General features: G+C 33.3%; 6 protein-coding genes, 2 long non-coding RNA genes and 2 pseudogenes across 25 annotated transcripts; 6 read left to right on the top strand and 4 right to left on the bottom strand.

The window, feature by feature from the left end:
* Positions 1-11,231: 11,231 nt before the first annotated feature.
* On the bottom strand, positions 11,232-12,936 carry LOC148762108 (uncharacterized; annotated as a pseudogene).
* Positions 12,937-13,197: 261 nt separating this feature from the next.
* LOC148762107 (uncharacterized) lies at positions 13,198-14,289 on the bottom strand. The gene is made up of 2 exons (XM_088807641.1): positions 13,888-14,289; positions 13,198-13,818 (listed from the first exon to the last, which is right to left on the bottom strand). The coding sequence occupies exons 1-2, from the start codon at positions 14,287-14,289 to the stop codon at positions 13,198-13,200; spliced, it is 1,023 nt and encodes a 340-aa protein (XP_088663767.1).
* Positions 14,290-23,794: 9,505 nt separating this feature from the next.
* Positions 23,795-24,682, top strand: LOC18595749 (NAC domain-containing protein 82 pseudogene; annotated as a pseudogene).
* A 20,297-nt stretch (positions 24,683-44,979) lies between these two features.
* On the top strand, positions 44,980-48,093 carry LOC18595747 (disease resistance protein RPS5-like). Its single transcript, XM_007023831.3, has one exon. It carries the CDS (start codon positions 45,185-45,187, stop codon positions 47,900-47,902), a length of 2,718 nt encoding a protein of 905 aa, XP_007023893.3. The 5' UTR covers positions 44,980-45,184; the 3' UTR covers positions 47,903-48,093.
* Positions 48,094-50,135: 2,042 nt separating this feature from the next.
* On the top strand, positions 50,136-53,213 carry LOC18595746 (putative disease resistance protein At5g63020). Its single transcript, XM_018122795.2, has one exon. It carries the CDS (start codon positions 50,136-50,138, stop codon positions 52,866-52,868), a length of 2,733 nt encoding a protein of 910 aa, XP_017978284.2. The 3' UTR covers positions 52,869-53,213.
* On the bottom strand, positions 50,646-57,562 carry LOC18595745 (uncharacterized). Of its 6 annotated transcripts, none has more exons than XM_088807765.1 (3): positions 56,076-57,562; positions 54,684-54,960; positions 50,646-50,777 (listed from the first exon to the last, which is right to left on the bottom strand). In XM_088807765.1, the coding sequence occupies exons 1-3, from the start codon at positions 56,784-56,786 to the stop codon at positions 50,770-50,772; spliced, it is 996 nt and encodes a 331-aa protein (XP_088663891.1). In that variant the 5' UTR covers positions 56,787-57,562; the 3' UTR covers positions 50,646-50,769. The 6 variants fall into 6 exon arrangements, with proteins under 6 accessions (XP_088663891.1, XP_088663892.1, XP_088663888.1 ...); XM_088807766.1 differs by having other exon boundaries at positions 50,652-50,783; positions 56,076-57,561; XM_088807762.1 differs by lacking the exon at positions 50,646-50,777 and adding an exon at positions 50,905-51,211.
* Positions 57,563-60,671: 3,109 nt separating this feature from the next.
* Positions 60,672-62,567, bottom strand: LOC18595744 (uncharacterized). The gene is made up of 3 exons (XM_007023828.3): positions 62,336-62,567; positions 61,385-61,616; positions 60,672-61,236 (listed from the first exon to the last, which is right to left on the bottom strand). The coding sequence occupies exons 1-3, from the start codon at positions 62,425-62,427 to the stop codon at positions 60,988-60,990; spliced, it is 573 nt and encodes a 190-aa protein (XP_007023890.1). The 5' UTR covers positions 62,428-62,567; the 3' UTR covers positions 60,672-60,987.
* A 6,291-nt stretch (positions 62,568-68,858) lies between these two features.
* Positions 68,859-115,981, top strand: LOC18595741 (protein UNUSUAL FLORAL ORGANS-like). 13 transcript variants are annotated; one of them, XM_088807377.1, is made up of 4 exons: positions 68,861-69,987; positions 74,101-74,180; positions 87,148-87,231; positions 88,068-88,317. In XM_088807377.1, exons 1-4 carry the CDS (start codon positions 68,931-68,933, stop codon positions 88,083-88,085), a joined length of 1,239 nt encoding a protein of 412 aa, XP_088663503.1. In that variant the 5' UTR covers positions 68,861-68,930; the 3' UTR covers positions 88,086-88,317. The 13 variants fall into 13 exon arrangements, 12 of the variants coding, with proteins under 12 accessions (XP_088663503.1, XP_088663506.1, XP_088663507.1 ...); XR_016027059.1 differs by lacking the exons at positions 74,101-74,180; positions 87,148-87,231; positions 88,068-88,317 and adding exons at positions 74,563-74,920; positions 75,049-75,209 and having other exon boundaries at positions 68,859-69,987; XM_088807380.1 differs by lacking the exon at positions 87,148-87,231 and having other exon boundaries at positions 68,864-69,987.
* Positions 115,982-121,251: 5,270 nt separating this feature from the next.
* Positions 121,252-123,161, top strand: LOC148762106 (uncharacterized). Its single transcript, XR_016027158.1, has 3 exons — positions 121,252-121,382; positions 122,038-122,111; positions 122,982-123,161. It is a non-coding gene; the product is annotated as an uncharacterized LOC148762106 (long non-coding RNA).
* Positions 123,162-128,381: 5,220 nt separating this feature from the next.
* LOC148762105 (uncharacterized) lies at positions 128,382-130,176 on the top strand. The gene is made up of 3 exons (XR_016027188.1): positions 128,382-128,512; positions 129,168-129,241; positions 130,112-130,176. It is a non-coding gene; the product is annotated as an uncharacterized LOC148762105 (long non-coding RNA).
* The last annotated feature ends 14,003 nt before the right edge of the window (positions 130,177-144,179 follow it).

Raw genomic sequence — 144,179 nt, 5'->3', positions numbered from 1 at the left:
GAGTTTTAGGGTTCTTATAGAACCCAATTGTCCAAGCAATCATGCTTTTCTCAACATGATTTCAAGATGGGTGGCCTTCAAGTCAAAGAAAATCATTGGGAGGTGACCCCCAGATCAGTTGCCTCAGAGAGCATTAAATGCTCTGAAGGCAGTTTGACAATGGAGGCCTCTTTGTTTTTTTCTTCATTTTTAAATTTTTTTTCATTATTTATTAATATTTTTATATTATTATAATATTTATATTGTTCAATAAACAAATCCATTACTTATTGGGTTGAAATTAACCCATTGCTCCAAATGGGTTCAAGCTCCACTAGGCTTCAAAAGCTACCTCCAGTCCAGTTTGGTTCCAAAGGGTCCACTGTTGCTGCACCGTGGGAAGCCCAAAAGGAAAAGCCTCTCGTTCCCCAGATGGTGCAGTGCCGTTTAGAGGCTCTCCCCAACTGACCCCCCATTTTTTTTTAGCTCTTTTCTTTACTTTTCTTCTTCCTCTTTCTCTTCCAATCACTTTCTCCCACTAAATGTCATTCCTCCCACACTCAATTCTCCCTCTCTCTGTGTCAGCTACTTGAAAACCCAGTTCTCTTTCTCTTCGCCCTTGCTCTGACGTCGCTCACTCTCTCTTTCTCTACGCCGCTCACTCTCCCCTTTTCTGCGCCACTCAAATCTCTTCTCTCTTAAGCCGACCTTCCAAGATTCCACCTCCCAAAACCTTCAATTTCTCCCTCACAGAAAACCAGACTACCAATCCTCAACCACCCACTACCTCTCTTATTTCATTTTTTTATTTGTTTTTCTAATCTATTTTTTTATTTTTTTGATTATGGATTGTGGTTCTTGGCTACTAGAAAACTTAGGTTTTTTTTTATTTGCTTTGGGTTTGATTTTGTGGTTTTTTTGGTTTAGAGAATGGGATTTTTGTTGTTTTTGGATCTGGTTTTCAAAATCTCCCAAAAAGTTTTTTTTGTTCTTCTCCCTTTTGTACCAGAGTTTTAGGGTTCTTATAGAATCTAATTGTCCAAGCAATCATGCTCTTCTCAGCATGATTTCAAGATGGGTGGCCTTCAAGTCAAAGAAAATCGCTGGGAGGTGACCCCAAATCAGCTGCCTCAGAGAGCATTGAATGCTCTAAAGGCAGTTTGACATTTTTCTTCATTTTTTTAAAATTTTTTTATTATTTATTAATATTTTTATATTATTATAAAAAAAGGTGTCAACAGACTAAAACAAAATTTGTCCCAAAAAAAATCCCGTACATAATCAGGCATAAAACTAGGGAGATCTAAGATCGGAAATGTGGTCTTTTAATGAACTCAATGTCATTAAAATCCCATAGCTAGTGTCCAAATAATTATTGAATAATCCACAGCATCGTAGGACAAAAATAACAGCGCATCTACAGTGTCTGAAGGAAAAGGCTATCCAAAAATCATCATGATAAAACTTCTAACCAAATTAATAATTGCTGAACAATCCTCAAGCATTGAGATACGCATGTCCGAATCGTGCCCCCTGCCTAAATATAATGCTGTCTAGAGATGACGAATGTAACAACCTTGATCATACATTATCAATGCAGCTGCAACGTGTCCAAGCAACCATCAAATTCCAACAAGGCTTCAAACCCCATCAAGATTTAAATTCCAATCCTCAACCAAGTAAAAGACTAAGGCAGAATAAAATACTTATCCTACCTGAACTCCTTTTAACTCCACTTTCTAGGCGGCTGTAGCTAATAAATAATAATTAGATAAAATCTAACCTCCAATTATTATTTTTGCTTAGCTAGGACTCTTATTAGGATGAGAATTTCACTTATCCACAATCTCAGAGGCCATTTTAAATTGCGAAGTTTGAAATTAAAATAAGACTCTATCACGGTAACTAGTTTCAACTCAATTCCACTTCTATTTTGTGAAATGTAAATTCATCTGAATCCATCAAATTTCGCCTAATCAAAACAGTTAGGATTCAAGTAAATCCGAACCTCTCAAAATTCCCTCCTTTGCAAGCTTATCAACCACACAATTAGCTTCCCTCAGAACATGTAGTATTTTCCAACATTTAATTTTTCTTTGTAAGCCTTCCATGTTAATAATTAGCCACCTATCTCGCCAAGTGCATGCTCATGATTATTGCATCATAAGACCGCATTGACCGAATAACTTCTAATTCATAGCTTGCAATGAGTATTTTGCATGTTATTAGGAACAATATAGAAAGCTTCATGAATAGCTAATTAGAAAATCTGGCTTTTATATTACCAAAATTATCACAAAGCACACCTCCAATTTCAGCTTGTCTTCAGCTACCAGCATGAGCTTCGTCCACATTAAATTTTCACCAACCTATTAGAGGAGCACGTCAAACAATTTTCAACCACTACACTATTCTTTTCTAAATATTAGAAATATTTTCCGGACAACAAATTAAATACTCTGCAGAGTTCATTACGTGTGGCCATTTAGATTTTGCCCATACAGCTACCCTTAGCTTAATAAGATCAAACAATTGATTAGCATCCCAAATTTTTTCATTAAAAATCATATCATTCCGAAACTTCCAGATTGACCAATAAATGGCATAAAAAGCAAGAACCCATACATTACCTCTATCACCTCCATTTATGAAGGTTCTCCACTCTAAGAACAAATTTTGAGAATTCTTAAATGGTACCCATTGTAGCCCCCTAATTGTTGACCTAAACACCAAAATTTCCAAATTTCATTGCATGAGAAGAACAAATGACAAACTGATTCTCGGCCATTATTACATATCACACATAGGGTCTAAGCCTCCTTAAAAAGGCCTTTTCTCGCTAATTCATCCTTCACAGCAACTCTGTAAGGAGTATAACCCAACCAAACCTTCTTCCATATTATACATTGATCCCCTTGTGTAAATCGAGCCACTTGACAGAAGGATTTCAATGAGTACAATCCACTGGAAGTTGGTTTCCACACAATCTTATCACTTAATTTCTTACTCAACAAATGCTACTTTAAAAGAGACCACAAAACCGTCCATTGATGCATTTCCCACCCAAATAAATTACGGCATAATTCAACCCTCCAATGCCTTTCAAAATTTCTTCATTCACCAAACTCACATAGCACGCCAGATTAATTAACTATCAACGCATAAATTGTAGGAAATTCATTCTTGAGCAAAACATGATAGCTTTCCCATCACCTACATTAAATCCCATGTTAGAAGAAACCTACAAAAAGGATTTGTTAGTAGGCATTAAAGGGTAAATTATATTTTTTCAAAGGTTAGAGCAGTTACGAGACACATTAGAATTGGGTTGGAGAGCACACGGATAGTAGCTGTTTTTGGCTATCACGATTTCTCTCCACAAACAATATTTTTCAGTACCAAACCTCCATAACCATCTAGATAGCAGAGCACTATTCCAGACCTCCAAATTAACCAAACCAAGTCCACCTTTCTCCTTCAAATCACATACATTATAGAGTATATCTATAATATAATGCCATGTAGTCGTAGAAAATGTGAGTTGCTCTTGCTCACACATATGACGTGCTCTCAAAATTCTAATATTTACAAATCCACATACGCAATCAGCTCGGCCCATCATTTGAGATAAGGTAGATGACAAGACCAAAATTCAATAAGACAAGAATAGAAATAGTTGCAGTAAATTTGTCTTAGTAGGCCCCATTGAAGGATATCTACAAAGCAAGAGTTTAGGCTAGCTTTAGCAACAAGACTTTCTTTTAAATATATTTTTGCATGTTTCACTTTATCAATAATCCACACATCGGATAAGAAGATTAAAACAAATGGAAAGATATGCATGCCGTAAAAACCCGGTTTTTCCTCAAGGAGACAAAGATTGCTGACTACTTTAACTCCACTTGCCAACTCATAGACATTATTGTTTTGTAAGAACAATGAATCAAGAAGTGATTTAAGCATAACAATCATATATTGCTCTTAATTATTAGTTCAATTATGATTTGTCTTCATAAAAGATAATTGTCATAGTTATTGGTATATTGTTACAAATCATTGAAAATTTGAAACTCATATTAAAAGAAAACTATAATATGCTAATATAAACTGTTGATAATAATATAATTTTTAAAATTATTGTAAATGATCCTCTTGCTAAAACATAAAACCATCTAAGTAAACGTGAGTTTAAAAGAATATTATCAAAATTAAAGAAACTAAATTTAATTTAATTATTTCATATACCAATTATCTACACAATATTTATGTTATTCATTATAAATGACTATTTATCTATAATTTTCATTATTGAAAAAAATTAAAATTTTTACATAAACAAAAATGATAGTACATGTTAAATCATTCAGGTGCAACACATGAAGTAAAGTTTTTAAAAAATAAAAACTTATTCCAGAGAGATTTCCTTACAGTAAGGCATTTAATAAATTTTTTTCATAACTTTTTGGCAAGCATAAACCTATTAAAACTATGTTCATCAATTCCTTTTTGTTTTTTTGAATGTGCAATTATTGTCATGTTGAAAGAGAACTGGATATGAATTTGTTCAATTTGATATGAATTTGTTCAATTAATATATGGAATAATAATGATTATTCGATTCTATTTTCATAAATTCTGGAAAAATAACAAGTCAAGTTACCATTAAAGGAAAAAAGGGTAAAATCCTTTTTTTTAAAGGGAGAATAAAAAAGCCTTGAAGGCCTAAGTGTCATTTTCCATGATTCTCCAAATCATCATTTCATGCTCAAAGTCTCAAAATGCTACTTCTTGCAAGGGTCAGGTTTTGGTGTGGTTTTAGGCTTTTTAATTCTTTCGGTGGTTCAGAACTCAAATATCAACGTCATGGGTTGATTTTTGTTTGTTGTCTTCGAATTTGGGATTTTAATATCTTTTACTACTTAAAACAAAAGTTGTACAAATCGGACATTGAAATAGGGAGCATTTTTAAAAGTAACCCTTAAAGATAAGATACTTTTAAAAATAGTCCTATTTATAATTTTAACTTTTTTTAATTAAGTTGGACAAAATTACCCTTAATGAAATTACACGTTATGATATTACACGTCATGTACAAAACCATGTGACACGCCATGATTAAGTTGTTATACACTATATACAAAAACATGTGACACGTCATGGTTAAGTTGTTACATGCCATGTACAAAAATATGTTACACCTCATGGTTAGGTTGTTACATGCTATATACAAAAACATGTGACACGCCATGGTTAGGTTATTACACGTCATGTTGAAAAAAAAATATTATTGTTACACGTCATGTACAAAAACATGTTTAATGTCATGGTTAGGTTGTTACACGCTATATTAAAAAAAATACTGTTATTACATGCCATGTACAAAAATATGTTACATACCATGGTTAAAAAATGTTGTTACACACCATGTTGAAAAAAAAATATTGTTGTTACACGCCATGTTGAAAAAATATTGTTGTTACACACTATATTCAAAAATAATTTGTTACACTTTAATGCCTAAAATGTTGTTGTTACTTACGAATCAAAACTTCAAATCTTCTCAACTTTCTTTATTTCTTTTTGTTTTTTTGACAATTTGACACCGATTAAAGTGTTTCTAACATGTTTTCATAAATCAAAACACAAATTTTCTTATCTAAAACACCTATTTCAACTAAAAATAAAAAAAATTTTCTTTGAAAACCTAGGTTTATAAATTTCAAAATTTTCAATTTATTAGTGTCTAGGTCCTGAATTGATTCAATTAAGAGCTATTTCAAACATCTAATATCATTTATGCCGTTTTAGTTTTATCCAAAATACCTAAAAATCAAATTCTCCAAATAGCCACTCACCTAAGCATATCAAAACCATTGCTTGGTGTCTTAAAAGCACAAGAAAGAAAAATCTAAAAATGCGATAGAGAAATCAGAAACATAACAGACGAACGTCGTAGAGAGAAATTGATAAACTTTGAAAAAGTGGTATAGTGAGAGAGAAGTTAGAAGCACAAATGGAGAGAAATTGTGATGAATGATTTAATTTATTTGAAATAATTTCAAGGTTATTTTTGTCAAATCATGATTAAATATGGCTAAAAACAGTTAAATTTATTTTGATAGTTATTTTTAAAATATTCTTATCAAGAAAGGTTATTCTTCACAATTTTCTCTTGAAAACAGAGTTGGTTCGTTTCATGTTATCAAATTACGTCATGAACATTTCCAGAGATGCCAACAAACCCATGCTTCAATGGTAGCCTCAACAACCACTTCAGGGTAAAGACCTCGAAACCTCCTCTCTCATTGAATACCCTTCATTCAAGAAACGTAGAATTTGTGAAAATTTTGCCCCAAATCCAGGCATTCCTGTTGCATTGAAAGAAGTAGCTAGTGGTGGTTTTAAGGCCAGGCAATGTGTGCGCAAGTGGAAAGAGTTTGCTGATAACTCAAAAAAACGTTGTAAGATGTTCTCTAATGGTAGAAATTGTAGTTATGGGGATAGTTGTCGATTTCTTCATGTGATTCCTATCATGAACTCAGTTTCAAGAAGTAATCTAAAAACAAAGTACTCTGGAAAAAGAGTTACAAAGAACAGAGCATTGAAGAAGCAAATTGATATGTCCATAAGTTCTCTTTCATTACTTCATAAGTTCTCTGAGTGAGATTATCTTAGAGTTATCGTAGTAATTCATCTGGGTTTTCAAAGTAAGGAAATCTGTAACCAAGTTTTGAGATTCTGAGATAATTCATACTAGCACAATCAGTGTCCCCCACAGTTATACAAGGTTCCATCACCAACATATTATAATTAGCAACAACAATTGTCTCAAAGGTATGTTTGGGACAATTTCTTTCAGTCATTCGGTTTACTGCAATGAATCTGTCTGAATCCTAATCATGTACAAAGAGATAAAAAATCTGATGCAGAGCCTTGGACAAACTAGTGTGTGCTAAAGATGAGTTTGCTGTGAATGAAAGAACAACTTAAAGCAATGACATTCAATGTGCAAAACTGGTTTGCAAACAGTAAATGAAGGGTAATAATCTTAACTCAGGAACAATTAAGACAAGGGAACGGAGAAAGCTTGAAATTCAGTGACTTGAAAATGTATTACATAAACTGCATTAAGAACTAACAAATACAAAGTAAAATTAATCCTTTTGCAACACACAATGCAAGCACAAAAGGTTTACATCAAATTTGTTCATGCATAGGCTTCAAAACCCTGTAGGGGTTCTGTAAGGGTCTATCATACAAGTCTCAAGCGATGAACCAACCGATATTAATGTGGTGAATTTCAACCTTTAAGTTCATGACAGTGCGGTGGTTGGATGTTAACTTATGACTTCAGTGTTTGTGTGTATAGGTAATATGAAATTGCTTGCTTTTCAGTGAATACCGTTGCTGGGAAATAAAAATGTGTTATGTGCTTAAATTAATATGTTGTCTGCTTTTGGCCCGATATTTGTGTTAAAAGATCCATATTTTACTTTATACTTGAATGTTTTGTTTTTTATTTATTTTTGAATAGTAATTATATATAATATAAATAATTTGAAAAATATAAAGACCCATATTTTACATTATACGGGGTTTTGCACACAAAAAGTTGCCAATAATCTATTTGAGAGCATCGTTATACAAAGGATAGGAAAAATCAATTTTATTTGACCCCCATCATTACTAAAATTAGAGCGCACATTTTTTAGTGGGAGAACAAAATCTTGTCAATAGGAGGATGGATTACATTAATTAGGAGCGTGTTCTCCTCTATGCCGTTGTATTTGCTTCATGTACTCCAACCTTCGCTTTGTGCTGTTGAAAAAATTGAGAGGATTTTTAATAGTTATTTTTTTTTGGGGATTTTAATTCTACTATACATATCCACTGGACTACTTGGAAGAAAGTTTACTGTCCTAGTAGTGAAGGGGGTTTGGATATTCTTAATGGACATTTTTAATGCTTTCACTTTGAAACTTTGGTGGCGGTTTCGCACTGTTAATAGTTTATGGGTTAGATTTTTGAAAAATAAATATTCTTGTGGTAAAGTTCCAATGAGAATTCAAGCCAGACTCCATGATTCTCCCATTTGGAAGAGATTATTGAGTGGTTGCAGAATGGCAGAGGAGGATATTTGTTGGAAAGTGAGAAAGGCTGATTTATTTTTGTGGCATGACTACTGGACGGGTGTACAACACTTGGACTTCTTTTCCTTCCTCTGCCGATTCTATTGTTAAAATGAATTATTTTTATGTGGATGAGGTATGGGATGTAGACAAACTTAAAAGTAGTGCTTCCAGAATTTATAGTTAAAGATATAGTGGATATTTCAATTAAAACATCCAACGATGACACTACATTTTTCGTCCTCAGTTCTAATGATGAGTTTAACACTAAAAATGCTGAGAGTATCCACCAAAAGCAAACTGTAAGCCTCGCTTTCGCATTAATCTGGCGTCGAAGCATACTGTTTATAGTGTCCAACGGAATATTCCGTTGGTAATATTTTGACCTATTATTTTTATAATAAATTTTCAGAAAAGATTACCATTTTTGTTTCCGATACTAAATTTAATTCCGCATTCAACTGTAAAATATATAAAAGAAAAACACATTACAAAATTGAGATTCAAGTCCTAACATCTAATTAGAAATTATCCTTAACACACAATATATAAGATAGTTTGATACATATGAATATTAAACATAACATCCTTAAAAAATATCCAAGTGTTTGCTCTGAAAATTATACATCATGTGAGGGAATTTTTTTTCTTGTCAAGTCTTGAAGGTCCCGCATCGCCAAGGGTTGAACGCGCATTGCTCATGAACATGGTTTCCATACGTGCCATAAATTCACTCATGCCTTCCGCCATCACATTTCTCATTTCTTCATGTATTTTCTCAAGTATTTCCTCACGTATCTTATTCAAGTTTTGTGCAAGATTTTTCACTTTTTCTTCCAATGCATTTGCGGGACTGTTAAAGTTTGAGTTGATAGGGCCACACGCAGATTCAGATGTTGGTACATTGGATTGTGTTCCAGTTAGTAAAGCTGTCGTAGGGACACAAGTGCCAAACCCATACACGTGAGTGCGTTTAGTTTCCTTCCCTCAAATTGCTTTAGTCCAAGCATGTGGATCGAATTTCGACTGAGAAGATGACTCATCACCATACTTCTGCGATAGTACAGAATTATACATTTCCTACATAAAAACCATCATTAATGATTAATATTGAAGTAGAACATCAACTTAGAAGAAATAGTCAAAATTAATGAATTTTTACTTACACTCGTAGACTTGGACTTGTTATCAATAAAATCACCATGACCCCTAAAGTGCTTATGAGTACGGTTGAAAACTTCCAAGAAGGTAACATCTCGTTTCAGCTCAATTGCCTGAATTTATTAACAATTATATTTAGTCAATCATAATCAAAAAATATATATATATATATATCCTGATATATATAACATGTATAGCAAAACCGAAATCCAACTTTGGGTGAACAATTTAAATGAAATTCATGGGAGAACATACATATTAATTATGAGTAACATTAATTCATACCATCCTTTTTGCATGAACCACAAATGGAATTGAACCGCTAGTGTGCTTTGGAATGCTTCCTTCTTTTGGCGTTAAACGATTTTTCCTTGCTTTTCGCGATTTGTTTTGCCACTCTTCTGTACCCCATACTATATCGATCAGGGTGTCCCATATTTCATTTGTGATCCATTCCCTCGACATACCTCTGCATTCTGTAATGTTGTTAGTTTTGGCTTCAGTCATTGCTTTATGCCTTTCTTCTGAAAGCATGTCTCTTAATCGATCGGAACAAATTTTTTTCCATATGTGTCAAACTAAAACATCTTTATTTGCAGACCAAAAACACGTTTCCTACAACATAATGTAATACAATAATTTAACAAAGTTATACAAATTAATGGAAAAATGTACGCTTAATAAATATATAACAAACATAATACCTGAAATTTTCTAAACATTAACTCTTTGATATCATTAGGGACTTTCCTTCATGTCGACCATGGACCATGAAAGTGATTTTTGATGATCCTTGTTATTGTAGATGTGACCCCTCTCTCGAAAAAAGTGCTTGTAAAATATTTCAAATAATTGTATATATTAAAATTTAAAAAATTATAAATTGAGTTGAAAAATATAATAAGTTTAACAAGATAACATGCCTATCCCCAATAGGAGTTATACACAGTCTATCCGATGGATCTACAGGAGTCTGTAGTCCTACACTAGGTCCCCTACCTCTTTATCTTGACGATTCCTCATTTGCATTTCCACCTAAATCCATAGATGGGGATCTTGTAATATCATGTGTAGATGTCTCATTTTCTACTTGCTCTGTAAATGCATCGTACAAAAACTGTGTCTCAAATGGCGCATCAATATTCTCCTGCTGCACTTGTTGTGGAATGGATATATCATCACACGCTTGGGAACTTGTAAGCACAGCCATACTCCCCGTTGCATATGAAGACCTAGGTCTCGGTTTTGATTACTTCCCTTTAACCATCGTTCCTGCAATATTGTATTGTTAAAATCCCATTAGCAATTATTATTAATATGATTATTATTATAACAGAATAAAAAACATCAATTCATAGCCATGACACATATAATTCTTAATTATTAGAAGCAAAGCAGCAATTATATATTAACTAATTTCAACATTTAAATCTTTATTTTAACTCAAACGTTCTAATTTTACATCATGTCAAAATACTTCAATATTATAAAATTTAAGTTCAACAATACCGTAAAAAGAAAATATTAAACCTATATCGTACATGCCTACAGTCATCATTCACTTCCTTAATAATCAAACTCATGTTTTGCATTATTATCACTATCATCATTATAAGTTTCACAATCGTCGTGCTCCACATGATCTTCATCTTCATCTTCATATTCATCTTCATCTTCATCTTCATCATCATCTTCATTATCTTCTCCTTCCATGTCGTCTTTTTCATCTTCATCTTTATCGATATCATCTTCTTCATCCTCAATCGATAGATTAACCTCTTCATAATCAGCACTCGCTAACTCTATTAAATCAACTTCCTCTGATTGAGTACTAGTAATTGAATTAGACACATCTTCTTGTTATACTCCTTCATTCAAATCACTTTCATTTTCTCTATCACCATTAATAGGAATTTGAAATCTACTCCTAGCTTTTATTTTAAATACTGCCCACCAATCACGTCAATCTCTTCTTCTTGATGGATAACTACTATAATAAACTTGGTGAGCTTGGGCATCTAAAACAAATGGTTCAATACTGGCCAGTATTGAGTTGTAATTGACATCAACAAGACCATGCAATCGATCTACCTTTATTCCTTTTTCAGTATCAAACCAATGACACTTGAATAGAACAACTCTATTCCCTATACCAAAATACTCCAACTCGATTATATCCACTAAGATGCCATAAAAGTCACGCTCATGATCATTGTAAAAACTCCCTTTTATACAAACCCCACTATTCATTGTCTTACGATTTTGGCCGTAATCTAAGGTGTGAAACTTGAAACCATTTACAAAATATCCACTGTAACACCTTATCATACATCCGGGACCATAAGAGATTTCAATTATACGTTGGTCTATTTCCTCATTATGCTTTGCAACCTACAAACATGAGATACAAGAGAATAAAATAATAAATTACATAATAAAAAAGAAAATGATTAATTAAAAGTTCACTTTTATGTTAAGGAAAGTTACATAATTTTTAGACCGTTTAACGAATCTCGCATCACGTACTTTCTCCAATTCCTCTTCCAAAATTTTCACAACATCTCCCTTCACAATTTCATCAAATATCCTATCATAATATCCATGACTACGTGATTAACTTCAATCTTATTATAGGGTATTAACAAGTTAAAAAAGTAATGGTACTTACTTTATATATGGCAGCATCTCTTCACAATTCATTAAAACATATAACTCAGCATATAAAACTCATTCTCATCTAAAAATCGAGATTTACCACATGAACCAAAAGCTCGCTCCGGGTGAGTGAAAATTGAAAGACGACCCATAGAGTCCACCTCTCCCCCATCATCATTACGTGGCACTCGATTTACTCTTGTTCACACAACAGGTTCAAAATACCATGAGCAGAATGAGGAAACTTTCTCAATAACATAAGCCTCACATATAGATCCTTCAACAGAGGCACGATTTTTTACTTTCTTCTTCAACTGTTGCAAAAACCTAACAACCACAATATTCATCAATCTTATGATGTACTTTCAACTCTTCAAAATAAAGATATGAAAACAAATAACAATTATTTTACCTCTCAAATGGATACATCCATCGATACTGGATGGGTCCACCAACCTTGGCCTCGTAAGGTAAATGAATCGGCAAATGCTCCATTGAGTCAAAGAAACCTGGAGGAAATATCTTCTCTAGTTTGCATATAGTTTCACATATTTTTCCTTGCAATGTTTCCATATGATCAATAGGTATTTCAGTTGTGCACAAATCCCTAAAAAATTGAGATATCTTAGTAATTGCATCCCAAATTGTTTGAGGCAGCATATCACGGAATACAATTGAAAGCAATCGTTGCATAAAAAACATGACAATCATGACTTTTCAACCCATAAAATTTTTCATCAATCTCATTAACACATCGAGAAATGTTCGACGCAAAACCATTTGGTAATCTCAATTGTTTAACCCAAGCACATACATTTCTTATTTCCTCCTTATTTAATGTGTACGTAGCGTTGGGCTTGTACAATTTTCCATTATTTTCCACCAATTCCAATTCTGGCCGCTTGTAATACACCTTCAAATTTTGTTGTGCCTTTATGTTGTCCTTTGTCCTTCCTTTAACATCCATCACTGTGTTGAGTATATTCTCAAAAAAATTACGTTCAATATGCATAACATCTAAATTGTGACAAATAAGAAGCGTATGCCAATAAGGTAGAGACCAAAATATACTATTCTTCACCCAATTATGACAAACACCATATCCTGAACTTTTTTGCTCACCACATTTTGTTCTAAATGGGAGATGATGAAGCGAATTCAAACGTGTCAATATTTCTTCACCTGATAATCAAGGAAATGGTAAGTCATGTTCAACTCTTTTTTTAATAAATTTGTCTCTCTGCCTCCTAAAAGGATGATTAGCTGGCAAAAATTACCGATGGCAATCAAAGAAACAAGGTTTCCTACCATGTTCCAATATGAAAGATTTAGAATGTTTCATGCAATATGGACATGATAATTGTCCATGTGTACTCCACCCTGACAACATACCATAAGTAGGAAAATCATTAATTGTCCACAATAATGTTGTCTTCATATGAAAATTTTGTTTCCTATATGCATCATAGGTCATAACACCTTCTCTCCACAATAGAGTCAACTCATCAATCAAAGGCCTCAAGAAAACATCTATATTTTGACTTGAACTTTTTTTACCCGGAATAACCATGTTAAGAAATATATATTGTTGTTTCATACACATCCATGAGGGTAAATTATACACACAAAGCATTACTGGCCAAACAGAATAAGGCTTGGCAGTCAATCCAAAAGGGTTGAAACCGTCAGCACATAACCCGAGTCTTACATTGCGAGGTTCCATTGCAAAGAATTCATGTGTGCGGTTGAAGTGTTGCCAAGCCTCACCATCAACAGAGTGTCTAAGGAGTCCATCATCATTGTGGTGTTGCGCATGCCATGTCATATGTTCAGCAATTTTACATGACATATAAAGCCTTTGAAGCCTCGGTATAAGTGGCAAGTAACGCAAAATCTAGTAAGGAATTTTCTTCTACCTTCTCACACTTGAATTCCTCTGTTTATACTGAGAATGTCCACATACCTGACAATGCTCAAATGTAGCAAATCGCTCATAAAATAACATGCAATTGTTCTTGTAAGCATCAATTTTGGTATATCCCAAACCAAGCTTTGCTACCTTCTTCTTCATCCTATAAAAGTTGATAGGTAAATTCTCATCAAATGAGAACATATTCTTTATTATCTCCAACAGTCGATCAAAACATGATTCAGTCAAATTGTACTCCGCCTTAACATTTAAAAGTTGCGACACAACTGGAAGCGTTGTGTGCTTAGTGCAACCTACCCACAAAGGTTCCTCTACATTGCTTAACAAAGAGTAAAAGAAAGACGCATTTGGATTGGGATCTTCTTCCGTAAAGCTAGACTCATTTTCAAAACCATGGTTGAAAGCAACTTCAGGACGCATAGCATCCCTAACCATTCTAGTATATGGATTTTCTATTTCATCTTCATATGTAGGTTGTCACGCCCCGAAACTCCCATCGGGCCCATGACAACCGCCGTGACGTCTCGATAGGCACTTATTACACAGAATGTCGATCGGAACCCCGCAAGACTTAGCATCAGCTTTCGTATCTTCCCGGTGAGCGACAATTATTAAATCTCACGTTTCAAGAAATCATAAATCGTTTCCAAATCAAAATAATATAATATTATTTTCTGGCTCACAGGGGCATTTTCGTCAGTTTTTTTTTCGAAAATATCGAAACCCGCCAAAAACATGATGTGTGGGCGAAAAACACATGTTTCATAATTAAAGTAAATTTAGATGTCTAAAATAATTATTTGAAATGAAATTATAATTGTTTGAATAAAATAATAATATTCAATAAAATATTTTATTTTAAAAAAACAATATTTATAGAGAAATTCGTAATTAATTTCTGTAGTGTAAAAGCTAAATATATTCATGTGTACTTTAAAGCAGATAACTGAAGTATAAAATTTCTTTTACAGTGACACGTGGGCCCTCAACTAACCAATAAGGTGCGAGTCTGTGAACCTACAATTTTGTTGATGCAAGGCTAACTGAAGTCCTTGATGCAATCGGCTATCTACCGGCTATCTCAAGCCTGAAATGTGGGGAATTGAGGGTGGTGAGATTGTAAAATCCCAGTGAGTAAACAGACACCATCTAAACTATCTAAAGGCGAGTAAATTGAGACGAATTAAAATATTCTTTTCCAATATATGTTTCATAACATGAATATTCAGTTTATTCAATTAATCAACATGGCTTATATATCTCACAAAACTTGGCTCCTACCAAAATCATTCCCGGAGATGCCTCGGCCTAGGCATCTGACTGAGACCACCAAGGCGGTTAAATGTCTTTACATCCGAAATTCTAGCCATGCCTTGGCGTTAGCTGAGTCTCACTCTCACACGGTGGTCCACATGAAGTGCACTCAAATCTTTACCTCAGGAGATACTTCATCCAACATCTCCCCCCGGAGGTAAATATATAACTAGGTTACCATGCCCCTCTCATAAGCAGTCCACGGAAATCTCCACCACTGCAGTGACTATGGATTATTTTATCTACCACCTTATTTATAAAATCTTTTTCTGCACGACATGACAATTTATCGTAACCTAGCCTCTCAAGGCTGAATACATAGTATATATATAATTTTGATACAAATACCAACTTTGCCATTCATGCTCACATATTGCTATAAGCCATATAATTTAAAACACAATTTATAACACAAGCAAACAGTCTCCAATTACTCTAATTTCAAAACCAGTATTCAATTTTCCAGAAAATTTATAAAATCATTTTATAAAATCACAATTTCTCCTAAAACATAGCAATTTACCATTTAAACCCATTTTTCATAAAATCACACAATTGTATAAAACTACTCCAGATAATTAAGACAATAATAAGTTTACTCACAGTTCTAGGAGTCGATGTACTCCTAATCCCAATCTTCAAGCACAATCTCTGTACGTTTACCAGTGTAATTTGCTCACCACCTATCCACAATGTACAATATATAATTCACCACATTAATGGTTGACCATTATAAATCAATTCAGGCTCGGTGTATATGCATAATATGACATGCAACTTATCCGACTACCGCTTAAATGCGGTGCTAACCTAATTCGGCCTATTATCCGATTAAATGACAATTGTGTCCGATTTGGTTCCAAATTACTCCAAATTGTTCCAATTCTTTTCCAATATCTTAATTCACCAAACTCAAATCAAATAACCTAAAATTTGGCAAAACTATCTTCACTTTTCTTCTTAAAATTTTCAGCCAATAATGGTGCATTAACACTGTGATTTTTTCTACTACTTTTCCACACCATAATTCATCATTTTCTAACCAATTCTCCTAGAATAAAAATCAAATTCATCCTCACTTAATACATGGTAAATTCGGCCATTGATGGTTGTTGGAGAAAATAAATTCTTTTCTTATTGTCTTGTTTCTAAATATGCTAAACTAATTAAAAACACTAACATATCTTAAAATCACATCAATCCAACAATTTTCTCTCTCCATACCCATTTTGATTAGCCATCAATTCATCATGAAAACATGTAATTTAAGCATGGAAAATAAGGAGAAATGCTTAAGGAAAATAGATTTCAAGCTTAAGTTGAAAAATCCTACCTTTTTCACTTGTTTTCCTTGATTTTCCACACTTTTTCTCTTGAAATTCCTCACCTAGGGTTTGTTCTTCTTTTCTTTCCCTCTCTTCCTTGCTTGGCCGAATATTTGGAGAGTAATGGGCTGATTTATGCTGATTTTTAAGTTAAATAATAAAATATCCTAAGCTTGACACATGGCATTTTTTCATTGGTCCATTTTTAAAACTTTAAAAATTTTAAACCTTTTATCTCCACCACATGATTAGTCAAAAGTCAAAAATGAGGATAAAGGAAGACCATGTGCTGGACAAATGTCCTGGTGGTTGAAAATTACAATTTTGCCCTTGGGGTGGCAAAATTACCATTTTACCTCTTTACTCCAAATTATACCAAAATTAAAATTTTTCACTTCTAAACCTCAAATCATACTCCAATACTCAAATCATATTCCAATAAGTCAAATGGGGCTAAAAAATCTTTTTCTAAAAATTTCCATTTTGTCTCCAAGTGACAAATGACCATTTTGCCCCTAGATAGTGAAAATTTCGGTTTGACTCCAAATTGATCCCTGAATTCCAAATTGCCATTTTGAGTCATCCCTGGGTCGTGAAACTCTCAATTTCACATTAAAATTCCTATTTGAACTAGTTCGAGGCTTAATCGACTTAATAATACCATTAGGGGCAATATCATCTTTTAGTGATTTCTCAAACTTCCTAAATATGCAACCATTTTATTGAGCATGTAAATGATGTCGTAATTATTTTATAGAATAGGGTTTGACATAGGTTCTCGAAAAGCAGCATCTCCCTCAAATCTAAGGGATGGTTTAACTCTAGATCTACTTTTTGATGATTGTCCAACATGATCTTCCCCATGTAAACTCCAAATTGTGTAAGCCCCAATAAAACCACGGTTTAAGATGTGTTCCGTGACTCTATCTTTATCTAAGAACTTGTTGTTACTACATCATGTGCAAGGGCATCTAATTTTATTCTTCCACATAAATGTAGTCTTCGAACATGCAAAATTAATATATTCAATAACTCCATTTACAAATTCAGCTGTAATGAATCCATTCTGTAATCGATGGTACATCCAAGAGCGATCTCCCGACATTTTATAATCCTAAGTATCATAGCATATCATTATCAAGACTAATTTGTATTGATGGAAGCAAAACAATTTGTTAAACCCTACATTCCAATATGTATTATATTTATGAATATATGTATATATTCAAAATTACATTGTAAGATGCAAAGTGGCCCTTATAGTATAAATTATTGCATACATGAATTATCCGTTAAACCTAGGAAAATGGTTTATATTTATTAAGATAGCATCAAATTGAACAACATGAGTATTGTGGACGGGTCAAAATATATGTACTATTATCCGTTGGACAGGCTAGTATCATTATTTATAAAATTGAAGTTTAACAGGGGTGGTCAGTTCTCAAATACCAACATTTAATTGCTTGTGTGTTTAGCTTACTCACCTCGAAAATTAGACCAAAACCCAATCTCATTTTGAAGCAGACCGAACACAGGTTTGATGCTTTCAGAGCTTACCTTAGCCTTTGATTGAAGTTAAAGCAATGAAACGTTTAGGCTTGTAAACGTAAATCAAATAATTAAAACACAATAACATCATTAAAAATACCTAGGGTGCATCAATTGATAAACAAATCTTGATAAACATCAAATAAACAAGATATACAAAATTAACCCATAGGGCTAGGAATGTCAACGGCTCATGTACCCTATTAACTACTCGAATAATTTTAAAATTAATACCCTAACCCTAACCCTATTACATTTTTACTACCTTATAATTACCTTAACCCGTTTAAAAATCTGATTATATTAAAAAATTATTAAAATCTTCTTCATACAATTTCTTAGTGTATACCCAAATTCGTATACATATACAATAATATTTCTCTACGTATTTCATAAAATTAACTACGCATTAAATTTTCTTTCACAAAAAAATTAAAATTTAAGTTTAAATAATAAAAAACAAATATCTTAAACTTAAAATTAAATAACTAAAAACAAATATATGGGGAATCAGACAACAGCATTATCACCAAATGCACAAGTCTGAAAGTACTAATTGCAATATGGGGTAATGAAAAACTCTCTCGTAAACTAATGACAACATCGACATTGGCATGTTCCATTAATTCTTAAGGTATCATTTTTCAGAAACATACAATACAGTAACATTTAAATGATATTGTAAATGTAGAACAATAGCAACACATCAACTCCAAAAAATTGTCTGAAGCAGTCAATAAACTAGTATCATTTTGCAGTAACAGATAGCCCTAATTGAAGCATCAAATCTTGTTTGCATAACAATTATTAAGAATGAACCTAGTTTAACAAAATCCTATACCAAAATCTCAGCTGGGGAATAATAATGGCATGGGGCTTGGGGCGACACAGAGGCAGCCAGCAGGGAGTGGCTGTGGCTGGGCAACTAGGGAGAAAATTTAGATGAACCGATGAAGGAGCCGAGCGTGGTGTGGTAGGTCGGCAACTAGGGAAGAACAAGGGCGTGGAGCTTGGGGAGACACCCACACAGTCGGCAGACCCTGGCTGTGGTTGGGCTGTTAAAGAGAAAAGACAGATCAACCGATGAAAGACCCGAGCTTGGCGTGGTAGGCCGGCAGCTAGCTGTAAACACCATATTTTTTATGTTAAAAAAATTAATAATAATAATAATACTTAACTAATAAAAAAATCAATAAAAAAAATACTGGCAAGACGTGGATGCCCTACCAGTACCAGTATCACCACTACAATGCCAAACGCGAAAAATTCGCGTCTGGCAGAGTAGTGGCACTAAGCCTCGTAGAGACCACAACCAAAAATATTGTACAAGTGTAGCACAAGGGATTCGGGGGCCAAAAACTCAATCAAAAATATTCCTAAGAATCCCTAGCAACCCAAAAACACAAAAAGCCAAAATTAATTCCCTAGTCTAGTAGCCAGAAACCTCAATCCACAAACCAAAAAATACCAAAAAAAGAATAAAAAAAATATATACATAGAGAAAGAGAGCTTTGGGTGAAAGGTTGCCAACTGTCGATAGGAGTTTAGGGAGTTTGGGGTTTGTGCCGTCGATTTTAGAGAGAGTGTTGGGGCTTCGGGCTTGCCGCTGACGAAAGGAAGAAGCGAGAGAGAGAAGATCCGGGTTGCTGTACCGTCGATTCTAGAGAGAGCTAGGGCTTTGGGCTTCTGTCGTTTGCTGGAAAAGGAAGAAGCGAGAGCTGACCAGATCTGGGTTCCTGTGCCGTCGGTTCTAGAGAGAGTTGAGGCTTCGGCCTTGTGTCGCCTGTTGAAAAAGGAAGGAGTTGAGAGAGAGAGTTGCGGGTCGGGGAAGAACAACAGATGAAGGAGTCGGTTAAAGGAAGGAAGGAGTGGCACCCGATTAGAAGAGAAGAAAAAAAAGGATAAAGAGGGGTCGGGGGCTAGGATGCGTTTTTATTTTTTATTCCTTTTTTAATTTTTTTAACATCAATTACTATTACACAATTATTTAACATTTGGATTAATGTACTAAAAACACATTTTGCTATATAAATTTTATAAGTATTAAAATTATCATTTTTCATAATATTAATATAAAATAAAAAATAAATATATATACAAAATAGTAATTATGTTTTTTTAAATAAATCGAATTTATATTAAACATAGTTATCAAAAGACCTTATAATTTAATTAGTAATCATAAATTTTTGATTATATGAATTAATTTGTCCTTATTTACATGAAATTTAAAAAATTGCTAAGTAAAAAAACTATTCTAATCTCACAACTTCTTTTTAAATTATTAAGTTTATATATTATAAATTTATATAAACAAAAGCATGTATATTATTTAGTAATTACTTTATAATACAATAGTAATTATATTTTTTTATAAATAAACATAATATATAATATAAAATGTATGTGTTAAAAGACATTACAAGTTTTATATTATAAAGTATATGTATTATAAGTATTATAGTGTATATACGAAAACGGTAATTATATTCTTTTTAAATTAACCCAATGTATATAAAGTATAGATATTAAAAGATATTACAATTTAATTAATAATTATAATTTTATTAATTATATGAATTTGCTCTTAGTTATATGAAATTTAAAAAAAATAGTTTCGTTTCAAAACTATTCTAATCTCACAACTTTTTTTTAGATAATTACCTTCATATATTGTAAATTTATATAAACAGAGGTATATATATTATTTAGTAACTCATTTATATAATAGTAATTACAAGTTATAGTAACATAATATATAATAGAAAGTGTGTGTGTTAAAAGACTTTACAAGTTATAGTAACTATAAAGTGTGTGTATATATATATATATATATATGTATGATTTGAATCCTATGACATTAATAATTATAATCATCTAAATGAAATTTACTATAATCTTACATAAATTATATATTAATATATATATGTAGACCCTTATTTAATATATCTCATATATATATATATATTCAGTTATAAAGATATTTCAATTAAAAAATATAACTTGTACTTTAATTTTAATACAATTATTAATTGATTTTTTTCTTAAATCATACTTGTTTATCTATATATATATATATATATATATATATATATATATATATATTTATATATATTTTCTATAGCTCTCTGTCAGAATTGCATGAATACATAGATATAATAAAATGATATTTTTTAAGCACAAATATTAATAAGTTTATTATAAAACTACTCCTCTTAATTTACATATATTAGCTAATTACAATTAAAACGTAAATAAAGTAATATATACTTTTTAATATGATTTTTATATCTTATCATGGTTTTTTATAAAATATAAAATTTTACATAATAATTTTTTTCAATTTTGGAATAAAGTCACATTACCCTAATTTGGTAGTATTAATCAATATTGTATGATTCATTAAAGTTAAAAAAATTATACAAAATTACTCAAAGGAAAACATATTTAAACAGAGCCCAAAATTTTACTTCAATAACTATGTATTTGCTTAAAGAGATATCTAATTCTTTTAAAAATAATTAATAAAATTTTTAAAAAATTTAAATTTTATATTTTTTAACATTATTATTATTTCCAATGGAATTTTTCAACGAAATATTCTGTTGAAAAGTTACAAATATGATTAAAACTTTTATGCACTAAACAGTTACTTTTCAACGAAAAATTCCATTGGAAAGTTACATTTTTCAATATATCATTGACTCTTTATATGTTCCAACGGATTTTCAATAGAATTTTTCGTTGGAATTTTCCAACGGAAAATTTCATTGGAAATTGTTAAAAGATTGAACAATTTTTTTTAAAGTTTAATGTTCCAACGGATTTCCAACGGAAAATTTCGTTGGAAATCCGTTGAAAAGGATAAAGATAACATAGGAAAAGTTTAGGGTTCCAACGAAAATTTTCGTTGAAAATCCGTTGGAAATAATACACAGTAACAAGTGTGTCCTGAAGATGAAATTTCTAACAGATTTCTAACGAAAATTTTCATTGAAAATTTCGTTGCAAACTGTAAAGTTTACACACTTTTTTTTTTGTTTACAGTTCCAACTAATTTTCAACGGAATTTTTCATTGGAAATCCATTGGAAATATTGTACAAGTCAAATTTTAAACGGAAAATTCTGTTGGAAATTCGTTGAAAATTTAATTTTTCAACGGATTTCCAACGGAAAATTTCCAATATAAGTCTATTAGAAATCCGTTGGAAATCCGTCGGAAGAAGCAATTAAAAATTTTAATTATACTCCGTTGGAAATCCGTTGCAAATCCGTTGGGAATACAAAGATTTTTTGTAGTGTACGATACGAAAAAGCAACTTAGGCTCCTAGGACAGTAGATATGTATTAACTTCTATACGGAATCTCTTAAATCATTGGTTGTTTAGAATTACTCACATCCATTGTGAATGGAACCAAGTTGCAGACTTTCTTTCCAATCAAAGGTATTTGCATGATGGACTGAGGGTGTTCCAAGTTGAAGCTGGCGAATTAAGAGGTATCTCTAGGCTTGATAAATTAAACTTACCTTATGTTAGAATTAAATAATTGTAAGGGAGTAGTAAACTTTATTTTTCTTTTCCTATTAGTTCTTTGTAAAAGAGTAATGTTACTTGTCCCATGCATGATTATAATAAATGCCAGGGAAGTAATATCTCAATTAGGACTTCTTATTTATAATATGATTTTAACATTAGTTTCATGTAAAAAAGGAATATTGCAATTCCTTTCCATTCATAAAACAAATGCAAGGAAAGTAACTCCTTTAGGAATTTATGCTTCTATTGCACATGTAATTTTGGAGGTCAGGTTTATGTCTCCTCCTTTATGTATTTTATTTTTCATTTTTAATAAAATTTAAAACAAGGAGCTGGCCCTGAGAGACTTATTCTAGCATTAAAAAAAAAGTTCATTTCATAGATAAAAGACAATATTTTATAATATTAATATTAATTATTCAATACTATTAGATTTAAGGAATAGTTTTTTATGATTGAGCAAAAAAAGTTTTTTATGAAATTCATTCAATTTACAAATTAGATAATTATTATTCATATTTATAATAAAAATATTTTTAATGAGAGTCATTTGATTTAATTAAAATTTTTATACATTTATAAATTAGATAAATTTTAATAACATTGATGATAAAAATATTTATAATAAAAAGTTTAAAAAATAATGAATAAATATGACTATTTTAACAGAAAATGACAAGTATCTTATCACTTGGGTAAGAAATTTTAATCCTTTCATATATGTCAAGAATTGAATAATTAAATTTCTTAAGGCTTAAAAGTTAAAATTAAAAAAAAAGAAAAGAAAAAGGAAAATTATGGGGCAACGGCTAGTTCCATAAGGCGATTAGTAGTTGGCGCGTTTATAAACGAGAGGAGTCTTCTTCCTTTCTTCTAACTCTAATTTTCAGCTGACTTTCTCAATTTCTATTCCTCAGTGTCACTCCTCGATTGCCTTCGTCTCTTTCGGTAAGTTGTCTTCTTCACTTGCTGTTTCTACTTTGCAATTTCTTCGTTACTGGTCTGATTCTTGGGGTTTCTTGATTTTGAATTTAGGGATTTATTTGTTTTTATTGTTGGTTTCTTGGTCTGTTTCAGCTCTCATTTTCTTTCCTTTCTTGTTTGATACTGAGTTATTCTGATACGTTCCAAACAGGGTTTATATCGCACGCCAATTGGCTTGAGTACATATCATCGTCATTAGTTACTGTGGGACATATATCTTTTGTTCAATGGAGAGAAATTCACTGGCTCCCGGATTTCGATTTCATCCTACCGATGTTGAGCTTTGTCAATACTATCTGAGGAGGAAGGTTTTGGGGAAGAAGTTTTCTTTTGAAGCTATTGCTGAGGTTGACATATATAAGTATGCTCCTTGGGATCTGCGAGACGAGTCTCTTCTAAGGATTGGGGATCTCAAGTGGTACTTTTTCTGTCCAATGGAGAAGAAATATGGAAAATGGAGTAGGTTCAATCGTGCCACTGCCTATGGGTATTGGAAGATCACTAGGAAAGACAGACCTTTTCGTTACAATGACAAACTTGTGGGGAGTATTAGAACTTTGGTCTTCCACAGAGGGAAAGCCCCACGAGGAGAGTGAACAGCTTGGGTTCTGCACGAATACAGACTGGAAGATGAACCTCTACTTGACAAGGGAGTTGTACAGGATGCTTACATCCTTTGTGTTATCTTCTGTAAGGATGGTCCAGGCCATAGAAACGGTGCCCAATATGGAGCACCATTTAGAGAGGAGGACTTGACTGATGATGAGGAAGTTATTAAGGAGGTCTCTAATTCCACGGACTTGCCTACACCAACCTTCACTGGTGCTGCTCGCCCCTGCTTTCCTCAGAGCCAATGCCTTGGATCACCAGCTGAATCAAGTCATTTTGCAGCTTCTCCTTCAGTGGTTCTTGATGCAAACAAGTCTCTCACACCCATGGAGGCTTCTCAAGTTTTAGTTGATGATAGTATTTCAGCAATGCTGTCTTCTGGCCAAAGTGAAGATTATTCTCCAGTGGCTATTGCCAATGACGATCTCGAGTTCTTGGAGTCTCCTGAGATTGCTGTTGATGATGAAATTATGTCATTGTTGGCCACATTGAATGTTATTACTTAGGAAATTTTGTAAGTAGATAGGAGTTAGGAGAATAGGAGATATATTGATGCATTTTTTATTGATATGTAAAGCAAACAGTAGCTGTCGTATAATTCTTCCTAATAAAAACTTTTCCATTCAACATGTTTTTTTTTACTCTCTGTGGCATGCTAATTGTCTTAGCTGATACATGGATGCTTTTGTAAACTTGTGGAACAGATTGTTTGCGTTTGCTGCATTAAATAGGAAATCCATTGGTAACTTGCAGCTGCCAAAGATTACTTAATAGCTGATATATAAGTATGCTTTTGTACATGGATGCTAATTGTGGATTTTTGAGGCAAATTAAGTTATTTCTTAGGATTCACTGATGTGAATCTCCATAATTGCGTTTACTTAGAGTTTATTTAGGACTACATCTTCATAATTGCTCAAGTCTAGCTCGCTGATGTGAGAAAGTTAAGAGTTTTGTTGTTTCAGATATTTGTTTAAGGCAGAAGAAAAGTACAAATGACAGTTGCCTAACTTAATTACAATATTGAACTTGTGGATAATTGATTATGAGGTATGGTATCTGAAGGTATGCATTACCTTTTTCATAAAATAATTTCTCTTTTGAGATGTCTAAAAAATTGTTCAGAATGAAAAGAAAAAGACCAACCATTAGCTTCCAACCAAACCTTGCATTGTAACCAAAAAAAAATCAAATAATTTACGAAAGGATTGAAGTGGAATATCATGTACACAGCAGTTAGTATATTGAAAGAGGAAAAGTGTCATAGGGCATACAGAGTAGGAAGTACTTAACATGAGATCTTGGATTTTTTTTTTTTCTGGCCAACAACATTCAGCAAATGATTAATTCCATAATGTAGCACATCCAAGTGGTAAACTCTTTTTATATGCTTCCACATTGAATAGATTGTCTTGGAATTGTTACTGGTTAATTACAACCATGCAATTAGCTTTATTGTGCGCCTTCCTTTCCTTCCTGACTGCTTTGAGGCAACATAAAATGCCAAAGGCCCAATGGATCTTTGGGTGAGAAAATTGTCAATATATATCTTAAGACCTGTGAGTTACTATCGCAGATCAGACCAAGGAACATTCCTTGCAGGATTGTGACAAAGAAAGAGGCTTTAATATAGTTAATGATTTGAATTTGAGATGTTTTTTGAAATCTAAAATTTTAATCATTTAAACCTTCATGGAGATCTTATTATGGGAAATGAAAACTAATCATAATGCATAATGAGTAGCTAGGATATGATTTTTCCATGCAAATGAAACGAGTAAAATATGAGAAAATGAGAGAAATATTACTTTTCATTATCTAAAGTAACCAATCACTTATTCCATTTTTCAATCTATATAAAATTAACTGTTTGATTTGAGATAAGGTATACAACCTTCTCCTACCAAAGATTTCTCTCCCTGGTTACACAACCTGATATGTAAGATGGGCAATTCAGTGACATTTGCAAGCTTCCACCCAACATCTTTACATAAAAGGTATCACATGAAACCCAACATACATGTATAAAATTCTAAATTCCACAGGGAAAATATATATGAGCGTTTAGCAACTGAAACCCACCTCTGGAACTAATAAATTTTAGCAAAAAATTTCATAGTTCATACATAGAAACCATCTCAACATTCTGATTTCCAACAACAAAAATTCCAACCTTCAAAAACCACTAATTAAAAAACGTACTCAAAAGATGACTCATAGTAACTTCATCAGTGTTCACTTATGTACAAAACTCTATAATATTAAAATTTCTTTGATTTTCATTCTTAATTGTTATGGGAGAGGACTAAATGTTCTCTCAAGTTTTTCTCAAATTGATTTTCCTCATATTTTCATGTCAACCAAACAAAGAAAAATTAAAATTCTTAATTTTGTTTTCCTTTTCCTTCAAATTTTTCTTGAATCAAATAGGACCTAATAGTTTAAATAATAATACAAAAAGAAAAATATATATTTTAATAATTTTATTAAAAGTAATTCGCAGGATAGTTCTCTTTGAAAAAGAAAAATTGTAGTTTAGTGATCATATAATTTTAGTCAGAGCCCAACAAGCGCCATCCTTTTTTTAACTTGACAACTACCAAGTTGAGCTATACTTATATAAAGACTTCATCCATGCTAACGACAACTGGTTCCACTCCTTTATTTATGTTTTCAATTTAAGGGAGAAAATATTATTTAAATTAATACATCTATCCTAATATTATTTAGAAACTTCAACTCTAATATCTTCAAATATATATATACAACATTACATGCAGCATTGTGACAAAGAAATAGACTTTAATATAGGTAATGATTAAATAAATAATAGAATGTTATAGTAATGTGTTTTCCGGATGGTTGCAGGGATGATTATCTTTTAAACAATATTGAGAGAACATGTAGAATATTGCAAATAATATTCACATTGCAACTACTCCCAGACCCTCGATCAAGTTAGAATTAGCAAACATAAGAACAAGTGTAAAAAACAAGTGTTCAGTTAATGGAACAACTAGAAAGTGAAAAGTGAGAAAAAGGTAATAAGAGTATCATTGATGGAAAATCAAATTGAAAATTTAACTGAGATATTAACTTGGCCTAATCTCCAAACATTGTTTCGTGGGGGAATAAGTTGAAAGTTATCATCAATGATTTCTTCAAGTTTATGCCTGTGTGCTAAGGGTTTTGGACTTGTCTAAAGACCACAATTTGGAAGAATTGCCAGTTGGTATGGCAAATTTGGTTTCACTAGAACATCTAAGTCTGTCATACACAAATATAAAAAAATTGCTGGTTAAGTTAAAGGCCCTACAAAAGCTAAAATATTTGAATTTGGGGTTTACATGGAAATTGAAAATGATCCCAGGACAACCAATTGAGGGATGTGACATGGCTTTTTGTTGCACCAGATTTGGAATATCTAGTTATATCTATATCCCGAGATTCTGAGCAAATTATCAGTCAGGAAGAACTTAGTGAAGTTGCTAAGATGGAAGGAAACTCAAACTTGTTTCGCAAGCTCGAGTTTCTCCGACTAGCAAATCTACCCGAAATGAAGACAATATATTGTGATGCCCTGTCTTTCCCACAATTGAAGAGAATTATTATAATAAAATGCCCAAAGATGAGGAACCTTCTGCTAAACTCCGATAGTGCAAAGGGGCAAAAGATTGTCATTCAAAAAGAGGAAGAGAGGTGGAAAGATCTAGAATGTGAGGATGAATCTACTCAGAATGCTTTTCTTCCTTCTTTCAAACCTTTGTCCCACTGAAATGCAAGAAATTTAAAGGAAGACCGCCAAAACTTGAGCTCCCTGTAAGTCTTTCAAACCTCATCCATACTGTTTATTAATATGCTAAAGAGTTGAGCTGGTTCTAAATTGTAGAGTTGTACATTGAAATTTCTTGCCCTTTTTATGTGCTCGCCAAATATTTGCCACCATGTCTAGTGTTATGTTACGGTAATATGTTGTCTTATATTTGGTTTAATTTGTGGGTTCATTGTCTCAATAGTAGTTCAAAATGGGATCGGGTTGATGATTTTGTCTACCATGTTGGTTTCTCGAATGTTTTTACTGCTGGGATTTGGGTTATCTATCATGGTTTGTGTTAGATTCATTAATACTTTGATTGTTGTCAAGAAAGTTCCATAATCTTCCCTCGACTTTTGATCCTCATAGCCGCGATTTTCTATGCAGAGAGCTAGGAGTGCAGAATTAAACATGTTCATCTTGAAGCAATTTTTTTTATGATTTGGATGGCTACTAAATATGATCACCTTTCGTTGGGATTGCATATGTTTTCAAATCCTCCAATGAGCTTGGGAAAATTTCTTAAAAGATAGTTTTGGCAGTTGTATGCCACGGTTGATTAGTTAGTAGGTTTCCTTTTCTTGTATGTGACTAAATACGTATCTTGGAGTAGCTTAGAACCAGTAATTTACTTTAATTCTGTTTAAAGAAAATTCCAGTTTTGGTTCCTACCCGAACACCTCAAAGTCAAAAGTTATACTTGGCTAGTTAAGTCCTCTAAACTTTAGGTGTCTTTCCTTTTTAGTCTCAATTTGAGATTTTGTTCTGTTTTCTCATCTTTTTTTAAAAGCAGTAATGACAGTGTTTTGTGAGGATCTTATTCATGAATGCTACCGATACAAAATAGTCAGTGAATGACAAACATTAGCAAGTGAGAGAGCTTGACGTTCTCTACAAAAATTAACAAATGCAGCAATAACATTATGGATAGAAGGGCAACCAGATGTCTCCTGAAGTTTCATTACCAAGGGACGTCTGCACTGGATAATGCTTCAAATAATTCTTCCCATAACACCAGTTTGTCACAATCGTCACTGGCCGGGGCGTAAATGTTCCTAATACCGCATTTGAAGTCGGCACCTTTTACTTTCCCAATGATTCCAAGTCAAAAAAGTTATCACTCTAGATGGATAGGAGTCCCCCAAAGGCATCCACAACAGTTATATACTGAAAATTAAGACTGACAAGTAAATAAATTGAGTTTAATCAAACAAGTACTCAAATGATCAAGGGAAAAATAAGCAAACACATGGTGAGCATGAAACAAGCCTACCCTGTGGCTGTATCCACACCATTTTATTGCAAGCTTAATATGCATGTTACAAATCCTACAATTCGCAGCCAAGTACAAACATGCCTCGGCTTCAGCTGAAAGAAACAGCTTCTAAGACTCACGCCTAATCGAGACACCTTTCATTTTACAAGGAATTATTATTATCATTATCATTTTTATCACATAAAGTATGAATTTCCAAAGTGGTAATAGTGAACAATATGTATTCCTTTGACAATTTATTAAATTAATTATTTTTTATCTAATTAAAATATCGAATAATTTTTATTTATTTCCATATTAATATTAAATTCTTTATTAATTAGACTAAACTTTCTTTAATTGATAATTTGTTATTAAATTAAATATTAACTAATTTTTATACACTTATTTCCCTATTCATCTTAAATTATTCATTAAAGTAAGCAGTTCTTAATTAAACTTACGTCTAGCTATATCAAAACTAGACTTAGAAATTTTGTTATTAAAAGATATATATAGTAAAACTTATATAAATTAATACTCGATAAATTAATAATTTTAATTAAATAATATTTTTGATCGGTTCAGACTTGAGATCAACATGGTAAATTAATAATTCGCTAAATTTATAAGATAATACATTTAAAAAAAACATATAAGACCCATAAAAAAAAACATATAAGACCCACTTAATATATAAATTAATAATCTCTTCATACATCAAAATTATATATATATATATATATATTACTCAATTAAAAGGTCTTTGTAAAATATGGTTCCAATGTTACTTGTTTTTTCTTGAAATTGATGTCGTATTGGACCACATCTTTAAGTTTTCTTAGCCATTAAGAAGCTATGGTGTAAGGTTCTCGTATTGTAAGAGAAAGTTATATAATGTGATTGTTGCTTTCAGTATATCTTTGCACGAGATAGATTCCAGAACAAAACTATCGCCTTCAACTTTATTTTTTGTTTTTTCATTTCCCATTACGTTCTCAATAATTTTCTTATCACTCAACAACTTTAAAGGTGCCTTGTTTTCTCCTAGGTAATTGAAAAGGTACTCAACATCCATTATATCATGATACGTAAACTCCATGATTATGACATATAATTGTTAAATGGCTCTATCATCTGACTGTTGATTTAAATTCTTTGGAGCCACGTTCTTTATAGACCTAATTTTACATTGTTAGAAACAATTCGCAATTGTAATTACTTGCACATCTGTTGTCCAAGTCGAGATTGCAAAATTCATTGCCTCTAAAACATTTATTTTCAATGCATTTAGAATCTCAATTTTAACCCTTCAAAAGATTTCGATAAAATCGACGATGATAATGCATCTTCAAAAAAATGGATAGATTCATAACTTCTATTTAATAAAACCAATTACATTCATGAATTTGTTTTAGTTAAACAAATACATAGAATAATGACAATTCATAATTCGATAATTAGGTAATATTCATATAATCACAATACACAATACATGTATTAAGTTCAATATTTTGAAAAAAATAAAAAACACCTTGATAAATTAATTTATCATTAATTAATGTATAAATTAATAAATTATTAATTTATCAATTAAATAATACCTTGAGTAATTAATAAATTTTCATGATTTCAAGGATATTAATTTATAGAGATTTTACTCTATGTGTATGTGTCAAACCCTGCTTTGTAAAATAATTATAATGTCATTCACATGCTCGATAGAATGTTTATATATTTAAGAAGTTCGAAAAATCGTTAAAAGACGATATTGCCCTTAATGGTATCATTAAGTCGACTAAGCCTCGAACTAGTTCAAATAGGAATTTTAAGGTGAAATTAAGAGTTTCACCGTTCAGGGATGACTCAAAACGGTAATTAGGAGTTCAAGGATCAATTCGGAGTCATACCGAAATTTTCACTATCTAGGGGCAAAATTGTAATTTTTCCATTCGCGGACAAAATTTGAGATTTTGAGAGAATTTAGATCACATTTGACAAATTGGAGAATGGTATGAGTATAAGGGATGAAAAATATGTCTATGGGCAATTTTTCAGTTTTTGGGGTAAAAATGTAATTTTTCACTTTACGGGGGTAAAAGTGTAATTTTTAAAAATTTGCTCCACCAAAACTTTGGAAAAGTCTAGAAATTTCATGGAAGACATGGATAAGTGAAGAGGATTGAGTGGTAGAAAAATAAAGTCAAAAAGATGGCTAGAAAAAAATAAAATAATAAAATATTCAAAAGGTAAATAAAATAATAATATTTTATTAAGCCTATTAAAAGGCTTGAAAATTCCAGAATTCTTCATTGGGATGGTCAGCCAAAACCAGCAGGAGAGAGAGAGAAATAAGAACAAACCCTAGAGTGAGAAAATTCAAAGCAAAAGTGTGATTTTTCAAGGAATCAAGTGTTTAAAAGTATGATTTTTCAAGCTTAGCTTAAGATTTATCATTTCCATGCATTTCCCATCATTTTTCATGGTTGAATCATGTGATTTGAGGATGAATTCAATTCTGAAAAAATGGGTTAGGAGAGAGAAACTTGTTAGATTAATTTGATTCTAAGTTATGTTAGTGTTTTAAGTTAGTTTAGCATATTTAGAAACAAAACAACATGAAAAGAATTCATTTTCCTCCATTACCATTATTGGCTGAATTTTCTAGGGGAATATTAGCTGATGATCTTGATGTTTATTTGAGGAATTATGATGAATAATGATGAATTATGAGTTTAGAAAAATAATGAAAATTTTCGGAGCAAAAATATGAATTTTTACCCATTAGGGGTATTTTCGTAATTTGCTATCAAGACTGATAATTTGCACCACACTGAGGGACATTAAGTCAATTTGGGTGCAATTGAGGTATAGAAACTGAAAAAAATTAATTTGGAGTTTAAACGGACGCGTATATCGATTTAATCGGGTAATAGGCCGAATTAGGTCAGCACTGCATTTAAGCGGTAGTCGGATAAGTTGTATATCATATCATGCATATATACCGAGCCTGAATTGATTTTATAATGGTCAAGCATTGATGTGGTGAATTATGTATTGTACATTGTGGATAGGTGGTGAGCAAATTACACTGGTAAAAGTACAGAAATTGTGCTTGAAGACTGAGATTAGGAGTACATCGACTCCTAGAACTGTGAGTGGACAACTTATCGTCTTAAATATCTAGAGTTATTATACTTGTTTGATGCTTTTATTGAATGGTGAGCTTAAATTATAAAATATTATGTTTTCTAATTAAAATGTTTTTTTCATAAAATGAGATTTATATTGGTTTTGAAATCAAATATTGTTTTGGGAAAATTGAGTATATGGAGACTGTGTTGAAATTTATGATTTTATATGTTATTGAAATTGGGGCTTATGACACTATGGTAGCATGATGGCTAAATTTTTGGGGTTGGCATGAAATATATGAACAGTTTTGGATTGGTCTCGGTAGACTGAATTACATTTTATTCACCATATTATGCTACTGAAATTTTTATGAGTTTGGTGGTATATTAAACGGTCACTGCAGTGGTGGGGGTTTCCGTGGACTGCCTATGAGAGGGGCACGGTAACCCAATTATATATTTACCTCCGGGGGGAGATGTTGGATGAAGTATCTCCTGAGGTAAGATTTGAATGCACCTCACGGTCACTGTAGTGGTGGGAGTTTCCGTGGACTGCCTATGAGAGGGGCACGGTAACTCAATTATATACTTACCTCCAGGGGGAGATGTTGGGTGAAGTATCTCCTGAGGTATGATTTGAGTGCACCTCACGTTCGGGCCACCACGTGAGAGTGAGACTCAGCCAACGCCAAGGAACGGCTGTGTGTCAAATGTGAAAACATGTTTATGGGTATGGGTCATTGAACAGCCTTGGCGGTCTCAGTGGGATACCTTGACGAAGGTACCCGCGAGAATGATTATGGCAGGGGCCAAGTTTAAGAAATTCATAAGCTGAGAAATTTTGATGAAAATAAATTGTTTGGTATAGATTGAAACGAGCTTTGTGTTATGAACATTATTGAGATATAACGTTTTTATATTGTCTCCATCTACTCGGTTTTAAATGCTTTTGATGGTAATTGTTTACTCACTAGGATTATGTAATCATAATCTCACCCCTCTTCCTATCCACTTTTCAGGCTCAGGACAATTTGTTGATAGTTGATTAAGACGAGAATTAATCTTGGAGTTGCATCTTAGAAAGTAAGGGTTCGTAACCTTACATCTTCTTAGTCAGTTGAGAGCCCACGTGTCACTGTAAAAGTAATTTTATTCTTCAGTTATTTGATTTAAAGTATGTATGAACATATTTAGCTTTTACACCATGTTTTTGGCGGGTTTTGGTGTTTTCGAAGAAAAATGATGAAAATGCCCCTCTGAGCCATAAAGTAATATTTTATTATTTTGATTTGGAAATGACTTATGATTTTTTTTAAATGTGAGATTTAATAACTGTCGCTCACTAGGGAGATGCGAAAGCTGATGCTAAGCCTTGCAGGGTTTCGATCGGCATTCGGGGTAATGAGTGCCTATCGGGACATCGCGACGGTTGTCACGGGCTCGATGGGAGTTCTGGGTCGTGACAGTATGTGTGTGTTTGGAAGTAAGAAATAGATGATAGTGACAAAAAAATTAAAAAGAACAGGGCTTTATGGCATAGAGACCCATTGATAAGTTTTTATGGTAATTGTTTGCACTTTTAGTCTCAGAGACTTGGATCCAAATAAAAATATAAAAATTGAGAGCCTTTTTGGCTCGGTTGGTGTTTCTGTAAGAAGTGTAGTTTGAATAGAGCTATTTTAAAGGTGTTGTGATGATAATTCAAATAGCGTTTGATAAAATTAACGTAGAAGTGTCTTAGGATGTAAAAACCTATTTGATAATATTTCAATTTATTTTTAATAAATGAAAAACAAAATATGCAACTTTACTAAAGAAACCATAAGTTTTAGGATAAAAGATAAATAGAATAAAATAATTTTATGTTAGCTAAAAAAATCAAATAAATTAAATCATGAAAAAAATTAAACCAAATAAAAAGGATGAAAGTTATAAAATACAAATCTCGCTTTAATATCTTGAATTATAAAATAGTAAAGTGAGAATATAAAGAAAGTATAATAAAAATAATACTGTCGACTTTATATTATTTTAGTTAAAACTTGATGGTCATATTTAGCTATATTATCATAAAAATTAATTATCTACTATTTGGTGGTAATAATTTAATTTTAATATATCCATAAAAAAAATCTAAAATAAAAATATCTAAATAGCTCAATGATATTTTAAGTCCATTACAAAATTCAATGTATGTGTATTCTAATAGTGTTCCATTTTTTTATGTAAAATACTCTTAATAGTATTCAATATTCAGATGTTGATTTTTTTTAAAGTAAGTTTTTCTTAATCTCATAACCGTTATGCCATTTGAAGTCTTTAACCTTGAGTAGCTGAAGATTCCCTATGGCATTACAATGTCGTTTCGAACAGAAATGAACTGTACATTTACAAAAGAAGTATCCACACAAAGAACCTTTGGTGGTACTGTTGATCATTCTAACATCGACCTCAAGACTAAACCTATTCCCGCACCTCTAAACAAAAATTAGGTGTATATCTACTTAAACCCGTGTCGTGTTGTCGGTCGTACACAAAATTGATAGGTCTAGTAAGTGTATATTTACTTGGGTGGTTGTTGTGATGACAACACGAATATATTGTCTTAATTGTGACAAGCCCACTTAACTCATCTAAGACAAATTCGAGACATAATTAGTTAATTGTGTTATCATGTACTTGTATAACTTATGATTCGTTTATTTCTCATTTATTTAATCATGTTCATGTGTTATGTAGACACGTTTAGTACACGGTTAAGACCCATTAATTGATCCATAAAAATATTAATATTTTTATAATGATTAAGATTTATTGATATTGAATTTTATTATATTTGATAAATATTGTAGTAAATTTGAATAATATAATCATATTTTACTTGTACATATTTTAATTTAATCATATCAATCGTAGATGAATCGTATCAATGATGTAAATAGATCATAAATTGTATAAATTTTAATCGTGTTAATGTATCATATTGTATAAAATTTAACTCAATGCATTTAATAAATATATTTTTTAAGGTATTTAATAATAAGCGTGTTAGTTGTATCATGTCGTGTTACGTTTATTAAATGTATCTATATACGTGTTTAAAATTTAACACAATTAATTAATCATGTCGTGTTTGTATTTACCCATATAATTATTAATGCCCTATGTTTATATGATACGAATATACGAATTGTCAAATCTAACAATTAGCCATCGCTATCACAAAAGCCATCCAACTAGACCATAACAGATCCAAATTGACCCGATATAACAGTCACATTTCCAAAAACCAAGCCAACACAAGCCAAAGTATTACCTTCCCGTAGTGTGTACAAGTTCAAATTGTCCCACCTCTTTGAGCAAGCAGTCCATTAAAAGTCTGCCACCATTTCCACGGGCGCTGCTCCATTTTGGTTAGCCTTGTAATCACAAAGCTGAGTTTAGAACACCAGAATGATTCTTTGTTGTATATAAAGAAAGAATATCTTATTATATGGCATATGAAAACTAATCATAATGCATAATGAGTAGCCAGAACAATTTACAATTTAATGTTATATAAAACCAATTCTTTCTTTATTTTTAAATTAACTTCAAAGAAGTCATGGATATGATTTTTCCGTGCACATGAAATTAATAAAACATGAGAAAATGAGAGAAACATTAATTTTCATTATTTAAAGTAGCCAATCACATATTAAAGACAAGCGTCATATTGCACTTGTAGAAAATGTATGTGTATGTAAATTGGTAGGACTGTAAGCGTCATATTTTCATTAATTTAATGTTTCGTGTGCGTGTTATTGGAGTGAGATTATTAAAGAGATGTGTTGCTGATAAATTATAAAGTTTGGATTGAGTAATATTTTTTTTTTTGAAAAATAAGAAATTCATTTCATAATGAAAAATAATAATAGTTATAACATGAGACATAAAAAATAAATACAACCATAGTCCCTAACATTATAACATTATAACATTATAACATAGCATTATAACATCATAAAAAATAATAGCTCTTTTATTGTTTTCGCAATTTCATGAATTACGGAATTAGCTTCCCTCCAACAGCATAATATTGCCATTCATCCTACCTCCTCCAAAACCGAATAACAGTCTTCAATTAAATACCCCATATCCCTATTGAAATGTTTACCTTTAATCCAATTGACCACCCAATTGACCACTTGCAAACAATCAATTTCAGCTTCAGACACCTGCACCCTTTCACTACAGCACGTCAAAAGGGACAGATGTAAACAGCTTAATTCTGACACCGAAGCATGTGAATGATAGGCAATCCTCGCTCCTCCAGCTAATCAAAATCTCCATTAGAGTTTCGTACTATAAAGCCTGCCCCAACCATTTTCTCACCATTTACATTAAATACCAATGCATCACAATTTAGCTTAAAACCAGCTGGCCTCCTCCATTTTCTTCAACTGAAAAAGACATCAGGTTCGGACTTAGCACCATTACAGCATTACGGAGTTGCAAACTCATTTCACTGCCCAATTTCGCTAACTCATTCGGCAAGCTCCTCTGCCAAGTTTCGGCTTTATCCATTTGCTGCAACAAACAACCTTATCCAGTCTCCGACCGAGGCAAATCGATTGGATATGTCTTTAAAACCCCATTTAGTACAAAACCAAACTGCTCTGGCAAATGTACATTTATTTTGTTCATTAATAATCATATTATTGACTAAATACAAATAGTATGGAAATATAATAATTAATTAAATTATGATAATTTATTTTTTTAAATAGTCAAATATGGTCGGACATTTTAGTATTACACACACACTTCAACACTAACACTTCATTGGACTTTCCAGTATCACAACTTAAGATTAGGCATTTTGACCAAAAAACTCTTTCAAGAATGGGGTATGTTGAAGACACTACTACTGGTACTTTAGTTCACAAAAGGGGACGTCAAGATGATAACGATGAGGATGATCCTGCACATGCTCCATCTCCACCTCCACTAGTTGGGAGTGCCATGCCATCTTCTGCTTCCACCCATCCTAGCAACATTTTCTCCACTAAGGATGCTTACAATGCTTTACTTGCTAAACTTGATTCGATGGAGACCAAAATCATGGATACTTATGCTACTATGAGGTTTGAAATTGATAACAATACTCGCCGCTTAGGTCTCCTTCAAGACACTATTGAGGAGAAATTTGATGCTGCAAATGATGCCATGACCTCTCATTTTAATGATGTCAACCAACACATTCAACTGATGCTACAACATCAAGAATCCATGGAAGCTCATATTGTACAATTCCTCCCTAAAGAAGGATCTTAGTCCATTGTATGGCTTTCACACCACTGTCATGCGTGCATCTCATGTTTATTTTTATATGAATATATGGTTGCTTATTTCCCCCCTTGGGTGTTTGTTGCTTAAATGGTCCTTGTTTATTATCACTTAACTGACATAGTGCTACTACTGCTTATTACACTGCTCTTAATGCTTATATCATTGATGATTTTCGCTAATCCTCATCATTTAAGCTTGAAAATTGTTAACGCTCACACATTGATACCTTTTTACTATAACAAAAAAAGGGAGGAGATTTATGAGCACATTTAAAATACTCTAGTATTCAAGTTGCTGCTGAATTTTTTTTTTTTTTGGAAACTCTTTGGAAGTTAATGCATAAGTTGAGTGGGAGAAATTCCATTTTAAAATCATTTTAAAACCCTTCTCATTTGAGCTTAAATGATTTCAAACAAAGGCTGGTAGATAGAATTAGGGGGAGTTTTTAAATGCAAATTATGCTCAGGATTTTGCCATATAAAAAAAGACGAGATTGTGTGCCTTGAAAATGACTTATGCTTTGATTTGACAAAATTACATTGATTGAAGTTTGATCACAAGCATTTGAGTAATTTAAGTGATCGTTTTAATCCCCTAAGGTTTTAGAAAATGTTTGATAAGTCTTTTACATTAAGAAGAAACCAAAAAGCTTTCAAACATTGAGTTTTCAACTAAAGGAAACAAAGAGCAAACATGTCACTAGTCTAGTATCGACTACAACTCTTTCATACTTGATCCTACATGCACAAATAAAGAGAGAATGAGGAGAAGCCTTGAGTTTGGGATCAACTTTAGACCTTGAAACTTGATCCTAAGACAGAAATCTAAGAAAAACTAAAGAAAGCTTAGAGGATCGACTCTGAACAAGTCATACTTGATCCTAGAAAGAAGAAAATAAGCAAAAAGTCTCTGAAAGCTTAGAGGATCGACCTTCACATCATCATACTCAGTCCTAAAGCAAGAAAAGAAGAAATGATGCAAGCCTTGGGTTGAGAATCGAGTATCAATTTAAAAACTCAATCCTCAAAGCACAATTTTGAAAAAAATTCAAAATCAAGACCGACTTCCCTTCTCTATACTTGATCCTAGAGACATGGTACGCTTGCAATTAATGCTCCCAACGGCTATTTTCTGCTCCAACTTGTCTCTAACGGCTCTAATTCCTTAAGAGGATGTAAAAGATGGCTTCCCACTCATTTTGAAGTAAGGGAAGATTTTGAAACTAATTCCAACTCTTGAGAAAAGCTTCAATTTCGTTTATTTCTCTCTTGCACCTTATTTAAGTCTCCCATCAAAGCATTCAAAGCTATTCGTTGATTATCGTAAGCTGATACTGTGTAATTTATTACAAACATTCTCTTTTCAAGCTTAAACATTTAGCTTATCAGCCTTTGAAAGGCATTTATTGCTTCTCTCTCATTGTAAACACTTTTGCAAAAGTTCAAACTTAGCTTTGAAAAGTTAGTGTGGGTTGTGCTTGATCCCGTAAAAGACATTGTGAGGGTTGTGCTTGAACTCATAGCAAGGCATTGTAAAGGCATTGTAAAGGTTCTGCTTGAGTCTTAGAAAGTATTTGTAGTGGATTTAAAATTTCTCAGTTAGGTAAGGGAAAGGACATAGGCAAGGATGCCAAATCTTTATAAAAATGCTTGTGCCTTTGTTCTTCTTTTGCTTTGGATTTCATTGCTAAATTTTAGTTCAAGAAAATCAATTTCATTATGGCAAAATCATTTCAAGAAAACCAACTCCTTTGTTTTCAACTCAACTGGTAAAACTTGTTTAAAAGGAATTTAAGTTTTACTAAGTTTACAAAGATTTATTTCAAAACACCCAACTCACCACCTTCTTGGTCTTATTCATATTGAGCTTACTACACTAACAACACACTTATTCTTCAAGAGGGATTTATGAGCTTGCCAACTTGGACAATGAAGGATGGGATCACTTACCACCATTGTGTGAAATTAAAAAGAAGTAAAGTTTTCTTTTGTCTCTTTCTTTCAATTTATATTGTTATTGTTATTATTTGTTTATTTTTTTCATTTCTATTCTATTGGCTCATATGTTTGAAGTTTTTATACATTTTCTTCTCCAAATTTTTATGAACCATGAACCATGTTCTTCTTCTTTCTTTTTTATTATGTCATATGTGAGAATATTTTCTACTTGTTATGTTCTTCTTTTTTCTATTATGTGGATTTTATTTTCTATGATTTTAGTCTTTAAAAATTAAAAAATATTATGTAATTCTCAAATATAAGTTGTAGTGTTGCATTGTTGCTTAAAATCTCATTAATATATCATTTTTTTATTAATCCTGATTATATAAGAGAAAATTATCTTGAGTATATCTTTTTTATCTACTTTACATTTTAAATTTGGTTAAAAGAAAATCATCTTGAGTATATAAGAGGAAATTATCATGAGTATTTAGTTTTAAACAATCTTAATTATATAAGAGAAAATTGTTAATCTTGTACATCGTATTTAACTATTTATATTTTATGCATTATAGTTTTACATTTAGTATTATAAGTTTAACGAGAAATAAAATAAGAATATTGGATGTTGACTGCATTAACTTTTTTTCAAGTTGGATTAAAGTAAGAGCAAATTAAAAAAAATTGACAAATTCTTTAAAAGAAAAGATAAAATCTTCCAAATGATTTTCTTACGCTTAAGCCACCAAGCCTCAATGCTTCAGCTCATGAATAACAGTAATGTAAATTAAAACATCCAAGACTTAATCTTGAAGAAATAGATACTTTTTAGAATAGAGTTAATAATTGATAAATTTAAATTTAGGAAACATCTTCGAATATAGCATTCTTAAAAGACTATTGTAAGTCTTTCTTTTCTTGATTTATAAGTTATATAAAATTATTATCTATTATAAATCTTTTTATTATTAATTAAGTTCAACATATTAGTTTTAAAATTTTTAACCTTTCTTTCTTTATCTTTAGTCTCCAACAAAAGTTGGTTAACTTCACCCTTGAATGTTGCCTACATATAATTCCAAGTCATGAACTTGAAAAATGTCATGTCCAGCTAAAAGTAGGGAAATAGAGAAATTAAATATTAAAAAAGAAAAAAGATAAGCATCCATTTGGCTAACATGGTACCACAACTTCAGTTTGGTTGGTTGTTGGTTCTTAATTATAACATTAAAGTTTGGTTGGTTGTACTATTCTTTCATGGGATGGAAATTTCTAACTATTGGGCCAAATGCTAATGACTTCTGCGAAGATGTGGACCAAATTCTTTGCATCTAAGCCTTCTACATCAGGAGCGGGTCCTACGCAATTGTGCATTCTACAGCCCTAATGCAACCGTCAAAAGCATCCACCTTCTTCTTCCATGACTTGTTTGAAGCTTCCGAGCAAATTCTTAGCTAGCGCTTGTCATTGCTGGAATTATATAAGAATATAAATATTATATTTTTGTACAATACTATTTGTTGAAAATGGAAATATAAAGTATTTTTTGTTATGAATATTTTTGTGAATATTCATTTATATTATCTATATCTAGATTTGATGTAGATTAGATTGGATTAAGATTTAATCCATCTGATCCTAAGTGCTATCTTCATCTTGTAAATTCAATCTAGATAAGAGGTTATTAGTCTATAAATAGGCCCCTTCACTTCATTTGTAAATATACACTTTAATAAGATCTCTTTTCCCCTCCTAAATACTTTCTTTATTCTCTTTAATTGTTCTTTCAGTTATCTTTATTTGTTCTTTTAAGTTATTTTTCATAACACATTATCAACACGATCCTCTCTGCTCTCTCAAGTTTTGGAATTATTTTGTTTTATCATCTTCAAGCTTCAAAAGGATTTCAATGATTCAGTTTTGATTTATAGTTTTAGCAAATCAGGTAAGTGTTGCTATTACTTTGTTTTCATCATCTCAAAGCTTTAAAAATATTTCAATGGTTGGTTGTAATAAAATCAAGTAAGTAACTGATATCTCTTTAGTATTTCTATTCTCTTAAATCAACCTGAATATGAATTTTATTATCATATAGCATATATTATATTCTATCTCTTAATTGGACAGTGAATTTGCTATTATATAGTTATTAATGAAAAACCATGAATGTCCATTCCTTGAAATGAATGTGACAAACGAGCTACTAATAAAAATTATAAATGTTCATTCCCTGAAGTAAATGCAACAAATGAACTATTAATGAAAAATTATAAATCCGTCCATTCCTTGAAGTGAATGTGACATTATTTAATAATTATGGTCATAATCATGAATCCATTCATTCATTGAAGTGAATGCAACATCATTTAATTACGATGGTCATAATAATTTACACTATCACTATTTTAATTATAATTTTACCACCAGAAGTGGATTAATAATTTTATCATCTGAATTCAAGAATAATTTTACCACTACAAGTGGATAGATAATATTACCATCAAAAGTGGATGGATGCATTAACTCACTAAAAAAAAAATGGATAACCCATCATATGGGGATCACCCACCAAAAGTGGATGTGTACTTGTAACCTACCACAAATAGATGAATACTTTCAATGCACCAAAAGTAGATGGATACCTTAAACCACTAACCCACTAGAAGTGGATAACCCATTAAAAAGTGGATGAATACTTGTAATCCACCAGAAGTGGATAAATAATGAAAAGAATAAAATGAATATAGAAAACGTATTGTTATTGATGTGGCATGAAAGATCATTGATCACGTACTTGTTATACGTCTTAAATCTTATCAAGTATCACTGAAAATTAAAACATCTTGTGATAATTTTAATCATGGCCAAGTTGATATAGCACATCAAGACATTTGTCCATCTTGAAAGACGAATTGATTACATGATTGGTAATAGAAATATCTATTATTGATTTTATTGTCCTGAAAAAGAATTGATCATTCGATTGGTGATAGAAATATCTAAGAATGAACTTAATAATAATTGGTATATTTAGTATAACTAGATTATGAAGATGCTTTAATATGTTTAAATGATATATTCTTATTATGTGTTTTAATTTTATATTTAATATTCTTTTATGTTAACTTGCAAATTTCTTATTGTATATATCTTATTTTATTGAAGGAAATATAAATATTCATCTTGTTGGATCTAAAATCAATAATGTAAATATATGTTTAGCAGACATTACTGCAACACACATCATATTTAAAGACAATAAATATTTTTCCTACTTGACAAGAAAAAAAAATCAATGTCAATTCAATATCTAGTATTATAAGATTAATTGAAGGCTCCAGAAGAGCTAATATTTTACTACCTTGAGGATGTATTATTTTTTATTAAGTCTCAAAGACATTTATTAAGTTTTAAAGATATTCGTCTGAATAGATATTTTATTGAGACAACAAATAAAAGAGATACTTAATACCTCTATATTACATCTATTATCTCAAGTAGAAAATGTGTATTGAAAGAAAAAAATTACTCGCTTTGTTATCAGAATCAAACTATACAAATATTAGAATAATTGAAACTCATAGTAAACCAAAAGTTTACTAATGATTTTAATATTTGACATGATCGGTTGGACCATCATGAATCAATAATGATGCAAAAAAAATTTATTGAAAATTTATCATTAATTGAAAAACCAGAAGATTTTTAAACGTGTACGTGTATTTAATCTTAACATGTATGTATTAACATGTATGTATTAAACGCATATCGTGTCGTGTTACACGTGTATTAAACGTGTACGTGTATATATTTTAAATTTGAAATACGAATATTAAATGTTTCATGTTCATATTTAATCTTAATATATTTTATATTTAATCGTATCTGATATATTTACTATACGTTAACACGAATTATTAAGTCTACTTTCATGAAATTGGAAAATGTCATTTCCAAGTATTGGGCAAAGTGCTAATGACTTCTGTGATGCTTCGGACCAAATTCTTTGCGAGCGCCTATCATAAAAAGATTCCACCCCTGCCTCTTGTTCAATTCCAAGTTAAAAAAGTCCAATTGCGTCTAAGCCTTCCACGTCAGAGGCGGGGCCTACGCCATTGTGCATTTCTACAACCCTCATGCAACCGTCAAAACCATCCACCTTCTGCTTTCGTGATTGGTTTGAAGCTTCCGAGCAAATTCATTGCGAGCGCCTATCATTGCTGGAATTATATAAAAATAAAAATATTTTATTTTCGTACAATACTATTTGTTGAAAATGAAAATACAAAGCGGTTTTAATTTTTTTACTGATTAAAAAGGAAATTTTAATATTATATTCATTAATTATAACTCAAATTTCAATTATTATCACAATTTAAAGTTTCTGCTGTTACATGTTATAATTAAAGTTTAAAAATTTTAATATTATTTTTTAAAGTATTTTTATTTTTTTTGGACAATCGATTTTTTCTTACGTATAGATTTTTATATTAAAATTACTAACAATTTTATAGCTTATTTTTTTCTCAATATTCTAAAAGTACAAAAAACAGAGATTAAAACTAATAGAAATAAAAAATTTTGAAATTTTATTATTTCTAATATTTATTTCTAAAACAATATTAATCTCCTTTGTGAAATTTTTGCAACTCAAGTTTCCATTATTACAACCCAGGTTTGCATATTTGCAACCAATTTTTCGTTTGTTGAAAACCCAAAATCTTCTATTTCTCCCATTTTCAATTTATTATTATTATTACTATTGTAATTTCATTTTCTTATTCTTTTTCTCTCTTTCTAATTATCTTCTCAGTCAATCTAGTATTAGTTGATTAAAATTTATAAATTGAATTTTTTTAAATTAACAAATTAAGTTTATTGCTATTAAAAATTTGTAAAAATATAATGATCTTTAAAAATTAATTGAGGTCAATGAACATATATAATTATTAAAAATTTCAGGTTAATAAATGTATTAACTAACATTGTTTAACTATAACAAAAGGATATTAATAACATTTTTTAAACTCTACACCGATTGTCAATTATCAACTTATTTATTGTAAACACTAAAATTATTGATGCAATAAATAAAGAAAATGGTAAGAGAAAATTTAAATAAAAATCCAAAACTTGCAACTGTAACAATTGAAAACTTTGGGTTGTAGCAATCGGAACCTCGAGTTACAGGGGAATCAGGAATCAATTACTAAGGTGAAAAAATAAAACCCTTATAAATTTATTTAATATTTTAAATTCATTGTTCCCAACAATAAAAATAATAAAATATTTTAAATTTTAAATTAATTGATAAATTAGTATTTACATCAGGAAAAAGCAAAGTCTCCTCCCTTGAGGACCAACCCATCCTGTTCTAGATCTATCTCACCAGACGCCAGCTATGGTGATCTTTACTCTTGTTGTCTAGACAAGTAAGAATAAAACCGCTGTTTCTCATATTGTTCTTTCTCCCTCTCTTTGAACACTCAGTCTTCTTCTCTACTGATAACTACATTTGTTCTTGTTTTTCCTTTATGGGTAACATATTCTCAATTCAATTGTCCTGTGATACCATATTTTCCCGCTGCTGGGATTGTTCTGCTGGACAAGCTATCTACACATGCAGGCTTGAAGAAAACCTTGCTGACTTGAAGACAGCACTGAACAAATTAATGGAGCTAAGGAATGATGTGATGAGAAAGGTCAACATCGCTGAACAAGGAAATATGAAGCGGCTAGACCAAGTTGAAGGATGGCTTTCAAGGACAGAGGCTATGATAAATGAAGTTGATCAACTGATTACAGATAGCCCTCAAGAAATCAAGAAATTATGTATGGGAGGCTGTTTTTCCAAGAATTACATGTCCAGCCTAAGATTTAGCAAAAGAGTAGCCAAAAAACTCAATGATGTTAAGGATCTAAACCTGGATGGAGCTTTTAAAGAGGTAGCTACGACGGTACCAGCAGCTTTGGTGGTTGAAAGACCGAGTGACTCTGCCATAGGCTTGGAATCCATCTTCAATACGCTGTGGAGTAGCTTTGAAGAAAAACATGTGGGAATTATTGGCATATATGGCATTGGGGGAGTTGGCAAGACCAGGCTTTTGACTCAAATCAACAACAAGATTGGTGTTTCGTCCGGTGGATTTGAAGTGGTTATTTGGGTTGTGGTGTCTAAAGGATTTTATGTTGACAAGGTCCAAGATGACATTGCAGATAGGATAGGCCTTTCTAGTGGAACGTGGAATGATAAAACTCCTGAACAGAAAGCTACAGAGATGTTCGGGGTTTTAAAAAAAAAGAAATTTGTATTGCTGTTAGATGATATATGGGAGCGAGTGAATCTATCTAAGGTAGGGATACCTTACCCGACTCAAGAAAATGGTTCCAAACTAATTTTTACAACTCGTTCTATCGAGGTGTGTGGCCAAATGAGAGCTGATAAAAAGATTGAAGTGACATGTTTGCCAGAAGAAAAGGCTTGGCAATTGTTTGAAGAACATGTTGGTAAAGATCTCTTCGATAGTCATCCAAATATTCGTGATTTAGCTCAAGAAGTGGCCAAAGAATGTGGAGGACTACCTCTTGCGCTCATCACAATTGGTCGTTCCATGGCTTGCAAGACTACATCTGAAGAATGGAAATATGCAATCGATGTCTTGAGGAGATCATCAGCTACTTCGATTTCCCCAGACATGGGTAAAGAGGTATATCCACATCTAAAATTTAGTTATGATAGTTTGCCAAATGATATGGTTCGATCCTGCCTTTTATATTGTAGTTTGTTCTCAGAAGATTTTAGGATTGAAAAAGAAAGGCTTATAGATTGCTGGATAGGAGAAGGATTTTTGGATGAACATGACAACATTAGTCAAGCACGAAATCAAGGCCACCATATCATTGGTTCTCTCATTCATGCATGTTTGTTGGAAGAAGCAAGTGATTGGTTTGTTAAAATGCATGATGTGATTCGTGACATGTGTTTGTGGATAGCATGTACATGTGAAGCAGAGAAGTGGAAGTTTTTTGTGCAAGCAGGTTATCAATTGACTAAAGTGCCAAATGTTGGAAAATGGAGAGGAATTAAAAGAATGTCACTGATGGACAACAAGATTGAAAATCTAAGGGAAGCACCTAACTGTCCTGATCTCCAAACTTTGTTTCTAAGTGGTAATAAACCTTTAGAGGTGATCGACAATGACTTCTTCCAATTTATGTGTGTCCTTAAAGTTTTGGACTTGTCTTTTAATCGAGGTATTACAGAATTTCCCAAGGGAATTTCAAAATTGGTATCTCTAGAATATCTCGACCTATCAGGGACAACAATAAGAGAGCTACCAACTGAATTGAGAGCTTTAAAAAAACTGAAATGTTTGGGATTGCAGCACATAGACAATCGCATCAAAATCCCAAGAGGGTTGATGGCTGGTTTCTCAAAGCTGGAAATATTGAGAATGTTTAGTTATTATCCTTTCGATGAGGCAGTGGAAGATGATAATGAATGCTTGGTAGAGGAATTGCAGTGCTTGAACCACTTGAATGTGTTGACCTTATCCGTAACAAGTGCTTTTGCTCTTGATAGATTTTTGAGTGCTGAAAAGTTACACAACTTCATTGAAACGATTGGCCTTCAATATTTCAAGGACTCAAAGCAATTGAACATTTTATCTTTAGCGAATTTCAAGAGCTTAAATACTCTTTTCCTTGAGGAATGTGAAAGTTTGGAAGAAGTGAAGACAGTGTGGGAAGGGGAAGGCAGAATAATAAAAGCAGCTATCGAAATTCAAACCTCTGTGATTGCAAGTGTACCGTGCTTTCAAAACCTTCTCCATGTTTACATAGTAAGATGTTCAAAGTTGAGAGACATAACATGGCTGATTTTGGCTCCAAATCTGAAGGATTTAATTGTAATAGATTGCGATAAAATGGAAGAAATAATCAATGAGACAAAACTGAGTCAGGTTGCAGAGCTCGTGAGAACTTTAAGCCCATTTTCAAAACTTGAAGGTCTTCATTTAATTCGTCTACCAGAATTGAAGAGCATTTGCTTGGATGCATTACCCTTCTCGTGTATGAAGTCAATTCGTGTTAGAGAATGCCCAAAGCTGAGGAGCCTTCCACTCAACTCCAACAGTGCAAAAGGAAACAAAATCAGCATTTACGGTGAAGAAAAGTGGTGGAAAGAGCTCCAATGGGAGGATGAATCTACTCAAAATGCTTTTCTTCGCAGTTTCATTCCACGGCGAAATTGAAAAGTAATGAAATGTGGTGAATCTTTGTCTTTTGGTAAGTAGTTGGAGCTCTCATGGTTTCTGGTGTAGTGTGATTGCTTGCTGCTTTTTCAATGTTGACTAAGTGTTTGTTATACTGTCTATGTAGAAGTTCAAGCCAAATTTCTGACTTTGTTTTATTTTTCCTATGTTTATCGAACATGCCTTACCAATTTTATCTGAGTAAACCTTGTCACAGTTAATGTGATAATATTTCCAAAAAAAAGTCTACGTTTTTCTGCAGTTATTCTTGATTATTGACTGAGCCATTTCTAATTTTTATTATAATAAAAGTGATACAAATTGTTTTCATTGGGAATATTCTGTGGAACTGTTTTGGGGAATGTTGATGTCCAACGCTCCATTGTTTCTGTGGAGATTTGGTTCCAATCTCTTATGCTGTGCTTCAGAATTCTAACCTATCCATCTTCCTGGTTCAAGTGTCTTCTCCATCACCAAGATTAACTTTCTTGGACCGATATCTATCTATGTTGACGAAGGCATACATACAAAATATTTAACACTGAATCAGAGCAAAGACCAAAAGGCATGCAATTCTCTTCATTCTCTTTGCTCCAATGCACCGATCAAGGGCAAAATGAAAGCCTTCTTTTATTTTCCCTTTTCCTTCAAATTTTTCTTGAATCAAGTAGGACCTAATTGTTTAAAAAATAATAACAAAAAATTTATATGAATCTATTTTTTCTTTCAAAAATTAAAAATTATATATAATTTAAATAAATTATAAAATGATTGAATGAAAATGATTTACTCACAATAATAAAACTTTACTTGAATTTGAAAAAGTAATAGAACTCTTTGGTAATGCAACACTTGCTCGGGCACTTCTTCATGCAGCTTCCCCTTCTATAATTTCTATTGTGGTATATATTTAAAGTAGTTGTGCTTTATTTTGTTTGTTCCTAAAATTGTTGTTACTTTACTGTACTCCTTGGGATGTTTGTCTATTGTAAATCATATTTCATTTTGGATGGTGGCATGTTTTTCCTATTTTTTTTTTTGGATAAATGAAATTTCAATTATGTAAAAATAATATAGACATTTCAATTTGTCGAAAAATAAGATTTTTTAAAAAGATTTATATTTGATGTATTTATCGTAATTATACACTATCAGTCAAGACACAACAACAATAAAAAAATTAAAATTTTTTAAGTTTTAAATATAAATATCAATAATTTATAATATTTAATTATATTAAATATTTATTATTTTTCAATTTAAGGAGGAAAATACTACTTAGAATAATAACATTTCTTATCCCATAAAGAGAATCCTCTACTTCAATATCTTCAAACTTTAAGTTTAAGTCTCATCATATGTTTGGGTTTAATTCAATATAAAATTAATTTTTTTAATTTATTTGTTTCATTAGGTTGTTTCTTCTATGAATATATTGTTCGATATATAAAATTATTTAATGATAATTGAAATTTTACTTGTAAAATAAAAATCACTTTTAAAAAATAATTATTGAAGTGACAGCATATTATATTAGAATGTGTTCTAATTTTCCTATATCAGATTATGAAATGGTAACCATTCTTTTTATGTTCAATTATGTGCCAAAGTAATTGAACTTATCGAACCTTTAAACCAAATTCTTTGCTAGTCATTAGCATTTTCTCAGTTGTCAAGTTTCTTTTGACAAAATCATTTGTGGAATTAGTTAAAACACTATTGAAATTAAAAATATTTTTACATTGAGACAAAAATCATGTTCTTACTAAGCACTTTGAATGGTCAAAAAAGGATAACTTGAAGGGAAAACAACTGAAACTGCTTGTTTGGCTATGACCCAACTACCCTCCAAATTGACAATATAGATAACATAAGATATTTTGCTTAGTCACATTAATCAACTTTATAAAAGATTAATCTGACTCAATTTTATTTTATATGTCTTGTTTTAGTTTTTGTCAATGTGAAATCTGAGAGCCATTTTCCATGTTTTGGTTCTGTTTTCCAATGGAAAAGTGGCTGGAAGCAGTGACCACATCAATACTTTATTCAGAAAATATTAAATAATAGTTCCCCTCTTGATGCTATGCCAAATTAAAGTCAAACATTCTAGATTGCTGATTAGCATTTTCAACTTCAAACCTTTCAGTTTGCAACCTTGCTCATCTTCTTTCCAACAGAAGCTGATTTGATAACTCTGTTTCTTCCAGCCCTTGACCATATCTTGTATACTATGGGAGGCTTGTGCTCTGTCTCGATTTCGATTGAGAATACCATCTCCTTTTGTTGCAATCACGCAGCAAAGCATGCGAGTTATGCTTGCAGACTAGGGAAACATTTAGATGTTCTCGAAACCAAAATGGAAGAATTAAAAGCATTAAGAAATGATGTGAAGAGGAGAGTTGAGAATGCTGAAAGGCAACATATGAAGCGTCTTGACCAAGTTGAATGGTGGCTTTCAAGGGTTGAAGCATTGGAAGGAGAAGTTGAAGATTTGATGAAGGAAAGTGTTAATGAAAAGAAATGTCCTGGATGTTGCTACCCCAAAAATTGCCGGGCCAGTTACAAGCTAGGAAAAAAGGCTGCTGAGATGTTAAAAAAGGTGAGAAGACACAGGAAGAAAGGACAATTTGAAAGGGTGGCTGAAACACTACCTCCAGCACCAGGGGATTTAAAGCCTTGCGAACATACAGTGGGTATGGAGTCCATGATTGCAACTGTCTGGAATTGCCTCAGTGAAGAGCAAGCAGTAATCATTGGCTTATATGGAATGGGAGGCATTGGCAAGACTACTCTGTTGACTCAAATCAACAACATGCTCCTCAGCCTTCCCAGCAATGTTGATTTTGTGATCTGGGCAGTAGCTTCTAAAGACCTTAAACTTGAAAAGATTCAAGATGAGATTGGAGAAAAGTTAGGGTATTCTGACAATAGGTGGAGAAATAAACGTATTGAGCAAAAAGCTATAGACATATACAGAGTCTTGAGTAACAGGAAATTTGTTTTGCTATTGGATGATTTATGGGACCGGGTTGATCTAACTAAGATTGGAGTTCCTATACCAGACCAACAAAATAACTCCAAGGTAGTCTTCACTACACGTTCCAAAGAGGTGTGTGGTCTGATGGAAGCCCATAAAAGGTTCAGAGTAGAATGCTTGCCACCACCTTTTGCTTGGCATCTGTTTCAAAGGAAAGTTGGAAATGACACTCTCAACCTGCATCCAGATATTCCTAAGCTCGCAGAAACTGTGGCCAAAGAGTGTGCTGGTTTGCCATTAGCACTTATTACTGTTGGTCGAGCCATGGCCTGCAAAAAGACACCAAAAGAATGGATTCGTGCAATTGAGGTTTTAAGAAAATGTGCCTCCGAATTTTCAGGTATGGGGGATAAGGTCTTTCCTCTTTTGAAGTTTAGTTTTGATCATTTGCCTAATGAGAAAGTAAGATGTTGCTTCTTATATTGTACCTTATTTCCAGAAGACTTTGTCATTCACAAAACTGATTTGATAGATTATTGGATTTGTGAGGAACTTTTGGATGAAGGTAATGACAGAAATGGAGCTCAAAACCAAGGGTATGACATTATTGGGACTCTTGTATATGCATGTTTATTGGAAGAAGAAGGTGATTATGTGAAAATGCACGATGTGATTCGTGATATGTCTCTGTGGATAGCCAATGAGTGTAAATATTTTGAGGAACGATTTTTGGTGCAAGCAGGTGTTCGATTAGTTGAAGCCCCGGGGATCAAAAAATGGGAAACAGTAAGAAGGATATCACTGATGGCAAATTGTGTTCAAAGTCTAATGGAAACACCTTCATGTCCCAACCTGCTAACTTTGTTTCTCAATGAAAACACATTAAATACTATAACTAATGACTTCTTCCAATCTATGCCTAATCTAAGAGTGTTAGACTTGTCCAGTAACAGTGGGATATCCGAACTCCCCCAAGGGATTTCAAAACTTGTTTCCCTAAAATATCTCAATCTATCCAAGACAAGTATACGACAGCTGCCAAATGAGCTCAAGTCCCTGGAAAAGCTGGAATATTTGAACTTGGAGCATACATTTGCACTAAATACAATTCCATGCCAACTGATATCTAGCTTTCCATTCTTACAAGTGCTGAGAATGTTTGGTTGCGGTTCTTCTGATCTAGTTGTGCACGGTAATCTACTGTCTGGGGGAAATGAGTGCTTGGTACAGGAATTGCAGTGTCTGAAAAAATTGAGCATGTTGAGTCTCACGGTGAAGAGCGCTTCTGCACTTGAAGGATTTTTAAGTTCCCACAAGTTCAAGAGCTGTGCTCGAGACCTATGCCTTGAGTTTTTAAGTGGTTCAAATGTTCTAAATATTTCATGTTTAGCAGATATGAAGCAACTCAATATGCTAGAAATCTCTGATTGTAACAGTTTAGAAGAGCTGAAGCATGATTGGTTGCAGGAACCAAGAAAGATACTCACATCTATTGATTTCCACAGCTCAATGATCCTCAAGGACAGATGCTTCAACAACCTTCAAAGAGTAAGTGTAGATAACTGTATACGATTGGGGGATTTGACATGGCTCATGCTTGCTCCAAACCTTGCTAGTCTTTGCGTATCAAGATGCTCCCAAATCAAAGAAATAATCAGCACAGCAAAATGCGGCAGACTTGCAGAGGTACTACTAGGAAGTATTAAGCCATTTGAAAAACTTGAAGTTCTCCACTTGTCCTACCTACCAGAACTAAAATGCATCTACCAGGATCCCCTTCCATTTCTAAGTCTCAAGAAAATCTCCATATTTGGGTGTCCAAAGCTTAAGAAGCTTCCGGTCAATGTACAGAACGCTGAAGGACATGGCATTGCCATTTATGGATGGGAATTCTGGTGGAAAGAATTAGAATGGGACGATGAGACAACTAAAAATGCTTTTGTTCCCTGTTTCAAATCTATGCCCCTCAATATCTCACTACAGTGACTTACAATGAAGCAAAGAAATGCAGTATCAGAACATCATCAAATTGCAGATGATTGATTCTCTTTGTCATAGTTCACTTTTTCTTCATACTGAAAACTCTGTTTGTCTTTGTTGCATCATTCTCCTTTTCCTTCTATTTGGTGAGAGAATCATACATTTTGATGAACTCAGAAAATTTCAATTTGAGCTGTCATACAACATAAACTTGGGGACATCTCTGCTTTGTAACTTTCTTTAGCATCAGGTCACACAGGGCTTGGAACTAGAATTTTAATCTTTCCAAATCCGATAGTTTACAGTGAGCATTAATCCAAGAAATTAAGCAAGAAATTTTCAAGTTTACAATGAGAATTCGCCATCTACCTGTGAATTTCCCATATGCTTAGTGAAGGAATGAATTTCATTTTCCTATATGCATTATTTCTGCTACTGAACTTGAAAATGTCAACATAAGAATTTTACCGTGATTGTAAGAGGTAGATCAGGTCAGATTTATAATTCAACCTCATTAATACTTTAAATTTATAATGATTGTTCCAATCTCTTATGGTGTGCTTCAGAATTCTGACCTACACATCCTCCTTGTTCAAGTTACTAATTGAGATTCCAAGTGCACATTGTTCCTTCATCTTTCCTCTACATATCAGAAAAAATGAATATATAGATAACTTACAGTCTCTTTTCCTATCAGTAGACAAAGGAGTTAAAATATGCTTTTTATCAAAGTCTAATCCAATCTTTAACTTTCTTGAACCAATACCTATCCATGTTGTGCTAGGCATACAAAGGATTAAAGTGAAACACACACACACCTTACAATAACATAAAACCGAAATGTGACATGTTAAAACATGCTTACAGTCTCAAATACATAATAAAATCTGCATTCCACGTTAGGAAAAACAACAAATTATTGTCTACATGCTCGTTTCAAAGTGAAATAACCAAAACATATAGTCAATGTGTTCTTATCCACCCAACATTTTCTATCTGTGATGTTGCACAATCTCCATTAATTTCATTCAACAAATTATAAACTAATACCATCACATTCTCATCCAAGTTCAATTCATTTATCAATTAAAGGGAAATCACCAATTCCCATGCTCAAGTCAAGATGCCTCTTCCAGCTTATGCATAGGCTCTGTCTAACAGAGTTAACCAACCAGCCCAGATACTGAAATTCAAATACATTAGTTGGTTTACTTAATTGTCAAGCTCGATAGGTATTTATTATCATGTTTCAAAACCTACTTGCCAATTCTTTAGCTAACTTTCAGGTCTGGGTTTGATACCGTTAGTACATATCTTAAGTGATTGGTAAAACGTATAAGCATTTCCTATGGGCAGTTATTCACTCCTAACTCATTTTTGTGATTAATGTAAGCTCAGAACTTGCTGATATGCTTGCTGCTATAAACTAGAAGATTTTAGATAAATGAGAGTTGAACTCACGAGGTGCTTTGAAGACAAATTTTGGGTGGCATGTTGTATAATGAACTGATCATATCCAACTAATATACCACATAAAAATTTTAGAACAATTGGCTAAGCAGTCTGATTTATACAACAAGCTAAATGACCCAAGGCTTCTCCTCATATTTTACTACACCAAAGAGGTACTTCTTCTCATTAATAAATTTCTTTGTAGTTTCTGTTCTTATATCCCTTCTTAATAGACACAAATAATACAGAACAATAAGGGGATCATTTTCAGTACTTATTCCCCAAGAATGATAAGAAAGCCAGCAATCAAAAAGAAAAAAAATCACAATAAGAATGCATAAAACTACTTATTTAGCACCCTTTACGTACCTTCCTCCACAGCTTGCTGTGCCCACTTGATAGTTGACCTGGCCAATGCATCCATTGGGTCAATACATTTCTTAACAAGAGGATCATCCCGAGGCAAAAGATCACGCATATCATCAGACGCAAGGATAACAGTGTTAACCGCCCTCACCAGGAGAACCTGGAGTGCAATTCTCAGCAGATTCCGTGCCCCTTCCATGTCTTTTCTATTTAAGGCATCAATTGCAGGGATTACAGTGTGTTCCATGGTTGCTTTATCTGGCAGCACAACCTCAAAACCCTACATGAATATATTGAAGTAATAAATAAGTGCTCAAATTTGCAAATAACTAGCATGATTGTGCTGAAACTAGTATCATATAAGTTTAATATTTTTCAGTTACAAAAATCATATGGAATTTAAAAGTTCAAAACAAGTAATTCCGAATTTAAGACAGAAAAAAAATATCAAAGAAAAAAAGCAGAAAAAGAGACATTTCAACAAGGTCATAACCTTAAGGTCAATAACATCGGTGCCATCAAATTTGGGGAACTTTATCCACATATCTTCCAACATATGTACAGCAACATTGCCAAGTGAAATGAGGCTATAAAGATAAATTGCATTTCAGTCATAACAATGAAATTTTAATTTATCATCTCAATCCCTTTTTCATTTTTGAATTTTCACACCAAAATAATGAACTTCTAAGTAAGAACTTAAACTTATGACCAAATTATCAATATTGAAGATCTCGATGGCAATTGAGAGAACAAGTGTCAGAGGTGAAAAACAGAGACATTGGACCTTTTTGCAATATGATTTATAATCAGATAGAATTAGCTCATATCATGCCAAAGATATATTCCAAACAAGCTAAGAGGTAAACCCCATCAGTCAAAGACAGCCCATGAACGTCAACAAAAGACAAAGCTAGTGTTGTTCTACTGTATCTGCCTTTCTTCAAAATTCGAAACTTTTAGTTAGTACATGTATTACCTAAATATTTACGCTTCGTTTGGTTGATAAATTTTACTTTCTGTGTTTTGTTATTTGTCTGTGTTGTCTATTTATTTTTTATTACTTTTTCCTCTTGCAACACACACACACACACACACAAAAAGGCAAAGGGAACCTTAGTTAGTGCCTTCAAAAGCATTCGCAGCACATGAAGGTCGACCATGAAGGCTACTGTTGCCTGACTAAAATACCTTCTTTTGCTTGTAAATGGCCATGATCAATCTAATAGTTTATTACTTAGAACACAAACTCTCTTTGTATACAATCATTTTTCCCAAAAAGGACAAGAACATAAATTGAAACAACATATTTTTCCTAAATGTCTACACTAAGATTATTTCTCAGGGCATAACAATTCAGAATAGCGATAGACAAAATTTAAAGAATAAGATTACCTCATTCTGCAGTTTCTCTTGGTAAAACCCTTCTTTTAAAGTCGCATCTGTGGCAAGTACCCCAATTCGCAAAGGGCTCCCAGTTTCCAGTGGCTTCAACTTGGCTTCTTTAAGCTCCCTGGCAACACACTCACCCATATGAAGGGAAGGAACAGAACATCCCTTAAACACTTCATCATGCCATGAGTGTGAAATATGACAAGGCACCACAATGCAGTGAGCTCCTGACTTCTCAAGGAAGACCCTTTTACTCCATAGATTTTCAACAATCCGGGTATGATCGAATTGTGAATGTTCATTTCTATGGCAGAGAGAAGCAGAATTCCTCTCCAGCGATAAAAGCTCCCTATTCAACACTGGATCAGAGCAAAGAACAAAAGGCATGCAATTCTTTTCATTCTCTTTACTCCAATGCACTAGTTTTCTCACGAAATTGAGAGTGGAATCAACAGATACCCCTCCAATTATTCCCACGGTATTTGGATGACTAAGCAAGGTCCCAGCAGAGCCAATTAAAGAAGCTGTACCTGAACTAGAACTCTTCTTAGATTCAGGAAATTTCCCACTTTCATCAGTGTGTAAGATCACTGAGGATGGGGACATAGCTAGAACCGGATCCAACCTTCTCTTACAAAAATTTCTCTGCGTAGTTACACAACCCCATATGTAAGATGGGGAATTCAGTGACATTTGCAAGCTTCCACCCAACATCTCCACATAAAAGGTAACAAATGTAACCCAAAATACAAGTATAAGATTCTAAATTCTACTGGGAAAATATGAGGTTCTCGCAACTGAAATCCACCTCTGGAACTAATGAATTAGCAAAAAATTCATAGTTCACCTGAGAAGCCCAAAAATAGGAACCATCTCAACATTCTGATATCCACCAACAAAATTCCAACTTTCAGAAACTGCTAATTAAATAAGTACTCAAAAGACCACGTATAGTATCTTGTACTCGATTTCTACCTTCTACAACCAAAACCCACTTGCAGAACTAGCCAAAAGTCCAACTTGATCGACCTTCAACCTTCAAAAACCAAAATTTTATCATAAACCCTACAAATAAAAGCCAAGCTTTTCCTAATTTTAGCTCGCAAAAGGTAAAACTGTTCTAACAAAGCAAACCAATTCCAAACGACCAAACCACTCTAACAAACCAATTAGGTTCACCTTAGCAAAACCCAACTTACAAACCCAGGAGGGCTTCCCTCTCTAAGCCTTCGGAGTTCAAAAGAAGAAACCAAACAAAAAGAAGCAAAAATCAACAAAGGCAAAGTGAAAAGCGCAAAAGTTCCAAGCTCCGAGGACTTCCTTGACATGCACCAGTGGTTTAGATATGGACCAGCGGTTACTGCAAGTGGGAATCCTTTTGCTTTGAATAAGCATATGGATCTCTCTATATCATATTTTTCTCACTGTACTGATAACTCTGGTTAAAATTTACGTGGGAAGAAAAAATGAAAAATAAAAATACAACAAAGTGAAACAATTGAACACCAGTAAGTCTCTGTCTGTGTCTGTCACCTTTTGTTTGTAGCATGTGCAACTTGGGGACCCTCATTCTGCTCCGACATGTCCTTCTCAATCTCTGTGCTTTTCAGTTTCCATTTAATTTATGAATACAATTACTGCTTTAATTTTTCCATTTTAAATATCATATAGCATTAGTCATTTGATTAATGTGCTTTCCGTTTTGGATCCAATCTCACCATTGCTTGCTTCTGTTGTCCGCCTTACTTGGTTTTAGGCCTTCACCAACTTTCTCATACTAAGGCTGAGACATTATTTTCCATTCATTAAGCAACTCTTTCATTTTTTTTTCCTGATTTTTAGTCATCAATGAAGCTAGCTCAAGAGGATGCATTTCCATTAAGTAAAACTTCAGAGACTATTTGTTTTTCCTTGGAAGCAATATATTCATTTAATTTTTATTCAAATTTCTCCTTCATTGTCTTTGTCATTGACTTCAACTCAACAACATCAAGATTTAGTTTGGGGGATTTGGTGGATTGGGAAGGTTTTGGTTGGCTAAAGAAATGAATAAGAAGAACTGAGGTCTCAAGAAATGAAGTGTTGTGTGAATTTGCAGCACAACTGAAGAGATGAAGTGAGTTATCGGCGGGTCCAAATTTTGGGACTTTGCTGGCTATCCAAGGAAGAATTGGAGAAAGGAAGGAGGGACTGGACTAGCTGACTATGAAGAATTTGGTTTTAGAAGGGTTAAATAGTTATTATAAAATATAATATAAAAATTTGATTCTTTTACCAATTCGATTAAAAAATTTAGATATCGAGAACCGAACAAACAAATCGCACTAAATAACCTTTAATAAACGAACCGGTTGTTTGCTGGTGCTCCAAGAAATATGTTGGAACTGAGGTTATAGGAAGATATTAATAGAAACTGACTCTTTGTTGGTGTTCCAAAAAATATCAAAAGAAATTTTTAACTTGGACCCTTATACTAATTTACTGCAAAGGATCAAGGATCTGTTACAGAGAAGCTGAGATTGCTGTGTAACTCACGTACATCATGAAGCCAACAGTGTGTAGATTGAATGGCAACACATCATGATAATTTTTCATTAGACTCACATGTTTTTGATAGGCCAACATCTAGTATTTTTACTATTTTATTTGGGGATATGTTTGGTATTATTTAGCCAAGGATGATGTAATTTTGGTTTAAGTTAATATATTTCCTTCATATAAAAAAAATAAACGAATTGGTTGTTTAACAAATTAATTAAACTAACCAAACTAAATTCGATTTGGTTAGTTTGTTTAGATTGATTCCACTTTGCTTAACTCTACATGTAGTTGACAGAAATCGTTTTATAATTAAGTACCACTTTCATAATTAATAAGAAAGGTCCAAACAAAAGTTTAAACTAAGATTTAAATTTGAATTTGATTCTTTTACTTTTTAATTTGGTAGTTTAGTTTCTTTATTCCAATTTTAATAAATTTAGTTCACGCACATTTATTAAAAGTCGGTTTAAGAATAATTACTAGCAGTATTACGATTTTACTCTTAATTTGGATAATATGACATTTAGCTAATGACTTGACATGTTGAGATGAATTAATCATTTAATTATGTGACACATATTGATTTAAAGAATATCATAATTTATTTTAATTAAATAATAATTAATATTTTTAACATTTTAAGGAAAGGGATTTTAATATTTTTTATTAAAAAAATTCAAATTAACATGTTATATTATCAATAAAAATTTATGCAATTAAATTTAACTGCAAAAAAATTTAATTTCATTATCAATTATTCTTGAATTGACTTTTCATAAAAATGTAAGAAGTAAATTCATTCAAATAGAGGTGAAATGACTAAAACCATAATAAAAATAGTAGAAAGACCAAATTCAGATTTCAACTATCTATTTCATGAAGGTGAAGTATATTTATTAATTGGACAGCATACTGTTTGAATCTACTACTTGCATTGAAGGTGAATAAAAGTTCCTTATTATTTTTCTAGGACCATTCAAATGAAGAAATTCATATTATGATTGTCAGCCAATATTTTCTAGTTTCTATTTCATAGAGATAGAATTAAATCTTTAGGCAACTATGCTTGGTCAAATAGGATGATGATTAATATTTTTGTCTACTATTGTAACATATGATTCTAAACCACAAATTCCTTCAGAAATAGCAACTCGACAAGGCTTATTCATTGGTAATCAAAGGCCCCCATTGCCACAGTTTGTGAGTCATGGCTAAGGTCGAAGACTCGGGGAGTGTTAGACATGACAGCGCTGGACAAACTCAAAGTTCCAAGAGGGGACATCTGTTTGCTGAACAACATGGATTGATTACGCAATTAAGAATTTTTCACCCTGGGGTCCCCTTGCGCTTGTTGAGGAAAATGGATCCTGGCTATATGCCACGTAGCAAGAGAAAGTAATTGGTAAGGCTTCAAAGCTCAAGCTAAGGAAACGCTTTCAAGCCCTTCTCATGAAAGAATTGGGTTTAAACTGTAAGACCAATAGCCCATTAACCACATCAGCGAGTGCGAGTGCCAAGTCCCTTTTATCAAATAAATGCATAGGATATATAACCAAGTATGGTCCATTTACAACTTTGTCCACATTACACAACTTGTAAAGTAGTAATAATCACGTGTATATTGAAGTGTAAATTTTATTGTGCAACTTCTATTAAAATAATGATGTGATTGAATAGTATCACAGTTCACATTTACCTGTAAAAGTTATTTGTTTTGATCTATGGAGTCTTATAGTTTTACTCCATAAAAAGCAACTTACATGTTAAAAATTATGCGAACATTTAGATACTCCATTATATTTTAATACACATTTGAAGTGAGATTTAGAATTCTCTTTTAAAACCGTGACACACGGCAGAGACATATATCATAAGTTGGGGTCCAATAATGAGTTAGTGACTTGTAACAAGAAGCCTAGCTGCCCTACTTTGTACAAATCTAATCCAAAATTAGCTATCTGCTGTGGAACTTGCTTATGTAAGGTTTAATTTGTCATTGAAGCAAAATCATAGTAGTGAGACTGCAATACTGTGTAAAATTACAATTGGTGCAATTGGTTTTTAGTAAGACATCGATGACAATATGGCAGAGAGAGAAAACAACCGTACATTTCTATTTAAGTTACAAGCTATTCGAATCTACTCCAGTAAACTTTACAGAGGTAATCCAACTCCCCAGTCCCTATATAATCTCAAAGTTGCTCTAAAATTACATCTCAATAAGTTGAAAATGATTTGTCAATAATCTCTATTCCATAAAAGTTCTGTTGTATCTTTCCTTTCCAAGATTCCAAAGTGGTCCTTTATGTTAGGTACTCAAAAATGTTACCACCAAAATATGCAGCATCAGCTCGTATGCATGCTGGATCTGCCTTTACAGAATTTTGACTCGCCTTGCTTTGCAACTGTGAATTAATTTTCTTACATCCCGTCTAACTGACAAAGAAGCACAAACCATAGCAACAATCATTGTTGGGTACATATGAATAGCTTTTGTGGGAACCATAATGATTTCTCTGAGAAGGCCCCATGTAATAAGCATCGTCCCAAAGAGGCTCATTCTTTCGTGCCTTAAGAGACTTACAAATGCTCCTACAACAGCCAAGTAGCTCCCTGCAAGAATCTGGTGTAATGCAAAATTTGGGATATGAGATCATTGGCTTAAAATTGAAGAACATTGAGTAACCAAAACTTCTACATCTAATTAGACATTGATCAATGATCGAGCAACATATGAGTCCTTTGGCAGTAAAATTTTGAATTAAACCAACCTCTAGGCGCTGAAGATCAGATGCTGCAGGAGGTTTCCTCACATTGGTGAGGTTATATAACTTCAACAATTTGCCATAGCTTGGCAAAGACCTGTTCTTGATGATAGCATTGGCAATAGCCCCTGGATACAGAAGAACCTTAACTACATATGTAGGGAAGAGCTCACTGGCAATCAACTGAGAGGATGTTACCTCAATAGGAGTTTTGCATATTCCAAATCTACATGGTACCCTGTAGAGTTGAGAAAACAATATTTTAAGAAGGTAATTACTAAATGTCTAGATGATATTGACAAATATTTTGGGTTCTTTCTAGGCTTTAGTGGCATTTTGACAAATTTCCAAACACATTTTATCAGCTGCGGAAGAGTTTTGAAAGGATTTCAGATTCTAAATGAGAACCACACCTGCATTAATCCTGGATCCGTATGCAGGCTCCTACGCTATTTACAGAAGAAAAAGATATAGCTTGACTAGAAATCAATTCTATAACATGCCATGGAGTAGATTCCTGGTACATTTCTCTTGTTTGTCAGATGTGGCAATATATTTTTTAAGCACCAAAGAAAAAACAAAAACAAATAGGAGTTCTGTGGCTGGTTGCAATGCAAGAAAAATATCACAAATATGAACAAACAAAAGAAAACCAAAAAGAGAAAAGAAAGTTAAGAAGTCAGAGTTGTAGCATAATGCTATGCAAATTGCACTAGACTTTCCAGATTTTGGCTAAAATAAAAAATGTGGTGGCCAGGAGAAGAGAGAAAAGCAATAGATGGCATGGAATATTCTATTTCTGTGAAATTAAAAGAAAAAAAAGGAATCCCAGTGGCGTGTGATGCTTATACATTTGTTATTTTCGTCTCTTGTTGCTGGGTGTAAACTACCAATCCATCATTATCAATAAAATTAAAAATTTTAAAAAGAAAAGGATGGGAGGAGAAATGGGGTTACCTGAAGAGAGGGATTTGAAAGATGATAAGAAGGAAATACATAAAAGAAGCAATGCAGGATATGAAGCTTGCCCATTTCCTTGAAGAAGCCATTGGAGAAGGAACCCACGATATGGAAGGGAAAAAATGTTGCAGAGAGGAAACAGGAGAGAGAGAAAATAGAAGGAAGTTATTGTGGTAAAACTGGTTAGGAAGGGATGGAAATCACGGGGTCATATTGTTCACACGTTTGCGTTTGAATTTTGTTACCTTATTACATATATTCCCTCTCTCTCTATGAGTTTGAATTCCTACCTTCAAATAAAATAAATGAATCCTCGATTCTCGACACTACCCTAATTAGGTTTCTTAATTGCCCTTTTTTTTGGAATAAAAAGACATGGGGAAACAGACAAACCTTCTTGTGTTTCATGTGAAGCTTGAGTTCCAATACTTTGTAATATCTGTCAATTTGTTGCATGCCATTTTCTTTTTTGAGGAATTATTGTATGCAATATTAGTTTAGAATGGAAAATTGTTTCTTGCTTTATAGTGGTAAATATTGCCCTTACGTTAAAATATGATATAAACAATTGGTGTTATTTCCGAACATATTCAAGCATCAAGCTGATCCATTTATTATGGTGATTGTAGACTCGAGTGCAGTGATGGGGGAGGGTGGCAACCTTGATTGAAAGTAAGCAACATCCATAGAGAAATTTATTGCATATGTTGTTGCATTTGCCCCGTCAATGATATTCTTAAAGTCCGGTTAACTGGTGTCCACGGTGAAAGAGTCTCGGTAACAGTGTATGAGACAAGTTAAATATGTTTAAACCTTGCTTGCCGGGGCTGAGAGTAATATATTTACGAAGGACTGCGTTTCTTTAAAATTTTTAAAATTTTTTATATTTTTGTATTATATGTTTAGAGTCTGTTTGATTTAGTTTTTTTTTTTTAACTTAAAAGCTATTATGAAGTTCTTATAAAAAATAATAGCTTTTAAAATTAAGATAAATATGTTTGGTAAATTTACTTTTATAAGTTCTTTTTTATAAATAAGTTGTTTGACAAAATAATTTATATAAGTTCTAATTTTGATTAAAATTATCATAAAGAGTATTTAATAAATAATTTTCTATTAATCACAAATTCTTTCGTTCATAATGAAAAAAAGTTAATTTTATTTTTTTATTTATAAAAAGTATTTTTATATAACATAAAATTTATAATTAATAATAAATCATATAAAAATGAAAACAAATAATGTTGAAATTATTTTTAATAGATGAGGACATTTTTGAAACAAAAGAAAAATTCTCATAAAAAAAGAGAAGAGAAAGCTCATTTCTGGAGTTTTTTCTAAAGCTCTTTTTTTTCAAAATTTTATTCTTTAAAAAAAATTACTTATTTTTTTAAGAGTTTTTTCAAATTCTTGTTTGGCCTGGCTTTTGCTTTTAAAATATGGATAAGCTAAAAAAAAGCCAAACCAAACAAGTACTTACTACATTATCAAAAGTATCCTCGAACTTTTGATAAATTAATTAGTTAAATGATACTCAAAGTTAGGAACTATCTTCCATCCTTTCAAATTAAGGGGTCTAAGACTTAAAAGCTTATCATATAATTTCTATTGGACTTTAATCATCCTACTTCTTAATTCTTATTTAAAGAATCAAATCGTATATAGTTGACTATATTATCTTTAACTTGATGGATACAACATATAATCTTATCATAAATGGTTTTATGTAATTGTATTTCAATGGTTATTTTACATTATACTTGTCATGTAACAAATTTTAATGTTAGTGAACATGATTTATGATTTGTCAAAAGACAATTGTTTATAATTTTATAGGAGCATCCCTCTCTCAATGTTATATGATATTTGTTTATATAGTCATCTTCGTCTTTTGCTCCTTAATAAAAGTTGGCTAAATCTGCCCATGCTTGCTTAACTTTCATTTCATTGATGAGAAGTGTACATATTTAAGCACATGTTTCGAGATAAAGTTATAGGTATATCTACATTTGAATTTAAGTTTTGTAAGAGAAAATGGTTGGTTTGTGTACATTTGAATTGTGATTTGAATTTGGTGGAGTTGTGACAGTGTAGATAAGGTTAAGTGTCTGAATCCCTCCATTTGACAGGATTTGAATGCTTCTAGTTTGAATTCTCCTTTATGTCCCTGCAAAATGGTGGAACTACACTAATCTTGCATCGTAATAGCTGAAACCTTTGCCTGGGAAGTGGCTTGGTGGTTCCATTTGCTCATTGGTCAAATGTGGGAATGTACGCTTCGTTGAGGTTGCTAAAATTGACATGTTGCCTTCAAAATGGTAGTCAAGTGCATAGTGTTCCATTCAAGAGTGAAATACCAAAAATTCTTAGGTAAAATTCTCCATCATCTCTAATTTTAATTATAATTACATATAAATCTATTAGTTTGTAAGATTAACACTTAACCCCAAACAACTAAACGTTGTTAAAATTTAAATTAAAATATCTAAAATGTTTTTTTTTAACCAGTCGGGGACCAGATCTAACTCAAATTCAATCAAATTTCTCAAGGAGCACCAGATCTAGTGCTCCCAAGATCGATGCTCCCTATAGAGCACTAGATCTGTGCTCTTTGGTAAGCATCACGTTGGGTGCTCCTCACCCAAGGAGCACCACCCAATCGGTGCTCCCAGGGAGCACCCACAATGGGGAGCACCAATTTGGGTGCTCCCTGCCTTGGGTGAGGAGCACCCCATTGAGTGCTCCCTTTGGGGAAGGGAGATTCGGTCATGAGATATAGGGAATTTTTTTTTAAAAGTAAAAAATTAAAAATAAAAAAATATAATTTATATATTATGGTAATTTTTAAAATTGATGAAGGGTAAAATTATCTTTCAATATTACCACATCATCAAACAAATGAAAATATTAACGATGGACTAACGGTTAAATTTATTTGTCCAACGAAAAATATTCTTTTGGAACGAATTATCTATTTTAAAAATTAATAAATATGCATGATATTATAACTAAAAGCTAGAGAGGTGAGAGTATTTTACTTTTTTTTACTTTTTTTTGTAATTAGGATAATTTTTTTGATCTAACACGTCAACACCATGTCAATATCATCTGATATGTCAACATCATGTTGCACCATATCAATAATAGTAATGATAAAATTAAAAGGCATTAGAGAAGGATTAAATTGTATAAATTCTCAAAATCAAAAGATTAAGTTAATTATTAGATAAAAAGATTAAAGTAACGAAAACACTAGGGTATAGAGACCAATTGGATACTTTAATCATTTTCTCTTGATTCTAAAGACTCATTTACAACCTACAATATTTTTATTTGGTGGAAAAAGTACAACTGCAAGAGTCCAAGTGTTGTTCTTGACAAGTCCAATTTTTTTTACCATTCCATTTATGTCTTCACTATTTGGTAGTTTTTTACTAGCAGGCATGCAAATATCCATTCTAACCGAGAGTCAAACATTTAATTCTTTGAATTTTTCTTATCTAATAAAAGTTTCAAGACTACTATCTCAAACTCAATCTGAGAGATTTTATACTAGATATAAGTGCTCTCAATATTATTTATCTTTTAGTAACTCTTGCTTCTATAATTTCTCTTTTGAGACTTGCATGCCAACTCATGTGGTGACTGAGTTATTTGTGAATTTATTTAATCATGAACAATAAAGTCATATTCATCATCATGGTTAAATATAGGGTAAAATATCTCTATAGTCTTAAATTTTAATCAAAATTTTAAACGGGTCTATTAATTTTTGAAATAGACACTCCGTCTCAAAAATTATGAAATAACTAAAATATCTTTTTTTATTAATTTAAAAAATTATCATATTTTTCAAAAAAATAAAAAAAATAAGGAGCATCAAACTGGTGCTCCCTTCCCTTGGGAGCACCAATCAATGCTTTTCTCCCTTGGAGAGCACCAATCAATGCTTTTCTCCCTTGGAGAGCACCAATCTCCCTTGAGGGGCACCGATCGGTGCTCCTTTATTTTTTTTAAATTAATAAAAATTATATAATAATAATTTTTAAAATTAATAAAAAGTAAAATTGTCATTTTAATATTACCATGTAATCAAACTAACAAAAATACTAAGAGTTGACTAACGACTAAATCTATATATCTAGTAGAAGATATTTTTTTAAAACGTAGTGTTTATTTCGAAACCTAATAAATCCGCTTGTAATTTCGACTAAAACTTAAAGTGGGGTATTTTGCCCTTAAATATAACTTTTCTTAATAAACAAACACAAATCTTTACTTGACGGGCGAACATAATTTTTCATACTTAATATTAATTTAATTTATGAAAATTATAATATTTTTCATGAATATTAAGTACTTGGTCCACCAAAATTATTTGGAGGAGCTTTTTTTTTCCAAATGTGGAATAATAAAATCCACCAATATTTCAAACTACCAACGTTTACACTTTTACACCATGCTATCAACTTTAAAAAATTAATGTCTAAAATACTAAAAAAAAACTTAAATTTTCTCAAATTTCATCGTATAAACAAGTATATTCTTATTGCACCCAATTGAACTCTTTAAGTATTACTTTTGTTTAATCGAATCCTTATTTAGATAAAAACCTTTAAAATTCATTATCTTTGTCATACTGTATCTATGTCATGCAGACGTCTACATGGCATGTACATAGCCAATTAGGAGCTCTATAGATGCAAATGTGGAATGCCATGTAAACATCAGTTCAGTATAAATTTTGACATGGACATTGATATGGAAAAGATAATGACCATGTAGATGGCGGCGTGGCCCGGGTAATATATCAAACTTCAACAGGTTTCCTTTCCATTCGAACTAACAGATTAATTAAATAAAAATAATATTTTAAGAGTTCAATTAGATACAAATAAGAAAAATAAAGGCTGACATGGAAATTTTGAGACAGTACACGGACTTATTTTTTTTAATATATTTAACCTTTTTTAATCCTTTTAACAAGGTCGTTGATTGAGCTGATACTCAATTTGATTATTACATTCATGCAGTAATAGCAAAAAGGTACAAATTGATATTCTTCTCTTTTCTATTCTATTGTATACTATTCATGCTTTCAAATATTCTCCTGTTCGAGCACATGCAGGGTACAGCATGGGGGCCTGTAGAGGAATCAATGCTTTCTACACAATAATCAATCCCTTTTTCTTGACAATACCCTTACCCTTACAAGTTGCTGATATGTCTTTCTTCAAGGGAAATTTCCTATTTTCTGTTGCCTTCTCCTTGTTAGGAATTGGTGGGACCACATATCACCTCCCGACGGTGAACAGGACAAATGGTGACATTTTTTTAAAATTTTATTACCTTTGTCACCCCAATCTCTCCGACTTGAAATTAATATCCCAGGCTTAGCATGTGACCAAATTTTGTTTGTTTGTTTACTAATCTTGTAGAGAATTTCACATCTTAAAAAACATCGTAAATAAGGTAGAAACAAAGAATCTTATAAAGTTATATTTAGTCATAATATTTGAAAATATTTTTAAATCATTTAAATAAATTTTTATTCGTTTATTACACTTAATCAAGTTTTTATATTTTTATTTAAGATCACATGTGTCTTTATGATTAATGATTCATTAATTATCAATAATCATAATATCACTTATTATTTTATATTCACATGATGCTAACATAAAAAGTAAAAATGTTAATTTTTTTAATAATTTAAGATTTTTTTTAATATTATACCTTAAATTTTCTACGCGGTAAAAGCTATGAAGTAAAATATTTATATCACAAAATGCTCTAACTATGAGTATGATGCCAATATCCCAAAATTTTCCCATAATTGAAAAATAAGAATACATGTAGTTTTCAGTTAAGTAAGCCACCATTTCATAATGCTTAATTTGTCTAATTGTCTTCATGATTAAAAGCAAAAAAGGAAAAACAGTAATTAATTAGAGAGAGGGCTCCTTCTGATTATGATAACCATGGAATCAACATCATTACTCCTAAGCTGTCGCTGTGGCGTGGTTGTCTCATCTTATCTTCAAAGGAGGAACTTAGAGTTCTCTTTTACTTATACAAAACATATTTTTACCAATTTCTGCTAATAATAATCATGACATATAGTAAACATAGCATCATTACTTTAACGTGGCCGAATTTTAGTATTTATAAACTCTTTAGCATATTATGATGAGCATCTTAAATAAATAAAATGTGTTAGGGACCAACCTAGTACCAAAGTCAAGATTAATGGCTACAAAAGCATAAGTTCAAAGAGATTGGTGCAAATGGGGAGAGAGATTTTGTCCATTTTTATTCTCTTTCTCTTGCCCTTTGGGCTCTTCCGAGGACCATCCACTATGTTTTTATATGAATAAAAGGTACAAGGAAACAAATGAAAGCCAGCAGACTCACATGTGGGTCAGAGAATATAGTCGATGTGGGTCACACATCTCAATACCGTATGGTCCAATAATTCACCCTCCAATAATTGCCTGGTGACTATCCCAACCTACACCAACCGTATATAAACTCCTCTATGCCTTGAACTTGGAAAAAATCTGCCACCATTTTTCTTCTCTTTTCTGCACAAATGTGGAGCACCCTTCCCTTTGATGTTCTAGCTAAAATCTTCTCCTTCCTCTCCCCAGACTCCTTGGCATGTGCCAGGTCGGCTTGCCGGCAATGGCACACGTGTGCCAGGACGTACCCCTCGACGCTGCCTCAACACCACCAAGCTTGGTTCTTGGCTCTGCCAACTCGCAACCGTGGCCAATGCTGCTATGTCCATAATCCGGTGGTCGACAAGTGGCACATGCTCTCACTTGATTTCTTGCCCGACCCGATTCGACCAGTTGCATCTATTGGTACCCTCATCCTTGTAAGGCCAACGAATTGTACAATCCTTCAATTAGCTCTATGTAACCCGTTTACTAGGCAATTTAAGTACCTTCCAATGTTAAACATCACTAGGACCAATCCAGCCGTTGGTGTTGTAATATTAGAGCCAGGCCAACCTGGTCCAAATCCAGATTTTAGAGTTTACGTGGCAGGTGGGATGTCCGAAGCACCGCGTGGCGGTGCCACGTATGAGGCCACGCTGGAAATGTATGACTCAGTGGATGACGCGTGGCATATCATGGGGTTCATGCCTGTGGAATTTGCAGTGAGACTAACGGTTTGGACACCGAATGAGAGTGTATACTCCGACGGAGTATTGTATTGGATGACTTCAGCCAGGGCTTACAGTGTGATGGGGTTCCATCTCGGTTCCCACACATGGCGAGAATTGAGTGTTCCGATGGCAGACAGGCTGGAATTTGCTGCACTGTTGTGGCGCAATGGGAGGTTGACACTTGTCGGCGGCACTTGTGGAGAGGACGCATGTATATGGGAGCTGACGGAGGGAGATGGTTGGGGCTTAATTGAGAAGGTGCCTATTGAATTGGGGATAAAGTTTTTGGGTGGGAAGAGGAGTTGGGGTAGTACTAAATGTGTGGGCAGTGAGGGGGCCATTTGCTTGTACAGGGAATTTGGGTCAGGAATGGTAGTTTGGAGAGAAATTGAGGAAAAGGTTAGATGGGAATGGTTTTGGGTTGAAGGGTGTCATTTCATTAGGGACAAACAAGTGCAAAATTTGCAAATTAAAGGTGTGTTCCTTTACCCAAATCTTGCTCCATCCTGCCTTTTAAGTATATAAATGAGATCAATACTTTTATTAGTTTTGTTTGCTTTTTTATTACTATTATTTTTGGAGCTGCAATTTGCTACTTGCAAGTGATGAGTCATCTATAAGCTGAAATAGAACAATGAAAAGAGAAATGGGAAAAAACAAAAAAAAGTCTTGTATATTTCCATATTACAAGAAATGGGATCAACACTTTTATTAGTTTTGTTTACTTTTTTTTTATTATTTTGAAAGAAAAAACAAAAATGTATACTTTCATGTTACAAGAAAAGGTAACACCCAAACAACATTTTCATATTACAAGAAATTTCTTTTTTATTATTTTTGAAAGAAAAAACAAAAATTTATATTTTCATATTACAAAAAATGGGAAAAAATGAAAAAAAAAACATTTTCATATTACAAGAAATGGGAAAAAACAAAAAGCAATGGTTAATAATGGCATCAATACTTTTATTAGTTTTGAAGCAATCTTATATATTTTCATATTACAAAAAATGGGATCAATACTTTTATTAGTTTTGTTTGCTTTTTTTACTATTTTTGAAAGTTTTGTTTACTTTTTTTTTCATACTACAAGAAATTTAACAATGGGATCAATACTTTTATTAGTTTTGAAGCAATCTTGTATATTTTCATATTACAAGAAATGGGATCAATACTTTTATTAGAACAAGAAATGGGATCAATACTTTTATTAGTTTTGTTTGTTTTTTTTATTATTATTTTTGAAAGTTTATTATTTTTGAAAGTTTTGTTTGCACTTTTTTTTTTTTCATATTACAAGAAATTTAACAATGGCTTCATTACTTTTATTAGTTTTGAAGCAATCTTATATATTTTCATATGACAAGAAATGGGATCAATACTTTTATTAGTTTGTTTGCTTTTATTTTTTCATATAACAAGAAAAGAAATGGGATCAATACTTTTATTAGTTTTGTTTGCTTTTTTTTTTCATATTACAAGAAATCTTATATATTTTCATATTACAAGAAATGGGATGAGTACTTTTATTAGTTTTGTTTGCCTTATTTTATTATTTTTGAAAGTTTTGTTTGCTTTTTTTTTTCATATTACAAGAAATCTTTTATTACTTTTTAATTTTTTTTTCATATTACAAAAAATCTTTGTTAAAATTATTTATATATTTTCATATTGCAAGAAATGTGATGAATATTTTTATTAGTTTTGTTTGCTTTATTTTATTATTTTTGAAAGTTTTGTTTGCTTTATTTTATTATTTTTGAAAGTTTTGTTTGCTTTTTTTTTCATATTACAAGAAATCTTTTATTACTTTTAAATTTATTTTTCATATTACAAATTTTTTTTTAAAAAATTATTTAGATATTTTCATATTACAAGAAATGGGATGAATACTTTTATTAGTTTTGTTTGCTTTATTTTATTATTTTTGAAAGTTTTGTTTGCTTTTTTTTTTCTATATTGTAGACACTGTAATTTTACTTAGATAAATAAAAAAATTAAAAATTAATTAATTAAATAATTAGAAACGAAACAAAAAAAAATTAAAAACGAAAAGAAAAAAAAAAGTACTGGCAGGGCGCGGACGCTATGCTAGTACCAGGCACCACTACAGTGCCAGACGCGAATTTTTCGCATCTGGCAGTGTAGTGGAATGGAGCCTGCAGAATGAAGCACGAAGAATGGGGTATAAAAACCCCATTGTAGCACAACAAAAGGGGGGCATTCGGGAGCAAAAAATCAAAAAACAACAGCAGCAAACGCAAAAAAAAAACTTTAGTTTAGCAGCCGAAATCAACCCCAAAACAAACAAAAAACCCATAAAAAAATAGACAATGATAAAGTATAGAAGCAGAGTAGCTTGGTTGAAGGATCTTTTTTAGTTTGAGTTTTTAGGGATTTTTTTATTTTATTTTATTTTATTTTCGATTTTAGTGAGGGATTTTGATGGTAGAAGGCTGGCAAAGTAATATTGTGGGGGTTTGGTGACTGCACAGCTAGCAAAAGGAGGGAAGATTGGAGTTATTTGGACCGATCTAGACTTTGCCGGCAGTGAAAGGAGGGTGAGGAAGGAAAAGCTTAGAGAAAAGTAGGGGAATCGGTGGTTAGAAAGAGAAACAAAAAGAGAAAGTGAGAAAAAGAAGAGAGAAAGGAAGATGGGAAAATGGGTTTGTTGACTAAGGTTTCTCTATCAAACGGCACCGTTTTGGTTTTAGAAGCAAAAGTGGAGTAAAAGAGTGCTGTTTAGAGAATAGAGGGAGAGCTGGAGGCTTGGGAAGTGTATTAAAGGAAAAAGGCTAGATTCGTGTAGCACGCAGAAGGAGGCCTAAATGAAATACCCCATACTTTGATATGGTGATAAATAAAGTTGATCGAATGTAAATTGAGGTCAATTAAAATGTTTAAAAGTGATAAAAGACGAAAGGAATAGTTTATGATAAAATATTCCGAAAGTGAGAAAATAATAATAATTTTATCGTAGGAGAATTTGTGAGATAAAAGGCGATTCGAAAGTCAAGTGAGGCATAATAAGGTATTTTGGGTACCAAGGAGACAAGATAAAATTTTTAGAATAAAATAATATTTTATTAAAGAAAGAATATTAAAATATTAATATTTAGTTGGATGTCGAAATCAGTCATGAAGAAGGATCATATGGTTGATCCAAGTGGGGGAGAAGATGACAAGCTCGACTCTATAAAAATAATTTTCATGACATACATGTGATGGATAGCATGTTTGCATGCTAAGAGAGTCCCGAAAAATTTACAAAAGTCGGTATTGTACCTAGAGATATAATAAAGTTGATTTAAGTCTCGAACTAGATTAAATAGAGAATTTATGATGAAATTAAGAATTTTAAAGTCTTAGAATGGTTTAATATGGTGATTCGGAGTTCGAGGATCAATTTGGAGTCAAACCAGAATTTTCGCTATCAAGGGGTAAAATGGTCATTTGCCACCTGGGGATAAAATGGGAATTTTAGAAAAGCTTTTTCTGGCCCCATTTGACTTATTGGAGTATAATTTGACTTGTTTGAGTAAGATTTGAGGTTTAGAAGTGAAAAATTTTAATTTTGGTATAATTTGGAGTAAAAGGGTAAATTGGTAATTTTGCCACTCCATGGGCAAAATTGTAATTTTCCACCACCAGAACATTTTTCCAGCACATGGTCTTCCTTTATCCTCATTTTGACCATTGACTAATTGTGTGGTGGAGATAAAAAGGATTAAAACTTTAAAATTTTAAAAATGGACCAATAAGAAAATGCCATGTGTCATACCTTTATTATTTTATTGTTTCTTTATAAAAAGGCATAAAATCAGTTCATTTTCTTCATATGGCCGGCCAAGCAAGGAAGAGAGAGAAAGAGAGGAAGAACAAAGGGAAAAACAAGAAAACCTAGGTGGAAAATTCAAAGAAAAAGTGAAGAAATCAAGGAAACAAGCTAGGTAAGTTAGAATTTCTTTAGTTCTCCTTGATATCTAGCTTACTCATGCTTTTGTTCTTGATTTCCATGGTTGAATATTGAGTTATTATGATGAAATCAATTCTGAAAAAAATGGGTTAGGAGAGAGAAAGTTGTTAGATTAATTTGATTTTAAGTTATGTTAGTTTTTTAAGTTAGTTTAGCATATTTAGAAACAAAACAACAAGAAAAGAATTTATTTTCTCCCATAACCATTAATGGCCGAATTTACCATGTGTTGAGTGAGGATAAATTTGATTTTCATTCTAGGAGAATTGGTTAAGAAATGATCAATTATGAGCCTAGAAAAATAATGGAATTTTTCGGAGCAAAAATATGATTTTTTACCCACTAGGGGTATTTTCGTAATTTACTATCGAGACTAATAAATTGAATCTCATTCACAGTCATGGAGGTAATTTAGTTATAATTGGAGTGTAGAAAGTGAGAAGAATTGATTTGGAGTTAAATTGAAGATAATAGGCCGAATTAGGTCAGCACCGCATTTAAACGGTAGTCGGATAAGTTGTATATCATATCACGCATATATACCGAGCCTGAATTGATTTTGTAATGGTCAAGCATTGATGTGGTGAATTATGTATTGTACATTGTGGATAGGTGGTGAGCAAAGTACACTGGTAAAAGTACAAAAATTGTGCTTGGAGACTGGGATTAGGAGTACATCGACTCCTAGAACTGTGAGTAAACTTATTATCGTCTTAATTATCTAGAGTAATTTTAAACAACTGTGTGATTTTATGAAAAATGGGTTTAAATGGTAAATTGCTATGTTTTAAGAGAAATTGTAATTTTATAAAATGATTTTATAAATTTTCTGGAAAATCGAATATTGGTTTTGAAAATAGAGTAATTAGAGACTGCTAGTTTGTGTTGCAAATTTATGGTTTTGAATTGAATGGCTTGTGATAATAAATGAACATGAATGGCTAAACTGATTTTGGTGTTAAAATTATTTATACTGTGTATTCAGCCTTGAGAGGCTAGGTTGCGATAAATTGCCATGTCATGCTAGAATGAATTTTATTGATTGGTGGATTATATATTAATTATTTACTGCAGAGGGGGTTCCGTGGACCAGCCTATTAGAGAGGCACGGTAAACTCCATTATATTATTACCTCGAACGGAGAGGCGCGCAGGGTATCTCCTGGGGTAAAGCTTAGGGTTCACTTCATGCTAAACCATCACGTGAAGGGGAACTCAGCCAACGCCAAGGAACGACTGTATTTTCTCAAAGTAAAAATATATTTTAATTGTATACGAAATTTTAACAGTCTTGACGGACTCGGTTGGATGCCCTGCGCAAGGTATCACCGAGTATGAGTTTTGGCACGAGCCAAAGTTTTAAGAAATTCATAAGCCAAGTTGATTACTCGATTTTTATGGATTGATTTTATTTGGTTGAAATGAGTTGAAAGGTAATGAAATTACAGTATGATGATTTATTTTAATTGTCTCTATTTACTCGACTTTAGATAGTTTAGATGGTATCTGTTTACTCACTGGGATTTTATAATCTCACCACCCTCATTTCCTCACATTTCAGGCTCGGGGAATTTCATAGTTAGCTGACTTTGATAAGGATCTTCATTTGGACTCGAATCGGTAAAAGCTGTAGGTTTCCAGCTTCCGATGCATTTTGGTTAGAGGTGGACTCATGTGTCACTGTAAAAGAAATTTTATGCTTTGGTTATTTGCTTTATAGTATATATGAATATAATTATTTTTTATGCTATAAGAATTATGTACCGATAGTTTTATGAAAATTATTTTACAAGAAAATAATTTATTTTATTAAATATTTTTATTATATTCAAATGGTCAAATTTTCACTTCAAATGAACGTTTTAGATACTTAATTTGTTTTTAAATCATTAAATATATATTTTCTGCTTACCTACTACATTTTTAGCAAGTTTCGAGGTTTTCGACAAAAATGACGAAAATGCCCTTGTGAGCAAAAAAAAAAATGTTATGTTATGATTTGGAAATGATTTGTAATCCTTTGTATTTTGATTATTTGATAACTATTGCTCACCGGGGAAGTGCGAAAGCTGATACGAGAGCCTTGCGAGGTTTTGATCGAAATTCGGGGTGAATAATGTTTGTCGAGGCTTCGCGACGGTTGTCACGGGCTCGATGGGGAGTTCCGGGTCGTGACAATTTAGATTGATATCAGAGCATGGTTTAAAGATCAAAGATTTTGGTTTTAAAGCTTTGGATTTTAAAGTCTTTGGTTTTAAAGTTGTTTTAAGAAATCCACACTGACACTACGTGGCCCCAAGTCCAGTTAAGTTAAGATAAGTTAAGTTAAGTTAAGTTTAGTTAGATTGAATAGAATATATGCATCTACATATAGAAATCTACCTACTTTTGAGATGTATAAATAATTAAACAATTACTATTTGATTGCATATAGGTTTTGAGGTGCACTGGTGACATACACACCATGTCTAGAAGAGGTAGTAGTCTCAATACCTCTCATAGTATTAGCGAGGGATCGATAGATTCTACTGCTAGGAGCCGATGGCAGGCCGAACCGAGTAGTTCAAAAAGTGCAGATAGTAATAATATTAATGTAAGCATGAGAGGTTCCCTTTTGAGAGAATCTAAGGAATATGCTAAAGAAAGGGGGAAATTAAGGATAGCCGAATGAGGTATTCGTTCTAAGAAGAGCGTGACAGTAGTCCGACATTTTCCACCAGGCTGTGGGAGAAATGTAAGGGAACAACCAGAAAAGAATAAGGAGAAAGTAACAGTGGTAAGTAAACCCCGTAGGGTGGTGAACGTTGTACGACATTTTCTTCCTGGTTGTGGAAGAAATGCTGCACCGATAAGTGATGAGGAACGTAAGAGAATACAACAAGCCTGGATTGAGGAGCAAAGGAAAAAAAAATCTCAAGAGGAGGAAAACTCGGAAGAGAATCTTCAGAAGGACTCGGAGTAGAATCTTCCGATAAGATCAGATTAAGATGATGATCCCAAGGACTTGTAATATTTTCGTAAGATTTTACACTACCTTAACTCTAAGTAGATGTTGTGTAAAAGAGATAATAATTATTTGTACAAAGAATTAAAAATAGTTTGGCTTTTAAAAGTATATGACTAGAATGTATTATAAAATGGCTGTTTAAGTAACTGAAGGTATATGGAAATCTTTAGTATGATAGGGATAAATTGGTAATATAATTATTGAGAAAGGTTATAGAATGAAGCAATAAGGTTATAAATGACATTCGAAATGGGTAATGTGATTACGTTAATGATTGTAATTTAAGCATGAAGGGGGTTATTCAGTGATGTTATGACACTATGAGGCAATAGTTGGGCCAAATATAACCTAATGAAGTTAAATTATGGAATATGGGGAATATAAAATTTTGATTCAGTAAGGATTGCGAGAATAAAGTAAGGATGAAGCTGAGCTGTTTTCGTAGTTAATTATACCGAAAGTCAATAAAATTATTGGAGTATAAAACAAAGAAGATAATTGGATAGGGATGACAATAAATTTGAGGAAAGTTGTAGATAGTAAGCAACTTATGTATGGAGTGGTATATGTATCATGAATTTATTACACTGTATGGAAAGGATGTTTTGAGGTGGAGTTTTATGAATGTTGATAAACGTCAAAAGATGACATGAGATGAAAGTATTAATCTGGCTTAGTGTGTATGACAAGAAAATAGAAGGTACCTATACTTATGGAACTCATGATATATATCTAGAAGGGAAACCACTGGTTGAGAATGATTGATGTGGTGACTTTGAATGCGGACAAATAGCTTTGATGAGAAAATTTCCAATAGCTACAGTACTTTAGCATTGACTGTTCAATGCTATAATGCTTTGAATACCTCACGCTTATGATGCATGAGTAAGATGGGAGTGACACGATAATGAGCTTACAAATTGAATTTTGGTTATTGGTCATTGTGTTTTGTTATCTAGGAGTGTTGAATATTCTAGAGAATGTTTACCCAAATGAATTGAAAAACTTCTTTATTGCCTTGTATATGGGCATATAATTAAAAGAAAAAAATTGAAAGATTCTTGAAATGACTATATTGAGATGAGATACCAAATAATGAAAGTGTGAAGGAAGAATTACGAGACTGGTATAGAAAATCAGTTTATATAGAATATCATTACGAGAATTTGTAATATCTGTTTTGATACAGTAAAATGACAAGAGTTAGGAACAACATGAGGCTGATTGTGTGACACCCTAGAAACCTGTGAAGATGAGTTAGGGATTGAATGGATGAGTACGTATTTATATATCTTTAAGAGTAAGTGTTTTAGGAATACATAACCATCTTTGAGAAGAGATTCTAATCATACACAGCAAGTATGAAATGTAAAATTTTTAAAACTTGTTGAGAAGCCTAATGGCTAAATCACAAGTTAAGGGATCACATGCTGTGAGACATAAGTTTAAGATAGATATTCCCAAGGAAATACTCAAGAGAAGTTTTACTCTGGATCTCGTTAAAGCTAGCACTAAGTTATGTGATTATAAAAAGGAAGCTGTAAGTTGAGAGTGATATTAGTATTAATATTGAAAAATACTTAAGGAGAATCTAGTTTTAAGTTTTACAATTTCAAGTACAATTTATAAATTGGTTAAGGAAGAATGATGTTATGTTCATATGAAGGAGTGGAACAAAAGATGATAGAAGTTGACCCTGAAAATGAAGTCAGATAATGAAACTTTCCTAATATATTATGAAAATTGGAATTCGAAAATGCTTAAGGCATACATGATTCAAATGGGTTCGAGTCTTAAGTGACAAATCAATATCGTAATGCAAGAAAGATACAAGATAATATAGAGGCATGAAAGATGATTAAGGACAAAAGGATGACTCTTAGGAATTGTGGTATTGCATGAGATGCAATGATCAAGTTGAGATAAATCTTTGAGGCATCAATAGGATTATAAAGCATACACGCATAATAGATTATAATTCAATGGAGATGACATTGTGATGAATGATATATATTATAAGGAAACTCAAACATATGGTTGGAAATGATATGAATGATATGAAGTTATATACAAGTATAATAAGAAGGTTGACATGTACTATAAGAATTATTATATTGAAACTAGGATTGGGATACGGATGAATAAAGGGGGAATGTAGTCTAAGGCATGTGAACACATGGATTCCTATATATAAAGAGAGATGTTGACATTTGAAAATACATGTACACATGTATATATGAAATTGATAATTTGACTAACTAAGGAGAAGAATTGTTCTCAGTAATTGAGAGATTTTGAAATAATGCTAGAGGAGGTCAGTGAGTTAAAGTGTTAACGGACATGCAATGAATGATTAAAGTTATGAATGACTTTGAAGGTAAACCTTGGATTGTTTAAGTTCTTAATGGAACTCTATTAAAGGAAGGGTATGGACTAGTATAAGATGGATGAATCAAGGTTGAGAAATTTGGTATGGAGCAGATTAATAAAATAATGATTAGGTATACATAAGTAAGTATGATATGTGATCAAAATCAGTATAATTGAGTTGGAGTTATGGTTCAAATTTAATAATGGTGACAAAGGCATGCTTAGTGTCTCGATATAAGAGATCATGGTTGTGAAAAGTATTACTGATCCGGTTCCAAAGGATGATAATTGCCATAAATAAAGCATTTAATTGAACTGAAGGTGAACGAGGTGAATAAATTGAATGTCCCTATAAAAGGAACAAGGAGTAGGATCATAGAAGGAGATTGATAACGCAACGTCGACTGAAATTCGAGGACGAATTCTATTTAAGTGGAGGAGATTGAAATACCTCATACTTTGATATGGTGATAAATAAAGTTGATCAAATGCAAATTGAGGTCAATTAAAATGTTTAAAAGTGATAAAAGACGAAAGGAATAGTTTAGGATAAAATATTCCGAAAGTGAGAAAATAATAATTTTATCGTAGGAGAATTTGTGAGATAAAAGGCGATTCGGAAGTCAAGTGAGGCATAATAAGGTATTTTGGGTACCAAGGAGACAAGATAAAATTTTTAAAATAAAATAATATTTTATTAAAGAAAGAATATTAAAATATTAATATTTAGTCGGATGTCGAAATCAGTCATGAAGAAAGATCATATGGTTGATCCAAGTGGGGGAGAAGATGACAAGCCCGACTCTATAAAAATAATTTTCATGACATACATGTGATGGATAGCATGTTTGCATGCTAAGAGAGTCCCGAAAAATTTACAAAAGTCGGTATTGTACCTAGAGATATAATAAAGTTGATTTAAGCCTCGAACTAGATCAAATAGAGAATTCACGATGAAATTAAGAATTTTAAAGTCTCAGAATGGTTTAATATGGTGATTCGGAGTTCGAGGATCAATTTGGAGTCAAACCGAAATTTTCGCTATCTAGGGGTAAAATGGTCATTTGCCACCTAGGGACAAAATGAGAATTTTAGAAAAGCTTTTTCTGGCCCCATTTGACTTATTGGATTATAATTTGACTTGTTGGAGTCAGATTTGAGGTTTAGAAGTGAAAAATTTTAATTTCTGTATAATTTGGAGTAAAAGGGTAAATTGGTAATTTTGCCACTCCAGGGGCAAAATTGTAATTTTCCACTACCAGAACATTTTTCCAGCACGTGGTCTTCCTTTATCCTCATTTTGACCATTGACTAATTGTGTGGTGGAGATAAAAAGGATTAAAATTTTAAAAATGGACCAATAAGAAAATGCCATGTGTCATACCTTTATTATTTTATTGTTTCTTTATAAAAAGGCATAAAATCAGCCCATTTTCTTCATATGGCCGGCCAAGCAAGGAAGAGAGAGAAAGAGAGGAAGAACAAAGGGAAAAACAAGAAAACCTAGGTGGAAAATTCAAAGAAAAAGTGAAGAAATTAAGGAAACAAGTTAGGTAAGTTAGAATTTCTTTAGTTCTCCTTGATACCTAGCTTACCCATGCTTTTGTTCTTGATTTCCATGGTTGAATATTGAGTTATTATGTTGAATTCAATTCTGAAAAAAATGGGTTAGGAGAGAGAAAGTTGTTAGATTAATTTGATTTTAAGTTATGTTAGTGTTTTAAGTTAGTTTAGCATATTTAGAAACAAAACAATAAGAAAAGAATTTATTTTCTCCCACAACCATTAATGGCCGAATTTACCATGTGTTGAGTGAGGATAAATTTGATTTTCATTCTAGGAGAATTGGTTAAGAAATGATGAATTATGAGCCTAGAAAAATAATGGGAATTTTCGGAGCAAAAATATGATTTTTTATCCACTAAGGGTATTTTCGTAATTTACTATCGAGACTGATAAATTGAATCTCATTCACAGTCATGGAGGTAATTTAGTTATAATTGGAGTGTAGAAAGTGAGAAGAATTGATTTGGAGTTAAATTGAAGATAATAGGCCAAATTAGGTCAGCACCGCATTTAAATAGTAGTCGGATAAGTTGTATATCATATCACGCATATATACCGAGCCTGAATTGATTTTGTAATGGTCAAGCATTGATGTAGTGAATTATGTATTGTACATTGTGTGTCACGACCCGGTACTCCCTTCGAGCCCGTGGCATCCGCCGCGGTGTCTCGGTAGACACTTATTGCCCGGAATGTCAACCCGAAACCCCGCAAGGCTTTACTATCAGTTTCTCTGTTCCCTTGTGAACAACCATTGTCAAATATCGTGTTCTAAAAGATTTTAAGCTGTTTCCAACTTTAAACAAATAAAATATTAATTTTTCGTCTCACAGGGGTATTTTGGTCATTTTTTTCAAAAATTTTGAAACTGGCTAAAACGTAATATACAAGTACAAAACACATAATTCATATTCAAAATGAGTTTAAAAGTCTAAAATCTTCATTTGAAATGAAATTATGGTTATTTGAATATAATAAGAAAATAAAAAAATATTAAGTAAAATATTCTATTTTCTTATAAAACAATATTTATAGAGTTATACGTGAATAATTTTTATAGCGTAAAAGCTAAATAAATTTATACATACTTAAATACAATAAGCCAAAATATTTAATTTAATTTACAATAACAATAGTGCTCCCAAATAAACAAAAGTAAAGAGGACTGTGAACCTACGGTTTGGGAAATGCAGATCCCACTGTAGTCCTCGATGAAATCAGCTATCTACAGTCTATACTGAACCTGAAATGGGTGGAAAGGAGGGTGGTGAGATTATAAAATCCCAATTAGTAAACAAACATCATCATTAACATCTAGAGTTTAGTACATGGAGACAATAAAGTAAATCATCATAAACTGGGTTATACAATTAGAACACATATCGTTCAAAATACGTAAAAAGCTTATGAATCTCATAAAAATCTAGGCTTGTGCCATAAATCCATTCTCGGGGACACCTTGGCCGAGGCATCCTACCGAGACCGCCAAGGCTATTAAAATTCACATTTCACATAAATCATGTTTTTGTTTTGAAAACGTAGTCGTTCCTTGACGTTGGCTGAGTTCCCCCTCACATGGTGGTTTAGCGTGAAGTGAACCCTAAACTTTACCCCAGGAGATATCCTACGCGCCTCTCCGTTCGAGGTAAGAATATAATGGGATTTACCGTGCCCCTCTAAAAGGTTGGTCCACAGAAACCCCTTACTGCAGTGATTAATTAATATATAATCCACCATATAATAAAATTCAATAACATGATATGGCAATTTTGAAATTCGCAGTTTTTCAAGGCAACCAAACAATTCGCATTTCAATACAATTGCCAACTAGCCAATCATGCTCGATTTATCACAAGCCAGTCAATTTAAAAAATCAAATTGCCACAATTAACAGTATCCGTGTACTCTATTTTTCAAAATCATTATTAATTCCAAAACAATTTATAAATTAATTTCATTGAAACTCATTTATTCATAAAACATGAAAATTTACCTTTTTAAATTTCTTTTTCCATAAAATTCATGAAGCATCTAAAAACCACCCAAGATAATTAAAATGACAGTAAGTTTACTCACAATGTTTAGAATGCAGACTTTCCAAGCACTCTGTCTACTGATCCTCGGATGCAATTTCCTTACCTTTATCGGAGGACTCACCACCTTAACACAGTACAAAATCGAGAATTTCACCAAGTTGGTACTAAATCAAAATTAAACTAATTTAGACTACCAATGCATGATATGGAATGCAAAAATGCACTGGTAACTATCTAAACCCGGTATTAGCCTAATTCGTCTTATCACCCGATTAAATTCCTAACGGGTCCGTTTAAACTCCAATTTAATTCTTTTCAGTTTCTATACCTCAATTGCACCCAAATTAACTTAATGTCCCTCAGTGTGGTGCAAATTATCAGTCCCAACAATAAATTACGAAAATACCCCTAGTGGGTAAAAATTCGTATTTTTGCTCTGAAAATTCTCATTATTTTTCTAGGCTCATAATTCATTATTCCTTAACCAATTCTCCTAGAATAAAATCAAACTCATCCTCACTCACTACATGGTAAATTCAGCCATTAATAGTTGGGGGAGAAAATAAATTCTTTTCTTGTTGTTTTGTTTCTAAATATGCTAAACTAACTAAAAACACTAACATAAATTAAAATCAAATAAATCCAACAACTTTCTCTCTCCTAACCCATTTTTTCAGAATTGAATTCATCATGAAAACATGTAATTTAATCATGGAAAATAAAGAGAAATGCTTGGGAATAAGAAAACTCAAGCTTAATAGAAAAATCTCACATTTTTCACTTTATTTCCTTGAAAATTCACACTTTTTCTTTGATTTTCACTCTCTAGGGTTTTGTTTTTGTTTTCTCTCTCTTCTTGCTGGTTTGGCCGGCCATGGGGTGGAAGATGAGCTGATTTTTGTGCCTTTTAAAAAGGAAAATAATAAATTAATAAAGGCATGACACGTGGCATCATGTCATTGGTCCGTTTTTAAAATTTTAAAAATTTAAACATTTTATTTCCACCGCATGATTAGTCAAGGGTCAAAGATGAAGATAAAGGAAGACCATGTGCAGGAAAAATATCCTGGTGGTGTAAAATTACAATTTTGCCCCTGAGGTGGCAAAATTACCATTTTACCCTTTTACTCCAAATTATACCGAAATTAAAATTTTTCACTTCTAAACCTCAAATCATACTCCAATAAGTCGAATTATACTCCAATAAGTCAAATGGGGTAAAAAAAATCGTTTCTAAAATTCCCATTTTGTCTCTAGGTGGCAAATGACCATTTTACCCCTAGTTAGTGAAAATTTCGATTTGACTCCAAATTGATCCTCAAACTCCAAATTACCATTTTAAGTCATCCATGAACTGTGAAACTCTTAATCTCACCTTAAAATTCCTATTTGATCTAGTTCGAGGATTAAATAAACTTTGTTGTACCTCTAGGTACAATACCGACTTTTGTAAATTTTTCGGGACTCTCCTAGCATGCAATCATGCTATCATCACATGTATGTCATGAATAGTATTTTATAAGGTCGGGCTTTACATTGTGGATAGGTGGTGAGCAAAGTACACTGGTAAAAGTACAAAAATTGTGCTTGGAGACTAGGATTAAGAGTACATCGACTCCTAGAACTGTGAGTAAACTTATTATCGTCTTAATTATCTAGAGTAGTTTTATACAACTGTGTGATTTTATGGAAAATGGGTTTAAATGGTAAATTGCTATGTTTTAAGAGAAATTGTAATTTTACAAAATGATTTTATAAATTTTCTGGAAAATCGAATATTGGTTTTGAAAATAGAGTAATTGGAGACTGCTAGTTTGTGTTGCAAATTTATGGTTTTGAATTGAATGGCTTATGATAATAAATGAACATGAATGGCTAAACTGATTTTGGTGTTAGAATTATTTATACTGTGTATTCAGCCTTGAGAGGCTAGGTTGCGATAAATTGCCATGTCATGCTAGAATGAATTTTATTGATTGGTGGATTATATATTAATTATTTACTGCAGAGAGGGTTCCATGGACCAGCCTATTAGAGGGGCACGGTAAACTCCATTATATTATTACCTCGAACGGAGAGGCGCGTAGGGTATCTCCTAGGGTAAAGCTTAGGGTTCACTTCACGCTAAACCACCACGTGAAGAGGAACTCAGCCAACGCCAAGGAACGACTGTATTTTCTCAAAGTAAAAATATATTTTAAGTGTATACGAAATTTTAACAGCCTTGGCGGACTCGGTTGGATGCCCTGCGCAAGGTATCACCGAGTATGAGTTTTGGCACTAGCCAAAGTTTTAAAAAATTCATAAGCCAAGTTGATTACTCGATTTTTATGGATTGATTTTATTTGGTTGAAATGAGTTGAAAGGTAATGAAATTACAGTATGATGATTTATTTTAATTGTCTCCATTTGCTCGACTTTAGATAGTTTAGATGGTATCTGTTTACTCACTGGGATTTTATAATCTCACCACCCTCATTTCCTCACATTTCAGGCTCAGGGAATTCCATAGTTAGCTGACTTTGGTAAGGATCTTCATTTGGACTCGAATCGGTAAAAGCTGTAGGTTTTTAGCTTCCGATGCATTTTGGTTAGAGGTGGGCTCACGTGTCACTGTAAAAGAAATTTTATGCTTTGGTTATTTGCTTTATAGTATATATGAATATAATTATCTTTCACGCTATAAGAATTATGTACCGATAGTTTTATGAAAATTATTTTACAAGAAAATAATTTATTTTATTAAATATTTTTATTATATTCAAATGGTCAAATTTTCACTTCAAATGAACGTTTTAGATACTTAATTTGTTTTTAAATCATTAAATATATATTTTCTGCTTACCTACTACATTTTTAGCAAGTTTCGAGGTTTTCGACAAAAATGACGAAAATGCCCCTGTGAGCAAAAAAAAATGTTATGTTATGATTTGGAAATGATTTGTAATCCTTCGTATTTTGATTATTTGATAACTATTGCTCACCGGGGAAGTGCGAAAGCTAATACGAGAGCCTTGCAAGGTTTCGATCGACATTCGGGGTGAAGAATGTTTGTCGAGGCTTCGCGACGGTTGTCACGGGCTCGATGGGGAGTTCCGAGTTGTGACACTAAAAGTCTTTAAAGCCTAGTAGTCTCAAGCTATTTCTAGGTAAGTTTTAGTTTTTTTCCTTTTGGTTAATCTGTGAGTTTGAGATTTTGAGTTTAGTTGTGTGATTTATATATGTTTGAGTCTAGCAAAGTTAAGAAAATAAAGAAATAAAAATAATATTTTTATAGAAATTGTAAAGCCTGACTTTATAAAATACTATTCATGACATACATGTGATGATAGCATGATTGCATGCTAGGAGAGTCCCAAAAAATTTATAAAAGTCGGTATTGTACCTAGAGGTACAACAAAGTTTATTTAATCCTCGAACTAAATCAAATAGGAATTTTAAGGTGAGATTAAGAGTTTCACAGTTCATGGATGACTGAAAATGGTAATTTGGAGTTTGAGGATCAATTTGGAGTCACATCGAAATTTTCACTAACTAGGGGCAAAATGGTCATTTGCCACTTGGGGACAAAATGAGAATTTTAGAAAAGAATTTTTTGGCCCCATTTGACTTATTGGAGTATGATTTGAGGTTTAGAAGTGAAAAATTTTAATTTCGGTATAATTTGGAGTATAGGGGTAAAATGATAATTTTGCCACCTCAGGGGCAAAATTGTAATTTTCCACCACCAGGATATTTTTTCCAGCACATGGTCTTCCTTTGTCTTCATCTTTGACCCTTGACTAAACATGTGGTGGAGATAAAATGTTTAAATTTTTAAAATTTTAAAAACGGACCAATGACATGATGCCACGTGTCATGCCTTTATTAATTTATTATTTTTCTTTTTAAAAGGCACAAAAATCAGCTCATCTTCCACCCCATGGCCAGCCAAACCAGCAAGAAGAGAGAGAAAACAAAAACAAAACCCTAGAGAGAGAAAAATCAAAGAAAAAGTGTGAATTTTCAAGGAAATTAAGTGAAAAAGGTGAAATTTTTCTATTAAGCTTGAGTTTTTTTATTCCCAAGCATTTCTCTTTTTTTTTCATGATTAAATTACATGTTTTCATGATGAATTCAATTCTGAAAAAATGGGTTAGGAGAGAGAAAGTTGTTGGATTTATTTGATTTTAATTTATGTTAGTGTTTTTAGTTAGTTTAGCATATTTAGAAACAAAACAACAAGAAAAGAATTTATTTTCTCCCCCAACCATTAATGGCTGAATTTACCATGTAGTGAGTGAGGATGGGTCTGATTTTATTCTAGGAGAATTGGTTAAGGAATAATGAATTATGGGCCTAGAAAAATAATAGAAATTTTCGAAGCAAAAATATGAATTTTTACCCACTAGGGGTATTTTCGTAATTTATTGTTGGGACTGATAATTTGCACCACACTGAGGGACATTAAGTTAATTTGGGTGCAATTGAGGTATAGAAACTGAAAAGAATTAAATTAGAGTTTAAACGGACGCGTTAGGAATTTAATCGGGTGATAAGACGAATTAGGCCAATACTGAGTTTAGATAGTTACCAGTGCATTTTTGCATTCCATATCATGCATTAGTAGTCGAAATTAGTTTAATTTTGATTTAGTACCAACTTGGTGAAATTCTCGATTTTTTTTTTTTACTGTGTCAAGGTGGTGAGTCCTCCGATAAAGGCAAGGAAATTGCATCCAAGGACTAGTAGACAGAGTGCTTCGAAAGTCTACATTCTGGACATTGTGAGTAAACTTACTGTCATTTTAATTATCTAGGGTGGTTTTTAGATGCTTTCATGAATTCTATGGAAAAAGGAATTTAAAAAGATAAATTTTCATGTTTTATGAATAAATGAGTTTCAATGAAATTAAATTATAAATTGTTTTGGAATTAATAATGATTTTGAAAAATAGAGTACACGGAGACTGTTAATTGTGGCAAATTTGATTGTTTAAATTGACTGGCTTATGATAAATCGAGCATGATTGGCTAGTTGGCAATTGTATTGAAATGCGAATTGTTTGGTTGCCTTGAAAAACTGCGAATTACAAAATTGCCATATCATGTTATTGAGTTTTATTATATGGTGGATTATATATTAATTAATCACTGCAGTAGGGGGTTTCTTTGGACCAGCCTTTTAGAGGGGCACGGTAAACCCCATTATATTCTTACCTCGAATAGAGAGGCGCGTAGGGTATCTCTTGGGGTAAAGTTTAGGGTTCACTTCACGCTAAACCACCACGTGAGGGGGAACTCAGCCAACGCCAAGGAACGGCTATGTTTTCAAAACAAAAACATGATTTATGTGAAATGTGAATTTTAATAGCCTTGGCGGTCTCGGTAGGATACCTCGGCCAATGTGTCCCCGAGAATGGATTTATGACTCAAGCCTAAATGTTTAGGAGATCCATAAGCCTTTTTACGTATTTTGAACGAGATGTGTTCTAATTGTATAACCCAGTTTATGATGATTTACTTTATTGTCTCCATGTACTCAATTCTAGATGTTTATAATGATGTCTGATTACTCATTGGGATTTTATAATCTCACCACCCTCATTTCCACCTATTTCAGGTTCAGTATAGACTGTAGATAGCTGATCTCATCGAGGACTATGGTGGGATCTGCATTTTCCAAACCGTAGGTTCACAGTCCTCTTTACTTTTGTTTATTTAGGGGCACTTTTGTTATTGTAAATTAAATTAAATATTTTGACTTACTGTATTTAAGTATGTATAAATTTATTTAGCTTTTACGCTATAAAAATTATTCACGTATAATTCTATAAATATTGTTTTATAAGAAAATAGAATATTTTACTTAATATTTCTTTTATTTTCTTATTATATTCAAATAACCATAATTTCGTTTTAAATGAAGATTTTAGACTTTTAAACTCATATTGAATATGAATTATGTGTTTTGTACTTGTATATTACGTTTTAGCCAGTTTCAAAATTTTTAAGAAAAATGATCAAAATACCCCTGTGAGACAAAAAATTAATATTTTATTTGTTTAAAGTTGGAAACAGCTTAAAATTTTTTAGAACACGATATTTGAGAATGGTTGCTCACAAGGGAACAGAGAAATTGATAGCAAAGCCTTGCGGGGTTTCGGGTTGACATTTCGGGCAATAAGTGTCTACCGGGACACCGCGACGGTTGTCACGGGCTCGAAGGGAGTACTGGGTTGTGACAATTCAATTGGTATCAGAGCTTTTGGTTTTAAAGATCAACGTTTTTAGTTTTAAAGTTGTTGTAAAACTTTACAATATCAATGTGGCCCTGGATTAAGTTAAGTTAGGTTAGGTTGAATAGAATGCATGCATCTGCATATAGAGCCTAAGGTTACCTAAACTTGCTCGTATTTTTATAGATTACAATGCCTCCTCGACGCGGACGCCCACCTCTCACTAGATCGGTTGGGAGGGGAAGAGGTCGTTCCCAACGTCATCAGCCAGATACAGTAGAGGAGGAATCAGCTGCATCTACAATTAGGGCAGCACCTGCTGCTGAGCAAGCCGATAGTCCTCCACATCCTCCATCTCCTCAGCCACCTACGGGTATTCCCGCCATGCCTACTGAGGCAGCACAAGCATTGACAGCTTTCTTTGCAGCAATGGCTGGTCAAGCTCAGACTGGTCAAGTTTCACTTGTAGTGCTTTCAACTACTCCTTTAGCTCCACCACCAGTACAGGATGTATCCATTTCCAAGAAGCTAAAGGAGGCTAGGCAATTGGGTTGTGTATTTTTCACGGGTGAGTTGGATGCCACTGTGGCAAAAGATTGGATTAATCAAGTTTCAGAGGCTCTCTCTGATATGGGATTAGACGACGACATGAAGCTGATGGTGGCTACGAGATTATTAGATAAGAGGGCTCGTACTTGGTGAAATTCGGTGAAGTCCCGTTCCGCTACTCCTCAGATATGGTCCGATTTTCTCAAGGAATTCGATGGTCAGTATTTCACTTATTTCCATCAGAAAGAAAAGAATAGAGAATTTTTGAGTTTGAAACAGGGAAATCTAACTGTAGAGGAGTATGAGACTCGTTTTAACGAGTTGATGTTATATGTGCCGGATCTGGTGAAATCTGAGTAGGATCAGGCCAACTATTTCGAGGAAGAGCTCCGTAATGAGATTAGAGAGCGAATGACAGTGACTTGTAGGTAGCCACATAAGGAAGTGGTACAGATGGCTTTACGGGCTGAGAAGCTCGCGACTGAGAATAGGAGGATTCGGACTGAGTTTGCAAAAAAGAAGAATCCTGGTATGTCTTCTAGTCAGCTAGTAAAAAGAGGCAAGGACTCAACGACTTCAGGGAGCACTACTTCTGTTTCCGTGACATCTCTTTGACCTCTATTTCCACCATCACAGCAGAGACCTTCGAGGTTTAGCAGATCAGCTATGACTGATTTTGGGAAGAGTTCCGGAGGTTCTGACAGATGCAAAAATTGTGAGAATTATCATAGTGGGCTATGTAGAGGGCCAACAAGATGTTTCCAATGTGGACAAACGGGTCATATTAGGAGTAATTGCCCACAGTTAGGACGAGCCACTGTAGCTGCATCATCTCCACCAGCTCGCACTGATATGCAGATGAGAGATTCTTCTAGGTTACCACCGAGACAGTGAGTAGCCATACGGTCCAGTGTGGAGAGTAATACCTCGTCACATCCACCTTCGAGACCACAGACTCGTACCGCGACAAGAGTTTTTGCTGTGACAGAAGATGAGGCACGGGTCCGACCTGGAGCAGTGACAGGTGCTATGTCTTTATTTGATAAAGATGCTTATGTTTTGATAGATTCTGGCTCAGATAGATCTTATGTGAGTACGACATTTGCATCAATTGCTGATAAAAACCTGTCACCGTTAGAGGGAGAAATTGTAGTGCATACCCCTCTAGGAGAACAGTTGATTAGAAATACTTGTTATAGAGACTGTGGGGTAAGGGTAGCTGAGGAAGAATTTAGGGGTGACTTAATTCCTCTAGAGATCTTGGATTTTGATTTAATATTTGGTATGGACTGGTTAACTACACATCGGGCGAACGTGGATTATTTCCGAAAAGAAGTTGTTCTTCGGAATTCAGAGGGAGCAGAAATTGTGTTTGTAGGGGAACGTTGAGTATTACCATCTTGTGTAATCTCAGCCATCAAAGCTTCGAAATTAGTGCAAAAAGGGTATCCGGCTTATTTGGCATACGTGATCGATACTTCAAATGGGGAACCTAAGTTAGAGGATGTCCCAATAGTAAGTGAGTTTCCTGATGTATTTCCTGATGATTTACCGAGACTACCTCCTGATCGAGAGCTTGAGTTCCCTATTGATTTACTTTCGGGTACCGCACCTATTTCTATTCCTCCATATAGAATGGCTCCAGCTGAGTTGAAGGAACTGAAAGTCCAGTTGCAAGATTTGGTGGATAAAGGTTTCATTCGCCCTAGCATTTCTCCTTGGGGAGCACCAGTCCTATTTGTAAAGAAGAAGGATGGCACTCTTCGATTGTGTATCGATTACCGTCAGCTGAATCGAGTGACCATCAAGAATAAATACCCTTTACCCTGGATAGATGATCTTTTTGATCAATTACGAGGTGCTATGGTATTCTCTAAGATTGATTTGAGATCTGGGTACTATCAGTTGAGGATTAAGGAGCAGGATGTACCCAAGACTGCCTTCAGGACGCGTTATGGGCATTATGAGTTTCTGGTGATGCTGTTTGGTTTGACTAATGCCCCGGCAGTTTTTATGGATCTTATGAACAGGGTGTTCCATCCATACTTGGATAAGTTTGTGATAGTATTCATCGATGACATCTTGGTTTATTCGAAGAATGATGATGAACATGCTGCCCATTTGTGCATGGTGTTGCAAACTTTGCGCGAGAGACAACTCTATGCCAAGTTCTCTAAATGTGAATTCTAGTTGAAGGAAGTGGTTTTCTTGGGACATGTGGTGTCCGGAGCTGGAATTTATGTCGATCCCAAGAAGATAGAGGCAATCTTACAATGGGAGCAACCAAGAACGGTTACAGAGATTCGTAGTTTTCTTGGCTTAGTCGGTTATTATCGGAGATTTGTTCAGAGATTTTCTTTGATAGCAGCTCCTCTGACTCGTTTGACTCGTAAAGGAGTTAAGTTTGAGTGGGATGATGTTTGTGAGAATCGATTTCAGGAGCTAAAGAACCGGTTAACCTCCGCTCCTATTTTAACACTTTCTGTTAGTGAAAAAGAATTTGTGGTATATAGCGATGCACCTAAGTTGGGATTAGGGTGTGTGTTGATGCAGGATGAGAAAGTAATAGCTTATGCTTCCCGACAGTTGATGAAGCACGAGACGAATTACCTTACTCATGACTTGGAGTTAGCAGCAGTAGTATTTGCATTGAAGATTTGGAGACATTATTTATATGGTGAGCGTTGTCGGATTTTTTTTGACCATAAAAGTTTGAAGTATTTGCTCACCCAGAAAGAGCTTAACTTGAGACAGAGACGATGGTTGGAGTTGATTAAGGATTATGACTTAGTGATTGATTATCATCCGGGAAAAGCAAATGTTGTAACGGATGCTTTAAGTCGTAAATCCTCATCGTCATTAGCAACACTTCGGAGTTCTTATTTTCCGATGTTACTTGAGATGAAATCTCTAGGGATCCAGTTGAATAATGGTGAGGATGGAACCCTACTTGCTAGTTTCGTCGTGAGACCTTCATTGTTGAATCAGATCAGAGAATTGCAAAAATTTGATGATTGGTTGAAACAGGAAGTTCAAAAGCTGCAAGATGGAGAAGCTAGTGAGTTTAGACTCAGCGATGATGGTACTTTGATGCTTAGAGACCGAATTTGTGTCCCTAAGGATGATCAGTTGAGACGAGCTATTTTGGAGGAAGCTCATTCTTCCGCCTACGCTTTACATCCCGGAAGCACCAAGATGTATCAGACTATTAAAGAAAGTTATTGGTGGCCGGGTATGAAACGAGACATAGCAGAGTTTGTAGCGAAATGTCTCATATGCCAACAGATCAAGGCGGAGCATCAAAAATCGTCAGGTACTCTTCAGCCTTTACCGATTCCTGAATGGAAGTGGGAACACGTGACTATGGACTTTGTATTGGGTTTACCGCGGACACAAAGTGGGAAGGATGCTATTTGGGTGATTATGGGTAGATTGACTAAGTCCGCCCATTTCTTGGCTATCCATAGCACGTATTCTATTGAGAGGCTGGCAAGACTTTATATAGATGAGGTTGTGAGATTACATGGAGTTCCAGTTTCTATTGTGTCAGATCGAGACCCTCGATTTACTTCTCGATTTTGGCCAAAATTTCAGGAAGCTCTTGGAACTAAATTGAGATTTAGTACTGCCTTTCATCCGCAGATAGATGGTCAATCTGAGAGAACTATTCAGACATTAGAGGATATGTTACGGGCTTGTGTCATTGACTTTATCAGGAGTTGGGACAGACACTTGCCATTGGTGGAGTTTGCTTATAATAACAGTTTTCAGTCTAGTATTGGGATGGCAACATACGAGGCTTTGTATGGAAGGAAATGCCGAACTCCGCTCTGTTGGGATGAAGTAGGTGAGAGGAAATTGGTGAATGTGGAATTGATTGATTTGACAAACGATAAGGTCAAAGTTATCCGAGAGCGATTAAAGACAGCTCAAGATAGGCAGAAGAATTATTCGGATAAACGAAGGAAAGATTTGGAGTTTGAAGTCGACGATAAAGTTTTTCTTAAGGTTCCTCCTTGGAAAGGTAATAATTTGAAATTTCCAAGTATTAAATCTTATTTGATTATACTATTGTGATAATTTATGGTATTTATTGGATGATGAAAGGTGTGATTCAATTCGCGAAGAAGGGAAAGCTCAATCCAAGATACATTGGACCCTTTCGTATCATTGAAAGGATTGGGTCAGTGGCTTAGAGACTTGAATTACCCCCAGATTTAGATCGGATTCATAATGTCTTCCACATCTCGATGTTGAAAAAGTATGTTCCCGATCCCTCTCATATTTTAGAGACACCTCCCATTGAGTTGCATGAGGATTTGAAGTTCGAGGTGAAGCCTGTACGTATTCTAGATCGAAAGAATCGAGTGCTAAAGAACAAGAGCATTCCAATGGTGAAAGTATTGTGGAAGAATGCTCGAATGGAGGAGATGACGTGGGAAGTCGAGAGCCAAATGAGAAACCAATATCCACATATTTTCTTTGAATCAGGTAAGTGAAATTTTGAGGTCAAAATTTTATTTTAAGGGGGGTAGTGCTGTAAAGCCCGACCTTATAAAATACTATTCATGACATACATGTGATGATAGCATGATTGCATGCTATGAGAGTCCCAAAAAATTTATAAAAGTCGGTATCGTACCTAGAGGTACAACAAAGTTTATTTAATCCTCGAACTAGATCAAATAGGAATTTTAAGGTGAGATTAAGAGTTTCACAGTTCATGGATGACTTAAAATGGTAATTTGGAGTTTGAGGATCAATTTGGAGTCAAATCAGAATTTTTACTAACTAGGGGCAAAATGGTCATTTGCCACTTGGGGATAAAATGGGAATTTTAGAAAAGAATTTTTTGGCCCCATTTGACTTATTGGAGTATGATTTGAGGTTTAGAAGTGAAAAATTTTAATTTCGGTATAATTTGGAGTATAGGGGTAAAATGGTAATTTTGCCACCTCAAGGGCAAAATTGTAATTTTCCACCACCAAGATATTTTTTCCAGCACATGGTCTTCATTTGTCTTCATCTTTGACCCTTGACTAAACATGTGGTGGAGATAAAATGTTTAAATTTTTAAAATTTTAAAAACGGACCAATGACATGATGCCACGTGTCATGCCTTTATTAATTTATTATTTTCCTTTTTAAAAGGCACAAAAATCAGCTCATCTTCCACCCCATGGCTAGCCAAACCAGCAAGAAGAGAGAGAAAAAAAAAACAAAACCCTAGAGAGAGAAAAATCAAAGAAAAAGTGTGAATTTTCAAGGAAATTAAGTGAAAAAGGTGAGATTTTTCTATTAAGCTTGAGTTTTCTTATTCCCAAGCATTTCTCTTTATTTTTCATGATTAAATTACATGTTTTCATGGTGAATTCAATTCTGAAAAAATGGGTTAGGAGAGAGAAAGTTGTTGGATTTATTTGATTTTAATTTATGTTAGTGTTTTTAGTTAGTTTAGCATATTTAGAAACAAAACAATAAGAAAAGAATTTATTTTCTCCCCCAACCATTAATGGCTGAATTTACCATGTAGTGAGTGAGGATGAGTTTGATTTTATTCTAGGAGAATTGGTTAAGGAATAATGAATTATGAGCCTAGAAAAATAATGAAAATTTTCGGAGCAAAAATACGAATTTTTACCCACTAGGGGTATTTTCGTAATTTGCTGTTGGGACTGATAATTTGCACCACACTGAGGGACATTAAGTTAATTTGGGTGCAATTGAGGTATAGAAACTGAAAAGAATTAAATTGGAGTTTAAACGGACGCGTTAGGAATTTAATCAGGTGATAAGACGAATTAGGCCAATACTGAGTTTAGATAGTTACCAGTGCATTTTTGCATTCCATATCATGCATTAGTAGTCGAAATTAGTTTAATTTTGATTTAGTACCAACTTGGTGAAATTCTCGATTTTTTTTTTACTGTGTCAAGGTGGTGAGTCCTCCGATAAAGGCAAGAAAATTGCATCTGAGGACCAGTAGACAGAGTGCTTCGAAAGTCTGCATTCTGGACATTGTGAGTAAACTTACTGTCATTTTAATTATCTATGGTGGTTTTTAGATGCTTTCATGAATTCTATGGAATAAGGAATTTAAAAAGATAAATTTTCATGTTTTATGAATAAATGAGTTTCAATTAAATTAAATTATAAATTGTTTTGGAATTAATAATGATTTTGAAAAATAAAGTACACGGAGACTGTTAATTGTGGCAAATTTGATTGTTTAAATTGACTGGCTTATGATAAATCGAGCATGATTGGCTAGTTGGCAATTGTATTGAAATGCGAATTGTTTGGTTGCCTTGAAAAACTGCGAATTACAAAATTGCCATATCATGTTATTGAGTTTTATTATATGGTGGATTATATATTAATTAATCACTATAGTAAGGGGTTTCTGTGGACCAGCCTTTTAGAGGGGCACGGTAAACCCCATTATATTCTTACCTCGAACGGAGAGGCGCGTAGGGTATCTCCTGGGGTAAAGTTTAGGGTTCACTTCACGCTAAACCACCACGTGAGGGGGAACTCAACCAACGCCAAGGAACGGCTATGTTTTCAAAACAAAAACATGATTTATATGAAATGTGAATTTTAATAGCCTTGGCGGTCTCGGTAGGATGCCTCGGCCAAGGTGTCCCCGAGAATGGATTTATGGCACAAGCCTAAATGTTTATGAGATCCATAAGCCTTTTTACGTATTTTGAACGAGATGTGTTCTAATTGTATAACCTAGTTTATGACGATTTACTTTATTGTCTCCATGTACTCAATTCTAGATGTTTATGATGATGTCTGTTTACTCATTGGGATTTTATAATCTCACCACCCTCCTTTCCACCCATTTCAGGTTCAGTATAGACTGTAGATAGCTGATCTCATCGAGGACTATGGTGGGATCTACATTTTCCAAACCGTAGGTTCACAGTCCTCTTTACTTTTGTTTATTCGGGGGCACTTTTGTTATTGTAAATTAAATTAAATATTTTGACTTACTGTATTTAAGTATGTATAAATTTATTTAGCTTTTACGCTATAAAAATTATTCACGTATAACTCTATAAATATTGTTTTATAAGAAAATAGAATATTTTACTTAATATTTCTTTTATTTTCTTATTATATTCAAATAACCATAATTTCGTTTTAAATGAAGATTTTAGACTTTTAAACTCATATTGAATATGAATTATGTGTTTTGTACTTGTATATTACGTTTTAGCCAGTTTCAAAATTTTTGAGAAAAATGACCAAAATACCCCTGTGAGACGAAAAATTAATATTTTATTTGTTTAAAGTTGGAAACAGCTTAAAATCTTTTAGAACACGATATTTGACAATGGTTGCTCACAAAAGAACAGAGAAACTGATAGTAAAGCCTTGCGAGGTTTTGGGTTGACATTTCGGGTAATAAGTGTCTACCGGGGCACCGCGACGGTTGTCACTGGCTCGAGGGGAGTACCGGGTCGTGACAGAAATAAAATAAATTGAAAACATAGAAAGATTTATTATACGTGTATATATATATAGTATGGATATTAAGAACGAAAAGATAAAAATAAAAAAATAAAAATGAATAGCAAAATTGTAGAAATATATATATATATATATATTTAGTATTGATACTTTTATGTCAACGGCATTACAAAGAAGTTAACTTCATTGTGTTTGTGAATATAGAACATTTAATGTTTTTAAAGAAGTCTATTATCCTCTGGTTGTTTCTAGGAAGCATAAGAAAGGTGGATTACTTTCCAGTTTATTAACTTTTAGTATAATAAATTCATAACTTTATGGCCGGAGTGGCATATATTAGTTGCTGAGTGTCATTGGAGACTTGTTTCTAAAGTATGTTGAAAGGAATAGTGAAGGGTCTGGAGTTAAATTGGAATAATTCGTTGTGGTTCAAAAATTTCATGGAACATGAACTTAGGAATTTCTTATGTGTTTTTTTTTAAAAAAATGGGTATATTTATGTAAATAAAATATAGTAATATAATAAGTATAAAGAAATAAGAAAAGTTTTGGTTATTAAAAATAGAGTAGGAAATAACATATATATATAATATAAGTATTGAAGATAACATTAAATTATACCGATGATGGGAAGATTGGTCGGGACTCGAGAAGTCGCAATGCCGGACTAATTTTTCATAGGTTCGGAATCCGAATTAAGACTCCACCTGTACGATGGGAGGGCTTCGATTCTGAGTTTTTGAGATTTTTATTTTAAATAAATAAAATTTTATTATATAAAAAAATTAGTCAAGAATAAAAAATATATAAATAAAAAAAATAATTAATTTCACAAACATAACATATATTTTTATTGCAACATGCATACCATTGCATATAAGTATTTTTGTTTGCGAGTTAAGCCCCAATGATGGGATTTTTCGAGGATCTTGAAAATGTGAGTATTTCTCGAAAAGTACCCTAGGTGAAAAGATGTCCCCGGGTCCCACTAGTATGATGGGAGGGCTCGGGGAAACATATCTAATAAAAGGCTTTCGCTCGTATTAGGTTCATTATTCACGAAAACATTATTTAAAAAAAAACGTACGATAACCCCAATGATGTGATTTATTCGTCGAATTTACGAAGGCGAATTTCTCGGATAATTCCTTAGGTCAGAGAACACCTCGGATCCCACCAGTATGATAGGCGGATCTGAGAGAACGTCCTCGATAAAAGGTTATTCGTCTTACATTTTTCATCTCATACCATGCATTTCATCTTGCCTCACATTTGCATTCCATTTTAGGTTGAATAGTAGATAAAATAAGTGAATAATAGTTAAAAAAATAAAATAAACTTAAAAAATAAAGCCTAATAGGATAATCTAAAAATGATACCGTTCATGGAACGGGCTTTTTGGGGGTGTTAATCCTTCCCCGGGAGTAATCATACTCCCAAACCTAGATCTCGAAAAATGTAGATCAGTTTAAAATTCTTTCGACGGGTGTAATCTAATTAAGTCTCTGTCAATTAGAATCGAAACAATAGGTGGCCAATCACACCTAATAAAAAAGATTGGTGGCGACTCCTAGTTTTAGAATTTTCACTCTCGTCTGGCGGTGGGATTCCCTGACCCGCACGTTACGACACATATTACAAGAAATCTTTTATAACTTTTTTAATTTTTTTTTCATATTACAAGAAATCTTTTATTACTTTCTAAATTTTTTTCAAATCTTTTTAAATTACGTTTTTAATTTTTTTCTTTTTTTTCATATTACAAAGTTTTTTTTTCATATTACAAGATATCTTTTATTATTTTTTTAAATTTTTTTTCCAATCCCCTTTTTAAAATTATTTTTAAAAGTGTTAATTGACACTAGAGGAAGGGCTTGAACCTTCGACCTTGTGGTTAACAGCCAGAAAATTTAAATTTTCTTATGCTACATAATATACAAAAACAAAAAGAAAAGTTAATTTAGTTATTTACGTTCTAAAATTTTCAGTATTTTCATATTATTAATATAGTGCTACACAATTTACATCTTATTATTAATCTCATACTATACTATATACAAAAAATAAAAGAAAATTTAATTTAGTAATATATGTTCTAAAATTTTCCTTTCTTGCAAAGAACATATATGCAATTTGTTATACTAAAGGAAAGGCTTCAACCTGCGACTTTGTAATGCTACATTTGTTCACATAATGTACAAAAAAAAAGTTAATTTAGTAGTATAGGTTCTAAAAATTTTCTTTTCAGAAAAAGTTAATTTAGTATAAAAGGCTTGAACCTTCGACCTTGTGGTTAAGGGTCACACACTTTAAATTAATTGAGCTATTCCAGCTATATTCATAAAATTAATCTTGTGTTACACAATGTATAAAATCTAAAACAAAAATTAACTATATAATGTACAAAATCTAAAACTATTAAATTTATCTAAAACAAAAATTAACTATATCATGTACAAAATCTAAAACTATTAAATTTTTAATAAAGAAAAAATTAACTATATAATGTATTAAATCTAAAACGATATGTTAAATTTCCCATAAAGAAAAAAATTAACCATATAATATACCAAATCTAAAACTATATGTTAAATTTCCCATAAAGAATTTATATACATTTTGTTGCGCTAAAATTTTCCTTTCTCAGAAAGAATTTAATATACAATTTGTTATGTTAGAGGAATAGTTTGAACCTTTTAACCTTATGATTAAGGACCACACACTCTAACCAACTAAGCTAGTCCAACTATATTTATAAAATTAATGTTGTGCTACACAATGTACAAAATTTGTACAAAATCTAAAACTATATATATTTTAAAATTTAAAACAAAAATTAGCTATATATTATACAAATTTGTACAAAATTTAAAACTATATGTTATTTATACAAAATCTAAAACTATATGTTAAAATTTAAAGCAAAAATTAATTATATGCAATTGGTTATGTTAGAGAAAAGTTCTAAACCTTCGACAGCTACTCCAACTATATTTGTAAAATTAATTTTGTGCTACATAGCTACCCCAACTGTATTTATAAAATTAATCTTGTGCTACATAATATACAAAATTTATACAATTGGTAAAATTTTCCTACTACGCTAAAATTTTTCTTTCCCATAAAAAACTTATATACAATTTGTTATGCTAGAGGAAGGGGTTGAACCTTCGACTTTATTTTTAACAACCATATGCTTTAATCAACTGAGCTACACCAGCTATATTAATAAAAATAATTTTTTGTTACATAATGTACAAAATCTGTATAAAATCTAAAACAAAAATTAATTATGTAATCTATAAAATTTGTACAAAATCTAAAATTATATATTAAAATCTAAAACAAAAACTAATTATATGAAATTGGTTACATTAAAGGAAGGGCTTAAACCTTTAACCTTATCATTAACTCACACGCTTATAGTTAACAGCTACACTCTTTAACCAACTAAGATACTCCAATTATATTTATAAAATTAATCTAGTTCTATATAATGTACAAAATTTATATAAAATATAAAAATTATTAATTTGGTAGAATATGTTCTAAAATTCTTTATTTGTTATGCTCTAACCAACTAAGCTATTCAAAATAATGTACAAAATCTAAAACTTAATAATTTGGTAGAATACGTGTAAAACCCGACCCTATAAACACATGTCATGACATACATGCACTGAACAGCATGTTATTACGCTAGGAAAGCCCTTAAGAATAGACGAAACTAGGTATTGTACCTAATGATACACTTAAGTTGATTTAACCTCGAACTAGTTCAAATAGGAATCGTAGGATGAAATTTAATATTTGACAATCCAGGAAAGACTAAAAATGATTGTTCGGAGTTCGAGGGTTCATTTGGGGAAACATTGAAAATTTCGATGTTTAGGGGCAAAATCGTCATTTTGCCACTTAAGATAATAATTTGATTATGGAGTGAAATTTTTGATCAAGATTTACTATTTCGAGTATAATTTAATGATAGGAAGTGAAAAATTTCAATTCTGACAATTTTCGAAACATAGGGGCAAAATGGTAATTTTGTCATCTCGGGGTAAAACCGTAATTTTCACCACCCAAAACTTGTCAAAATCATAGGATTTATTTATTTTTGGTATGAATAACTATGGTATTTTAAGTGGTGAAAAAAATTGAAGTTTAAAGGGCGAAATTTTAAAAATGGGGCAATGGAAAGGTGATACATGGCACTTTTTAATGATTTAATATTATTTTAAAGGAAAATCAGCCCATTTAAACCCCACATCAGGTGATAGTCGGCCATAAGGAGAAAATAAAAGAGAAAATAGAGAGGAAAGGAAGAAAAGAGAAAAACCAAATGAAAACTAGAAAATTCAAAGCGGAATTCGTGTTTTTCGTCCGTTTACGCGTCTAACGGTAAGATTTTTCGACTTTGACTTGATTTCTACCTTTCCTATGCCTTTATTTCCATTTAGCATGCTTGATGAGAGAGATCAAAAAGTGATACCAAGGGCTGGCCGAATTTCAAGGGGAAGGATTTTGAAATTTTTATGTTTTGATTCTTAGTTAAATTGGTAGTTTTAGTTAGTTAAATGTGCATAGAAATCAAATAGGGCAAGAAAGCATGAAATTCTCACAATACCCACCCTTGACCGAATAGTCAATGATGTACAATGATGATGAACTGATTTTTATTCTAAGAGAAATGAAGAGAAAATGATGAAAAATTGTTAAATGTAATAGAAAAACAAAGTGGAAAATTAACCGAGTTAATGTCCCATTTTTGACCGAATTTTCCAAGGAGGAAAGTGAGCTGATTTTGGTGATTTTATAGGGTTATTGGCTGATATTTAATAGTTAGAAATGTTGGAGAGAAAATGGGACAATTTAGAGTTAAAATGGAGCGCGTTAGCAATTTATCGGGTAAAGGGCCAAAAATAGGTTAATACCGCATTTAAGCCGTTTTAGGCTATTGCATTTCATACCATGCATTAGTATAGGATTTAAGTCAATTATACAGTGATTTAGCATCAATGTGGTGAATTGTGTAATTTTTGCAATGTCACAACCCAGAACTACCCTTGGGCCCATGACAACCGCCGCGACGTCCCGATTCACACTCATTACTTGGAATGCCAATCGGAACCTCGCAAGGCTTGCGTATCAGTTTCTTGCCTTTCTTGTGAGTAATCGTTGTTAAATATTCGGTTTTAAACAATTACCAGTCGTTTTCGACTCAAGTAAATCAAAAGACAAAATTTATTTTATTTTATTTTTAAAAGGAAAATTTATAGACAAATATTACTATTCAAAATATTGATTAAAATATAGCATTTTTATATAAAACAATATTTATAGAAACACGTGTAAGTAATCTTTTGTAACGTGGAAGTAAAATAAATTCATAAATACAATAATTTAAAAAGTTATAATGTACAATAATAATTACAATGACAAGTGGCCAGTAAATACACCAAGTGTTGGTGATAGTAACTTACTGTCTGTGAGATAGAAGGGTCAATTGGAATCCTCGACAAAATCGGGTATCTACAAGCTACCACAGGCCTGAAATATTTGGAAAGGAGGTGGGTGAGATTTTACAATCTCAATGAGTAAACAGACATTATTATAAATATCTAAAGGCGAGTAAAATGGAGGCAAGTTTAAACAACAAATCACAAACCACTTCATAGGGTTTTCAATTTATTTCTTAAACCATAAAATATTTGTAATTTACCAAAACAGTTGTTAAGGCTTATGACTTTTATTAGAAACAGGGCTCAAGTCAAAAACTAGTCCTCCGAGATACCTTGGCTGAGGCATCTAACCGAGTCCATCAAGATTGTTAAGATATTTACATGTTAAACACATGTTAGTTTTGAAAACAAGTCGTTCCTTGGCGTTGGCCGAGTTACACATTCACGTGGGGGTTCGACGTGAAGTGAGCTCTAACACTAATCCGAGAGTTACCTTCCTCGCCTCTACAACCGGAGTAACTATGCAATCGGATTTACCGTACCCCTCTAATAGGTAGTCTACGAAAACCCGTCACTGCAGTGACTAAACCCACCAATTTTAATAAAATTTCGACAGTATAACGTGACTTTTATTTATTTACCCAGCTTGCATAGTAAAAGACAGCTTACATAAATTCCAAATGCAATTATACAATATAGCCACATATACTCATATATCATAAGCCATTCATAGGAAAATATATTTTTCAAGACAATTAGCAGCCTCCAATTACTCAATTTCATGATCAAAAGTTTCTTATTTCAAATAATCAACACAATATATTTATTTGTCACATTTATTTCTAAAACATCAAAAGCCCCATTTTAATCTCATTTTCGTTTCATAAAAAACATGAAGAGCATTTAAAAATAAACTCTAGATAATTTACAATAATAATAGGTTTACTCACCGTTTGTACAAATTAAATGCTTTCTAAGTGCCCCGATCACTGTTTGTCGGGTACGACTTCCTTGCCTTTACTGGAAGGCTCTCCTCCTAGACACATTGCACAAATTACACAATTCACCACATTGATGCTAAATCACTATATAATTGACTTAAATCCTATACTAATGCATGGTATGAAATGCAATAGCCTAAAACGGCTTAAACGCGGTATTAACCTATTTTTGACACTTTACCCGATAAATTGCTAACGCGCTCCATTTTAGCTCTCAATTGTCCCATTTTCTCTCCAACATTTCTAACCATTAAATATCAGCCAATAACCTTCTAAAATCACCAAAATCAGCTCACTTTCCTCCTTGGAAAATTCAGTCAAAAATGGGACATTTACTCGATTAATTTTTCACTTTGTTTTTCTATCACATTTAACCATTTTTCATCATTTTCTCTTCATTTCTCTTAGAATAAAAATCAGTTCATCATCATTGTACATCATTGAATATTCAGCCAATGGTGGGTATTGTGAGAACTTCATGTTTTCTTGCTCAATTTGATTCCTATACACATTTAACTAACTAAAACTACTAATTTAACTAAGAATCAAAACATAAAAATTTCAAAATCCTTCCCCTTGAAATTCGGCCAGCCCTTGGTATCACTTTTTGATCTCTCTCCTCAAGCATGCTAAATGGAAACAAAGGCATAGGACAGGTAGAAATCAAGTTAAAGTCGAAAAATCTTACCGTTAGATGCGTAAACGGATTAAAAAGGTGAATTTTCCTTTGAATTTTTTAGTTTTCCTTTGGTTTTTCTCTTTTCTTCCTTTCCTCTCTATTTTCTCTCTTATTTTCTCCTTATGGCCGACCATCACCTGATGTGGGGTTTAAATGAGCTGATTTTCCTTTAAAATAATATTAAATCATTAAAAAGTGTCATGTGTCACTTTTCCATTGGCCCGTTTTTAAAATTTCGTCCTTTAAATTTCAATTTTTCACCACTTAAAATACCATAGTTAGTCATACCAAAAATAAATAAATCCTATAATTTTGACAAGTTTTGGGTGGTGAAAATTATAGTTTTACCTTGGGGCGACAAAATTACTGTTTTGCCCCTATGTTCTGAAAATTACCGAAATTGAAATTTTTTCACTTTTTATCATTAAATTATACTCCAAATAGTTAATCTTGGTTAAAAATTTCACTCCATGATCAAATTATTATCTTAGGTGGCAAAATGACGATTTTGCCCCTGAACATCAAAATTTTTATTTTTTTCCCAAATGAACCCTCGAACTCCGAACAATCATTTTTAGTCATTCCTGGACTGTAAAATATTAAATTCCATCCTACGATTCCTATTTGAACTAGTTCGAGGTTAAATCAACTCAAGTGTACCGTCAGATGCAATACCGGGTTTCGTCTATTCTTAGAAGCTTTCCTAGTGTAATAACATGCTACTCAGTGCATGTATGTCATAACATGTGTTTATAGGGTCAGGTTTTACATGCAATGTATCTAGGAGGAGAGCCTTCCGGTAAAGACAAGGAAGTCGTACCCGACGAACAGTGATCGGGGTACCTAGAAAGCATTTAATTTGTACAAACTGTGAGTAAACCTATTATTATTGTAAATTATCTAGAGTTTATTTTTAAATGCTCTTTATGTATTTTATGAAACGAAAATGAGATTAAAATGAGACTTTTGATGTTTTAGAAATAAATGTGACAAATAAATATATTGTGTTGATTATCTTAAATAAGAAACTTTTGATCATGAAATTGAGTAATTGGAGGCTGCCAATTGTCTTGAAAAATATATTTTCCTACGAATGGCTTATGATATATGAGTATATGTGGCTATATTTTATAATTGCATTGAAAATTTATGTAAGCTATCTTTTACTATGCAGGCTGGATAAATAAATAAAAGCCACGTTATACTGTCGAAATTTTATTAAAATTGGTGAGTTTAGTCACTGCAGTGACGGGTTTCCGTAGACTACCTATTAGAGGGGTACGGTAAACCCGGTTGCATAGTTACTCCGATTGTAGAGGCGATGAGGGTAACTCCCGGGGTAGTGTTAGAGCTCACTTCACGTCGAACCCCCACGTGAATGTGTAACTCAGCCAACGCCAAGGAACGGCTTGTTTTCAAAACTAACATGTGTTTAACATGTAAATATCTTAACAACCTTGGTGGACTCGGTTAGATACCTCGGTCAAGGTATCCCCGAAGACTAGTTTTTGGCTTGAGCCCTGTTTCTAATAAAAGTCATAAGCCTTAACAACTGTTTTGGTAAATTACAAATATTTTATGGTTTAAGAAATAAATTGAAAACCTTATGAAATGGTTTGTGATTGTTGTTTAAACTGGCCTCCATTTTACTCGCCTTTAGATATTTATAATAATGTCTGTTAACTCATTGGGATTGTAAAATCTCACCCACCTCCTTTTCAAATATTTTAGGCCTATGGTAGCTTGTAGATACTAGATTTTGTTGAGGATTCCAGTTGACCCCTCTATCTTACAAACAGTAAGTTACTATCACCAACACTTGGTGTATTTATGTGCCACTTGTCATTATAATTATTATTGTACATTATAACTTTGTAAATTATTGTATGTATGAATTTATTTTACTTCCACGTTACAAAAGATTACTTACACGTGTTTCTATAAATATTGTTTTATATAAAAATGCTATATTTTAATCAATATTTTGATAGTAATATTTGTCTATAAATCTTTTTTAAAAAAATAAAATAAAATAATTTTTATCTTTTGATTTACTTGAGTCGAAAACGACTGGTAATTGTTTAAAACTAAATGTTTAACAACGATTGCTCACAGGAAAGGCAAGAAACTGATACGTAAGCCTTGCAGGGTTCCGATTGATATTTCGGGTAATGAGTGTCAATCAGGATGTCAAGGCGGTTGTCATGGGCCCGAGGGAGGTTCCGGGTCATGACAATTCGGTTGGTATCAGAGCTTTCGGTTTAAAAGCTTATGGTTTTGAAAGAAGTTTTTGATTTTTAAAGTTCTTGGATTTAAAGTTATTTTAAAATAATTACAATGTCAGTGTGGCCTAGTTAAGATTAGTTAGTAACATGTAGTTGCATATAGAGTCTTAAGTTGTCTAAACCAATTTCGTTCTTTTTGTAGATCATTATGCCTCCTCGACGTGAGCTACCACCTATCACTAGATCTGCCAGTAGGGGATGAGGTCACCCCAGACAGAGTCGACTGGATTCCATAGAAGAGGAGTCGGCTGCGTCTTTTTTTAGAGCAACTTCTATTGCTGAGTCTACTGACATTTATGTACCTCCTCCACCACTTGTTGCTGCTCCTAGCGTACCTGCCATGTCACTCGAGGCAGCTCAAGCATTAGCAACTTTTCTCGTTACTCTTACAAGCCAGGCTCAGGCTGGTCCAGTTCCACCCTTTGTTTCCCCTGTAACAGCCCCAGTACCACCACCTCCTATTCCACCCCAGACACCGGACGTCTCCATTTCTAAGAAATTGAAGGAAGCTAGACAGTTAGGTTGCGTCTCGTTAATTAGTGAGTTAGATGCGACCGCAGCTAAGGATTGGGTTATTCAAGTATCGGAGACACTGACAGATATGGGATTAGATGATGAGATGAAATTGAAGGTGGCTACACAGTTATTTAAGAGGAGAGCCCGTACCTGGTGGAGTTTAGTAAAGTCTCGCTTTCCTATACCGCTGACTTGGACGAATTTCCTTCGAGAGTTCGATGGTCAATACTACACCTATTTCCATCAGAAAGAGAAAAAGAGAGAATTTTTGAGCTTGAAACAATGGAACATGACCATTGAGGAGTATGAAACTCATTTTAATGAGCTGATGTCTTATGTACCTGAGTTGGTGAAATTGGAGCAGGATCAGGTAAACTACTTTGAGGAGGGACTCCGTAATGAGATATGGGAGCGTATGATAGTGACTGGCAAGGAGTCGTATAAGGAAGTTGTGCAGATGGCCTTACGGGCTGAGAAGCTCGCCACTAAGAATAGATGGATCCGAGCTGAGTTTGCAAAAAGAAGAAATCTGCCTACGTTCCCGGGTTAGTCTTTAAAGAGAGGCAAAGATTTGACATCTACTGCAGGAAGTACTACCTCAGCGTCTATGGCATTCACTAGACCTCCATCTCAGCAGTCACAGTCGAGATCTTCTAGATTTGATCGGCCAGTGATGAGTAGTCAGGGGGGGACTTTAGAAGTATTGGACAGATGCCGTAATTGCCGAGGATTTCATATTGGGTCATGTAGAAAGCTTGTAAAGTGTTTTCAATGCGGCCAACAAGGGCATATCAAGAGAGATTGTCCTCAGTTGAGACGGGATACAGTAGCCACTTCTACTCTTCCGACTCGTCCTAGTATACCGTGGAGAGACACTTTGGGATCACAGTCCAGACATGGCCCAGTGATACAGTCAGGCATGGGGAGTAATACCTCAGAGTAGCCATCTTTCAGACCGCAGTCTCAGATTTCGACCAGGGTTTTTGCAGTGACTGAGGATGAAGCCCGGGTTCGACCTAGCATAGTGGCATGTACTATGATTGTGTTTGATAGAGATGCACATGTTTTGATAGATTCAGGCTCCGATAGATCATACGTGGGCATATCATTTGCATCATTCTCAAATAGGAACCTGTCACCATTAGAGGAAGAGATTGTAGTGCATACTCCTCTAGGCGAGCGGTTAGTAAGAAATACGTATTATAGAGACTGTGGTATTAAAGTTGGCGAAGAAAAATTTATGGGTGATTTAATCCCATTGGAGATTCGGGACTTTGATTTGATCTTGGGTATGGATTGGTTGTCCACTCATCGAGCAAAGGTGGATTGTTTTAGGAAAGAAGTGATTCTCCAGAGTTCAGAGGGAGCAAAAGTTGTATTTACAAGGGAGCGTCGAGTATTACGTTTTGTGTAATCTTGACACTCAAAGCTTTGAAATTGGTGCGAAAGGGATATCCGGCATACTTGGCTCACGTGATTGATATATCGAGGGAGGAACCTAAGTTAGAGAATGTCCCCATAGGAAGTGAATTTCCTGATGTATTTCCTTATGAATTACCGGGACTTCTTCTCGATCGTGAGTTTGAATTCACCATTGACTTACTTTCGGGTACTGCCCTATCTCTATTCCTCCATATAGAATGGCTCCGGCAGGGTTGAAAGACTTGAAAGTACAGTTGAAAGAGTTAGTGGACAAGGGTTTTATACGCCCTAGTACATCTCCGTGGGGACCACCGATTTTATTTGTGAAAAAGAAAGACGGTACACTTCGATTATGTATAGATTACCGACAACTTAACAGAATGACCATTAAGAACAAGTATCTGTTGCCGAGGATTGATGATCTTTTCAATCAATTACAAGGAGCTACAGTGTTTTCTAAGGTTGATCTGAGGTCTGGGTATCATCAGTTGAGGATTAAAGAATAGGATGTACCCAAGACAGCGTTCAGGACTCGGTACGGTCATTATGAGTTCTTGGTCATGCCTTTCGAGTTAACTAACGCACCGGTAGTTTTTATGGATCTCATGAACAGGGTTTTCCACTCTTACTGTGACAAGTTTATTATTGTATTCATTGATGACATCCTGGTTTACTCAAGAGATAATGATGAGCACGCTACCCATTGCGTATAGTATTACAAACTTTGTGGGAAAGACAGTTGTATGCAAAGTTTTCAAAGTGTGAGTTTTGGTTACAGGAAGTGATATTCTTGGGACACGTAGTATCGGGAGCTGGAATATATGTTGATCCCAAGAAGATAGAGGTAATTTTACAATGGGAGCAACCTAAGACAGTGACGGAGATTCGTAGTTTCCTCAAATTAACCGGTTATTATCAGAGGTTTGTTTAGGAGTTTTCCTTAATAGCAGCTCCTTTGACCCGTCTAACTCATAAGGGAGTTAAGTTTAAGTGGGATGATGTGTGTGAAAGTCGATTTCAGGAGCTGAAGAACCGGTTAACATCTACTCCAGTATTGACACTTCCTGTGAGTGGTAAGGGATTTGTAGTATATAGTGATGCCTCAAAGTTTTGGTTGGGGTGAGTACTAATGCAGGATGAAAAAGTTGTGGCTTATGTTTCTAGACAGCTAAAGAGGCATGAAGCAAATTACCCTACCCATGATTTAGAGTTAGCAGCAGTGGTGTTTGCTTTAAAAATCTGGAGGCATTACTTGTATGGTGAGCATTGTCGGATATTTACGGATCACAAGAGTTTAAAATATTTACTCACTCAAAAGGAGCTTAATTTGAGGCAAAGACGATGGTTGGAGTTGATAAAAGATTATGACTTGGTGACAGACTATCATCCGGGAAAGGTGAACGTTGTAGCTGATGCCTTAAGTCATAAGTCTTCATCGTCTTTAGCCGTATTTCAGAGTTGTTATTTTTCAGCATTATTAGAGATGAAATCTCTTGGGGTCCAGTTGAGAAATGGTGAGGATGGATCCTTATTGGCAAGCTTCATTGTGCGACCTTCGTTACTTAATTAGATTAAGGACATTCAGAGGTCTAATGATGAGTTAAGAAAATAAATTCAAAAATTGACTGATGGGAGAGTCAGTGAGTTCAGATTCAGAAAGGATAACGTCTTGATATTTAGCGACCGAGTTTGTGTTCCTGAAGGAAACTAGTTGAGACAGGCGATCATGGAAGAAGCCCATTCGTCTGTCTATGCATTACATCCCGGAAGTACCAAGATGTATAGGATTATCAGGGAGAATTATTGGTGGCCAGGTATGTAGCGAGACGTAGTAGAATTCATAGCAAAGTGTCTCGTATGTTAGCAAGTTAAGGCAAAGCATCAGAGGCCAGCAGGTACACTTCAGTCTTTACCTATTCCCGAGTGGAAATGGGAGCATGTAACTATAGATTTTGTTTTGGGACTGCCACGGACACAGAGGGGAAAGGATGCGATCTCGGTGATCGTAGATCGGTTGACTAAGTCCGCTCACTTTTTAGTTGTCCATAGTATATACTCTATTGAGAAGCTGGCTCAGCTCTATATAGATGAGATTGTGAGGCTACATGGAGTTCCCGTTTCTATAGTGTCAGACCGAGATCCTCGATTCACTTCTTGACTCTTGTTGAAATTTCAAGAAGCTTTCGGAACTAAATTAAAATTTAGCACTGCTTTTCACCCACAGATAAATGGTCAGTCAGAGAGGACTATCTAGACTATGGAGGATATGTTGAGGGCTTGTGTTATGGATTTTCTTGGGAATTGGGATAGACATTTGCCGTTAGTGGAATTTGCTTACAACAACAACTTTCAGTCTAGCATTGGTATGGCACCGTACGAAGCTTTATATGTAAAGAAATGTCGTACTCCACTTTGTTGGGATAAAGTGGGTGAAAGAAAGTTAGTTAGTGTGGAATTGATCGATCTAACTAATGACAAGATCAAGGTTATAAGAGAGAGGCTAAAAGTAGCCCAGGATAGGCAGAAGAGCTATGCAGATAAACGGAGAAAAGACTTGGAGTTTGAGATCGATGATAGAGTTTTTCTTAAGGTTTCTCCATGGAAAGGTGTGATTCGATTTGCGAAGCGGGGAAAGCTTAACCCGAGGTATATTGGACCATTCCGAATCATTGAGAGAATTGGACCAGTGGCTTATTGGTTAGAACTATCTCCGGAGTTAGATCGGATCCACAACGTTTTCCATGTCTCCATGCTTAAGAAATATGTACTAGATCCCTCTCACATCCTCGAAGCACCTTCGATCGAGTTGCATGATGATTTGAAATTCGAGGTGCAACCTATGAGTATCTTGGATCGAAATGATCGAGTATTGAGGAACAAGAGTATTTCAATGGTCAAAGTGTTGTGGAAAAGTACTCGAATGGAGGAAATGACATGGGAAGTAGAGCATCAGATGAGGAACCAATACCCGCATCTATTTGTCGAATATGGTAAGTGAAATTTTGAGGTCAATATTTTATTTTAAGGGGGTAGAATTATAAAACCCGACCCTATAAACACATGTCATAACATACATGCACTGAATAGCATGTTATTACACTAGGAAAGCCCCTAAGAATATACTAAATCCGGTATTGTACCTAACGGTACACTTGAGTTGATTTAACCTCGAACTAGTTCAAATAGGAATCGTAAGATGAACTTTAATATTTTACAATCCATGAATGACTAAAAATGATTGTTCGGAGTTCGAGGGTTCATTTGGGAAAAAATTAAAAATTTTGATGTTTAGGGGCAAAATCATCATTTTGCCACCTAAGATAATCATTTGATCATGGAGTGAAATTTTGACCAAGATTAACTATTTGGAGTATAATTTAATGATAGGAAGTGAAAATTTTCAATTCCGGCAATTTTCGAAACATATGGGCAAAACGGTAATTTTATCGTCTCAGGGTAAAACCGTAATTTTCACCACCCAAAACTTGTCAAAATCATAGGATTTATTTATTTTTGGTATGAATAACTATGGTATTTTAAGTGGTGAAAAAAATTGAAATTTAAAGGACGAAATTTTAAAAATGGGCCAATGGAAAAGTGATACATGGCACTTTTTAATGATTTAATATTATTTTAAAGGAAAATCAACCCATTTAAATGCCACATCAGGTGATGGTCGGCCATAAGGAGAAAATAAGAGAGAAAATAGAGAGTAAAGGAAGAAAAGAGAAAAACCAAAGGAAAACTAGAAAATTCAAAGGGGAATTCGCATTTTTCATCCGTTTACGCGTCTAACATTAAGATTTTTCGACTTTAGCTTGATTTCTACCTTTCGTATGCCTTTGTTTCCATTTAGCATGCTTGAGAAGAGAGATCAAAAAGTGATACCAAGGGCTGGCCGGATTTCAAGGGGAAGGATTTTGAAACTTTTATGTTTTGATTCTTAGTTAAATTGGTAGTTTTAGTTAGTTAAATGTGTATAGAAATCAAATAGGGCAAGAAAGCATGAAATTCTCACAATACCCACCCTTGGCCCAATATTCAGTGATGTACAATGATGATGAACTAATTTTTATTCTAAGAGAAATGAAGAGAAAATGATGAAAAATGGTTAAATGTGATAGAAAAACAAAGTGAAAAATTAACCGAATTAATGTCCCATTTTTGACCAAATTTTTCAAGGAGGAAAGTGAGCTGATTTTGGTGATTTTAGAGGGTTATTGGCTGATATTTAATGGTTAGAAATGTTGGAGAGAAAATGAGACAATTTAGAGCTAAAATGGAGCGCGTTAGCAATTTATCGAGTAAAGTGCCAAAAATAGGTTAATACCGCATTTAAGCCGTTTTAGGCTATTGCATTTCATACCATGCATTAGTATAGGATTTAAGTCAATTATACAGTGATTTAGCATCAATGTGGTGAATTGTGTAATGTTTGCAATGTGTCTAGGAGGAGAGCCTTCCGGTAAAGGCAAGGAAGTCGTACCCGACGAACAGTGATCGGGGCACCTAGAAAGCATTTAATTTGTACAAACTGTTAGCAAACCTATTATTATTGTAAATTATCTAGAATTTTTTTAAATGCTCTTTATGTATTTTATGAAATAAAAATGAGATTAAAATGAGACTTTTGATGTTTTAGAAATAAATGTGACAAATAAATATATTGTGTTAATTATCTGAAATAAGAAACTTTTGATCATGAAATTGAGTAATTGGAGGTTGCCAATTGTCTTGAAAAATATATTTTCCTATGAATGGCTTATGATATATGAGTATATGTGGCTATATTTTATAATTGCATTAGGAATTTATGTAAACTGTCTTTTACTATGCAGGCTGGGTAAATAAATAAAAGTCACGTTATACTGTCAAAATTTTATTAAAATTGGTGGGTTTAGTCACTGTAGTAACGGCTTTCCGTAGACTGCCTATTAGAGGGGAACTGAAATACCCCATACTTTGATATGGTAATAAATAAAGTTGATTGAATGCAAATTGAGGTCAATTAAAATGTTTAAAAGTGATAAAAGACGAAAGGAGTAGTTTAGGATAAAATATTTTGCAAGTGAGAAAATAACAATAAAATAATAATAATTTTATCATAGGAGAATTTGTGAGATAAAAGGCAATTCAGAAGTCAAGTGAGGCATAATAAGGTATTTCAAGTACCAAGGAGACAAGATAAAATTTTTAAAATATTAATATTTAACCGAATGTCGAAATCAGTCAAGAAGAAGGATCATATGGTGGATCCAAGTGGGGGAGAATATGACAAGCGACACTCTATAAAAATATTTGTCATGACATACACGTGATGGATAGCATGTTTGCATGCTAAGAGAGTCCCGAAAAAAATTTACAAAAGTCGGTATTGTACCTAGAGGTACAATAAAGTTGAGTTAAACCTCGAACTAGATCAAATAGAGAATTTACGATGAAATTAAGAATTTTAAAGTCCCAGAATGGTTTAATATGGTGATTCGAAGTTCGAGGATCAATTTGAAGACAAACCGAACTTTTTGCTATCTAGGGGCAAAATGGTCATTTGCCACCTAAGGACAAAATGGTAATTTTTAGAAAAGATTTTTGGCCCCATTTGACTTATTGGAGTAAGATTTGAGGTTTAGAAGTGAAAAATTTTAATTTCGGTATAATTTGGAGTAAAAGGGTAAAATGGTAATTTTGCCACTCGAAATAAAAAATTTAATTTTTGAAAGGATTTTGATCAAATTTAATTATTTGGAGTGTGAAATGAGTATGAGGAGTGCAAATTATGCATTATGGCAAATTTTCAATTTTTGGGGCAAAAATGTAATTTTTGAAAAGTTCGGGGGCAAAAGTGTAATTTTGAAGAATTTGCTCCACCAAAACTTTGGAAAAATCTGGAAATTTCACTTAAGACTTGGATAAGTCAAAGGGAATGCATGGTGGAAAAATTAGGACAAATGGATGGCTAGAAAAAAAATTGAATTAATAAAATATTTAAAATATGAATAAAATAATATTATTTCATTAAACAATAAAAAAGGCATAAAAAAATCAGCCCATAACCCATTCTTCTTCTTCAACATTCGGCCAAGCAAGAAATAAGAGAGAGAAAGGAGAAAATAAAACCCTAGCCAAGAAATTTAAAGGGAAAATAAGTGGAAATTCAAAAATCAAGTGAAAAAAGGTAACATTTCTTAAATTTGTCTTGTGCTTTACCTTTCCCATGCATTTTTCATCATTTTTCATGGTTGAATCATGTGATTTGAGGATGATTTGAATTCTGAAAAATGGGTTAGGAGAGAGAAAGTTATTAGATTAATTTGATTTTGAGCTATGTTAGTGTTTAGTGTTAGTTTAGCATGTTTTTGAGCAAAACAACAAGAAAAATATTTATCTTCTCCATGAATTTCTCTAGGCCGAATCTAGCCAATGGTATGTGAGGATGAGGTTGACTTTATTTTAAGAGAATTGGGTGGAAAAATGATGAATTATGAGGTTGGAAATTAAATGGGAATTTTCGATACAATAAATTGAAATTTTTACCCACTAGGGGTAAAAGCGTAATTTATAGTTCGGACTGATAAATTGGACCAAATTCACAGTCATTGAGGTATTGTGGATATAATTGGATAATTGAAATTGAAATGGATGGAATTGGAGTCGAATTGAGGATTTTAGGAATTTACACCGTGTATAGGCGAGTTAGGTCGGACACCGCAATTAAGCGATTGTCTAGACATTTCAAATCCTATCTAGTGCATACGCATGGATAAGAGCCTGAAATAATTTATGATAAATTGACACAATTTACTGAATTTTGTGTCATGGATTATGGATAGGTGGTGAGTCAATTGTTTCGGGTAAGAGACTGCACCCGAGGGCGGAAGATAGGAGTATTTCTACTCCTAATACTGTGAGTAAACTTATTATCGTCTTAATTATCTAGAGTAGTTTTATACAACTGTGTGATTTTATGAAAAATGGGTTTAAATGGTAAATTGCTATGTTTTAGGAGAAATTGTGATTTTATAAAATGATTTTATAAATTTGCTGAAAAATCGAATACTGGTTTTAAAAATAGAGTAATTGGAGACTGTCTGCTTGTGTTGTAAATTTATGGTTTTAAATTGAATGGCTTATGACAATATATGAGCATGAATGGCTAAATTGATTTTGGTGTCAGAATTATTTGTATTGTGTATTCAGCCTTGAGAGGCTAGATTGCGATAAATTGCCATGTCATGCTAGAATGAATTTTATTAAATTGGTGGAGTATATATTAATTATTTACTGCAGAGGGGGTTCCGTGGACCAGCCTATTAGAGGGGCACGGTAAACTCCATTATATTATTACCTCGAACGGAGAGGCGCGTAGGGTATCTCCTGGGGTAAAGCTTAGGGTTCACTTCACGTTAAACCACCACGTGAAGGGGAACTCAGCCAACGCCAAGGAACGGCTGTATTTTTCTCAAACTAAAAATATATTTTAAGTGTATATGAAATTTTAACAGCCTTGGCGGACTCGGTTGGATGCCCTGCGCAAGGTATCACTGAGTATGAGTTTTGGCACGAGCCAAAGTTTTAAGAAATTCATAAGCCAAGTTGATTGCTCGATTTATATGGATTGATTTTATTTCATTGAAATGAACTGAAAGGTAATGAAATTACAGTATGATGACTTATTTTAATTGTCTCCATTTACTCGGCTTTAGATACTTTAGATGGTATCTGTTTACTCACTGGGATTATAAAATCTCACCCCTTCTTCCTATACATTTTTCAGGCTCAGGACAGTTTGTAGATAGTCGAGTAGGACGAGAACTAAGCTCGGAACTGCATTATAGAAAGTAAGAGTTCACAGTCTTACATCTTCTTGGTCAATTGGAGCCCACGTGTCATTGCAGATCAAAACTTATATTTTGGTTGTCTGTATTTCTATTCATACAATTTTTACTTTACTTTCATGTGCGAAAAATTATTTACGAATATTTCTATAAAAATTTATTTTATGAGAAAATAGAATATTTTATTTATTATTTTTGAATAGTATTAGTTGTCAACAATTTGCTTTCAAATGAACGTTTTAGATACTTAATTGTTTTTAAATCATTAAATATATATTTTCTGCTTACCTACTACATTTTTAGCAAGTTTTGAGATTTTTGACGAAAAATTACGAAAATACCCCTGTGAGCCAAAAAATAATATTTTATTGTTCTTATTTAAAATGACTTATGATTTTTTTGAAATGCGAGATTTAATAACTGTTGCTCACCGGGGAGATGCAAAAGTTGATGCTAAGCCTTGCGAGGTTTCAATCGACATTCGGGGTGAAGAATGTCTGTCGAGGCCTCGCGGCGGTTGTCACGGGCCCGATGGGGAGTTTCGGGTCGTGACAATTTTATTGGTATCAGAGCATGGTTTAAAGATCAGATATTTTGATTTTAAAGCTTTGGATTTAAAAGTTTTTGATTTTAAAGTTGTTTTAAGGAATCTACACTGACATTGCGTGGCCCCAAGTCTAGTTAAATTAAGATAAGTTAAGTTAGGTTAGATTGAATAGAATGTATGCATCTTCATATAGAAATCTACCTACTTTTGAGATGCATAAATAATTAAACAATTATTATTTGATTGCATATAGGTTTTGAGGTGCATTGGTGACATACACACCATGTCTAGAAGTGGTGGTAGTCTCGATACCTCTCATAGTGATAGCGAGAGATCTTTAGATTCTACAGCTAGAAGCAAATGGCACCTTGATACAGGTGATTCGGAAGGTGGTCCATCCCGAATTCCTGATAATAGAATTCTTAAGAACTTATCAGAATGGGTTCATAATAAGGGGAGCTTCGAGAGTAGCGAGAATTTTGAAAGTGAGAGTAGCTCCAATACATGGAAAATTGAACAAGATTTCCTTTCGGAACAACCTGGAGAGCACCTTAGAGAATGGACGAGGGAAGAAATTGCAAGGGGATATATTCGTTCTAGGAAGAGCGTGACAGTAGTCCGACACTTTCCACCAGGTTGTGGGAGAAATGTAAGGGGACAACCAGAAAAGGATAAGGAGAAAGTAACAGTGGCAAGTAAACCCCTTAGAAAAGTGTCAGGTGTACGACATTTTCCTCCCGGTTGTGGAAGAAATGCTGCAACGGTGAGTGATGAAGAATATAGGAAAATACAACAAGCCTGGATTGAGGAGCAAAGGAAAAAAAAAATCTCAGGAGGAAAACTCGGAAGAGGATCTTTAGGAGGACTCGGAGTAGAATCTTTCGATAAGATCAGATTAAGATGATGATCCCAAGGACATGTAATATTTTCGTAGGATTTTACACTACCTTAACTCTAAGTAGATGTTGTGTAAAAGAGATAATAATTATCTGTACAAAGAAGTAAAAATAGTTTGGCTTTTAAAGTATAGGACTAGAATGTATTATAAAATGGCTATTTAAGTAACTGAAGGTATATGGGAATCTTTAGTATGATAGAGCTAAATTGGTAATATAATTATTGAGGAAGGTTATAGAAGGAAGCAATAAGGTTATAAATGACATTCGGAATGGATAATGTGATTACTTTAATGATTGTAATTTAAGCATGAAGGGGATTATTCAGTGATGTTATGACAATATGAGATGATAGTTGGGCACAAATATAACCCAATAAAGTTAAATTATGGAATATGGGGAATATAAAATTTTGATTCAGTAAGGATTGTGAGAATAAAGTGAGGAGGAAGCCGGGCTATTTTCGTAGTTAATTATACCGAAAGTCAAGAAGATAATTGGATAGGGATGATAATAAATTTGAGGAAAGTTGTAGATAGTAAGCAACTTATGTGTGGAGTGGTATATTTATCATGAATTTATTACACTGTATGGAAAGGATGTTTTGAGGTGGAATTCTATGAATGTTGATAAAAGTCAAAAGATGACATGAGATGGAAGTATTAATCTGGCTTAATGTGTATGATAAGAAAATAGAAGGTACCTATACTTATGGACCTCATGATATATATCTAAAAGGGAAACCACTGGTTGAGAATGATTGATGTGGTGACTTTGAATGCAGACAAATAGCTTTGATGAGAAAATTTCTAATAGCTACAGTGCTTCAACATTGACTGTTCAACGCTGTAATGCTTCGAATACCTCACGCCTATGATGCATGAGTAAGATGGGAGTGACACGATAATGAGCTTACAAATTGAATTTTGGTTGTTGGTCATTGTGTTTTGTTATCTGGGAGTCTTAAATATTCTGGAGAATGTTTACCCAAATGAATTGAAAAACTTCTTTATTGCCTTGTATATAGGCATATAATTAAAAGAAAAAAAAAATTAAAAGATTCTTGAGATGAGATACCAAGTAATGAAAGTGTGAAGGAAGAATTACGAGACTGGTATAGAAAATCAGTTTATGTAGAATATCATTATGAGAATTTGTAATATCTGTTTTGATACAGTAAAATGACAAGAGTTAGTAACAACATGAGGCTAATTGTGTGGCACCCTAGAAACCTCTGAAGATGAGTTAAGGTTTGAATGGATGAGTACGTATTTATATACCTTTAAGATTAAGTGTTTTAGGAATACATAAACATCTTTGAGAAGAGATTATAATCATACACAGCAAGTATGAAACGTAAAATTTTTAAAACTTGCTGAGAAGCCTAACGCTAATCACAAGTTAAGGAATCACATGCTGTGAGACATAAGTTTAAGATAGATATTCCCAAGGAAATACTTAAGAGAAGTTTTGCTCTGGATCTCGTTAAAGCAAGCACTAAGTTATGTGTTTATAAAAAGGACGCTGTAAGCTGAGAGTGATATTAGTATTAATATTGAAAAATACTTGAGGAGAATCTAGTTTTAAATTTTACAATTTCAAGTACAATTTATAAATTGGTTAAGGAAGAATGATGTTATGTTCATGTGAAGGAGTGGAACAAAAGATAATAGAAGTTGACCTTGAAAATGAAGTCAGATAATGAAACTTTCCCAATATATTATGGAAATTGGAATTCGAAAATGCTTAAGGCATACATGATTCAAATGGGTTCGAGTCTTCAGTGACAAATCAATATCGTAATGCAAGAAAGATACAAGGTAATATAGAGGCATGAAAGATGATTAAAGACAAAAGGATAACTCTTAGGAATTATGGTATTGCATGAGATGCAATGATCAAGTTGAGATAAATCTTTGAGGCATCAATAAGATTATAAAGCATACACACATAATAGATTATAATTCAATGGAGATGACATTGTGATGAATGATATATAGTATAAGGAAACTCAAACATATGGTTGGAAATGATATGAATGATATGAAGTTATACACAAGTATAATAAGAAGGTTGACATGCACTATAAAAATTATTATATTGAAACTAGGATTGGGATACAGATGAATAAAGGGGGAATGTAGTCCAAGGCATGTGAACACATGGATTCTTATATATAAAGAGAGATGTTGACATTTGAAAATGCATGTATCTATGTATATATGAAATTGATAATTTTATTAACTAAAGTGAAGAATGGTTATCAGTAATTGGGAGATTTTGAAATAGTGTCCAGAGAGGTCAGTGAGCTAAAGTGTTAACGAACATGCAATGAACGATTAAAGTTATGAGTGACTTTGAAGGTAAACCTTGAATTGTTTAAGTTCTTAATGGAACTCTATTAAAGGAAGTGTATAGACCAGTATAAGATGGATGAATCAAGGTTGAGAAATTTGGTACGGAGCGGATTAATAAAACGATGATTAGGTATACATAAGTAAGTATGATATGTGATCGAAATCAGTATAATTGAGGTGAAGTTATGGTTCAAATTTAATAATGGTGATAAAGGCATGCTTAGTCTCTCGATATAAGAGATCATGGTTGTGAAAAGTATTACTGATCCAGTTCCAAAGGATGATAAGTGCCATAAATAAAGCATTTAATTGAATTGAAGGTGAACGAGGTGAATAAACTGAATGTCCCTATAGAAGAAACAAGGAGTAGGATCATAGAAGGAGATTGATAACGCAACATCGACGAAAATTCGAGGACGAATTCTATTTAAGTGGGGGAGATTGAAATACCCCATACTTTGATATGGTAATAAATAAAGTTGATTGAATGCAAATTGAGGTCAATTAAAATGTTTAAAAGTGATAAAAGACGAAAGGAGTAGTTTAGGATAAAATATTTTGCAAGTGAGAAAATAACAATAAAATAATAATAATTTTATCAGAGGAGAATTTGTGAGATAAAAGGCAATTCAGAAGTCAAGTGAGGCATAATAAGGTATTTCAAGTACCAAGGAGACAATATAAAATTTTTAAAATATTAATATTTAACCGGATGTCGAAATCAGTCAAGAAGAAGGATCATATGGTGGATCCAAGTGGGGGAGAATATGACAAGCGACACTCTATAAAAATATTTGTCATGACATACACGTGATGGATAGCATGTTTGCATGCTAAGAGAGTCCCGAAAAAAATTTACAAAAGTCGGTATTGTACCTAGAGGTACAATAAAGTTGAGTTAAACCTCGAACTAGATCAAATAGAGAATTTACGATGAAATTAAGAATTTTAAAGTCCCAGAATGGTTTAATATGGTGATTCGAAGTTCGAGGATCAATTTGAAGACAAACCGAACTTTTCGCTATCTAGGGGCAAAATGGTCATTTGCCACCTAAGGACAAAATGATAATTTTTAGAAAAGATTTTTGGCCCCATTTGACTTATTGGAGTAAGATTTGAGGTTTAGAAGTGAAAAATTTTAATTTCGGTATAATTTGGAGTAAAAGGGTAAAATGGTAATTTTGCCACTCGAAATAAAAAATTTAATTTTTGAAAGGATTTTGATCAAATTTAATTATTTGGAGTGTGAAATGAGTATGAGGAGTGCAAATTATGCATTATGGCAAATTTTCAATTTTTGGGGCAAAAATGTAATTTTTGAAAAGTTCGGGGGCAAAAGTGTAATTTTGAAGAATTTGCTCCACCAAAACTTTGGAAAAATCTGAAAATTTCACTTAAGACTTGGATAAGTCAAAGGGAATGCATGGTGGAAAAATTAGGACAAATGGATGGCTAGAAAAAAAATTGAATTAATAAAATATTTAAAATATGAATAAAATAATATTATTTCATTAAACAATAAAAAAGGCATAAAAAAATCAGCCCATAACCCATTCTTCTTCTTCAACATTCGGCCAAGCAAGAAATAAGAGAGAGAAAGGAGAAAATAAAACCCTAGCCAAGAAATTTAAAGGGAAAATAAGTGGAAATTCAAAAATCAAGTGAAAAAAGGTAACATTTCTTAAATTTGTCTTGTGCTTTACCTTTCCCATGCATTTTTCATCATTTTTCATGGTTGAATCATGTGATTTGAGGATGATTTGAATTCTGAAAAATGGGTTAGGAGAGAGAAAGTTATTAGATTAATTTGATTTTGAGCTATGTTAGTGTTTAGTGTTAGTTTAGCATGTTTTTGAGCAAAACAACAAGAAAAATATTTATCTTCTCCATGAATTTCTCTAGGCCGAATCTAGCCAATGGTATGTGAGGATGAGGTTGACTTTATTTTAAGAGAATTGGGTGGAAAAATGATGAATTATGAGGTTGGAAATTAAATGGGAATTTTCGATACAATAAATTGAAATTTTTACCCACTAGGGGTAAAAGCGTAATTTATAGTTCGGACTGATAAATTGGACCAAATTCACAGTCATTGAGGTATTGTGGATATAATTGGATAATTGAAATTGAAATGGATGGAATTGGAGTCGAATTGAGGATTTTAGGAATTTACACCGTGTATAGGCGAGTTAGGTCGGACACCGCAATTAAGCGATTGTCTAGACATTTCAAATCCTATCTAGTGCATACGCATGGATAAGAGCCTGAAATAATTTATGATAAATTGACACAATTTACTGAATTTTGTGTCATGGATTATGGATAGGTGGTGAGTCAATTGTTTCGGGTAAGAGACTGCACCCGAGGGCGGAAGATAGGAGTATTTCTACTCCTAATACTGTGAGTAAACTTATTATCGTCTTAATTATCTAGAGTAGTTTTATACAACTGTGTGATTTTATGAAAAATGGGTTTAAATGGTAAATTGCTATGTTTTAGGAGAAATTGTGATTTTATAAAATGATTTTATAAATTTGCTGAAAAATCGAATACTGGTTTTAAAAATAGAGTAATTGGAGACTGTCTGCTTGTGTTGTAAATTTATGGTTTTAAATTGAATGGCTTATGACAATATATGAGCATGAATGGCTAAATTGATTTTGGTGTCAGAATTATTTGTATTGTGTATTCAGCCTTGAGAGGCTAGATTGCGATAAATTGCCATGTCATGCTAGAATGAATTTTATTAAATTGGTGGAGTATATATTAATTATTTACTGCAGAGGGGGTTCCGTGGACCAGCCTATTAGAGGGGCACGGTAAACTCCATTATATTATTACCTCGAACGGAGAGGCGCGTAGGGTATCTCCTGGGGTAAAGCTTAGGGTTCACTTCACGTTAAACCACCACGTGAAGGGGAACTCAGCCAACGCCAAGGAACGGCTGTATTTTTCTCAAACTAAAAATATATTTTAAGTGTATATGAAATTTTAACAGCCTTGGCGGACTCGGTTGGATGCCCTGCGCAAGGTATCACTGAGTATGAGTTTTGGCACGAGCCAAAGTTTTAAGAAATTCATAAGCCAAGTTGATTGCTCGATTTATATGGATTGATTTTATTTCATTGAAATGAACTGAAAGGTAATGAAATTACAGTATGATGACTTATTTTAATTGTCTCCATTTACTCGGCTTTAGATACTTTAGATGGTATCTGTTTACTCACTGGGATTATAAAATCTCACCCCTTCTTCCTATACATTTTTCAGGCTCAGGACAGTTTGTAGATAGTCGAGTAGGACGAGAACTAAGCTCGGAACTGCATTATAGAAAGTAAGAGTTCACAGTCTTACATCTTCTTGGTCAATTGGAGCCCACGTGTCATTGCAGATCAAAACTTATATTTTGGTTGTCTGTATTTCTATTCATACAATTTTTACTTTACTTTCATGTGCGAAAAATTATTTACGAATATTTCTATAAAAATTTATTTTATGAGAAAATAGAATATTTTATTTATTATTTTTGAATAGTATTAGTTGTCAACAATTTGCTTTCAAATGAACGTTTTAGATACTTAATTGTTTTTAAATCATTAAATATATATTTTCTGCTTACCTACTACATTTTTAGCAAGTTTTGAGATTTTTGACGAAAAATTACGAAAATACCCCTGTGAGCCAAAAAATAATATTTTATTGTTCTTATTTAAAATGACTTATGATTTTTTTGAAATGCGAGATTTAATAACTGTTGCTCACCGGGGAGATGCAAAAGTTGATGCTAAGCCTTGCGAGGTTTCAATCGACATTCGGGGTGAAGAATGTCTGTCGAGGCCTCGCGGCGGTTGTCACGGGCCCAATGGGGAGTTTCGGGTCGTGACAATTTTATTGGTATCAGAGCATGGTTTAAAGATCAGATATTTTGATTTTAAAGCTTTGGATTTAAAAGTTTTTGATTTTAAAGTTGTTTTAAGGAATCTACACTGACATTGCGTGGCCCCAAGTCTAGTTAAATTAAGATAAGTTAAGTTAGGTTAGATTGAATAGAATGTATGCATCTTCATATAGAAATCTACCTACTTTTGAGATGCATAAATAATTAAACAATTATTATTTGATTGCATATAGGTTTTGAGGTGCATTGGTGACATACACACCATGTCTAGAAGTGGTGGTAGTCTCGATACCTCTCATAGTGATAGCGAGAGATCTTTAGATTCTACAGCTAGAAGCAAATGGCACCTTGATACAGGTGATTCGGAAGGTGGTCCATCCCGAATTCCTGATAATAGAATTCTTAAGAACTTATCAGAATGGGTTCATAATAAGGGGAGCTTCGAGAGTAGCGAGAATTTTGAAAGTGAGAGTAGCTCCAATACATGGAAAATTGAACAAGATTTCCTTTCGGAACAACCTGGAGAGCACCTTAGAGAATGGACGAGGGAAGAAATTGCAAGGGGATATATTCGTTCTAGGAAGAGCGTGACAGTAGTCCGACACTTTCCACCAGGTTGTGGGAGAAATGTAAGGGGACAACCAGAAAAGGATAAGGAGAAAGTAACAGTGGCAAGTAAACCCCTTAGAAAAGTGTCAGGTGTACGACATTTTCCTCCCGGTTGTGGAAGAAATGCTGCAACGGTGAGTGATGAAGAATATAGGAAAATACAACAAGCCTGGATTGAGGAGCAAAGGAAAAAAAAAATCTCAGGAGGAAAACTCGGAAGAGGATCTTTAGGAGGACTCGGAGTAGAATCTTTCGATAAGATCAGATTAAGATGATGATCCCAAGGACATGTAATATTTTCGTAGGATTTTACACTACCTTAACTCTAAGTAGATGTTGTGTAAAAGAGATAATAATTATCTGTACAAAGAAGTAAAAATAGTTTGGCTTTTAAAGTATAGGACTAGAATGTATTATAAAATGGCTATTTAAGTAACTGAAGGTATATGGGAATCTTTAGTATGATAGAGCTAAATTGGTAATATAATTATTGAGGAAGGTTATAGAAGGAAGCAATAAGGTTATAAATGACATTCGGAATGGATAATGTGATTACTTTAATGATTGTAATTTAAGCATGAAGGGGATTATTCAGTGATGTTATGACAATATGAAATGATAGTTGGGCACAAATATAACCCAATAAAGTTAAATTATGGAATATGGGGAATATAAAATTTTGATTCAGTAAGGATTGTGAGAATAAAGTGAGGAGGAAGCCGGGCTATTTTCGTAGTTAATTATACCGAAAGTCAAGAAGATAATTGGATAGGGATGATAATAAATTTGAGGAAAGTTGTAGATAGTAAGCAACTTATGTGTGGAGTGGTATATTTATCATGAATTTATTACACTGTATGGAAAGGATGTTTTGAGGTGGAATTCTATGAATGTTGATAAAAGTCAAAAGATGACATGAGATGGAAGTATTAATCTGGCTTAATGTGTATGATAAGAAAATAGAAGGTACCTATACTTATGGACCTCATGATATATATCTAAAAGGGAAACCACTGGTTGAGAATGATTGATGTGGTGACTTTGAATGCAGACAAATAGCTTTGATGAGAAAATTTCTAATAGCTACAGTGCTTCAACATTGACTGTTCAACGCTGTAATGCTTCGAATACCTCACGCCTATGATGCATGAGTAAGATGGGAGTGACACGATAATGAGCTTACAAATTGAATTTTGGTTGTTGGTCATTGTGTTTTGTTATCTGGGAGTCTTAAATATTCTGGAGAATGTTTACCCAAATGAATTGAAAAACTTCTTTATTGCCTTGTATATAGGCATATAATTAAAAGAAAAAAAAATTAAAAGATTCTTGAGATGAGATACCAAGTAATGAAAGTGTGAAGGAAGAATTACGAGACTGGTATAGAAAATCAGTTTATGTAGAATATCATTATGAGAATTTGTAATATCTGTTTTGATACAGTAAAATGACAAGAGTTAGTAACAACATGAGGCTAATTGTGTGGCACCCTAGAAACCTCTGAAGATGAGTTAAGGTTTGAATGGATGAGTACGTATTTATATACCTTTAAGATTAAGTGTTTTAGGAATACATAAACATCTTTGAGAAGAGATTATAATCATACACAGCAAGTATGAAACGTAAAATTTTTAAAACTTGCTGAGAAGCCTAACGCTAATCACAAGTTAAGGAATCACATGCTGTGAGACATAAGTTTAAGATAGATATTCCCAAGGAAATACTTAAGAGAAGTTTTGCTCTGGATCTCGTTAAAGCAAGCACTAAGTTATGTGTTTATAAAAAGGACGCTGTAAGCTGAGAGTGATATTAGTATTAATATTGAAAAATACTTGAGGAGAATCTAGTTTTAAATTTTACAATTTCAAGTACAATTTATAAATTGGTTAAGGAAGAATGATGTTATGTTCATGTGAAGGAGTGGAACAAAAGATAATAGAAGTTGACCTTGAAAATGAAGTCAGATAATGAAACTTTCCCAATATATTATGGAAATTGGAATTCGAAAATGCTTAAGGCATACATGATTCAAATGGGTTCGAGTCTTCAGTGACAAATCAATATCGTAATGCAAGAAAGATACAAGGTAATATAGAGGCATGAAAGATGATTAAAGACAAAAGGATAACTCTTAGGAATTATGGTATTGCATGAGATGCAATGATCAAGTTGAGATAAATCTTTGAGGCATCAATAAGATTATAAAGCATACACACATAATAGATTATAATTCAATGGAGATGACATTGTGATGAATGATATATAGTATAAGGAAACTCAAACATATGGTTGGAAATGATATGAATGATATGAAGTTATACACAAGTATAATAAGAAGGTTGACATGCACTATAAAAATTATTATATTGAAACTAGGATTGGGATACAGATGAATAAAGGGGGAATGTAGTCCAAGGCATGTGAACACATGGATTCTTATATATAAAGAGAGATGTTGACATTTGAAAATGCATGTATCTATGTATATATGAAATTGATAATTTTATTAACTAAAGTGAAGAATGGTTATCAGTAATTGGGAGATTTTGAAATAGTGTCCAGAGAGGTCAGTGAGCTAAAGTGTTAACGAACATGCAATGAACGATTAAAGTTATGAGTGACTTTGAAGGTAAACCTTGAATTGTTTAAGTTCTTAATGGAACTCTATTAAAGGAAGTGTATAGACCAGTATAAGATGGATGAATCAAGGTTGAGAAATTTGGTACGGAGCGGATTAATAAAACGATGATTAGGTATACATAAGTAAGTATGATATGTGATCGAAATCAGTATAATTGAGGTGAAGTTATGGTTCAAATTTAATAATGGTGATAAAGGCATGCTTAGTCTCTCGATATAAGAGATCATGGTTGTGAAAAGTATTACTGATCCAGTTCCAAAGGATGATAAGTGCCATAAATAAAGCATTTAATTGAATTGAAGGTGAACGAGGTGAATAAACTGAATGTCCCTATAGAAGAAACAAGGAGTAGGATCATAGAAGGAGATTGATAACGCAACATCGACGAAAATTCGAGGACGAATTCTATTTAAGTGGGGGAGATTGAAATACCCCATACTTTGATATGGTAATAAATAAAGTTGATTGAATGCAAATTGAGGTCAATTAAAATGTTTAAAAGTGATAAAAGACGAAAGGAGTAGTTTAGGATAAAATATTTTGCAAGTGAGAAAATAACAATAAAATAATAATAATTTTATCAGAGGAGAATTTGTGAGATAAAAGGCAATTCAGAAGTCAAGTGAGGCATAATAAGGTATTTCAAGTACCAAGGAGACAAGATAAAATTTTTAAAATATTAAAATTTAACCGGATGTCGAAATCAGTCAAGAAGAAGGATCATATGGTGGATCCAAGTGGGGGAGAATATGACAAGCGACACTCTATAAAAATATTTGTCATGACATACACGTGATGGATAGCATGTTTGCATGCTAAGAGAGTCCCGAAAAAAATTTACAAAAGTCGGTATTGTACCTAGAGGTACAATAAAGTTGAGTTAAACCTCGAACTAGATCAAATAGAGAATTTACGATGAAATTAAGAATTTTAAAGTCCCAGAATGGTTTAATATGGTGATTCGAAGTTCGAGGATCAATTTGAAGACAAACCGAACTTTTCGCTATCTAGGGGCAAAATGGTCATTTGCCACCTAAGGACAAAATGGTAATTTTTAGAAAAGATTTTTGGCCCCATTTGACTTATTGGAGTAAGATTTGAGGTTTAGAAGTGAAAAATTTTAATTTCGGTATAATTTGGAGTAAAAGGGTAAAATGGTAATTTTGCCACTCGAAATAAAAAATTTAATTTTTGAAAGGATTTTGATCAAATTTAATTATTTGGAGTGTGAAATGAGTATGAGGAGTGCAAATTATGCATTATGGCAAATTTTCAATTTTTGGGGCAAAAATGTAATTTTTGAAAAGTTCGGGGGCAAAAGTGTAATTTTGAAGAATTTGCTCCACCAAAACTTTGGAAAAATCTGGAAATTTCACTTAAGACTTGGATAAGTCAAAGGGAATGCATGGTGGAAAAATTAGGACAAATGGATGGCTAGAAAAAAAATTGAATTAATAAAATATTTAAAATATGAATAAAATAATATTATTTCATTAAACAATAAAAAAGGCATAAAAAAATCAGCCCATAACCCATTCTTCTTCTTCAACATTCGGCCAAGCAAGAAATAAGAGAGAGAAAGGAGAAAATAAAACCCTAGCCAAGAAATTTAAAGGGAAAATAAGTGGAAATTCAAAAATCAAGTGAAAAAAGGTAACATTTCTTAAATTTGTCTTGTGCTTTACCTTTCCCATGCATTTTTCATCATTTTTCATGGTTGAATCATGTGATTTGAGGATGATTTGAATTCTGAAAAATGGGTTAGGAGAGAGAAAGTTATTAGATTAATTTGATTTTGAGCTATGTTAGTGTTTAGTGTTAGTTTAGCATGTTTTTGAGCAAAACAACAAGAAAAATATTTATCTTCTCCATGAATTTCTCTAGGCCGAATCTAGCCAATGGTATGTGAGGATGAGGTTGACTTTATTTTAAGAGAATTGGGTGGAAAAATGATGAATTATGAGGTTGGAAATTAAATGGGAATTTTCGATACAATAAATTGAAATTTTTACCCACTAGGGGTAAAAGCGTAATTTATAGTTCGGACTGATAAATTGGACCAAATTCACAGTCATTGAGGTATTGTGGATATAATTGGATAATTGAAATTGAAATGGATGGAATTGGAGTCGAATTGAGGATTTTAGGAATTTACACCGTGTATAGGCGAGTTAGGTCGGACACCGCAATTAAGCGATTGTCTAGACATTTCAAATCCTATCTAGTGCATACGCATGGATAAGAGCCTGAAATAATTTATGATAAATTGACACAATTTACTGAATTTTGTGTCATGGATTATGGATAGGTGGTGAGTCAATTGTTTCGGGTAAGAGACTGCACCCGAGGGCGGAAGATAGGAGTATTTCTACTCCTAATACTGTGAGTAAACTTATTATCGTCTTAATTATCTAGAGTAGTTTTATACAACTGTGTGATTTTATGAAAAATGGGTTTAAATGGTAAATTGCTATGTTTTAGGAGAAATTGTGATTTTATAAAATGATTTTATAAATTTGCTGAAAAATCGAATACTGGTTTTAAAAATAGAGTAATTGGAGACTGTCTGCTTGTGTTGTAAATTTATGGTTTTAAATTGAATGGCTTATGACAATATATGAGCATGAATGGCTAAATTGATTTTGGTGTCAGAATTATTTGTATTGTGTATTCAGCCTTGAGAGGCTAGATTGCGATAAATTGTCATGTCATGCTAGAATGAATTTTATTAAATTGGTGGAGTATATATTAATTATTTACTGCAGAGGGGGTTCCGTGGACCAGCCTATTAGAGGGGCACGGTAAACTCCATTATATTATTACCTCGAACGGAGAGGCGCGTAGGGTATCTCCTGGGGTAAAGCTTAGGGTTCACTTCACGTTAAACCACCACGTGAAGGGGAACTCAGCCAACGCCAAGGAACGGCTGTATTTTTCTCAAACTAAAAATATATTTTAAGTGTATATGAAATTTTAACAGCCTTGGCGGACTCGGTTGGATGCCCTGCGCAAGGTATCACTGAGTATGAGTTTTGGCACGAGCCAAAGTTTTAAGAAATTCATAAGCCAAGTTGATTGCTCGATTTATATGGATTGATTTTATTTCATTGAAATGAACTGAAAGGTAATGAAATTACAGTATGATGACTTATTTTAATTGTCTCCATTTACTCGGCTTTAGATACTTTAGATGGTATCTGTTTACTCACTGGGATTATAAAATCTCACCCCTTCTTCCTATACATTTTTCAGGCTCAGGACAGTTTGTAGATAGTCGAGTAGGACGAGAACTAAGCTTGGAACTGCATTATAGAAAGTAAGAGTTCACAGTCTTACATCTTCTTGGTCAATTGGAGCCCACGTGTCATTGCAGATCAAAACTTATATTTTGGTTGTCTGTATTTCTATTCATACAATTTTTACTTTACTTTCATGTGCGAAAAATTATTTACGAATATTTCTATAAAAATTTATTTTATGAGAAAATAGAATATTTTATTTATTATTTTTGAATAGTATTAGTTGTCAACAATTTGCTTTCAAATGAACGTTTTAGATACTTAATTGTTTTTAAATCATTAAATATATATTTTCTGCTTACCTACTACATTTTTAGCAAGTTTTGAGATTTTTGACGAAAAATTACGAAAATACCCCTGTGAGCTAAAAAATAATATTTTATTGTTCTTATTTAAAATGACTTATGATTTTTTTGAAATGCGAGATTTAATAACTGTTGCTCACCGGGGAGATGCAAAAGTTGATGCTAAGCCTTGCGAGGTTTCAATCGACATTCGGGGTGAAGAATGTCTGTCGAGGCCTCGCGGCGGTTGTCACGGGCCCGATGGGGAGTTTCGGGTCGTGACAGGAACGGTAAACCCGGTTGCATAGTTACTCCGGTTGTAGAGGCGATGAGGGTAACTCCCGGGGTAGTGTTAGAGCTCACTTCACGTCGAACCCCCACGTGAATGTGTAACTCGACCAATGTCAAGGAATGACTTATTTTCAAAACTAACATGTGTTTAACATGTAAATATCTTAACAACCTTGGCGGACTCGGTTAGATGCCTCGGCCAAGGTATCCCCGAGGACTAGTTTTTGGCTTGAGTCCTGTTTCTAATAAAAGTCATAAGCCTTAACAATTGTTTTGGTAAATTACAAATATTTTATGATTTAAGAAATAAATTGAAAACCTTATGAAATGATTTGTGATTTATTGTTTAAACTTGCCTCCATTTTACTCGCCTTTAGATATTTATAATAATGTCTGTTTACTCATTGAGATTGCAAAATCTCACCCACCTTCTTTCTAAATATTTCAGGCCTGTGGTAACTTGTAAATACCCGATTTTGTCGAGGATTCCAGTTGACTCCTCTATCTCACAGACAGTAAGTTACTATCACCAACACTTGGTGTATTTATGGGCCACTTATCGTTGTAATTATTATTGTACATTATAACTTTGTAAATTATTATATGTATGAATTTATTTTACTTCCACGTTACAAAAGATTACTTACATGTGTTTCTATAAATATTGTTTTATATAAAAATGCTATATTTTAATCAATATTTTGAATAGTAATATTTGTCTATAAATCCTTTTAAAAAAATAAATAAAATAAAATAATTTTTGTCTTTTGATTTACTTGAGCCAAAAACGACTAGTAATTGTTTAAAACGGAATGTTTAACAACGATTGCTCACAGGAAAGGCAAGAAACTGATACGTAAGCTTTGCGGAGTTCCGATTGGCATTTCGGGTAATGAATGTCAATCGGGACGTCGCAGCGGCTGTCATGGACGCGAGGGAGGTTCCAGATCGTGACAATATGCTTGTTGTTAACAACCACACGCTCTAACCAACTAAGATACTTCAATTATGTTTATAAAATTAATCTTATTCTATATAATGTACAAAATTTGTATAAAATATAAAACTTATTAATTTGGTAGAATATATTCTAAAATTTAATTATATTTATAAAATTAATCTTGTTCTATATAATGTACAAAATATGTATAAAATATAGAACTTATTAATTTGGTAGAATATGTTTTAAAATTCTTTTTTTGTTACGCTCTAACCAAATAAGTTACTCAAAATAATGTACAAAATCTAAAACCTAATAATTTGATAGAATACGCTTGTTGTTAACAACCACACACTCTAACCAACTAAGATATTCCAATTAAATTTATAAAATTAATCTTGTTCTATATAATGTACAAAATTTGTATAAAATATAAAATTTATTAATTTAGTAGAATATATTCTAAAATTCTTTATTTGTTACTCCCTAACCAACTAAGCTACTCCAAATATTGTACAAAATATGAAAAAAAAAGTCTAAAACTTAATAATTTGGAAGAATATCTTCTACTCAAAATAATATACAAAATTATATTTATAAATTAATGTTGTTCTATATAATGTACAAAATTGTATAAAATATAAAACTTATTAATTTGGTAGAATATATTCTAAAATTCTTTGTTTGTTACGCTCTAACCAACTAAGCTACTCAAAATAATGTACAAAATTTGAAAAAAATCTAAAACTTAATAATTAGGTAGAATATGTTCTAAAATATTTTATTTGTTATGCTAGAAGAAGATCTTGAACCTTTAGCTTATGGTTAACAGGCACACACTCTAATCAACTGAGCTACTTCAATTATTTATGATAAATAATAAAACAATTCTTTCATATATTTTCATTTACATGTAACTAGAATTCCTAAAAACAATACAAATGAACGGATTTGATAGATGGATGTAATTTTGATTTGAAGGTAATGTTTATGTTGACAGCCGTGTTATTTTTGGATTTATATTTAAATATTTTTAATTTGACAAGAAAAAGTACATTATGTAATTCTTACATTAGAAACTTTAAATGGTATTAGATTTTAATTTCTTGAAGTGGAATAGCATTATTGTATATTATATTTATTTAAAATTGTCTTACATTTTGGGTTTTGTGTGATGCGTTGGACCAAATTGGAAGAGCTATGATTGTTGAGGTTAGACCCAATGTAAAAGTGTAACCAATTTTTTTACCAACTTTTTTTTAATAAAGAGAGAAATTAATTTAGATTTTTTTAATAAGATCTCAAATTTGGAAAAAAAGAGATTTGAGTTTAATTTTTTGAAAGAATTAAAAAAATACCTACAATAGTATGTATTATTGATTGAATGGGAAAAGAAAAAAAAATTGTTATGATAGTAGTTTTTTTTTCTAAATACGTCATATGAGTACACAAAATAAATAAGAGGAGGAAATTAATAGAAAATTTTTCTTGCTGGATTAAGAGAATATTAAGAAAAACAGATAATTTGATATTCAAAAAAGAACCTAACCCAAACCTAAAAAACAGAGCACAAAAATATAAATCTTTACGAAATTAACAAGAAATCATCAATATTTCTTTTCTTTGTTTCCTCAAAATTCTGATTTGCGTCTTTTATCAAATTTTTCTAAAATGAATAAAAAAACAAAACAAAATAGAATCGGCCTGAATGCAGAACTAAGATTTAAAAGAAAAAAAGATAGAAAATGTTAATAATATTTTAGAAAAAAAACAACACAACGTTGTTGGGAATTCTGAAGTAGTAAACTGGTTGGCAACAAAGAAAAAATAAGAAGCCATTTAAACTTAAGAAATTAAAGGAAAATAATAAAAGAAAAAAAAAACAATCTGCCTCAAACGGAGTTGGAATCAAACCAAATCACCATAAGTTTGGGCCAAATAAAATGCTTAAGGAGCTATGTGGTTTCCATCGCATTTCATGAACTTTTATCTTTAACAATTGAATTTTTCAATGACTAAATCTTAAGTTTTTACACGTCATGTTTAAAGTGTTTAACTCCAAGAGTTTATATCCTAATGAAATATAAAAATAGAAATCAAGTTACATTAAAAATAATATTGTTATACATCATATTAAAAAAAAATTATTACATGTCATATTTAAGGTGTTTAACTCCAAGAGTTTATGTTCTAATGAAACACAAAGATTGAGACCAAAATACTCACCATGTTTAAAAAATAATGTTGTTAAACGACATGTTCAAAAAATTTTTATTATATGTCATGTTTAAAGAATAATGTTGTTATACGTCATGTTTAAAATTTTTTTATTATATATCATGTTTGAAGAATAATATTGTTACACACCATGTTTAAAGTGTTTAATTCCAAAAGTTTATATCGTATTGAAATACAAAGATAGAGACCAAATTATACCTCATGTTTAAAAAATAATATTATTACACATCATATTTAAAAAAATATTGTTACACATCATGTTGAAAAAAATGTTATTACACGTCATTTTTAAGGTGTTTAATTTCAAAAGTTTATGTTCTAGTGAAATATAAAGATAAAGACCAAAATACAAGTCATGCCTAAAAAATAATGTTGTTATACGTTATGTTCAAAAAAATGTTTGTTAAATTTAAGAGTTTAGATAATAGTAAAATACAAAGATAGAGACCAAGTTACACACTATGTTTCAAAGATAATGTTGTTGCACACCATGTTCAAAAAATAATGTTGTTATACACCATGTTCAAAAAATATTGTTATACATTATGTTTAAAGTATTTAACTCCAAGAGTTTATATTTTATTGCAATACAGAGATAGAGATCAAGTTACACGCCATGTGTAAAAAATAATGTTATTACGTGCCATGTTCAAAAAATTGTTGTTCACACTATGTTTAAGATATTTAACTCTAAGAGTTTATATCCTAGTAAAATACAAAAATAGAGACCAAGTTACATACCATGTTTAAAAAATAATGTTATTGCACACCATGTTAAAAAAAAATACGGTTACACGTCATGTTTAAAGTGTTTCACTCTAAGAGTTTTATAACTTAGTGAGATACAAAAATAGAGACCAAAATACATGTCATGTTTAAAAAATAATGTTGTTATACACCATGTTCAAAAAAATGTTATTATATACCATGTTGAAAAAAAAAAGTTGTTACATGTCATGTTTAAGATGTATAACTCCAAAAGTTTATGTACTAATAAAATACAAAGATAAAGACCAAGTTACACGGTATGTTGAAAAAAAATTGTTACACGTTATATTGGAAAAAAAATTGTTATTGTAGACACTAAATTACAAATAAAAAACGGAGTAAAAAATATATAAAAATAATAATAATGAAAAAATGAAAAAAAGAGAGAGGTACGACTGGCAGGGTGCGGACGCACCCTGCCAGGCACCTCTCTCACCTGCCAGACGCGAATTTTTCGCGTCTGGCAGGGTAGTGGAGCGCCCCCTCCAGAGCCCAGAAATCGAGTATAAATGGGAGGGGGATCCGAGCAACCAGGTAGGGGGGGAGCCAAAAAAGAGACAACAAAAAACTTAGAGCCTAGCAGCAGGGAAAAACCAAAAAATACCAAAAACAATACAAAGGAGGGTGGGTGCAGGGAGAGTTAAAAGCTGGTTTTTGCCGCCGGTTAGGAGAGTTAAAAGCCGGTTTTTGCCGCCGGTTAGGAAGAGTTAAAAGCTGGTTTTTGCCGCCGGTTAGGAGAGGTAAAAGCTGGGTTGTTTGCCGCCGGTGAGGAAGAGTTAAAAGCTGGTTTTTGCCGCCGATTAGGAGAGGTAAAAGCTGGATGCTTGCCGCCGGTTAGGAAGAGTTAAAGCTGGATGCTTGCCGCCGGTTAGGAGGAGTAAAAGCTGGTTTGTTTGCCGTTGTGGAGGGAGAGTTAAAGCTGGATGCTTGCCGCCGGTTAGGGAGAGTTAAAGCTGGGTTATCTGCTGCGGCGTTAGAGAGAGGAAAGGAACAGGGCGAGCGACGTTGAGAGTGGGTAATAGCTGGGGTCGTCGACGGTGGGGGATGATTTGAGAAGAGAGGAGAAAGGCGGCATTTTTAGAGAACAAGGGGAAGTACCGCCGGCATAAAGAGAAGAAAGAAAGGTGAAAAGTGAGGAGAGAAAAATAAGAAAAGGAAGTCCATCTCCCCTACGCCGTACGGCGTCGTTTGGTGCTCCAGAGGGTGCTGTGCAGAGTCAAATGGCGCATTTAGTGCCAGTTGTGGTTAGCCTAATTGCCTTGAACTAATTTAGCGTGATCAGGTAAGGAAATCTTCACTCCTTTGCCTAATTGCCTAATTGATTTAATTGCTTAGGTTATTATGGTTTGATTTGTTTGGATTTAATCTATAATATTCAATTTAAGCTTCATAAGATCAATCTGAAAATATTTTAATACAGTGCCCTAGAAATTCTTTTAGATACTATTTTTAGGTCAAGAAAGATAATACACATAGAGAGATATAAATCTATATATAAAAATATATACATATAGCTAATAAAAAATATAAATGTAGGAGAATGCTTAATAAGGGTGAGGGAAGTAAATATGCAAAACAAAAAATAGATTGCTAAATGAAATATATATAAATGAATGAAATAAATACTAAGCTAAAGAGTTACATATGGAATAAGTAAATGAAATTGGAAATTATTAGGCTATTAGTGAGGTATTCTTAAATAAAATATATAAAAGAGCATGGGAAATGTTTATGTACATTAAAATATATATTTAGTGAATAGAGATAAATAAATAAATATAAATAAATATAAACAAATATATTATATTAAGTATCAAAATAAATAATAATAAAATAGATATGGGAATCAATCTTAAAAAAATTAATTAACTCTTCAAAAAAAATATAATGAATAATAAAATAAATACAAAATACTATAATATTAACTATAAGTATGATATGCCGATGATGGGATAATCGATCGGGATGCGAGAAGTCGCAATCCCGAGCTTATGTTCCCTAGGCTCGGAATCCGAATCAAGGCCCCACCAGTATGATGAGAGGGCCTCGTTTTTAAGATTCCGAAATCCTTAATAAATAAAGAGCTTGATTATACAACAAAAATTATTACTTGATGAAATTACTTGATAAAAAAATAAATAATAAGTAATAAAATAATGATAAAGTGATAACAATTCAAATATATATAATAATTAATTCGTAAAAATACAATATATATGACATTAAATAAGTAAATAAATAAATTAATAATAATAAAAAAATAATTAATTTAAAAGTAAGCATCGAATATCAAGTGGCATAAAGAAATGTGAAGATAAAGATAAAAAAAATAATAAATAAAGATCTTAGGCATTAGGTTTGAATAAAAATCGCTTATGAAAAACATAATAATAATAAAAATATAAAAATATATATAAAATAGTACGATAAAAAAATATATAATTTTTACTCATTAAAATAACATAGAATTATAAACAATTTGTCTAACTATAAATGAAAAACAAAGAACTTAGAACAAAAAATGTAAAGTATAAAAATAATAATAATAATAATAATAAAAAATAAGAATAGGAAATAGGATAATAAAATATATAATAAAATAAAAATAATTAATGATAATAAAAAATAAATAATTGCATTAGCATAGCATATACATATTGCATCATACATATCATTGCATATCAATATTTTTGGTTTTCGAGTTTAAGCCCCGATGATGGGATCTTTCGGGGATCCTGCGAAGGCGGGTATTTCTCGAAAAGTTCCTTAGGTGAAAAGATGTCCTCGGGCCCCACCAGTATGATGAGAGGGCTCGAGAACCATCTTTAATAAAAGGCTTTTGCCCGAATTAGGTTCATTAGGCACAAAATATTATTTTAAAAAGAAAACGTACGATGACCCCGAAGACGGGAATTATTCGTCGAATTTGCGAAGGCGAGTTTCTCGGATAATTCCCTAGGTGAGAGAATATCCCGAGTCCCACCAGTATGATGGGCGGATTCGGAAAGTATCCTCGATAAAAGGTTATTTGTCCGGCATTTTTATCTCACGCCATGCATTTCATCTCGCCACTCATTTGCATTCCATTTTAGGTTAAATAGGAAATAAAATAAAAATAATAATTAAGGAAATCTACTGAAATTAAAAATTAAAGCCCAATAGGATAATCTAAAAATGGTACCGTTCATGGAACGGGCGTCCGAGGGGTGCTAATCCTTCCCCGGGCGTAACCGTACTCCCGAACCTAGATCTAGAAAATTGTAGACCGGTTTAAGGTTCTTTTCGGTGGGCTTAAAATTAATTTAAGTTTGCATCGATTAGAATCGAGTCAATAGGTGGCCAATCGCACCTAGTAAAAAAAAAGATTGGTGGCGACTCCTAGTTTAATTTTTTAGTGAGTTTTCACATTCACGTCTAGCGGTTGGGTTCCCGGACCCGCACGTTACGACAGCTGGCGACTCCACTGGGGACCGAGAGAGTCGAGCCATTAAAAAATAATAGGTTATCCAAGGCTTTAAATAATCCACTGTTTCCTTAATATTAATGATTTGTACTGCATATTTTGTTTGGTACACTAGTTTATTTCGCATTTATTACTTTGTTGCTTCTAATACTTGTGGGGATTTAGGGTAGAGGGATGTGAGATTGTTACTTTGAACTCATGATTTCCTTCACACACACAGCACATTTTACATTCATGCATAAACCCTCCACCCGGGTTATGTCCTTTTTAGGAGGGAGTTTAGTAGCTATGCTCTCGTGAGGTGATAACCTCCGCACGGGCTAGTGAAGACTCCCACTCAAATCGAACCTAGTCCGTTTGAAGCCTGTAATGGGTGAGGACCGGGGTGCCTTACTAGTCCGTGTGGACGACAGTGAGGAACAATTTGGGAACCTTAGCTCTGTTCATACACCTCGCTCAGCATATAGAGTACCGAGAGCAGCTTAACCTTAGAAAGAGCCATACCCGTGAGAATATACCTTATAAATAGGTACACATGAAGGAATTTCTTCCACTCCCTCTATTTTAAATTATGCCCCGAGATAATAAAGTATCGTGGAGTAGACAATAATACCCATGATATTGCTTGTTATTCTCTCATTATTTTTAACATTCCATTACTTTTTTTACCATACTAACTTAAGTTTATTTTGCTTGTCATGCGCATGTTACATGTTCATTTGCATACATCGTAATTGCATATAGGAGGAATATTGGCTACACAACATTCAACCTAAGAGATCCCAGTTATATCCATGGCATCGTCATCAGCAGGCCCGCTCAACATATACAGAAATGACTATGAGATAGAGTTACAGATGAGGCAGATTCAACAAGAAAAAGGAGATTGTTTGACCCAAGGACATATCTCAATTTTACCCGAGAGAATTCACTTGGATCTTCAGCAGAATGACTTTACAGAGATGGTAGGAATTTGGGAACAATGGAGACGTGCTCACCGAGACAATTTTCAGAACAAGTATGGACACATTGCATGGCTCCTATATGTACCAGTCGATGACCAGATGCTCCGAGCCATTGTCCAGTTTTGGGATCCCTCATATCGTTGCTTTGTCTTTAACAAGGTGGACATGACCCCTACCATAGAAGAATACTCCTCTCTGCTCCGGATAGACCATATACAGCCTGACAAGATCTATTGGAGGGCCCAGAAGACGGGACACCGACGAAAGTTGGCCAAGTTGTTAGGAATGACTACGGTGGAAGTGGATCAGCATTTGAAGAAGAAAGGAGACACAGAATGCCTTCCGTGGAGTTTCTTGAACGGATATATTAAAAAACACATGGAGGATGAACAAGGTCTTTTGGCTTTTGCGATGGCAATTTACGGCTTAGTGATCTTCCCGAAGGTTCTAGGTCATGTGGAGGTGTCAGTCATAGACTTCTTTGATCAGGTGATAAGGAGCATCAACTCGGCCCCATCCATCTTAGCTGAAACCTTCAGATCCTTGAATTTCTGTTGAATGCAAAGGTGAGGGACGATTCATTGGATGTGCTCAACTCCTAACCATATGGATCAAAAGCCACTTCGAATGCAAAGAGAGCAAATTTCGAAAGCTTTATCTGTCTGCGAGTTGTCCTATCCTTGAGTTCTGCGAAAGTGAATGGCCCGACTACAAAAGGAAAGAAGAGTGGGTCGTAAGGCTCCAGAGGTTAATGAGCATTGAAGTGACTTGGAGAGCTCCATGGATGCCACGAATGCAAGTAATGTATAAATGTGGGGATAAGCCATGGGTACCACTGATGGGACCTTGGGGAGCCATCAGCTATGCCCCAATAATGGTACGGAGACAGTTCGGATCTGAGCAGTTCGTGCCCATGACTCACCAGCTCGACCAGTTAGAGTTTACATATGGAGAGCCAGAGACGCTAAAGAGAATTGAGGAAATTGCTCAGGACTGGAAGAAAACTTGCCGAGTAGATCAGGGAAGGGTTACTGATGAAGTCACCACAGGATATCATACTTGGCATGACCAAAGGGTGAAAAATGTCATACATCCCCCGAAGAATCCATCCAAACATCCCGTAAACCCAGAACCTCAAGACATCCTGTTAGAGAGTGAGTTAACGAGGAAAAGACTTGAAAAGGAGATGATGAATATGAAGCGAAGACATGAGGATGAGCTAGAAGAAGTAAAGAAAGAGACTTCAAGAAAGGTACGGGTGGCTTTGAAAAAGCGGGATGAGTGGCAAAGCAAGTTTGAGGAAGTGAGCGTGGCAAATTCTTCTCTGTTGGCCAGAATACAAGAACTCCAAAGTGCCAACAATGCTTTGCAGCACGAGGTACGAAGACAAGGACAAACCATCCAAGAGTTGAAAAATGACTGCGACATGTTGGAAACTGCCATGGAGGGCTATAAGGCACAATATGAAGCAATAAGGCAAGAATATTTCCAAATGAGGGAAAGAAACAATTCATGCACACAAAGCCTTCAAAGGAAAGAAGCTGAAATGCAATGGATACTGAGACAGATGAGAGAAGTGGCATTTAGAGCTTGAGTAATGGCAGACAAGACCGAAGAACTCAGGCGAGAGATCCTTCCCAAGGATGAATTGAGTGAGCGGTTGATCAGTCACCTCAAGATGGTTAGGGACCAATATGACAAAGTCGGTTTTTCTTTTTGATAGTTATGGATGGTTTCAGACAATGATGTAATTGGATATTTAAGTTTTATGGATGCGGATTTTCTTATGGTTAATGTTGGATGGCCAATATTTTTCCTATTCAAATACATTTCATTTGCATCACAATGCATGATTCAGATAAAAATAATAAATAATAATGCATTTAATATAAAATTCTAACTTATTCCTTGGACTAATAGAACAAAATTCCAGAAAAACAAATTCTCCACAGATACAACACAAGAGCCCGTTCTAAGATCATGGGGGACGAGCATTCAGAGAGGATGGATAAGATTGAGAAGAAGCAAGAAGAAATCATGGGTCAGTTATCAAAAATTTTGGAGTTAATATCTACAGATAAAGGAAAGAAAGCGGCAGGAAGTTCTGGTACACCAGAAGACGTTCAACAGACAGAAACCAATACAGACCCCGTGTATCCACCAGGATTTACACCTCCACCTGCAAGGAATGCTTCTATTCCCATGCCATCCGTGGGTCAATATCCATTTTTTGGGATGCCAATAGGACCACCACCGACTTATGCTCAACAAAGGCCAATTGGAGGGGCAAGTCCTTCAGATCCCATCTCTGTACCTGATTTGGATGATCCAAAGGAACAAGAGAAGCTCAAATGTGGATCCGTTGAATTGAAAGATATTCCCGATACTCATCAAAAATTTGACCTTTTTGAGGAAAGACTGCGCATGGTAGAAGGAATGGGAATGTATTGTTCTATGGATGTAATTGAGCTTTGTCTGGTTCCAGATGTGGTTATACTCCCAAAGTTCAAAGTTCTAGACTTTGAGAAGTATGATGGAACCAAGTGCCCGGTCACACATATCACCATGTATTGTAGAAGGATGGCCGCATATGCTCATGATGACAAACTCTTGATACATTGCTTCCAAGATAGCCTTACTGGTGCTGCAGCAAAATGGTACGTCCAACTGGACCGCAATCGAATCCACACGTGGAAAGACCTTGCTCGGGCGTTTGTAGCTCAGTATAAGCACGTTACAGATATGGCTCCGGATCGCCTTTCTTTACAAAACATGGAGAAGAAAACCACTGAAAGCTTCAAAGAATACGCTCAAAGATGGAGGAATGTGGCCTCTCAAGTTCAGCCACCATTGACTGAGAAAGAAACCACTGTAATGTTTGTTAACACCTTGCGAGCCCCTTACTATGAACGATTGGTTGGTAGTGCCACAAAGAACTTTGCTGATATGGTGATTTCGGGAGAAATGATAGAAACTGCCATTAAGCAAGGAAAGATAGAAGGAGGTGATATGGCAAACACAAAGAAAGGGGGAACTTTCAAGAGGAAAGAAGGAGAAGCCCAAGCCATTACTTCAGGACAACACCAAGGAGGAACATACAACCCTTACCAGCCATACCTACCATACCCCTATTACCCAGCTGTGCACAACACTTCACAAAGCCCATACCCATACCCGCCTATGCCAAATGCCTTCCCTAACCCGTACCCATATAATCCCATCCAACGGACACCTTACCCACCTGCTTCCACACCTGTTACAGCTTCAACCATACAACAAACAACACCTTCAAACAACCATACTACCGGTGAATCAAGAGGATGGCGAAACAAGCAAGAGAAAGTGCAGTTTGACCCAATCCCAATCCCTTATGCTGAACTCTTCACTCAGTTAGTTGCAAACCATCTAGTAGCACCCTTATACATAGAGCCATTAAAACCTCCGTTCCCGAGATGGTATGACACTTCCGCCCATTGTGATTATCATTATGGAATCGAAGGTCACTCGATTGAGAATTGCACGGCATTCAAGCATAAGGTGCAAGGGTTGATCAAGGTAGGAATCCTGAACTTTGAAAAAAAGACAGAACAGAATGTTAACAACAACCCACTGCCAAATCATGCTGGGGCGGGGGTAAATGCGATCGAAAGGGAGGTGTATGTCAAAAGGAACATTCGAGAAGTGGAAACCTCCATGGAGAAAGTATTTGAAGCCTTGGTAAAAGCCGATATGCTCGAGGTGTGGCCTGAATGTCCTAATGTGAATGACTCACGAGATATCCAAAGACTATGTTGCTTGTATCACAAAGGATGTGTGGGACATTCAATCCAGGATTGTAGTTATTTCCGGAAGGAAGTGCAAAGAATGATGGACGAATCAAAGATCGAGTTTTATACAGAAGCTTCAGAGTCAGCAGTAAACATGATATCCAAGGAGTCCACTCACCCAATGAAGATAAAACCTTTGACCATTTTCTACGAACCAAAAGGAGAGTTTGTGGGGGACAAAAACCGTGCCAAGATGATCATCGAAGTCCCTAAACCCTTCCCCTACAAAGACAACAAAGCTGTCCCATGGAACTACAACTGCAATGTACAAGTTTCGGAAGCGAAGAAATGGATAGCTGAATCTCAAGATGATGCTGCCAATATAACTGGTGTTGGAGGGATTACCCGCAGCGGATGCTGCTATTCATCGGAAGCATTCGAGAATCTCAAGAATGAGAAGGGAGAGGAAAAAGACCAAAGTCCTAGAGAAGAAAAGGTACAACCTCCGGAATCGACAGATGGCTCAAAAAGATCGGTGACAGAAAAAGAAGCTGTCGAGTTCCTCAAGTTCATCAAACATAGTGAGTACAATGTAGTTGAGCAATTGAACCGGATGCCCGCTCGTATTTCACTACTATCTTTGCTCCTCAGCTCAGAACCACATAGGAACTCTCTGATGAAGATTCTGAACCAAGCATATGTGGATCATGATATCTCAGTTGAAAATTTGGACTACATTGTTGGGAACATTTCGGTGGGTAACATAATATCCTTTAGCGATGAAGAAATCCCTTCTGGAGGTAGAGGAAATTACAAAGCCTTGCACATCACTACCAAGTGTAAAGGTTGTACCGTCGCAAAGGTACTGCTTGACAACGGATCGTCCTTAAATGTGATGCCCATGAGGACCTTGGCCCGTTTACCCATCAACATGTCCTACATGCGAAAGAGTCAGATGATCGTAAGAGCTTTCGATGGGACAAGGAGAGAAGTAGTAGGGGACATCGAGATACCGGTAGAAATTGGCCCATGTACCTTTACCATTGAATTCCAGGTTATGGATATTGCTCCTTCATACAATTATTTGTTGGGAAGACCTTGGATACACATGGCTGGGGCCATACCTTCATCTCTTCATCAGAAGGTCAAGTTCATCGTGGAAGGGAAGATTGTCTGTGTTAACGGGGAAGAGGACTTACTCATAAGCAAGCCAGCAGATACGCCTTACATGGAAGCGGCGGAAGAAGTGCCTGAATGTTCCTTTCGATCCTTCGAGTTCGTTAACACCACGTATGTGGGGGAAGG

This window comes from Theobroma cacao, chromosome 6 (assembly GCF_053813885.1).
Source record: "Theobroma cacao isolate CCN51 chromosome 6, ASM5381388v1, whole genome shotgun sequence".
Lineage (NCBI taxonomy): Eukaryota > Viridiplantae > Streptophyta > Magnoliopsida > Malvales > Malvaceae > Theobroma > Theobroma cacao.
This window is presented reverse-complemented; position numbering and strand designations above follow the sequence as displayed.

Excerpts from the sequence above, each read along its gene's own strand:
- LOC148762107 (XM_088807641.1), bottom strand. The coding sequence starts at position 14,289 with ATGGTTAGGGATGCTATGCGTCCTGAAGTTGCTTTCAACCATGGTTTT. Across the intron at positions 13,819-13,887 it reads CTACATTTGAGCATTGTCAG|ATTTTGCGTTACTTGCCACT; the intron begins GTATGTGGACAT and ends ATTCCTTACTAG.
- LOC18595747 (XM_007023831.3), top strand. The coding sequence starts at position 45,185 with ATGGGTAACATATTCTCAATTCAATTGTCCTGTGATACCATATTTTCC.
- LOC18595746 (XM_018122795.2), top strand. The coding sequence starts at position 50,136 with ATGGGAGGCTTGTGCTCTGTCTCGATTTCGATTGAGAATACCATCTCC.
- LOC18595745 (XM_088807762.1), bottom strand. The coding sequence starts at position 56,786 with ATGTTGGGTGGAAGCTTGCAAATGTCACTGAATTCCCCATCTTACATA. Across the intron at positions 54,961-56,075 it reads AAGAGAAACTGCAGAATGAG|GGTTTTGAGGTTGTGCTGCC; the intron begins GTAATCTTATTC and ends ATATTCATGTAG. Across the intron at positions 51,212-54,683 it reads ACAGCAAGCTGTGGAGGAAG|GCCATGGCTCGACCAACAGT; the intron begins GTACGTAAAGGG and ends GTCTTTTTGCAG.
- LOC18595744 (XM_007023828.3), bottom strand. The coding sequence starts at position 62,427 with ATGGCTTCTTCAAGGAAATGGGCAAGCTTCATATCCTGCATTGCTTCT. Across the intron at positions 61,617-62,335 it reads TTTCAAATCCCTCTCTTCAG|GGTACCATGTAGATTTGGAA; the intron begins GTAACCCCATTT and ends TCAACTCTACAG. Across the intron at positions 61,237-61,384 it reads CTGATCTTCAGCGCCTAGAG|ATTCTTGCAGGGAGCTACTT; the intron begins GTTGGTTTAATT and ends GCATTACACCAG.
- LOC18595741 (XM_088807377.1), top strand. The coding sequence starts at position 68,931 with ATGTGGAGCACCCTTCCCTTTGATGTTCTAGCTAAAATCTTCTCCTTC. Across the intron at positions 69,988-74,100 it reads GCAAAATTTGCAAATTAAAG|GTGGTGAGCAAAGTACACTG; the intron begins GTGTGTTCCTTT and ends CATTGTGGATAG. Across the intron at positions 74,181-87,147 it reads GTACATCGACTCCTAGAACT|GTGGTGAGTCCTCCGATAAA; the intron begins GTGAGTAAACTT and ends TACTGTGTCAAG.